The sequence below is a fragment of the Epinephelus lanceolatus genome, chromosome 9 (assembly GCF_041903045.1).
Source record: "Epinephelus lanceolatus isolate andai-2023 chromosome 9, ASM4190304v1, whole genome shotgun sequence".
NCBI lineage: Eukaryota > Metazoa > Chordata > Actinopteri > Perciformes > Serranidae > Epinephelus > Epinephelus lanceolatus.
In genome coordinates this window covers 10869643-11013821 of record NC_135742.1, presented here as the reverse complement: position 1 = coordinate 11013821, position 144179 = coordinate 10869643, and the positions used below count along the sequence as shown (strand labels likewise).

The window sequence follows — 144179 nt, the reverse complement described above, 5'->3', positions numbered from 1 at the left end:
CAATCAGATACTTTATTGGCTTGCCACTGGTGGTGGCTGGAAGGCAGGGCACTGCGTGTTAATCAATCCGAAATGAACTGCTCTCAGGCTTCGGCCAATCTCCCCTGGACGCACAGGAGCCCCTCTGCATGGTCATAGAGACTCTTATTAAACACAGAGAGAGGGATTGTGGGAGTTTGTTTGAGATGGAGGATGGAGGAGAGCAGAGTTATACGCCGAGGGTTTCAGGGGGAGGAAGGGAAGATATAGCGAAAAGAGAAATGAAAGCTACAGAAAAAGAAATGGAGGAAGGAGGACGATAATTATAATGAGACCGAGATGATGAAAGGAAGGAAAGCGAGGAATGACCACAGGGTGAAGTTTTGATAGAGCTGGAGAATATTGCAGCAGAGGCCACACGTAATCCACACTGATGCATATCAGATGGTGCTAAAGTGCAATTTAGTGGGTTAATCAGTTTGGTTATTATGTTGTAATGTGGCTGTAATATAGATAGATTTTGATCACATTTTACTGGGTCAATTAAAGAGACAGTAAGATTTTGCCTGGCCCATAGCAAGAGAAATGAATAATTTATCTGCAGGGGGGTGCAGTATTGCTGATCAGTACAGATGACTAAATTACTTTATGAAATTACAATTATATTTAACATTGATAGCTTTCACTTTGCAGCCTCTATTGTGATTTGAGAGGAAAGCTCCACCTTCCAAACTCGGCTCCACTGCCTTTCTCTCAAGCCAGAAAACACAGAAAAAAGCTGTGCAATTACCTCCTTTTGACATGTTTTTGTTGGATCTTTGTCCTAATTAGGCAGCTGACTCATCTCCAGTTAAAATGGGACTTTATTTCTTGGATGTTAAAGCACGACTTTTCTGTGCATGTCCATTACAGGATTTTGTAAAACACTTTTTTTTGTGTGGTCTGTGCTGTGTAGGTAAAAACTATGAAGCCACGGCAGAATAATTATAGACTTATTCAGTGTTTAATAACAGGCAATTAATGAATTGCTAAATTAAATAGCTAATTAGATCAAATTTTATTTGAATAAGGCAACAAAAACCCTAAGTTATGAAATATATAATTAATGATTCAACTAACTCAGTTTTTAAATGATTTTGTTGTGTAATTGTGGAATTATTTTTAAAATAATTTGTTAAACCTCCTTACTTTTCATAGAAAAATGTACAGTTTATGAGAACAGCCTGTTTTTTTTTTTTTCTTTTTTAGATTAGTTATTTCAAGTTACCCTGTGGAGTTTGACTATGTGTTTCTTATCCAAACAGAGTATGTGTATTCTGAAGTAAATGCATTCCCCTCTTCATAAAACATTTGTGAAGTCATTTTTGCTATAATTTGAGACCCACATTGTTTAAGTTTATGTTTACATCGGCTAGCCACGTACACATACAGTTCATGTGTGTCCTCATGCAGGCAATTCTCGTACACTGTTCATACCTACGAAAAGTAATGCACCACAATTCATATGCAACCTACATAATCATGAAGCAGTAATTCATGTACAACCCACGTAATCGGGAACGCTGTAATCATGAGACCAATGTGCCGACAAGACTAAAGAAGCAAGTAGTATAAAGAGCAAAAGTCTGCGTAAAGACGCAGGTTGGGGTGGTGGATATGTCAAACAAGCACAGGACTTTCTCCAGGAGAGTGGTGTCCATGTCCTGTGTGAAATCAAACTTTGCATTATTTAAGTTACATTTTCACAAGGTTTCTTTTCCTAAACGTATCCTACTCAACTTTACTTGCTGAAACCAAACCTACGTTACTTTAAGTTAACTTTACGGGAAAGGTCTAGTGCAGTGGTTCCCAGCTGGTCCAGCCACGGGGTCCAGATTGCTCCTTCGTCATTAATTCGAGGTCCACACAGTTATATATATTGAGCATCATACTTGTGTTTATCCATGTTATCAAGCTAGTTTGTTGTCTCTTTTAAGAAGCTGTCTTTTATTTAGTCACTCTACAACAGGAAACAGCACTTCAAAATAAAAGCTTGTGCCGGAAATTCACTGAACTTCAAAACTAAAGTGTTTTTTTTTTTTTTTTTGCAAACGTTACACATTCACCAGTCACTCACCGTCCATTCAGAGTGGACCCGTGACCCACTTTTGCACTGTGACCCACCAGTTGGGAACCACTGGTCTAGTGTGTTGGATTTAGTGGCATATTGTGGTAAGGTTGCAACACTGCAACCAACTGAAACTGTACTGTACCGTGTACCAGTATTGTGGAAGAACTACGATACATACATAAAAATGCCATTGGGCCTCTCTAGAGCCAGTGTTTAGTTTATCCATTCTGGGCTACTGTAGAAACAACATGGCAAGCTCCATGGAAGAGGACCCGCTCCTTATGTAGATAATAATGGCTCACTCTAAGGTAACAAAAACATAAATTCTTATTTTAAGGTGATTTTAAACTATTGAAAACATAGTTGTGAATATTATGTCCAAATCTCACTGTTCCTAAATCCTACATACTGGACCTAGAAGTACGTAACGTCATTCATAGGCCGCTAATTCATGAGATATCAAATGAAACTGCTGTGTCATGAACCCTGCTGGAGCTTCCTGCTCATCTTCACCCCATTAGCTCATTCTCCAGTCAGAACCTGCCAGCTTTTCCTGCCAGTACACCGTCCACACCCGCTGGCACTTCCCCTGTACTGACGTTCAGCCTATCAGTGACCTGCCTGCCCAGTCTGCCACACACCTGTTGCTCGTCTGCTAGTTTACCTTTCAGTACATAAACCAGTCAGTTTGCCTTTAGTGTTGCCAGATCGTAGTTTGTGATTCTGGCTACTTCGTGTCCCAACTTTTTGGATTTTGGCCCATGCCCGCTTACCTGGTTTCAACCTTGCTCAGGCAGAGGTACAGAGGCATCAGACAATCTTGATTTTTGGTTTTGACTCCTGTGACTCCTGGAGCGGTCTGTACCTTGCCCTGCCTGAAAACCTCAGTACAGCCTCAGTTTTTGTCCTACCCCTGCCTCTGACCTGTGATTCTGCACGTGGGTCCAAACTGGTTTATGAAATACTGAGGATATATTGCCTCATGCGTCCAACGCCAAGGCCCACCCATACAAATATTGCTTTAAATCCTGACTAGTGGCCAAAAACTCTGCAATTATTATTCAATTGATTTTTCATAAATAAAACACTGCCAAAGTTTATTCCAGTGGCACAATACTCCAGATTATTCTGAAAGTTCAGCTGGTCAATAAAGGTTAAATGTGACACATTACAAAATGCCACCTGATATAATGTAATGGAAGAAGCCCATCATTTTCAGCCAACCTGCTACACTTCGATCGTATCTCAAGCCAGGCGAGCCATGACTCACTCCTGTGCAAAGACAGGATTTCTTGACTACATCACTTCAGAATTTTAGAGCTGATTACAGGCGCATACCTGACAAACTGCAAATGCCACCAATGTGTCAAGAACAGGCCACAGTAGAATACTTTAAGAACGTGGAAGTAATGATGAAAATTGGCCCCAGGCTACCCTGTAGGCAGGAACATCACACGCTGGAGTTCTCCCCTCTCGATTATCTACTGAGATGGAAGAAGGGCAGGATGGTGTTGGGAGAAATGAGTCGGAGGCCTCTGTTGGATCAACAGTGATTGACTGACTCATATGTGGCCGATTGCTTGGATGGTTAATTCATGGGGAAATTGAATAATTGATCTGTGGAGTAATTGTTTCATACATTTATTAATGATGTGATTTTTTTCCACCAGCACCATGGAGTTAGGGATGTTCACTAAACACACTTGGGGAGAAGCGTTTGTTCCCTCAGACATGGAGAGATAATGTCCAGATAGCATATAAATCTTGCTTTCATATCATTACATAAAGTGCAATCACACATACAGTAGAGCTGTCAGCAGCATCACACCTCGACACTCAACACCTCTTTTAGAAATAGATGCAATCTGACAAACGTTTTTCTCATCCTACACCTAACCCCTCTCCTCCACTGTGTGATGAGCAATGCAAGATGATGATGCATCACTTTGACACCTCACAGAATCAAAAGCCTGTACTTTCACCAAGCTAAACTTTGCCACAATATGTGGTCTGGCCGTGAGCCAGTTGTGCTGTATATGTACAAATGTTCTCAGTTTAGCCTGAGGCTGGTAATGAGCTAGTAAGCAGTGGAATCCTCAATGGAGAGTGAGACGGAGATGAATCCCTGGACTTCCACACGGCTGCTGGATAAACCTGGCCTTGCTGAGACTGAGAACACCCACTCACATCTGCACCATCTGCTTTGTGGCTCAGTGGAAATCCCTACTACCCCCACCACCACCAGCCCACACACACATACACACACACGCACAAACACACCCCCCTTCCTCCACCCACCCTCCTCCTCCTCCTCCTCCTCCTCCTCCTCCTCCTCCTCTCGCCCACGCTCGCACACCCGCACACTCCTGACACTCACTCACACACCACTGATAGTGTCAAACGCTTAAATGCCAGACCACCTTCCACCTACCGGCAGCATCCCACATGCACAGAGGAAGTGAGCAGAATACAGATATGCCATCCCTAAACACACAAACATGCACACGTACTCAGACAGACACGTGCAGTATCCTGCTGTCCTGGAGGAGAGGGTTAATCCCTTCCTTTCTCTGCGTCAGACTGTTCCTTGACTCAACTGCTTCTACTCCACTAAAGACGAGGCAATAGATTACCGTATAATCCATGTAATTTTTTTGTCAGGTCACTCCTACATGCCTCAGCTTAGTTATCCATTTTAGAGCCATTGTTAACGTTTCAGCGATGCTGTGAGAGGCAGTTTTTTGTATTTCTCATGGGCTGTATAAAATGAATGGACGTAGCCACTGTGACGTCACCCAGTGGTTTGCGGACTCCTGTTTTTGAAGCCTTGAGTTCAGCATGTTGGCCGTCGCCATCTTGGTTATTTTGGAACAAGAAGTGACCATATTCAGATGAGAGGGTGGAGCTGTGGAGGAGCGACAGGAGGATCTGATTCAACTGTGGTGATGCCTCACAGACAGCTTGTCAGTCAATGTAGCCACGCCCTTAATTATGCATAACTTTAAGCCTTTCATTCATTCATCATCTGTAACCACTTATCCGGTTAGGGGTCGCAGGGGAGCTGAAGCCTATCCTGGCTGACATTGGGCGAGAGGCAGGGTACACCCTGGACAGGTCACCAGACTATCACAGGGCTCACATTCATGTCTATGACCACTTTGGAGTCACCAATTAACCTGCATGTCTTTGGACTGTGGGAGGAAGCCGGAGTACGCAGAGAAAACCCATGCTGACACGGGGAGAACATGCAGACTCCGTGCAGTAGGGCTCCCCCACCCTAGGATCGATCCAGGAACCCTTTTGCTGAGAGCCAACAATGCTAATGACTAAAGCACTTTGCCATCACTGTTTGACTTTAAAAATTACAATTGTTACCAACGTAATGTACACACATGACATTTGTTATATGATGTTACATGACATATGTCACAGCATGGCATGTTACAAATACAAGCACACTATGTTACACTTTGTTATTCAAATAACTCCATTTACTTTCACATGGGACACGAATAGCGGTCTCCTTGGTGAAAGTCCTTAGTTTGTTTGACCCCTCTCCACCACCCAACCAAGCATCAGTATTTGAAGAGTTGGGATTTTTTCCAGGTTGCATGAACAAGTAAAATAATTATACACACCAAACTGTTATTTTTACCGGGCTGTAAACATGTTTATTTCTGCTATAAATGTAGGCATGTTAACATGAGGGCCTGTGGGGATTTACTCACTGTTGGAGCCAGGCTCAAGTGGCCATTCGATGAACTGCAGTTTTTGGCACTTCGGCGTTGGCTTCCGTTTTTTAGCCACTTGCTATTTCTACAAAAAGTTGAGGGTCTCTGGTTTTTAGTTTGTGAGCTACATCATTCTTGGTAAAATACCCTTCTTCCACCCAAATTAATGCATAAATGCTGGTTTTTAAACAAAGGAAAATCCATTTAAGATAGGCGGCTCATTTTTGATTGTCATTATATGAGTATACATTCCTGTTTTGTTTATTTTGTTGCTGTTGTTTGTTTTTCTGGTTTGTCACGTTCAGTGTCACAAATGTGTTGGAAATTAATGCATAGACATACATTTTAAAGGAGAAAAAAAACTTGAGTGAAGGAGTAAATATAAAGGCAGAGTGTGATCTGTGATGAGATGAACTATGTGATGTGTTTGTTGTCTCTTAGGCTGTGACATGCACTGACACATTTTACTGCATTTATGGCACTGACACTATTTTCTTCTAGTACATGTTACATTTTCCTCTCTTTTAAACTCCGTGCCAACTAAACAGGAACAATGTTTGAGCACTGTTTGGATGGAAATGGACAGAATTTGTGGCTGAGATGACAAAGGCTCGCAAAAGTTACAGGTGGTCGCACTAGAAAAGGGGCAAAATTAGTGTGCGCAGGGTGTTGCGTTTCCATCACTGCTTGCAAACAATATCTGTGACTGAAGACACATTTGCATTGGGAATGAATGCCAAATGCAACCTTTTCCCCTGAAGACAAAAGCCAGATGTTAGTGGGTATAAGTGGGGTTTTTTGTCCAGTTGTAAGGAGGCTTTAGTTTCTGTTTTGGGTTGTTCAAAATCCCAGAAATTTCAGTTGCATCAACAGGTAAATTATGTGTTTTCCCATCTATTGTATCTATCCACAGTGGTCACTGCTTCTATTCATTATCTTGGCATGCATTTACGTTAATCATACTAACTGTACAGAACCCATTCAATATCCTGGTGCCTGAGAACATGGCACAGTGATAGTTGATTATTCCCAGACACTCAAATGCAAATAATTGCTCATTTATGTTTAACAAAGATGGTGAGTGTGCACCACTTAACAGAATGAGACACAGTATGGACTGTTGAGCAAGAGGAAAATAAAAGAAGTATACCAACAATATATCTAGTATGAAGTAGGAGCAACACATACTTTAAGAATCAGTATATTTTCCGCAATGTATTGTGTAAGACTGAGAACGATATGTGTGAATTTAAAGCATACTGTGTGTAGGATGTCCTAGAGGTGCTCCTTGTAAACATTAAGTTGCACCTATGTATTTGGCAAAGAAAACAAAACCTTCATTTATTTTTAAATTAAATCTCTATGTTCATAGGTTCCAGCAAGCAAATACTAATGTCTCTGTTACAACCTTTAAATATGACGACCTGTGAATTATGGAGGCAACATATTTTTTTTAGTTTGAATGTGCAAAGTTCCACTAATTTATCTATCTATTTCCAATTTATTTTTGCTTTTGGAACAAAACTGTGTCCAACGCTGGGACATCTTACTTTTTGCCCACACAGTTGACATCTGCCCATTCTACTCAGTCTTTTCATCTTTTGATTCTGGATACAGCAAAAGCATCATATAGAGTGCTTTCATTTTTCTAGTAAACACCCATAGATGTATTTAAAAAGTGATTTAGCATTGCATTTATATACCATTTGTAGGTTTTCAATCGATGAAGCCATAGCTTGATGCTCTAATCGTCTCCTTCGTCTTAATCCACACGTACAAAAAAATCCACTGGACCACTTGATTAAGTTTAACAGACTCGTCCATACCCATTGGTAGCTTTGTCACCTTCTACCTATGCCAATCCTCAATGCCTATGTGTAGTTTCACATAGACTGACCACGTCAGTGAGTAGAAAAACGTGGGACAGACAGAATGACTGACTGACAGAATGACACACTGACAGTTTCCCTGATTATATACAGCATACCATACCATGACTTACACCTTTTATGTGATGAGCCACGCCCTCCGCAATATTCATTGCCTTGTAGAAGCTCAGTTTTAGTAAGTTTTCCAACTTTTGCCAAGAGGGAGCTTTAGATATTGGTCCCTAGATTATGTTCACCCAGTTTCATGCAGATGGGTCAAACTTCCTAGGAAGAGATCGATTTGAAGTGTTTTTCAAAAAAATTCAAAATGGCGGAAAATCTACTTAACCAGAAGTTATGGGTTCTTGAGGCAAATTTGTTCCTCATGAGGAGAGGCATCTCTGTGCAAAGTTTCATGTCTCTACGACATACGGGGCATGAGATATGCCCATTCAAAGTTTGCAATTTCAATCGGTTGCTATAGCGCCCTCCTTTGGCCAATTGATGTAATATTGCTTCATTCACATCCTCCCATGACCCTCTACCACTGTGCCAAATTTCACATGGATTGACCAAGTTAGTGAGGAGAAAAACATGGAACAGACACACACACACACACACACACACACACACACACACACAGAGAGAGAGAGAGAGTTTTCGTCATTATATAGTAAAATAAGATTATTCCAAAACTGAAAAAAATGGCACATAGACAATTGTCCATTTTCAAATATGATCAAGAAAAAAGAAAGAGAGAAAGAAAAGGATGTGAGGGGAAAAACTGTTTGGCTCCACTCTCCATTGCAATTAACTTTCTCAAATCCAGATTAAAGGTACCATACAACAATAATGGGACCCTTATCTTAAAAGCTACAAATGTAAAACTGCATTCAGGCTCCTGCAACATTGTTTTTCTCACACTACTGTATTTTTATGGATAAAAATCAATGCAAAGTGTGAAAACCCTGTCAAAACCTGGACATTACCATCAGTGCTATTCAACCACTGACAGTTAAGCCAGAGATTCGGGTGTGTGATGCTCCAGCAGCTCATGTAGCCTTGAGTGGCTAGCCCCATGCAGAGATGAGGAGCAGGCTACAGAGGTCTGGTAAGCTCATTTCTTTCCAACTCCACACCATCAGATTTTCCTCTGGAGCCACAAAAGGCTTTAGAAAACTTTGTTTTTTCCACATGCAGTAGTACTGTACTCCCCAGGACCTGTAAACAGACTTTGATCTCTTAAATCGCTGCAGTTCCTCTCAAAGACAAATAGATACAGGGCAGAAAACCAGCCATACTTGTTTAATACTGTGGACGAACGTGGTACTGCAGCACAAAGTCCTCCACAGCCCAAAAAGCGCTCACCCCATAGACTGCAACTATAACAGAGCAAACAGGGAAAATTACTCTTTGTAAGCCATGAAGGTTTAAAAAGGGCTCTATGTGTCACAGTGGGCACTGTCAGCCTGCCACTCTCTGTTAACCCAGTTAATTTTTACTCACCCTGCCTCTCCACCACACCTACCTGCCAGCCTATCACCTGTCCACACATCTCCCACTCCTGTCAGTCCACCACACCCACCTCATCAAGCCAACTGCTGTCACCTGTGCCTCATTACCTCCTGCCTGTATAAATACTCCAGCTTCACAGACTCTCCTTTCCAGATTGTTCTGTGTCATTCACATGCAACACTTTCCAGCATTTATTCCCAGACTGCTTTCTTGTTGCCAACCTCACCTGTCTATGACTCTCCTGCTTCTGTGTTCATCCCAGTCTTCATGTTGTTTGTTGTTTCTTCCTGGTCTCCTGTGTTCCGTTTGGGTTTTCTTTCCCAAGTTCTTCCCTGGTCAGTTTTTAGTTTAGTTTTGGTTCTTCTTTCATTTGGACTTTTAGTAACCTGCCTGTGCTGCATGTTTTGAAACAGCTTTATTAAACCTCGCTTTCTGCTAAACCTAAAACCTGCCTGCTGCTCTGCATTTGGATCTTCCCTGAACTGATTTATGCCACTATGTGAAATTCAGAGTATAGAGTTGTCTGGACACGGTTCTCAATATGGAGGTGACTGAGCCAACAGCTAGCAGCTAATGGCGCTAAACAATGGCAACAGTGCTAACAGAGTTAACTAGGAGGAACTGGACGGTGAGCGCAATGCATCCACGTCAACACCGTCCTGATAGCAACAGTACTGCCATGTGATCGCAGTACAAAGCTGCAGCAGTGAACTAGCCAGTGGGATACACACATGCACTAGCATGCACAAAAATGCTAACCACAACAAACCACAAAGAGGCTAAGATTACAACACACACAGAGGTAGCGTGACTTTATTCTGTGCTCAGGATGCCATTACTCCACTATATATTTACATAGCAAACAGTGAATGTCACATACAGAACCTTTCATATTTTTAGAACTTTCCCCAAAGCCTATGCTGAGGCATAATCAAAATGCGGGACCGGCAAGTGGGATCAGAGACAGAGATGTTAATTTGCATTTGTTGTGGACCGCACAAAAGAGAAACACTTTTCTGTCATATGGGACTGGGGTTGGCAGCTTTCATTGAAATGAATGAGATGCATGTCGAAGTCCAGTGCCCAGTTCTCATGATACAGACTTGTCAGACGCCAGGGTCTGTTTCAAGAAGCAGGTTCATTGAAATATCTGAATACATTTTCTGGTTAAAGCTAAAATATCAGCCCACGTTTCAACGACTATATTGCTGATGAGTTTATCAGCCAGTATACAATCCTCTTTGAGTGTCTCGAGCCTGGATTTGGCACGTGCTGCTACAATCTCTGACAGGCGAAGTTCTGCTACATGCCTTGTGTTTGTTCATGTGACCATATGCAATTGCCACCTAGAGTGCTGGGGAGATGACGTTTTTTTGTAGGCTGACCCATATGTTAGCATTACTTTGGTTTCCTTGTCAAAAAGCCAATAGGATTATTCCATTGGATATTGGATTGTTGCAGAAAATTAACACCCATTTCATGATTTTTGGAATGAAAATACCATAAGTAAACAGCTAACGTTAGGTGTAGCAAGGTTAGTATTTTATGTTATTCCACTTGCCATTATTGCCATAATGGGAAAATCATGCACTTATGTAGTTAAGCAACTGATTCTCACTCCGACCTCGTCACATATGGACGTACTTGGTCATGGACTTTCCACATTCGCATTCGATAAAATACCCTGGGTGCGTTGGTTGTCGACACTCTGGGACACCATGTCAAGTTCTGCCTGTTTTATGCATTTCAAGATACGCTTCCATTTTCACTGGAAATTTAAAGTTTACATACAGTCTCTTTCAAAATAAACGCACTACGTCGGTACAACACTGTTAATTGATGTTTTTTCCTTCAACAACAAAGGGTTAGGTTTAGTTGTTGGGTTTAGGCAACAAAAGAACAGGTTTGGCTTTATAATCTTACGTGACACGAACAACACTCTTTCCCCGATGCCACCTGGTGCCGTTAGACCATAACAGCAACCGGTTGTGTATCATGCTGACATGAAAGGACACCTTTTTTTGTTGGTTTCTGAAGCCGTAAGTTGCTGCCCAAGCAATGGATTTTGACAACTTTGGAGTGAGACCAGGCTCAATTAAGTGGGTATACCTGTGTTATTGGCTCCTTCTCTTAGAGGTAGTAGGTAAATGCCACAGCAGGAGTTAAAAACATTGGCCAGTTCACGAGAGACGTGCCCGAGCATGATGTGTGAGCTGCCTGTAACAAGCCAACTGTATGACTGACCAGTACATATTCTGTTCCTGTTCAGAGAGTAAATGGTGGTGTAAAAAGAACGCAGACCCTCCTCATTACTGTCCACATGACGCAGATTCCATGGTTTGCTTACCAGCAGTTACAGCGAGGCCCAACTGAGTTCAGTTACATAGACGATAAACAAACTACACTACGGAGGCATGACGTCAACGTCGCCACCACAAAAAGACTGTAAAGCCATGATTGGCTGATGATGCTCTGGAGTCTCATTTAACCACTTGTTAGCAATCCTCTTTTGTGAGACAAAAGCCTTCAAAGTTTCGTATTTTATGGCATGCAACAATACATGAAAGTCTCTTCAGCTTGTGTTAACCGTGGAACTTAGTTCAGTGATCTAACCAAAAAGCCCATTGAATAAACTCATTGACTTCGAGACGAGGGAACCGGGAGTGCTAAAATGCTAACTCATTTCCAGGTTTTGGACTCATTCCTGCACCGCTCTACTGGGCAAAGTTAACTCAGCAGACCTGCTTCTTGAAACAGGACCCAGGTGTAGAGAGGGAAATATTAAAGCTTTCCTCAACTGGCCGTAGGTTGAATCAATACCATCCATATCAGCTGACAATGAGGAGAAGCAAAAGAAATGTTCATTTATAATCAAGAAACGAAATACGTGTAATAGATTCTTGTACATGTGGCAGCTGGTAATGGCAGGGAGGGACTCATTTCCGCTAGGTGTTACAATTGATGAGATTAGTCTAGCGTGTGTGTGTGTGTGAGTGTGTGTGACAGACGAGAGGGGGAGAGACGGCGAAAGAGGTGGACGGATTAGAGAAAACATTATATTTTTATGTGAGGCCGAGTTAAGAGGGGGGAAATTGAAAAACAAGTAGGTGAGACGAAGTGTGTACATGTGCTTGTGAATGAGAAAGAGAGAGGTACCCGTGTTGAGCCAGACTGCTTTCTATATCTCCCTCTAACACTACATCAAGGTCGCCTGAGGTCGTGACTGCTGAGACTGAAACCTGCGTAGACTACTGCCCAGCCAATATCTGCTCTCTCAGTATCTGTATTTTTTTTTTTTTCTATCAGCGCTGTGTCCCACAATCCTCTGCAGCGATTAAACAGCTGAAAGGGAGCGTGAATTGGGATGATGGGATAGAAAACGAGATGAATTTATGTGTAAGCGTGCGTGTCTGTGAATATTTTGGGGGCTGCGTGTGGGAACAAAAAAAAAAAACAGACACCGAGGCAGATCCGCAGACAAAGACAGATGCGAGTCAATGCTCGTGAATGCCTCTGTTTACATTTAGAAAATAGTCTGGCTCGACTCAGCCACACCTCATCGCTCCTTCCCGCTGGAGAGCCGCACCGGCGTCAGGTGAAATTTCCAGCGCGGGTTCTTTGTCAAAGGGAACTACAAAAGGGGGGGAAACAACCCGAAAAGCGCTTAAACACATTCAGTCTAGGATTGTCTCTATATGTCATTGTCAAATGAGCTGAGATAATAACCATTGTTGCTGTCTTCCTTCTGCCCTTTGGGTTCTTTGCTATTCTTATGAGCCGCACAACGCAGCAAAATAGCATTTAGAAAAGGCCTTTTCTTTCCTCTTTGTTTTTCTGAATTTAAAAACAGAGCAGGATCAGCTCCAAGAAAGTATCCCCTGAAGCATGTGTTTCTTTGCTGCTGTTATTGAATGAGTGATTGAAGTTCATCCATCTGATTTAGTACTTACAGCATAAGGAGGTCTAAAAGTTTCATTGGCCACGAACCAAGCTGTAAAAACAGTGTGTTTAACCGCTCAAGTTCTCGTTAAACTATGTTGAAAGCACATGAAAAACATTAGTAGTATTTCTCTGTCTTGCTTATGTGGGCTGGTGTGTCTTATTATTCTCCGGGCGTACGGTGAGATAATCACAACTTTGGCTGTTTGAGATGACATTATTCACAACCCACCACTTTTCCTCAGTCAACATTAAAATGTAGGTGAAATGCGATTTGATGTCACTCATGAATAATAATACGCTTGTACTTTTAAGGACTATATTTCAGCTTGCAATAAGATCTAGATGACAGCTTTCAGCGTTTCAAGATTACTTTTTGACAAATAGTGAAAAAAAGGGGGAAAAAGGTTCACTTTGTTGCTCTCACAAAAGCCTGGCTTTGCTACTGTGTGGCATATATTTCACAATTTCATAGTGTTTTTCCTCTCCTTCCATGCTTCTGATGTGTAACTTGCCAATCTGAAACTTAATAGTAGGGTGTATTTTTTTTTTTTTTTTTTTGGTAGGGAAAATACTGAGCCTTAGTGGTCCAAAATAAAAACAGGAAGCAGATCACGACAATCACATTAGTCACAGTCAGAATTGGATGATGACATGTGCACTGTAGCCTCATGAATCCATGCTTTAATGCATTTGTGCTGCTGCAAAGTAGAAGTCACACTAATATTCTCATTTGACATTTTGCCTTTAAACCTTTTGAATCACTGCTGGAACGTTTTCATCTTCACCTTGCCAGAAATGGGATTAAAGACAATATCGCTGAAGTCACATTACTATTATTAATATATATATACGTGCGAGCACATTAAGCATTTACATCACAAAGCCGTGGATGTACTGCGCAGCTTCTGTCGGGGAACAATGCATTCGATGCAGAAAGTGAGATCAGGGGTGAGCTGGCGGTAATGTCCACATGGGACACAGAAGACTGAAAACAATGGGCGTGAGGGAGGTCTGTGAAAGTGAAATTGTTTTCCAGAGACAGATTTGTAAACCGCTGCAGCAGCTTGTAAGCAGCTTTCACTCAGACGAAACAATACCAACAGCGGCAAAAAAAGCGCCTGCCTGCTTTCGAGACGCATGCTCTCTACGGATGAACAACTAATACTTTTGTTATCTTGCATTCTTTCTCCTGACTGAAGCAAAGCATCCCTGCTAGCACGCCTCATTTTATGTACAGTATGTGCCCTTTCCTGCTCGCTGCAGCCTACAGTGTGTCTCAGAGCAGTGTGGGTATTAGCAGTGAGTTACTGGAGGGAGGCAGGGGGGGAGCCACGTGGGGCAGGCAAGGCTATAATGATGATCTTCACCATGAGTGATAATGAGTGCTAAGGTAATCCTCGCCTGGGACCACGCGCGCAAACAAACACACACCATGCTCGCACGCACAAAATGCCACCAAGATGCTTCACAAACACACATCCAGCCCCCCGCACTCCGCCTGTGTCTTATCAGTCTGGCTACAGAGCACGCAGGGAAATCAGAGTCGCACAATCTCGCCCCCAGGAGCCAAACTTGTGGCCCCCCCAAAGGCTGTTATGAGGATACTCCTCCTCCTCTTCCTCTCCTAACAGCTTCATTCTTTTATCACACGGGCAATCAGACAGATAGCAGTGCTGTGAAACCCTTTCCTCCAGCTCAGCGATGGGGACTGTGGTCCGAGGACCCCGCTAATGCAACCCTGGAGCCCGAGCTTGTTAGCCGGAGATAGAAGAAGAGTAAGGGAGAGAGAAAGAGAGGATAGATGAGTGCTGGAGGGGGTGTGTTTGTGTGTGTGGAGCAGAGAGAGAGGACAGTAGCATGCGGGGGTGTTCTTATAACCCCGTGTGTGTGAGTGGAGAAGAGACACTGTAGTACTTCCGCAGATAAAAGGAAGGAAAAGCAAATCTCTCTCTCCCATGCGTCATAAGTCTGTCCCTTTGAATGAGAGTTAAATCCATCAAGTGAAAGTGGAAGAGCTCTCCCTCTACCCCCCCCCTCTTGCTTATTCTCTCTCTGACTTCCTCTTCCTCTTTGATCTGATTGTTTCTCCCTCTCTCGCTGGACCAAATCAATCTGCCACCCACAGGTCATGCCATCACGGAAAGAAGACAAGGGCACGTGTGTTTGAGCCGGCCTGCATGACACTTAATGGTTTGCCTGCAGTGTATGTGTGTGTGTGTGTGTGTGTGTGTGTGTGTGTGTGTGTGTGTGTGTGTGTGTGTGCATGCGAGCGTCCCTCCACAAGCACGACAGCAGTCTTCCCGCTACGCTTATGAATAAAGATGATATTAATCCTTAAAACATGGAGGAGGAGATTACTGTGTTTACTACGATGCATGTCTGTGGAAATGGAGTGCTCTCACCAAGCAATGGTGGCATGTTTGGACTTCAAGAAGCTTTGTGAAATGGCAGAAAAGAGAGGGGGAATAAGACAGACTGGTTGTGTGCGGGTGCGTTGCTGCCATATGTTCTTTAGGTAGTTCATGGAAAATCACTGACATGTTGGTATTAGGGCTCTATTTTTAGTACCCACACTCTCAAACTATTGCTGGTCCTTCGGTGTGTTTAAATCTGCCCCAGCAACTTGCCAATATTTCTTCTGTCTTCTCAAAATCCTCATCACGATAAGAGAGAATATAGGGGCGAGAGAAAAAAGGGAGGAATTCAGAGAAGCCAAGCAACCAATCTCCCAAAATAGGTCAGTTTGAAAGCACGATGAATTTTCATACAGCCTTTTAAAAGGGCTTTTTAGGACTGAGGATTGTGGAGGAGAAGATGCTGCTGAGGATCTCTTTCTCACACACATACACACAGCTGGGTCGAGGTTCGTGGAGGGGCCGAGCAGACTACTACTGCCCCCTGGTGTTAGCCACCAATATGGCATGTTTTTTTTCCTTTCTCCTCACTTGGGCTTGCATCCAAAGGCTCACCTCTACTGAGCATTTTGGCGAGGCAAAAACATGTGGGTTCAGCTTCCTCATATGGGCAGCACGACCGACGCTTCAATGAAGATGTGGGTGTCCAAAACACTGAACAAGAACGGATGAGATGTCCATTTGTTTCCCCTTCACACGCCCCCTTTTTTTCTGCAGCTCCCAGAATCGGAGCCTACACAAACACAAGGGAGAGGGAGAAATCAATGAGGATGTGCCAGACTTGGCTCTCTTATCCACAAAATCAGTGCTCTTATAGGCTGCCGCATCACGTTCAGCCTGGGGTTGTGTAAGAATAGGGAGGCGCTCTCTGACTCATCATCCTGAAATAAAACAAGCAATTATTCATACCCTGTTTGGAGGAGAATCAAATAAGTTAATACTGCTGACACGGGCTCTCTGCTCACCTCCAACTGCTCCTCTTTTCAACTCTATTCAGTGTATCTACTGTATAGTCTCTATAGTGTGTCTCTTCTTTCCACAATCTCATCACAATGGGGAACCAGACCTGTGATTAAAGTGTCACACCAGTTCCATTCATTCAAGACGCCCATTTAATTAATTCATTTATCCATCGTGTGCTGAAAAGAACAGCTCAATCCAATTAGATTTTTATTCAAGCTTTTCATTTTTTAAGCTTGTACTATGGAGAGAATCTGTCCAGTCAAGCATTCATATTTCACCAGAGAAGGGGGAAATGGTAGAAAATGAGCAGAAATAAATTTTAGCTCATCAGCTCTTGGTGTAATTGTATCATAGAGTAGATGACGTGTTGTGTTATTATGAAATGTGTTGCACAATGTAGGGATTACAAGCAAATTAAAGCTGCTGTAATCAATAGTTTTCTATTGGCAACAGATCACATGACTTTCTGAATATGAATATAGTCACTTTCTAATGAATCCAACGAGAATTAGTGCCTGACTGTGAACTTCACCGCTATGTAGAACTTTCGCATCATTGAGCTTATTGTTTTTACGCCCCACAGCTTGACTGTTTTGGTTCATTCACACCGCTCTCATACAGACTTTTTTGGCCACAAGAGGCAGCTGTGTTGAGCTAAAAAACTCCAAAATCTCACCCTACCTCCGACCTGCCCAGCACCTAAATACCCACACATCCCCAAGAAATACCCACTTGCACTTGGTTGTGCGTGTTCATGTTTAGGCTAGTGGTGTCCCAAAACAGAATTCAGGTAGTGGAAGTGGTTTCCAACACTTAAAACCCGCCCTAGATTCCAAGGGAGCCCCGACCCACACTTTCAACGAAGTGGAGGATGAAATTTCCCAGAACACCTTGTGAAGTCAGCAACTTCAGCAAGTTTTGGAAAACAATTTGCTACTGTATGATCGGAATGTAGGCTATACAAACAACAGATGGTAGGACTAGCGTAAACTCATCAGCAACTCGGTTGAACACAGTGTCGAAATATTTAAACAAATCGACTTACCCGAACAAAATCGATCAGAACTAGAAGACGTCGTAGGCGCCTCCTGTTTTCAGCATTTCTTCTCCGTTGATTCATCAGACGGAGAAGAATAAACATAGCACACGCCACAACACAAGCGCTGGAGCCGGCATTTTCAAACCTGAATGACTACCGATATCTTGCGTCGCTACTTCGCGTGACCTATGCCTGCATGTTGGTCACGCCAATTTGCATGAAGTGGTGTCCCATTTCTTCGGGAAAGATCTCTACCCTAATATTTCTCACCTCCCTCATCAAGGGTTATCTCGCAAACAAGGGCATGCAATACCAAGTGGAAGATTTAAGGGGCAGAAATGGGATTGGGCAAAAATTAGCAACTAGCTAGTGAACAAAGGGGAGCATCTAGCAGCTACAGAGGCAGATATACCACAGATATCCATCTCAGGAGTTGGTGGAGACCAAAAATGAGAGTGAAAACTGGACTTTCATACTCATCAGATGGAAAGATACAAATATGACTACAAACAGTTAAAACAAAATAAAATAGAATGTGGTGTAATAAAACTAATAATAACAGTCAATAAAAAGGTAATGGCCCAAATACATGGGGCACGGGGGCAGCGCAACATGTCTGCCACACCATGCCCGCAGCAAGTGTGTCCATTATAATCAAGCTGCACTTGCAGCTGAGCAACCATGTGGTACAGACTCCTCCTTGGTCATTTGGTCAAGGTCCACACAGTTTAATACACTCAGCATCATACTTGCATTTGGCCATGTCTTTGAGCTAGTTTGCTGTCTCTGTTATGCACCAGTTGGGAGCCACTGGCCTATGCTTCCAAATCCTGCATAACTAACTACAATTTCACTTGGCAAAACTTCATACACACAGTGGAGCTGGCAGCAACTACATGCTGCAAAGATGGAGTCTGTGTAGCAGGTAAAAACCCTGCTCCGCCCTGCCCACGTGACACGCAACATCCGTGCTCCATGTGTTTTGGCCACAACAGTAAAAGTGAAGGACGGTCAAAGACACACTAGATAATCATAGACGTAGACACTCACATTGACATATATATAGACACTGAAAATATATGACATTGATTTCAATTGTTAATTGTTGCATTAAATGGTTAGTTCACCCAAACTGAAATACATATTTTTTTTACTTTCCTGCAGATTTTCTCTCTGAAATTTCTGCTGACATATTTTGAAAAGCACAAATTTCAGCTTCATTTTATTTGGGTGGAGGAAAGAAATCACAAAAGATATGCCGAAACCTGCACAAATAAAACCCAAACTATGTGCCAGATATCTAAAGTCAAGTTAGTGGTATGCAGATTGAAGAGAGCAGGCTGGAGAAACTGTATATTTTTTGTGTTACGGATGAACCAACCCTTTGAAGACACTGAAAATAATAGGAGTCTAAAACAAATATGAAACTTAAATAAATGTCAGTGAGAGAGAAAAGGGGAAGAATAGGTACATTTTGGAAGTGGGTTAGATCCAGTAGGTTCAGTTAAACATGGTTTACTTCGGTTGAGCTCTGCTGCCTTCATAGAAGCACCTCAGTAAAATCTTCAGCAAATCCAAACACCAATCTGGTCGATTGCTGTTTGTCTGCTCACCGCAGAGCAGCAAGAAAACCAGCCCGGCTGCTTCACTCTCTCTGCTTTCATCTCAGCATCACTGGTCTGGTAAATGTTCCTCCTACTGTTCTGGCATGACAATTGGATCCCCAAACCAAGGAGCACCATGCGGCGTTTGCCTGGTAGCATGCTGCTTTCTATAGGCATACGCATATCCAATTACTCCCATGCAAAGACACGGACAGAGAGTCACACATGCTCACACGTAAGCAGAGCAGTGTGTGGGGGTTTCTGTGTGTATTAATAGTATTAGAAAATAACATTTGTCATTCTAATGGCATTTGTAAAAGGACAATAAGGATTTCACAGAATAAATTCAAGCCCTTATAACTCAGTGACTAAGTGAGTGTTCATATGAGTGTTCCTGACCTGCTATCTCTAGTTAAGGCTTGATTTCACAGCCATTAGCAACAGCATCACACCACCTCTGCCTTTCCCTCTGAGAGAGGTTGTCATCCATATGGCCGCATTATTTTTTTCTTTTTTATTTGAGCTGTCTGCACATGGCAGTTACAGATGTTGATAGTCATTCCAATAAGCTATTATTAAAGGGATAGTCAGGATTGTTCTGGTGTGAGTTGCCGATTGCTGGAGATATCGTCCATAGAGATGTCTGCCTTCTCTTGAATATAATGGAACTAGAAGGCACTCCGCTTGTAGTGCCCAAAGCGCCAAAAAAATACATTTGAAAAAATCAACATTCACCAATGTCTTCTTCCAGAAATCATGACATGATTACTCCACGGATCTTATGCCTCATTTACACCGCAAGCGATGCGTTCGTGTAGCGCTCACAAACAGTCGCTGTTTACTCGCATTTTCATTTTGGCAAGCATGTTAACAGGTTAGAGCATTCACACCGCATCCGTTGGTCGAATGGTCGCAGTATTCAACAAAAAACACAAGTTTGCGTGTGTTGTGACCTCTCTCTGCCACCGTAGACATCTCCCCCTTGACCAAGCGAGATCTGACAGGCACATGTTTCATGTATTTACCCATTTGTAGTGCTAAATATTAGTTCTCCAAGCGTTGGAATAATCACTGGTGCGCGAACCTGTCCACCCTGGGCTTTGGGTCCAAACTCACTTCTTCTTGGGGTACCGCCACCAACTGTTCAGGTGTGGTTTGCATTTTGACGGGACAGCAACAGCTGCTGTGCGACGCATCTGTTCGGTTTTGGTGTGAATACACGTGTACTGTAGCTACGCTTGTGGACCGCTTTGCGAGCGCTACGCAAACGCATCGATTGCGGTATAAATGAGGCCTTACTGTGAGCAGTTTCATGTAGGAACTATTTTCTTTCTACCAAACTACACCCCATAACAGTATCACCCCACAGACAGAAGCATGCATCTACTGCTAGCTTACCTAGCACCCCTGAGCTAGCTAACGTTACAGCTCAGCCGAGGAGGACGCCATTATTGTTACATTGGTGTAAGAGAAGGCAGATATCTCCAATAGTCAGCAACCCACACTAAAATAAGATAGATTGATTTATAACACTGCAGGTGAGATGAAAAATATGTTTCTTTGATCAGGGGGTTAACTGTCCTTTTAAGGTATGGTTAGGTTTGTTAAACAGAAATGAAATTTGCAGCTCTGTGATAAGATGCTTCTAATTCCTAGATTACCAGGATGTTATTTGGAGATACATGTTCTTACTCGTAGATTATTTCTATTCTGTTTTTAATGAACTGATTTCTTCTCATGAATATCTTCTCAGGTGCTTGCTTTCTGTCTGTAAATATGTTACCAAAGTCAACGTGACGTCACAAGATTGCTGCCATCTTTGAAAGGGAGGATGTATTCTCTGGTCTGTACAGTGCAAAGTCTTGGTTGAGTTTTATTTTTTCATCCACTCTGATTAAGTCACACAAATCACAATCTTTAGTCACATTTTGATTGAATAATATTGAGGCCACATGGCATTCGTCTATTCTGACACCCTTTCTGGTGATTCTACGGTAAGATATGACGAAAGACTTGATCGCTGGGCCAGGAGGGTCAGAAGCTAATGAGTAGCCCTACCTGATGGGAGTTTAAATGGAAAACTAGAATGAGATTATTTAAGACCCCTCTTATGTTGGCAATATACAGCAACACCTCTTTATTACTGTGACGACAATGTTGGAAAAATTGTCAACCTCACCCATGTTTTTAAGATCGTCCCAAATTGGAAAAATATTGGAAAGACATTAAGGTGGAGATTAAGCAAATCATGGGAGTAGATCTGCCTCTAGACCCAGCATTCCTTATACTGGGAGACACAGTAAATGTAAAGCCACCAGCTGTCCAACAGAGGAGGGAAAGATTGAGGAGTGTATATTTGATATGAAGTGTGATGGCCAAGCTCCAACTCAAGACTAATGTCTTTAACATAAAGTGGACACCAGTAATACTACGGAGACTGACTAAGGACAAACCTTGGCCATAACCCCAGTGGAGAGGAGGGGTTTGATCGATACTGTTCACATGCAGCTGAAGCCATAAATACAGATGCGTTTCTGAATGTGTAGAAATACATGTATAGTGGTGATACAGTGACAACTGACCTTCCTATGTCATCCCTCCAGAGTTCCCCAATTGGCATTAAATGAATTCAGCTATTTGGGTGCCTGTGTTCCAGCCAACATTTGTATGTGGGGCCCATATGGGTCTCAAATGGACGGAAAAATGGGCCCGGTGTGGGATTGTCCACAGGTTCCACATTGGCCCTATGCCAATTGCCCACATGGGTGGTTTTATCCAAGTGGGCCCCAGATACAATGCCTGTTTTGAGCCCATACTCACTTCGTACCCAGGTAGCCTTAGCATAACCTATGTGGGGACCACTTGATTAAATCCAACCATGTGGGCAACTGGCATGGGGCCATTATGGAAAAGTCAAGTGCAAAAAAAAAAAAAAAAAAAGACTTGATCGGCTAGTTTTACATGGCACCACTACCTTTACACTAGCTTAAAGAATGAGGAGAGTACAAGTAAGAAGTATCACTGTTATACCATTATTCTATAGCCCCTTTTACACCGCCAGATTTTTGTCAAATGTTGGGCCATTTTGCCGGCAAGCTGCGAGCATTTAGACACACAAAGCCGGATTGGCGAGTTGATCCAAGGTGCCCGATTTTCGGCCTCGTAGGGTAGTCATATTGGCGAACCTTTTTAGTTTAAACAGAACGAGGCGGCCTTCGACAACAGGAGGGGCTGTTGAAGACTTCTCTGTTAATGATGCTGCACGTGCAAGCCACTGGTGGTGGACTAACAGGAAACAGTTGATAGCAGGAATTAGCGAGCAGCTAGTAGCACGAGGAAAACACAAACCTGACAGACACTGTAAAGATGAGCAACTGGGGAGACAAGGAATTGCGTGCCTTCCTTGTCCTCGCAAATGAAGAGGCCATTAACCGTCAGATGACGGGGGCGGTAACTTACGAGAGAATTGCCGAAGGACTGACCAGCCACGGCTTCCCTCCCACGTCACTGTTTACATCACACGCTGAGCTACACGTTTTGTTACTTGCTCACGCCCCCCATTGCCCCGAAACAGGCGCATTCTGTATAAACAAAAGTAGGTAGACGGCATTTTGCTGCACTCCCCGATTTTGTTTTTATACTGCTAATGCTGAAAAAAGACTGATTGGGCTTTCCTGCAAATTTGCACAATTCCTATTTAAAAAGGGCTTATGACTTATTACCATGAGATTTGTTTGTTATTTTCACTGGTTATGACATGGGTAGAGCAGACATGACTGTGAGAAGACGTGGGGGACCAGGGTCTGTTTTGGTTGACACTCCCGTTGGTGTTTACATGAGCCCTCTTGATGGCCGCCAACGAATTTTCCTTTGCAATTCCTCAACTGGTATGATATGAAACTGGAGACTTGGATTCCTCTTGTTAGTTGTACAACCACTCAGAGCAGCTCTGCGGCACGTTGGCATGTTGATGTCACAAAGAAAGCAATCTTAGTTTGCTGCTTTTCTGAGCAGTTCTCCACTGCTACTACAAAGGGTACTGGAGGTCGTGTTGCAACAACAGACCAGACGCTGACTTTGAGAATTATCACAAGCTGTTCAGCTCACATGTGTAGCACATGTATTTAATAAAAGCACAAATTTATTGATTTTTCATGTTCCCAATTTTCAAATGTGACTTTTTTTTTTTTAATCATAAACCAACATACAATCAGCCGCACTGTTACTTTTGCTCCTGAGCCACAATTGTTTCTTAGCAGGAATGTTAAACTGGTACATGTCTGACTTACTCTCAGACTAAAAGGGTTACTAAATAATTAAATTGGAACATTGTGTTATAAACCCCATTCAATTATCAAACATTTCTCACCAAGGGGCAAAAATGTCTTCTCAGCTTGTAACTCTGTGAAAGGCAAACCTGGAGGAGAATATGTGGCAAAGAAAAAGAAGCGTGCACACTCTGCTACCTAACACACACACACACACACACACACACACACACACACACACACACACACACACACACACACATATCTCCTGTATGATGTTTGTCTCCAGGAAGATTTATGTGTTACCTTTATCCCGGATCTATATACCCACAGACATATATAGACAGAATTGAATTCAAATGTATACGCATGCAGGTGCAAATAAACACTCAACCAAGCGTGCACACACACCAACATGGTTTTCTTCCCCAGGCATCAGGTAGCCAATCCATCCTGTGATAGGTAATTGTTCTTTTTCTTATTAAAAGAACAGGTGGCCATGAGATAGCAGTCTCATTTTTCACCGCTGCTGCACTCCATGAGTCCAAACTAATGATCAAAACATTGAGCCGCTCCAAATCATCTCTCACCCCAGACTGATAGATATAGGAACTGATGAGAGGAAGAGTGTGTGTAGGTGCAGGTACATTTATGTGAGCCTACACTGCCGGTGCATCAGTGTGTGACTTCTTGTATGTGTGCCTCTACATCTATATGTTCTCTGCACTGTATATCTGCATGTGCACAGGTGGTTATGTATGGGTGCCATGTGTTTGTGAGTGTACAGGGGCAAATGTGGAAAATCTAGGCCTTGGGGGTCAAATTCAAGTGTTGGAACAAGGTTGTTTGGCCAGCGGCTGTGACGGATCGCTTGCTCTGCTCCTTTTCCACACTGGTGGCATTCTCTAAGAACTTTTATCTGAACACCCGCCCACATATACACACACCAACACACACAGAGAAACCTCTCATCTTCTTTTTTTTTATGCCTCTGTACAGAGGGCCGGCCACAGCCCCGGCAGGAGCTGTCACCAGCATACGTATGTATGTATCATTCTCTTGAACGTGATATATCAAACACCTTGAGAGAATTTCCTCAAATTTGGCACAGATGTCCACTCTGACTCAAGAATGAACTGATTAGATCTCAGTGGTCAAATGTCAAGGTCACTGTGACCTCAGGAAACAGTTTTTGTCTGTTACTTAAGAATTCATGCACTTACTATGACAAGATGATGAAGTGATGACATTTTATATCCAAAACGTCAAAGGTCAGCTTCAGACTTTGGCATCAAAATGTTCCGCAAAAACACTACTAATCGACACGCTCGCCAGACCTAACCGACCACTGCTCATCAGGTGAAAGCGAAGAGTCCACTTATTCTTCTTCTTCTTTGATGCATGATTTATTTATCACCGTAGTCTTCAATGAAAAACTTGCCAACGTTCACGAACCTGTGTCCCTAAATCATTCAAAGGTTCAAATTTTCACCATGACATCGAGCAGCAAACACCTGACTTGACGAGTCCTGGCGTTGCAGTCTAAAAACTATGTGTGCTCCCCCATCTAGCATTACCTGTCCCTCAATGAATGGCTCCTACCTATACTGACAGACACCCATGATAAACAACGACCCCTACACATACATTTCACACTGGAGACGGCTCCTACAGTCATAACTCAGGAACAGAAGGGGAGACATTTGGTCAGATACTGAATTGGTGACACTAATCTTGGGCACACACCTTGAAACTGTGCTGATTGTATAGATCTTCTGAGCTGCTGGGTTGAAAATGTGTCCAAAGTATCCATGTTTTAGAATTCATAGCTTCTTTGCAGACATCCATATCTGAAAAATTTTCAGTTGTCATGGCAACATATGAGTCTGGACAGATATGGGTGGAGACTGTAACTGCAACTTGACGGGTTGGCAGCGGCAATGACAAAGTGGTACTTCTAGTTGGCTATAAGTCAATAACTCATAAATTAATGTTAAATTAAAAAAATGCATTGTTAAAATTTCACACAAATGTCTAATAGAATGAAATGATGAGATGACGGCGATTTTTTATCCAAAAGGTCAAAGGTCAACTTCACAGTGACATCTTAATGTTCTGCAAAAACATTATTCAACTCTAGGACCCTCGATTAAGAATTTTCCTAGTCGACCAATAGTCGTCATTTAGGGCCACTTGTTAACGATATTACTTTAATTATTAAATGATATATTGTGGGCGGGGCAACACGATGGTTTGAGTTGAAGGTGCGAGAAAGAATAGTATCAGTAACATTGTTAACACTGTGCTACATTACAGAGAAATACAAAACCGTACTAATGAACCTTCATTAATATAGGCCTATATTTTATCTACAAGTGCACGTCACACACTAAGCGAGCCGCCTGTTAATGACGCTGTGGGCTAATGGGCATGTAGCTACTTCCATGTTTCAGATGATACGTCATGTTTGTAGTCGACCAATGAAGATGAGTTTACATATCACCTTGGGTTCGTCCTTCACCTTCTCAAAATGATCCCACACTTTGGATTTCCTGCCCGACATGTTATTAACTAGCCTGTGGAATAACCGCAGGTACCAGCCCTGGAAATTAATCTCCTGTCTGACTGCTGAGCGTGGCCCCTTCCTGTGTCTGTCCTTTCAAATTAAATTCCCACATGGACCAGTCATATAGGTTTTGATTTATTTTGCAGCTCCTTATAGAGTTTCAGGAATGTTTTTTTTTTTTCCTGCGACTAAGCAACTAATGAAATCTTGCCGACTGATGACCTTTTGGGTGACTACCGTTTGGTCGGCTGTTAGGGGGCAGCCCTAGATAAAGATAAACTTAAATAAACGTGACTAACAAGACAACAATGTGTTAGCTTCCCTTATCTCCTGCTGCAGGTCTTTCTACAAGGGGCCTGAACAGAAAAAGCCTGTTCACCTGCAGTTTAAGCTTTGGCTAAGGAAGGCCAGGGGTGTCCACCTTGAAACTGTCCGTGCTGATTGTATAGACCTTGAAGATGAGTGTGAAGCATCCATGTTTTAAAATTTGTAGCATCTTAGCAGCAACATTCATATTTAAAGCACTGTCTCCTGGCATGGCTACAACTTTATGTCCTGTTCCTCTGGTATTCCACCACTAACTCATTGGTTTTGCTGATACTGAGCTCCAGGCGACTGTCGTTGCACCATGAAATGAAGCTCTCTATCAGTCCTCTGTAAAAATACATTTAATACCGATTTAATAAATTCATTCACAGTCTTCACCGCAGTATTATATGAGTCTGGACACACAGGAGTGTAAACTGCTACTTGACTGGTCGGCACCTGGCGGAGGCAAACACCAGCGAGGCGGTAATTCTAGTTTTTCCAGTTGCGGCTCTTTAGAGCTGCAGCATGCTTATCGCTTTCAAAGGGAAACCAGTGTGCATCTCAAAGAGAAAAGATGAAAGCGCTTTAATGATCTATTATACATGGGGCCATTCATTGGCACAGAACAAAAGGTTTAGGTGTTGGAGGAGAAACGGCAGACTGTAAGAAGTTGAGACAAGATGCATTTTGTGTCATCTCCGTTACTCGTGACTTAAAGGGAAAGGATTGGGAGGCCGCTGTCATTGTTTTTAATTCCTCCTGGACGGCTTTACTCGCCTCCAAATGAGATTACGAAAAACACAAACCAGTCAGTGATGACAGACAGAGTGGAGGAAAAAAATAAATGAATTTCAGGGATGTGTGAGGCGTGTGATATGTTATTTGCATTTTTCCAGCCCCTCCCCGTCACAAAACCTGTGATAAGTGACAACGCTCTGCCACACACATCCACTCAGGAGATGTGGCAGATGATTTCAGTGATTTGTGTTTGATAGCGCACTGATGACACCGATGGAGGCGGCACGACGTGATGCTTTGGTGTGTGAAATAAAAGTGTTTTCCGTCATGCACACTTGACAGCACGCAGGACGGAAAACACAAACTTCCCATCTCTCCTGCTCTCCCTCGGCTTTTGATCATCCGTGCTTCGTTCTGCCACTCTATTTGGGCCGATGAGATTAGTCATCGCCTGTCCCATCTGTTGTGTTTACGACTCATTTGTTTACTCGCTGGTTCACATCAGAGCGTACTGCGGCCAGGGGGATTCCTTCAGTGCAGGACTGGGTCCAGGCTCCGAGGTCAACTTAGCCCAATGATTCATCACATTTCTCACTAAGTAGCTGTGATGAAGAACACACATTCCCTTCATTTCTGACCATAATAAAGGCAAACAAATGGAAAAATGCCATCTGAAAAGGAGAATTGCAAGATTTGACAGTGCTGTTTCGGTCAGGTTTCAGTAGTTATTGTTAACCAGGACTAAGAAGTGATAATTTACCAGCGGTTTCACAAGTCAACAGTTTTCTTGTGGTTGCTGTCTGCAAGGAAATAGCTGTGAACATAAACTTGACAGGACATGAAGCAAGCCTGCAATAGTTTCACATTATGCAGATTAGCAGTACAGGCGCAGCTGGAGTCATTCACAGTCAAATAAAACTCTGCCAAACCCAAAGTTGTCCACCATGATGTTTTAATGTATGCCAGATGGGAAATTGGCTCTCCGTCGAAGCTGTTTTCCACAGGCTCATGATTTGTCCATCCATCCCTGCATCCATTTTTTATTTCCCGCTTGCACCAATTCTGGATCACAGGAAGCTCGTGATATCCGTTCATTTTGTTATATGAGATCATCTTCACACATCAAATGCTTTTACAAGTTTTACAGGCTGACATATCATTAGAGAAGAGCTAATCCTCAGCCAGAGGTCAAAGTCGTCATGTGCACAACAGTCAAAGCCTCGACAGCTTCAGGCTACAGGAGCTTATTTTGACAACACTCCTTCTGCACACAAAAAGAGTGAAAGCAAACAAGTCTACATGAACAAATAATGTGACAGACCTATAAATGCATTAACAACCTTTTGATGAGGTGACTGAGTGTCCCTGTTTGCTCTGCACTGTAGCAAAAGTCATCTATTCCTGCAGCCTTACTTATTGTCTGTAGCTCACTGTTTTAATTCCATCATATCAATTTGCCAGCAGTTGGTTTAGCTAAGACTCCTAGCTTGCTAGTAACAGTTAGCTTGGCTCTGTTCATATGTAACAAAATCGGCAGAGCAGCATCACTAAAGAACACCTTTCAATAGGTTATATCTCAGTTAGTGATTTTTTTATTTTATTTGTTATTCACGGAGTGTCATGTGCTAAACTCTGTCTTGGCTTGGTGCTGTCACTTCCTGAAGTCTTGTTAAACTCGGAACAGCTGCTGGCTATAGCTTAATGTCTATTGTAGGCTACAGGCAGTGGTATCAGTTCTTTCATTTAAGGGTCCATACACACGCAGTGTCTTTAACCACCTGGTTTCTAAGCAATCTTAACAAGCACAGTAAAATCCTGAGTGCAGAGCTGATCTTCCTCCAGGCGTTGTTTATAAGTGTGTAGGCCTAATGTCTATGGGACAGATGTAAAGCTCTGGCAGCCCTGCACTAAAAGCATCAACTTCTTCTCCATATTTACCACAGACTGATACTTATGGAAGACGGGAAAGATATCTGTCAGATGTGATTGGTGGCATGTGCGTGCTGCTGCGTTCCAAAATTTGAGAGCAGTTGCTGTCGCACCCTGAAAAATAAACGCTCGGCAACATGTGTGCGCCATGGCAACGTTGATCTGGTGTTTGAGTGCGCCTGCTGCACGTCTACTTTAAAAACAGTGAATTTGAGGCCCCTATATTGGCATTGTGTGTTTCTGCATGGATATGCTACATTTGTGCATTTTATAGTCAATTCAATTCAATTCAACACTTTATTCCGGACAAGGAGGCGGTCCATAGTGCAGTACAATAAAAATACAAGACGCAATAAAAGGACAGACAGATACAAAAATATCAAATATTTGCATATAAACTAAAACGCCAATGGTTCCAAAGCCTTGAGGTGAACTTAACCGTACTCATGGCAGGATTTGCAAGCGCTGAAATTATGCTGTTTGGTGACTCAGATATCCTACACATACAACTGTACATGAGATTCCTGAGTACAGCAGGACATGTAGAATCTACACCAACAATGACAAACATTTGGCTTGCACTGCTCCTTCTTGGCACCCTAAGCAGCATCCTCATGCCATCAATATACGCCACCTTGAGTTTCTGCATACTGCTACTTTTGTAGCGCAGCCACAAGTGGGCAGTATACATTGGGGTGCAAAAAGTTTTAAAAAGAGTGGTCTTCACAGACAATGAGCACATACTAAATTTGCGTTTCAACATATTAGCCTGTGCATACATCATTCGGTATTGTCTTTGAATGTCCCTATCATCAGACAGGTCATCAGTTAGATAATGTCCTTATACATATCAAAGCAATGTTTCTATAGTATATGAGTTGACTTTGTTAATGGGATTTGGAGGGGATGGACAGCGTGACACCTGGCGAGACACCTACCAAGCTGCAGAGCACTGGTCAAGACCAGCAAACGACAAAACTGTTTTTAATGAATCGTTGCTGTGTATCCGGCGGCTTTTTAGCCATTAAATGCGTTTCCTTACCATACCTCTGCGTTTCCAGCCAGAATAGCAGCCACAAAAGTTTTTTGTTTTTTACTGAGACAACACTGTGTTAGCTGGTTCTGGTGGACTCCAAAACAAGTGTTAATCTGGGTATTGTTTAGGAGCCTAGACCACAGTCAAGTGCAATCATGTTCCAACTGGTTTGGTGCTAGTACTCCCAATACAATCTGAAAGGAAAAAAATACAACAAAGCATAAAAGGTCCTCTTAAAAGGAACACTTAACCACCTCCTCACTTATGTTTTCTACTAGGAAAATGGAGGTTGTCTCAAAAAACACCTCCAAATCTCAACACCAAGCATCTTTTTATATGGTAAAATCATAGATACATACACTATTAATATTTAACACAATGGCTTTGACAGGTCAGAAGTTCAGATATGTCACCAAAATACCACAACAGGGGGAGGAACCTGCGTTGTCATGCCGTTTGCTTGCTAATCTTACCGTCATACAGGTCAAATATTAGTGTATCCTAGCGTAGCGAAGGAATGACCCACCCTTCTCTCCCTGTGATTGGCTAGTAAGGCAAGGCAAGGCAAGGCCTGTTTGTTGGCTCTGTTGATTGGATTAGTTAGGTTTAAGCATGAGGTGTGGGATTGGTTGGGGTAAAAACGTCGCCAATCAGAGGCAGAGTATTCCTTCACTATCTGAGGATTCGCATCAGGTCATTAGTTCATGCAGTACAAGAGGAAATGCAGAGACTGTTGCACAACCTTGCAGTGACTTTCAGTTCATACATAGAAACAAAAGTCTTTTTAGTGCACTTCCAGTTGTTTTCCCACCAACATGCTCATTAAGTAATCTCAAGACAGTCCCCTGTTTCCTTGATGTTTAGTCTCTTCTTGAGGTCAGACGTGAGTAAGGAGTACATGAGACAGAATGCACCCTGGGCCTCTGGGGCTTCCTTACAGCCAGAGTAGTGCAACAGAAAGTGATTGTTTTTATTGTCCCAGCTGGGATTATGCCACCAAAGGCAAAACATGATCTTTTCCAAATCATAACAAAATGGTTTTTGTGCCAAAACTAACCACACGTTAACCACAGCGCTGGTGACGTGAACTTTCGATGTATCCGCTACATAATAATGTACAAACGTCCAGTGTCAAAATGCTGGCGATTGGGTTGTCTAGAAATGTTGAGTATCCCTAACTCTATGTAGCCCATAGAACAGTGTTTCCTATTATGGGATATTCGTTAATTGGCACTTGGTTTCTGGTTTGTTCCTCAGTTGTTACTCTGGGTTTTCTTTGCACCTTATTGTAAAGTGTTGGCAGTTATTTTGCTGGGGAAATGTCAGTGTCTTGCAGAAAGTTAACCACCCTTTCTCCTTGTTTCTCCTTGTTAGACATTTGAGCCAAGTTAGCCTCAGATGTTGTTATAAAATATTGACAACGTGTCTTGCAGCATTTTTACTGACGCCAATATTGTGAGTTATACTGTGCTTGTCACTCTGACTGGCCATGTAGAAATGATGCTGCGATTATGTTGCAATGTCGGGAAATACAGTCTGCTGTCTATAGTTGAAGGGCTTTTTGAATTTTCCCCCCATCTCCACTTGTATTTAAGTTACTTTTTTACAGAAGCATCAAACGATTTCAACATCTCAGTCGACCTGTTGTCATGCGGAACACTCCTTGTGACTCATTCAGAAAGCAGCCAAACTGGATTTGTCCTGTTGTGGTTGAAGTGAAACAGCAGCCAAAGGTCAGCCAGCGGGCAGTTAAGGGCCATCCACACCAAGAACGATAACTATAACCATAATGATGTGAGCATCCGCACTAATGAATGAACATCCTGTAAACAGTGGTGCCAAGCACAAGCTGCTGTGACACCCTGTAAATTGGGATGGTGTTTGATTGGCTGTCAGTGTTCCTGTCGTGCATCAAATGGCTCCCAATGATATTGCTCCCCACTGTCGTAGTTGTGGTGTGAACTCTGCCATCCACTTGAGTTAGAGCTATTTTAAAAACTATATGTTTATAGTTGTTATTATAATTATGGTTCTAAGTGTGGATGGCCATTTAAGTGAATGAGTATTAAGCCTACTGTCATTGCTACTGTTGTACGTGGGAGCACACTGATTACTCATCTGTGGTTCCAGCTAAAATGTTTGAGCATTGTGCTGACAGATGAAAACTCCCCTTCCACCTTTGCAAGATGTTTGTTTATGAATCAGCCTTCTACTGTATATTGCAGAACTGATTTCTTTATCATTCCTCAGCCCTCCTGGAGTGAAATAAAGTTTTAACATCATCTAATTACTGGAGGTATGGTTATGGCTGTAGAATTGAATGAGCATGGGCCCGGTTTTCTGTTTTGTGCACAACAAGCCTGTAATCTCTCAGTCTGAGTCAAACAATAAAAACACACAATACTCCTGGGCGGCTCAAAGCCGTGGTACTGCTTTCTGTCAGTTCATCTATTGGCACACAAATGCTGATTAGAAGCAAGCCAATCCATCCATTGTGCTACAGGGAAGTAAAATCTTTTCAGATTTCGAGACGTGGAAAACAATGCTCGGTATGTTTTCAAATCAGGGCCTGTCAGAGTATTTGTGGCGGTGCTTTAAGAAGTGCCAGACTGCTGTGTGATCCCATTTAAACCGCAAAACCAAGGACACAGCCAAACAAACAATCCAAGACAATCAGACCCATGAATGTATAAAGAAAGCTGGATACTGAAGGCTGGGCCCTATACATACCTTTACCTTACCTAAGTTTCTCAGTGGTGCATGAAGCCAAAGAAGCTTTATTTCCACGGTATGAAATTACCCAGATCTTCCACATTGTAGGTCCTAGAGAGCAAGGGCAAGAGAGACTTCTGCCAGCCGAGTGGCTAACGTCCGATTTAGCCCTCTGCTAACCTGAATGGGGGTAAAAATGATTTAATCGTGCACCTCTTCTAGCCCTTAGAAATGTTTACGGGCCGAAAGGATCAAATCCTTACAGTGAAACGAGTCATTTCGAGTTGTGAGGATGAAACATATATATCCATTGATTTACAAATGCGTCTATTGCAGTGTAAGTCTATGGGAAAATGGTATTTGGGGCCCAATGTCAACATATGACAAACCTGGAAGTTGTAATTCCATGTTTGGTCACTATGTAAAATTGGCCTCAAAGCTCGGAGCTGTTCCTGGAGTCTTAGATAAGACCATGTGCAACCATAGACTGTGGATGTTTCTCAAAGTCAAGGAAGGATCCTCAAATGGCTGAATATTAAGGATGTTACATAATCAGATGCCTGTTCCAGGCAGGACTGTTCCAGTGTCAAGGATCCTTCAAATCCCTGAGACCTTCATTTAGAGTTTTTCAAAGGATGCATGTGTGTATCCTCAGCAGGTATAAATTACTCACAATTCTTTGCAAACGATTTGCTAGAAGTGAATGCGGGGCCTCTTCAATGAAACCTGCGCCAGCAGAGCTCTGTGGGATTTAGATAAATTATCATTTATTTGGATTAATATCTCCAGGAATTTTTATCATACATGCATGAAAAAAAATATTGACAGAAACCTTTTAATTTACACTTTCCAATGAGTCCACTGCCAAATAATAAGATTTTTAAAATACCGTGATTAAGTCACAGCAGTAGACAGCAGCAACCTGCAAGGCAGTCCATCGCCTTCACCAAAGCTGGGGAGAAGCCGCAGCAGCGTCTGCGTCAGACAGGGGCGCTGCTGGCAACAGCTAGGGACTGGCAGCTGAAGGTCGACCTGGGGAGACAGCTTAAATTCCCAGAGAACATCGCAGAGACCACACTCAGGCCAGATATGGTGCTGGTGTCAGAAACATCAAGACAAGTGGTCCTGCTGGAGTTGACTGTTCCCTGGGAAGACCGGATGGAGGAGGCCTTTGAAAGGAAGAGGGCCAAATATGAAGGGCTACCAGACTAGTACTGAAGCAGAGGATGGCGGACTCAATGCAACCCTATCGAGTCTCATTAGGGCACTCAAGATGCTGGAGTGAAGGGACCGCACACAAGGGGAGCCATCAAAAACATCACTGATGCCGCAGAAAAGGCGTCAAGATGGCTGTGGGTCAAGCTGGGAGATCCATGGACAACTAAAGCCACTTAGACACAAGCTAGGGCTTGATCAACCCCTGCTGGGTCACCTGGGTGAGGGTGTATGATGTTGAAAGACCTGAAACATCCAATGACCCCGGGATACATCACTGATGATGTGTCTAATTTGCACCAAGAGGTATTTGCTAGAACAGATAGAACATAAAGCGCTTAGTGCCGCAAAACTTCAATTTAGCCCACCTGTTTGTTTTTAAGTATAATCCAGGAATGTGTTCTCCCTAAAGGTCACGTGACTCTGAAAATACTGCTGGCATTTGTTAAAATTGTACAACATTAGAGTGTCAAAATTAGAGACTTTGTGTGGTACCAGTGGCTGAGAGACCCAAAGAGATATGTAATGTACGCCATCCTTCAGACTTGCATAGAGCAACGCCAACACCCATTACATGAAGTAAATTGGCCCCTACTGAGTCCATTACATGCCTGTGTGCTTTTAAGTAGGGAGACATGTTGAGAGGTCCCAGAGATTATGCTGCATCCATGCTTGTTTTGATTCACTCTGAACTTGTGTCAAATTATTCACGCTATTATGTCTCCTCTAAATCATCTTTGCATCTGTAGCTAACCAGGAAAACTCCAGCGCCCCGTAGGAAGGGATTTGTGGGCAAAATGTGTACCCAAAGGCACATCTTACATCTTAAAAAAAGCTGACTTGACTCTTAATTAAACCGATAGAATACAGCAGCAGTGACAGCTCTGTGGCGCTTTGCCTCAGTAAAACTTAACAGCCACTATAGTTTCTTCTGAGTGATGATTAATGCATCCAATTTCTGTGATCTGTATTGAGCGTGGCATCATGGGTAATTAAATGATGGTCTACAGAGCACTGACTGCTCTCGTAAAATGACAAGGCCATAATTATCATGAAGCTTGGTTACCCTCTGACTCAAATACTAATTGTGTATCGATAACTAAGCGGAAGATGTCGCAGAATTAAAACCCAAAACAACCCGAGCTCCACAAATAGCTCTCGGCTACAGTCGTGCAGTCAATAACACCCAGTCCTTCTTTTCACAACAGTCTGACTTTTGCTGTTCTTACAGTGCATATTTATTCATTGAGCAATTTCACAGGTCCATAAAGTGAGACATGTAAAACCAACAAATAGAATTACCTGCTTCAAACATATTTACATTGTCAAAGATAAAAAACTGCAGTGTTAATCCATCAAAATGCAATAGAAGAGAAAGTCAACCCTCCAACATATTATTCCCTTGAAATGAAAAAATAAAACAACCTGCCAGACTTGCAGGCATCTGTATTAAAAGCAGATTCACTCCCTGAATACTGAACACTGTATGTTCTCTTGTAACACCAAGTGACCAAGAATATAGCTTCCTCCAGTAAATACAATAACAGAAGCATTGCACGCTTAGAGGAAGAGGGATGTGCTGTGAGGAGCCATTTTTACTTTCTGATTGATTCATAAACAGGCATCATTTTCAAACAAGCAATACGACCTCAAACACAAATACACAGAGCAGAGAAGCCTCCTCCAGGGACTGCGTGGCCATCCAAGAGTCAAAAAATCATAATATAGGAGGGGAATATTGATGTTTCCTTTACTACCATTTAAATCAAGCCTGTTATTTTTATTATTGTTGTCCCTCTCAAAGATGAATAGGGTGATAAAAAGAGACGCCCGCCCCGGTCTCGTTGACATTTTAGGGAGTCCTTTTGGAGCAGTAAAGATGCCCACTTGATGGATACCAGAGCTCTGCAGACAACGGGAAGACAAAATGAGGAATGCTTATGGATGCAGGGGCGGATAAGGCGAGGAAACAGAGAGAACATGGGCAGTACACAAAAGGCAGGATGGTGGGTAACATCACAGAGCGGAGGGAAAAACAACAGTGCAAAGACACAATAAGAGAGCGACATGCCGAAACAGTCTGTCAGCATGAAAACTCCAGGACAGGGTGGAACAGGAGATGAACATCCAGGGAGAGCCGTACAGAGGGAGAGACAGAACAGACAACCACAGCACCAGCCGTCAACTAGAGAAGATGAAAAATAAAATAAAAAATTCGACACGTTGACACACTCTTTGTCTCTTCTTCTGTGTTTTCAGTACACCGGCCTGTAGAGAAGCTCCCCAGAGGCAAGTCTGCGTTTCAGCTCCTTCCACAGCAGCTCCCTCTCCTTCTGGGCACCCTTCATGAAGCCTCGGTTCTCCTGGGCTCTCCGAGACAGGTAGGGCATCACCTCATTCACGGGTCCGTAGGGAACGTACTTATAGACGGGGAAGCCTGCCTGGCCTGGGGTTGAGATGGATGGGAAGGCAGGAAAGAACACAAGAAAAAGGGCTTTGTAGCATGATTTGGATGAGGATGATAAATACAGATGAATTACATTACTTCTCTATTCATGCACGGATATCATCAGAGAGGTTGTTAAAACCTGATGTTTAATTGACTAGTTACAGCTGTCACATCAGTTTCACATGTTCCTTTGGACAGACTCTAGAGAACACATCACAACTGGACGTCATCTGGATCAGCTTCCCTCATTGAGTGATCGCTGCAATCCTTCTAATCAGGCAGGTTTGCAGCATTTGCACAGGCACCCTCAGTTTGCTGCATTTGAATTAGAAAAGCTGCTGTTGTCTGCCAGTCAGGCTCACGTACTGTGACTGTTTTGCTGGGGCTTACTCGCTGAAATAAATGTCCTTTCAACTAATCCACAATAACTAGCAGAACATCAAAACATGCCGCGATGAAATAAAGTCATGAGTCATAAGAAGATCATGAACACTGAATATGGGACGAGGCGTGTGAGAAAACATCAATGACCTTAAGAAACCTTGCAATATTGTGTTTTGTGATACTGTGGACCATCATTTTTTAATATTTTACAGTTTTTTGTTTACTTAATAATCCAGCAAGCACTTTTATTTCAGCTTTATACCAAAAACATGGAAACAAAACAATAAATCCCATGTACTTAAACAGACTACTTTCTTAAAACCATTTAAAATAAATTTAATTTAAATGTTATTATTCATTCCTGATGATCGACCTCAAACACAAAGTTCTCATCTATAGCCCCATTTCCACCAAATACTTTCGGTATGGTACCAAAAGAAACCAAAAACCACAAGTAACCCTTCAGACATGGTACCTAGACACTAGTGTTTCCACCGCAAACAGTACTCTTTCATGTGGGCGGGGTTGTTGTCACTCACTGCTCCGTCCTGCACTCACTGTGTTTCCTCCTTTATCAGTCTGCATCTCGTTTATCGTCCACAGAACAAGGCTGCAGGCCGACATTTTCAGAACAAAATAAAACAGGCTGCAGTGAGAGTCTCTCTCCATGGGATATTTAAAAATAGCAGCTTTGTGCATTTAGTCCTTCTCAGGCAAGCTCAGGGGTTTAGTGTTGCCGGAGCCCACAGGAACAAAGCTCCGTAATATGTTTTTTTTTTTTTTTTTTTTTGCTCTCAGAGCGAGGATTAGGATGTTCCAGTCGAAATTAATATATATTTTTAAAAGCTTGAAGATCCACTCATTACTAAAAGTATATGTCATCCAAGAGAGACAATAAAAACTAAAGTGATGGTCAAAGTTGTCACAGTGAAATTTAAGGTGTGTCGATGGATTCACGTCGTCAACTCATACATTGAGTAACATTACAAGTAAATGTTCCACCTTAAAAGTTGCCGGCAGTCAACCCAGTGAATTAAGTTACTAATAAAACCCTCCACGGTTTGAACAGTGGTTACATGAGCCTCAAAACCAGCCACAACTCAGCCCTGAGCAGAGTGACCATCCTCTACTGACCAATCAGACTGCAGTGTTCACAGCTCCACTTTTTAGTACCAGATCTGTGTGCTAGGTACCCCAGCAAAGGGGGGGACCAAACATGGAGACAGTACGGAACGGTTTCATTAGTACCATCCACAACTTTTCACAGTGTTCAGCACTTGAAAAAAAACACAAGCATACAAAATAAGAAGCTCAGTGCAGAGGCAGAGAAGATACTCAACGCCTCATCATGCCGCTGGTGTGTAGCATAATGTAAATTTGCTGTTTTCCACATGCTGCTGTTCTCTGTGCTGGTAGGAGTTCTTTCTTTGTTGGCCCCATCTGGTCTGGAAGAATTGAATCACTGACCACCAGTACTAGAGAAATCGAGTACTGTCACAGCTTTAGAATTTTGGCATCGCCTTGATTACGAAGAATCGGTTCTCGTGACATCCCTAAAATAGGCAGATGTTATTTAATCCTTTGTTTGGACTGCACAAAAAGTAGCAAATGAAACTTTTTTTTAATGCATATGGTGCTGTGTTCTTTATAGTGTGACAGTTTTCCTCACCCTATTACAGTATCTCAATACATCTCAATATGTTCAATCGTGACCCCTGTATTGTGAAACGTATTGTATCACCAGACTCTTGCCAACACACAGCCCTGCATGGCACCTTCTAAAATGGATGTAGTAAGTGATAGGTAAAGATCTCAGCTCCAGTCTGCTTTATCTCATAAAGCAACCTTATTATTGTTTCAAGATTAAAAGACACAGACCTGGCTGCTCTATTCCTTTGAGAAAACAGCCAAGAATCACACGTGTGTGTGTTTACATCGATACCGGTCAAGGCTGTTTTCAGCTTGAACCTCACACTGACAGACAACTGCCTGCCGTCTCTGTCTCTGTCTTTGACTGACAAACAAAGTGGTGAGAGCCGGCAGCAGCGCTTGGTTAAGACAGCTTGTCAATACTGAGGTGTCTCAGTTCATATGTCACGTTTCAGGCTGCAGACAGACTTGTACATGTGCACGTCATGCAGTCCTATTGGTCTGTGGGGTATATATGTGTGGCTGGAAGGTCTGAGGAGATGCAGCTGAGAGTTATAGGGAGGGAAGCAGATACAGATCCTGCACAGGCTGAACTTAACCTGTCAAATCATCCTCGTGTAGGGCAGAAAAAATCGGTGCCTAGTCATTGTTGATTGTGTGAGAGAGTGTGTTTTTCTCACCCAGTGGGAAGCTGATCTGATCACACATGCCCAGTAGTTGACCGAAGTACACCTTGTTCTCTGTGGGCAAGAGGCCCAGCTCATTCATTCTGAATGAGAGAGACAGACAGAGAGAGACAGAGAGATGCAAAGCTGTGTAATAAAATCAATGGGAAGTGTATTTTTCAACAGTGTGTTGGGATATAATTAAAGCCGTACCTCCTCAAAGTGTGTTTCACTGTGTCCTCATTATGGGAAGCCACCATGACGTTGGCATTTCTGTTGAGTGCTATCTCGTCCAGCACATAGTCCAGACACCTTATACAGAAACACAGACACATTCAGAGCACTCAAGGACAGCAATTCAACTGTGCTATCTCTGAACTTCTATCTGTGAAGTGTGAATTACCAAACTATTTTCAACTCAACTATTCACTTTGAAATAATAAAATATATAACATGTATGAAAATTGTGGCTTACATTGTTTCATATTAGCATGAAAGATTTATTGTGTGCTGCAGGACTGTCTTTACACACTGAACAGTAAAATTGTCCCTAAACACTGAACATATTTACCAAAAATCTGGACCAATCCATTCAGGGAGGACCTTTGCTTTCTGCTTCCCTGCTAGTGGAGCTGAGTTAATATTCATGTGCTTTACCACCATCTGCATATTTTGAATCCCACCTCATGCTGAGCTGTAGCCCATCAGCTAAACTTTGTGTCTCATATGTTGATGTTTACCTCAAAATCCAATCAGATGCTTGAGGGTGGCCTTTGCTCTTTTTGTGCAAAGCATATTGATCTCCACAGGGTGATTTCTTTGCCTTAATCTAGAGGAATGTCAGAAAATTGTTACAACACGGCACCCCCGGAGCTGGATGGATTTCTGTAACTTGCACTAGGATGGCTCAACAGGGTGGAAGCTTGCAGACATAAGACGTTAAACCCAGAAACTCCAATAGAACTTCCCTTAAAATTAAATCCCTGTGCTGTCAATTGCAGCAGAATTGTGCCTAGAAGGTGTGTGGGAACATCGGGGTGTTTTTTCCTGGGGTGTCTTTGTGCAAGACACTTCAACTCAAAAGTGTCTGCTATCCAGTAGCGAAAGGCTGTGACAGCAGACAGCTTCAAGTGTGAATATGAAGAACTGAGAACTTGACTTAAAAAGATTGAACTTTGCAGATGCAGATTTGGCTCTTCTATTGATCTGGACAGTCGTCAATAGTTAAAGAGTGCCTACTGTGCTTGTCCTTATTTTCTGTCATACAACCATGGATGTAAACATGACCTAAGTTTCAAATCACAAGGTAAACATATGTAGAAGGAACCCCTGTGAGCCTCAGGCTGTTGACGGTTCTGTGTTCAGTGTTTCTACTTTGGCTACACACTGATGTCAGATTGTGACCGATTTTCTTATTTGGTCATCTGCTGTGGGAACACTTGTGCAAGTGTTTACATTACCTAGCCTATACTGCTATATGTAGCTACATATCATATACATATCATATACATATGTAGCTAATGTCAGTGAAACATGTAATCTTGTTTGCTGATGTTGCTAAATTTTTTCCTGATTCTGGATCATATTCCTGCTGCAACATCTCTAGTTGTGAATACTTTGGTATACACGCTTTCATTGATGATTTATCACTATACTCAGTTACAGTCAATCCCCAGCTACAAGTACACGGCTACATGTAGCTACATGCTAACATCAGAGAAACATGTAATCTTGGCTGCCTATGTTGTTAATTTCTCATCAATTTCCGACCACATTCCTGTTGGAACATGTCCAGTTGTGAAGATCTTGGTATACAAACTTCTACTGATGATTTTTCATGTTGGAAACTGCCGCTACACTCAGTTACCATCATTCCCTCGCTGCAGGTACACCGCTACATATAGCTACATGCTAACGCCAGGGAAACATGTAATCTTGGTTGCCTATGTTGTTAATTTATCCCCAGTTTTGGATCATATTCCTGTTGGAACATGCTGTGTTAATAAGTAATTACTGGTGATTTTTAACAGAAGAAAGTGCTGCAGTATATGCAGTCATTCCCTGGCTGCAAGTACAATGCTACATGTAGCTACATGCTACCATCAGGGAAACAGGTTATCTTGGTTGCAGATGTTTTTAATTTCTCCCCAGTTTTGTATCATATTCCTGTTGGAACATGTCCAGTTATGAAGATCTTGGTATACAAGTTTTTATTGATGATTTTTCACATCTGAAATTGCCACTTCACTCAGTTCCAGTCACTCCCTGGCTGCAAGTACACTGCTACATGTCGCTACATGCTAACGTCTGGGAAACATGTAATCTTGGTTGTCTACGTTGTTTATGGTGTTAATTTCTCACCAATTTTGGATCATATTCTGTTGGAACATGCTGTGTTAAGAAGTAATTATTTGTCATTTTTAACAGGAGAAAGTGCTGCTATAAACAGTCATTCCCTAGCTGCAAGTACACTGCTACATGTAGCTACATGCTAACATCAGGGGAACAGGTAATCTTGGTTACTGATGTTCTTAATTTCTCACCTTTTTTGGGATCACATTCCTGTTGGAACCTATCCATTTGTGAAGTACAGATCTTATACAGGATTTTATTGGTGATTTTTCACGTTAGAAATTGCCGCTATACTCAGTTACAGTCATTTGCCGGCTGCAAGTACACAGCTATATGTAGCTATATGCTAGCGTCAGGGAAACTTGTAATCTTGGTTGCTGATGATCTAAATTCTTCCTGATTTTGGATCGTAGTTCTGCTTGAACATGTCCACTTGTGAAGATTTTGATTACGAAGCTTTTACTGACGATTTTTCACATTAGAAAGTGTTGCTATATACAGTCATTCCCCAGCTGCAAGTACAGTGCTACATGTAGCTACATGCTATTTTCAGGAAAACAGGTGTCCTTGGTTGCTGCTGTTGTTAAATTCCCCCTGATTTCAGATCATATTCCTTCTGGAACATAGCTGGTTGTGTTTAAAAGCCTTATCAGTGATAAAGACCTGGAAATGCTGACCAATCAGAGCAGACTGGGCTTTTTGGCAGGGGGGCTTAAAGAGACGGGCGCTAAAACAAAGCCTTCTCAGACAGAGGGTGAAAACAGCACAGTATGAGGAAGATAAAATGTTTTATGACCATTAAAGCATACAAACAAGTTCTAGTAGAAAACTTAAATACAAGCATGGACCTGTAAATGACCCCAATAGATCCTCTTTAATACACAAACAAACAAGCCTTGGCTCTTACCTGTGGTACATTATATTGGTCGACTCATAATCTGGGTTAATGGGGTCCTCATAACCAATGTCTTTGGCCCTCTCTCGCTCCTGATACATGTAGGCCCCACGCACCAGCTTGGCAGCGAAACCCCAACCCTCACGTCGAGACAATTCCACATCCATGGTGACGTTGTCGTAGGCCTCCTGCAGAGCAAAAGAAGGGATGGTTCACTCTTTAGCAAATATTGATCAAAATTAAGTCCTTCAAGTTTAGATACAATACATGGGACGACCTATTACACCTGACCCAGCCTAAGCCACCTAGCATAACCAACCAGACACTATGACTGCCACAAGCAAGCAAGAATGAAGAAACTATAGGAGACAAAGGTATACCTAGCTAGAGGTAGTATGTGTTATCTTTATTTCACAACACTGTATGTTTAGGTGACAATATGGTGAGCCTGTGTACGTTCCACAGAATAATAATGAGATTGGAAAAAAGGGATGCTAATCACATGAATGAAACTGCTGTGACTTAAACGGTTTCTCATTTGCAATGGTGTATTTAAAGAAAATACAAAATAAAGCACCCAAACTCCCACCAACATTATCCTCTTCTTGTCACTGTTTCATCCTCAACCCAGCTGACTCACAGTAATCTCTTTACACGTTGACATTTGGAGTTACACGATTTGTCACAGCATGTTCTTCTATCACAAGAATTATAACTGTGTCTGCATGCTTTGTGTGCAGATACATCACTTACACATTTCAGTCTGTGGTATTTCTTTTTTTTTTTTTTTTTTATACCAATTCTGACCTTAAGATAACACTGGTAGGTGTTGAAGATGACAGGCTTTTCTTTGTTGTAGATCCTCTGCATCTCTAATGTGAGTCTGCTGATAGCTGGCTGGAAGTAGGTTTGCTCTGCATCCACCATCAAGCGGACACCGTTCTCGACGGCATGCTGGAATTAAAAAAAAAAATTGTATTTATTTAGAATAATATCACCTGACAGAAACGTTCTTTTATAAAATGAAGTGGTGCAGCACCCTTTCAAGACAAGCCTGTTCAGAACAGGCTTGGCATTTCTCAAGAACCACTCATTCAAACAACTTTAAATCCAACACTGTGCTTCTTTGGGTCCTGAGCAACACACATGGGCCCCAAACAGCTGTAGATTTATCACAATACTGAAAGCACGTTGCTTTTCTAACTCACTATACCCCAAACAAATGTACAAAAGGGCCAAAAGACTTAAAAAATATGGATCTCTGCTAGGGGTGTGTCATATCATCTTGTTCACGATAATACTGGCATATTTTTAATATCATATGAAAATTTCCTATTGTGATATTTCAGCTTCTTGACATATTGACGTCATACTGTTACCCATGGCAACAACAAGCATGGCTGAAAGCAAAATTATTACAGACTCCGCGGTGGTTCCAAAAAGAGGAGCAGCTTCAGTAGTGTGGAATAAACTGTGGCATCCTGAATGTTTTATGAACAGCCCCGGACTTCTCAGACTCTTTTAGTCACTTACCGCTGAGAGGGAACTCATTCAGCGGCTCCTCTGGCAGCAGCACAGCGTCTCTCCCTCTCCTCTCTCACCATGTGCACACAGGAGTCGGTGTCGTCAAGTGATTTTGTCATAAACCTTTGGTAATGTAAACCTACGTGACACTCGCGGCTCGACAAAAACCTCCATATATGTGAATGTGTCATAGTTGTGGTATCATAACAGCCTGTCACAGGTTACAGCGTGATGATTAGAGGAGAAATGGCAGAGCATAAAGGTCCAGGTGGGAAAAAAAAAATCAATCATTTAGGATTTTACTAAAAGAAGGAAATCACCTGTTGATTTATATATATAGATCCCAGGGGACTTTTTTTGTATTTGGGAGCTGTTTAAATGTGTCATTTGTGGTAGATTTTATTTAGTTGAACTATTAATATTGTAACAGAATCTGAGTTACTGTTGTTGTTTACAAACTAAAGAAAGGAGAGATCATTTTTGTTTAGTTTTTACTGAATATTTGAAGGAAAACTGTAAAACTATATCACTTATTTTGTTGCAATTCTATTTTCTTCAAGTAATAATAATTTTTTTTACCAATTTGTCATATTGTCAAGAATACTGTTATCGCACAAATACCCTGAAATATTGTGACATTATTTTAGGGCCATATCTCCCACCCCTTATCTCAACAGTATATCACTTACATACTGTGTACTTCTTCTTCAGAGGAAATCATTACTCTATTTACCTGACAGAGACATTTAGCTTGTTACGATGCTTTTACTCACAAAACATGACAATTAAAATATGATGCGTTATTGTTCATTAAACAATGCAGCATTACATTAGCAGAAGTTAAGTTACAAGTTAAGGTACATTGTGCCGATAATGCCTCTTTTACTCTTCACTTTAAGTAAACATTTGAATGCAAAACTTTACTGTGCGGTATTAATCTTACTATATAATGACGAAAACTCTGTCTGTGTGTGTCTGTTCCATGTTGTCACGTGGTCTTGGGAGGATGTGAATGAAGCAATATTACATCAATTGGCCAAAGGGGGGCGCTATAGCAACCGACTGAAATTGCAAACTTTGAATGGGCATATCTCATGCCCCGTATGTCGTAGAGACATGAAACTTTGCACAGAGATGCCTCTCCTCATGAGGAACACATTTGCTCCAAGAACCCATAACTTCCGGTGATACAGATTTTCTGCCATTTTGAATTTTTTAAAAAACACTTAAAATCGATCTCTTCCTCGGAAGTTTGACCGATCTGCATGAAACTGGGTGAACATAATCTAGGGACCAATATCTAAAGTTCCCTCTTGGCAAAAGTTGGAAAACTTACTAAAACTGAGCTTCTATAAGGCAATGAATATTGCAGAGGGCGTGGCTCATCACATAAAGGTGTATAACATCTCAAGGGTTTCACCCATCACCACGCAACTTTGTAGGCATATGACCACACATAATCTGAGGGGACCCCTCCATTATTGACCCCATCAAACAAAATGGGGGCGCTAGAGAGCTAATTTCTTATCTAGGCCTAACCGCCATATGGATTTTTACTAAACTTGGTAGATATGTAGAACAGGACGCCTCAAGGTGACTGGAGAAATTTAACTCTAATTGGCAACTGGGTGGCGCTATAACAACAGAAAAATGCTTAAAAATGGCTAAAATGCGACCGATCGATGTGGCTCCCCCTGTGGACCAAGGTTTGGGGTTTTTTTCTAATTTTTGGTATGACTAAGTCATGGTATGGTATGCTGTACATAATCACGGATACTGTCAGTGTGTCATTCTGTCTGTCCCACATTTTTCTACTCACTGACATGGTCAATCTATGTGAAAGTGCACATAGGCATTGAGGATTGGCATAGGTAGAAGGTGACAAAGCTACCAATGGGTATGGACTAGTAGTTTTAATTAAGAAAAAAGTTTTGAGTACTTCTTCTACCACTGCCTATAGCCTACCAACATTCCCAGTTAGAGAGAGGATGAAAAGTAAAGTAAGATGGTGTTTGCCTCAGGCCACCAAATCACTAAATCCATCACTGCAAATCCCACGCTGCTGCTACTCACAGTCAAAAACACAGGTGAAATACACTTAACGGATCTAATAATTTCCAAATAGGCATTCAGTCATTTCCTTTGACATTCCCCCATGGTTATATAACAGAGCAGGGATTTAATTAGTAGATGTATATTGCCGCTGGTGACGTGGTAACACACCAAAGAGGCGGCTACTCATGGTCAGAAACACCAGTGAGATACAGGTAGCGAGACGTCCTCTGCAGAACTCTGAAGCCCCTCCCTGCTGCTGCCGCTCAGAGTCACAGATTGCTGTTCGCTTGTTTATTCAAATCACACCTGATTCAACAATGCCCATCCTTGAGTCCTGAGCAATACACCTGCAAAGTGTGAAGTAGTTTGGATGAACAGTTGTCGTGATGTGAGAAGGACACACACACACACACACACATACCTAGAGAGATTCCTTACTTCACACTTAGATGTGGTTACTGCTCCTGGCTACACATACAGTGTTACTTTAAACACAAATAATAGTCTCGGTTTATTATTGTGCTTATGTTTACAATGCTTAGCAACACTGCAGTGGCCTTGGCCATGTTAAAAACAGCACAGTTGTACGACGTGGCTTTTAGTTATTGACACATTTGTACACGCTGGAAAAGATCTATTCGTGTCAGTTAGTGCACTACATAAGCATAAACAAGATAAGCTGTCAGATGCTTCAAAAAAATGTCACAACAACCAACAAAGCACAGTTTGTTTTAAATTATCACACTGCAGAGGCATGTTTAACCAATAAACATCCCACTGTGTTCATAATCATTCCACATTTGGTCAAACTATAAGCACTCACTCCTTACAGATCAACAAGATACACAACTGCTGCCAGGTGTGTGTTTATTTGCGTACAGTGATTAGTTTTTGTTGTTTATGCGAGTTTACCTTGGCTAAGACGTCCATGCGCTGTAACATCCTCTTCATTTGTTTCTCCTCCTCTTCAGTGAACTTCTCCAGCAGAGGCTCCAGCTCACCTAGCTGGGCAAACAACCCAGGAGAGTGTGCACCGTGAGATGCTAATGAACTGAACATCACACAGCACGGCACCTATTAGCGCGTCTCACTTTATTCACCCTTCAGCTGTCTTTGGCCCAAGGTCGGCAGATATGTTGATGTGTAACTTGCCCAGATTTTGTAGACATGCAATTAAACCAGGTGTTTTCTTAAAGGGTGAGTTTGGTATTTTCCAACTTGGACCCTTTTTTCCCGTGTTTTTGGAGGAAAACAGTCACATACTTGCCTGCCACTCCAGCCCTGCTCAGCCTGCCTGCCCTGTTTCCCCGCAAATGCCCTGGATCAACCCAAGATACCACTTCTTGCCTTATCCACTTTAAACTGAGCAGCCGTCTGAGTCACGCTTTTGGGTCCAGTTCTCTCTGTGCTATACTACATATATTAATGAAGGTTCATTAGTACTGTTTTGTATTTAAATGCGGGCGACTCGTAGACTAATGGCCCTAAATGATGATTCTTGGTTGACTAGGAAAATTCTCGGTTGGGGGCAGCCCTATAAATTACATTCACTTTTTATTTTAGTTCCTGCCAGATTTTACTTGTCATAGATGTGTCACAAGTTTGTTCACATAAGAGAGAACAAACACTGATACATTTCATACAACAAGCGTAAACTGTGGCTGCGCATGTCACTAAAATGCATTATATTGAAAATCCATTAAAATCTCCTGCCTGCTGTAAATTATATGTCAGATTTGGAAAAGCATATAGCAACTAAGTTATTGTGTCCACTGTGTATTTGGGGGATGAAATATGATAAATGATTGGACGTTGTTTTAACTGAAGTTATTTACATTCAGTTTCTCTCACAGTGTGTTTTGCTACTGACCTTTACATTTGGGACAACCAGCAGGTCCGATATCTTTGTCCTGTCATCTATTAGGCTGTTCCAGTCGAGCAAGTCAATGGTTCTGTCAAGGTACAGGATAAAAAGACACAAAGTTATGGCAACTATTAGTCAAAGGAACAAGTTACCAGCATCTTTGTAATCTTAACTTTGTTTGTATAACGCTGAAACTAAGCATGTCCTTAGAGACTTGCCTGATTAATCGCTGAATTTCAATAGTTAATCGCAATTAAGCGCATTGACACTGATGGCATCTGTAAGAAAGAAAACCAACGCCTGTTCTTTTCAAGGAAGCTGAGGAGTTTTGATGTCGACAGGACTATCATGGAAATGTTCTATTCTGCTTTTATCGAGTCCGTTCTTTCCCTCAACATTGTCTGGTTTGGTAATCTGAGCCTTACAAGCAAGAACAAGTTGGAGAAAGTTGTCAAGCTGTGCTGTAAGATCACTAATGTTACTTTTAATAAACTCCTTCCAACATCCCCTCCATGTTGAGTTTCAGATGCTTCCAGGGGGGAGATTTCGCCTCCCTAGATGCAGCACAAGCTTTACAGATCGTCCTTTGTCCCATCAGCTATCGCTTATCTTAACCAGCAGTGACCACTAATTGTCCATGATTTACCCCTGACAGTGTTTGATATATGTACTGTACTGTCTGTTTTGTTGTACTCATGAGTACTGTCTGTATCTCAAATTACTCCTCAGGGACATTAAAGTTTACCATGCCTTTTGAAAAATCCATTACTTTGCATTTCAAAACCATTTTGAAGTCCATATTAACGAGGTAAAGCAGTTCTCACTGAAGCATCTTGATTGGGGATCAAATGAACGCCCAAAAAATTCTTTATGATCATGAGGAGTCTTATTGCTGCTGTCATATCCCAGGCGCAGTCTGTGCCAATTGTCATCACCTTCCTTGCAATGTCCCATAGCTCTGCAACTTCAGAGAGGTGCTGGGCACATGTTTCTGCATTGTGTCGTTCTTTTGTATGTCAAACCGTTAAAGCAAAGGACTGCAATGTCCAATTAGTTACTCCAAGATAATTTTGATTACTCACTGACGCCCAATGAGTCCCGGTTAATGCCACAGCATTAAAACTTTTCAGGAGTTCCAGTTTAGTTGCCTTCTTATTCAAACAGGGCCTGTAGGTGTGAAACTATTGTTCCCCTGCGTACGGCATATGACTGGTCACAACATGCCAACCTTAGGACGTCCCTCAGACCCAAGTCTTTCACGTTGTTGACTGCAGTCAGTTGCCACCGATTTAGCAAGCGCTGTAGTTAAAGGGAAATTTCGGTTTATTTCAACCTGTCTCCTATCGTCCTAAATTTGTTTCAAGTGACTAGTGACATAAAAATAATAGTTAGCATGTTAGCCGTTAGCCTAGATACAGCCGGGGCGCATAGTAGGGTCAGACCTGTTAAAACGTAAGTGAAAGGGCAACCTTCAAGTGCAAAGTTAATCCACTAAACAAGCTTTTTTTCCACAAAGACCGCCTCATATCGTTAGGATAAATGTCAGAGAACATATAGAAAACGACATGTAAACGTGTTGTCTTACCTTACCGGTGTGCTGCCATGTTTGTTTACCATTTAGCTCTGCTTTCCAAAGCGCGGCCGAAATATCGCGAGAACAAGCAGCGATCTCATATCGTGCCTGAAGTCTCACGAGAACAAGCAGCAGCAGCTGGAAGGCAGAACCGGACACTAGCCTGAAAAGTTCATTCATTTATTTTATGAAAGATTTATAGAATAATGGCTGACTTTTTGCCAGACTTTGACTTTGTGGAGGAGGAATTTTGCAGAGTTTGATGGCCGCCCTTATTTATTTGAGCCAGAATACACTGACGAAGAGCTTTGTCAAACTGAAGAACGGAGGAGGAGAGAGAGAGAGGCGCAACAGGTAGAGGATGAGAGAGGAGGAATGACTGCTACAAGGCTGCGTAGCTCTGGAGATTGGTGGTGTACATGTGAATGCTGTGCCCCAGTGCCCACAGAAGAGGAATGCCTCTGTTGCAAGGAACGGGACCGGTTGCAGCCTTATTTTCAAGGTCTGGATGTGACCGAGGACAAGACACCTCCACCTGGAGTAGTATCCAGCTGGGCTTCATCTAGAGCTCGCGAGATTTCAGGCACGGTATGAGATCGCTGCTTGTTCTCGCGATATTTCAGGCACGGTATGAGATCGCTGCTTGTTCTCACGATATTTCGGCTGCGCTTTGGAAAGCAGAGCTAAATGGTAAACAAACATGGCAGCACACCGGTAAGGTAAGAAAACACATTTACATGTCGTTTTCTATATGTTCTCTGACATTTATCCTAACGATATGAGGCGGTCTTTGTGGAAAAAAAGCTTGTTTAGTGGACTAACTTTGCACTTGAAGGTTGCCCTTTCACTTACGTTTTAACAGGTCTGATGCTACTATGCGCCCCGGCTGTATCTAGGCTAACGGCTAACATACTAACTATTATTTTTATGTCACTAGTCACTTGAAACAAATTTAGGACGATAGGAGACAGGTTGAAATAAACCGAAATTTCCCTTTAATTTCTTCAATTCACACCTCAAGATGGTGCTTTCTGCTTTCGTATTGCTTTCATAGTACCTTCTTTGGCGATGTGGTTGCCTGTTGACATCTGTCTGATTAGCTGCACCTGTTTGCTGGTCTCGTAGGAGGTGGCTCAGACTCAAAGCACTATGGTGATAATTTGACTCCATGTGACACAAGGTGGATATTACTTTTGACTTGTCAACCAAGCTGTCTGGAGTGTTTAAAGTGAAATGAGCCATTCAAAAGCCCAGTGGTGTTGTCATTTTGACTGAATCCAAATGTCCTCCCTCTGGACTTTCAGACTGAGCCCTCGCACACCTTGTCGTACGTACTGTAACAAGTTTACTATCAGAGGTCGCAAGCCACTTAGCCATGGAAATGTTTAAGCGACGATTACAATCATTGTAACTGCTTTTATATTCTGTCTGCTCATCTGTCCCTGCAGATAATAAGATACAATTCTCATGTATAGGGTTGTTTTCTTGGTGAACAAAATACATTTCTGTATAACATACAGACTGCAGACATTCAAATACAAAGATACAAAGGGCCGAGCTATGACCTATTAGTTCTTTTGTTGTTTTTCTGTTGTTTCTGTTGCCATTCTGTTGATGCTGAATATCATTTCTGGCCCACACAATTCAAGTGTTGTTTTAATAGGCAACAGTAACTGTTTTACATATACATAAGCTTTGATTTTTTCGTCAGCTATTGAAAAAAAGCTACCACTTCACATCTGTATTGCAATGAAATGTGGGCAATTACATAAGTGAACTCTGCTGAAGTCTGCATCCCAAGTGGACTCCATGGAAGTCTGCAGAAAGTCCGCTTGAGGCCCCTTGTGGACTGGTTGAATTGTGGATTTGGACAGCTCTATGCACTCCCAGACTTCCCGGGCTTAACTAAGTGTGTTTTCACACTTGGTCCTTTTCAGGCCCTTATGTGGACTCAGAGCGGTGACTCAGCATTTTTTGTGCAAATGTGAACATTCCAAGAGAACTCAGACCCCTCTGAAGCGAACCAAACTCGTTCGGTTCGCTTTAAGTCCGCTTTGCCTTTTGCTACTGTATTGCAGCCCTCTGGGCTTGCCGTAGACAGATCATGTGCTATTTCAGCAAGACGCATAATAAACACAATGAAACCACGGCCACAGGTAAAGACAACACGACCAGTGGACGAGAAGTACTTTGGTCATGACTCCTCCAGATATGGAACGAGGAAACCATCAAACAGCAACTGTCCACAACACACAGAAACACTAAGGTTTCCCTCCAATTTCAAGTTCATACCCGCACCGCAGTGCCACATCAAAGTAAAAAATAAACTACATCAATATATATTACATATCAACTATAGTGTGAACAGAAAGAGGACTGAGGCCCCATCAGAGCTGAAGTGGACCAGAAAGAGAACTGAGTCCTCTTTGAAATGAACAGACAATATGAACGCAGGAAGAACCGAGTCCCCTTTCTGTCGGTCCAACTTTTGGTGCACTTTAAGAGGACTGAGTTCATTTCATTTAAAAAGGACTAAATGTGAAAACATCCTATGGTTGGTCAAAGGGACAAAACAGCAGCACACATAAATAACGTGTTATGTTCGGACCTTAATCACATCGCAATTAACACGTTAACGCTGACAGAACAAAAACGTTTCTAACTTTTTTCATAAGATGTTGTGACTTAAAACCTGAATTCCTTCTGATGTCATTATGTATTCACTTTTTACTTTTAAACAAATAATCTGTAAAACAAAAATTCCCAAACAAATATATTGTACATTGCTGTGCTTGTGCTGTTAAGTAAACTATGAGGACACTTAAATCAATAAAGAATATTATGCTAAAATATGTATTTTATTTGTTTTGCATGTGGGAAAATAGTGGTAATTGTTTTGTGATTTAATGACGAGCTTAAATTGTATTAAGAGTTAGTGAAGCATTACCACTGCAAAAAGGCATTGCAATCCATTAGGGTGCAATTTGTTCTTTTCATTATAATCATCATTTTTCATTGAATTAATTTTCCTCTAAATTGCCATGGCTGTAATGAAATATTTCCCTGTGTGCAATACTGACACTGTTTTACAGATATTACACAGACATTTCGTGTCTATTTCAGTTCTCTGCGCTCGTGCTTACCCTGAAGACTCCTCTTCCCTTCCAGTAAACCAGCCGTAGAAGTCACCTTTTGCACCGAGCTTGGTCAGGAATTCCTAGATGGATAGAAAAGATGAAGAAGTACTGCAAGGCACACTGTGCAGCATTATCCTTGTGTATGAAATAGGAGTGCAAAAATAATCTATAACACTGAATGTAACATCTGGTAGAGAGTACTATAGGAAGATCACTCCAACTATTACTAAAGTTCACCAGGAGGACAGAGGAGGAGAAACTCCACCTGCATCTGTTTGAGCTCCAGCCTCTGCTCTAAGGCCTCCACGTCGTCTTTCCCCTGCTGTGATGCCAGGAAGGTGAAAAATCGCCTCCATTTCACCAAGACTTCTGAGAACTGGAGCTTTAAATAAAAAGCATGATGTAAGCCCACCACAAAACTGCATCAGATAAATTAGTACAGTGACCTTTTAATCACCACCTACTGCCTACCAGAAACTGAGGCCGTCCAAGAGCAGTCATTTTGATGGCAGAGAAACCGTCCATTGCACTCCCACCTGGAGGTCAAACACACTGAGTGAAATAAATAAAACAATGCAAAGACAAAAATACTGACTTAATGGTAAATGCATGCTTAAAGATGAGCTGCATGTACTAAATGGAGTGGATTACAGAACCAGACCACATGGCCACTGTCTGAGGAATGACAATATTTGCAATATCTTGGAAAACATATGAAAGTATATGAGCCACAATCTTTACAGCTTTAAGACAATGTCCACAGTGTAAGGTTGCAAAGAGTGCAATCAGGCTTACACACAGTTTTAGCAGAGATAGCTGCTGGTGATATGATGAGGAGGAGATGGAATATAAATTGAGAGACAGATAAAAGTATTTTCAGGTTGTTTGCCAATTTCACTGATTGGTTATAATTTTTGGAGGCTGCACAGCATTCTGTGAAATGTCAATCAAAGGCACATTTATGAACTAATTTTAAATTATTTATGAGTGAATTTTATCACTTTTTACATCACCCAGTTAACCATGGGTGGATTGTGAGAAAATGGCCCCCTGGGCAAAGATATGCAAAGGGCCCCATCACCTTTCGTACATAGGACCAGGAGTCTCTCCCTGGACGATATGTGTAAAGTGGGATTTATACTTGTGCATCAGCTCTATGCAGAGTTTACGCAACAACATATACGCTGAATAAGAACATGAGCACGACCATGAACAGGCTTAGGGGCGAAAAAACACAACGTCTATTATATGGCAACGCTTTGGATACAGGTACGGCGACGTTGAACAGAAAGACGTGCTGTGTAAAAATTTAAAAGTTAAAGTCGCCACGTGTGTGTGTGTGTGTGTGTGTGTATACACATATATATATACATATATATAATGTAACAAATGAAAAATTGAGCAATTTTGCTCAGTTTCGGCCCACTTGACATGCTGCTGTGTTGTGCTATGGCGTGCTGGAATTTGTCATTTACGTGATAACGCCTGAACGCAACATATGCTCACTCCGCTGTGTGCCCAGTGCCGTGCTGTCTGTTAATGGTCATTTACACACTGTCCGTAACAGTAACTATGCCCCCCCCCCCAATATAATGTAGGGGAAACACTGAATCAAGCAAGAAGACTCATGATACCATTTTTCTTTATGATATTGTAATCACAATAGCAAATCGCGATATTGTCTGCCATCGCACATTTTTATCAAATCGTGCAGCACTAATTTATACTTGTGCAGCGGTGTGTCTGTTTTACTCTGCAGTTACACCTCCAAAGCACTAGTTGGCTACGGAGGTTTCTGTGAAGTCCTGTAAAGTTTTGATGATTTAAAACACACCCAAAACAGGGGCCTACCATATACAAGGCTGTTGCTGCAGCGGCCCAGGTTCGACTCCAGCCTGTGGCCCTTTGCTGCATGTCATTCCCTCTTTCTCTCTCCCCCTTTCACACTGAGCTTTCCTATCAGTTAAAGGCAAAAATGCCCTAAAAAATATCTTAAATAAAAAAACAAAACACATATTAAACACACATTAAACATGGCTTAATAGCGACAATTTCAAACCCAAGAACACAAATGGACACATTTTACCCACAAATACAACATGCTAATGTTATCAGCACAAGCCTATGGCGCTTTACATTGTATAAATTAGCCTAGCATCTAGCTTTTTCTCTTCTCATATGAAACCAGGGACAACAGCAGCATTTAACAAAGGTAACGTTATAAAATCCAGCTCCATTACAGCTCACAAGGTTCACTGACAAAACACACTTTCCAAACAAATATAACATGCTAACGTTATTAGCACAAGCCTTTGGCATTTTACATTGTATAAATTACCCTAGCAACAAGTGGAGATTTCCTCTGCTCATATGAAGCCAGGATAAATCACACAATTTATCAGTTGATTCCATGCATAAGTGTAAACCCTGCATAAATTTCACATTTGACATTTTGCAAGTGAAGGGTCAGACAGAGCCCACTGACACTTCAAGTCCCTGGTCCTGTGCCCAGTAGGCCTTGTTCAGTAATCCATCCATGCTGTTGAGGTTAGTTTAATTTTATCCTGAATTGTAAAGCACTTTGTATGAATGGCTTTAACATGAGCACTATTAATAAATCATTTATCATCTGTTTGATGTTTAATAATAATGATGACAGAAAATCTACTGTGATTAGGGTTTGCAATGTGATGAATTAGTGGTATGGATGCTACACATATCCAAAGGCTTCCGAAATGACAGCTGTTCTGGCACTGTTGTCAAAATCTGCGATGCGAAACTGCATTTCTTCCTTGCCAAATTTTTTTTCACTGACAGGTCTAATGAGGGGTGGAACAGCCACAAGTGTCAAAATGCAAATGTATGCTAAAGGACGTTTTTGTGGGAGTGGAAATGAGGCTCTTGCATGTATGCCCAGTTCTACAATGATTAAGATTTATAAAACAGAAACACACGTGCAGCTTTATAAATATGACTGAAAGAATGCACATTTTTGTCTTTGTGTAAATTCATGACTATAACCTTATGCATCTGGCCCCGGATGTATTTCAGTTTCTCTTTACTTACCAGATGCTTTAATACATTTGATGAAGGTCTCCATATGCTGGTCACATTTGGCCTCATCCGCGTAGAAATACGTGCGAGCTCCTGTCACACCTCCACGACGGTCCCCAAACTGTTTGTGTGCTTTATATTTATTCTCTCTGTGGTCCTCACCTTGGGGGGATGACAACAAATTTGCATGCCTATTACCTCTAATTACATCATATACTGTGTCCACAAATTAAAACAAAACAAGGCATCTTACCTTTGCTCTCCTTCTCAGCAGCGGATACGCATGAGCTAAATTAGAAGAAATACAAAAGGATAAAATGAATTAATGTGCTTTGTGTCTGGGCAACATTAGAGATGCAAGTTTCATCAGAAATACAGCAACAGTCTGGCATTTTTAGTTCAATTTGGGAGCTTGTGCTCTTCATGTGAACATTCTGGCCTTGTGGCAACGGCATGTCAGAGTCTGACATTGTGTTTAGTGACCCTATATACGCTGATGTGTCCTGCTGCGAGCCTGCTGACCCTTCAGAGAGGTTAGCTCTAATGTCACAACACACTTGACCTATTCCCCCGCCATCACGGGGAACCGAGGAGCTCATGTAACCAAATGGATGAATAAACACTAAGCATGCTGCACGTCAGGGATGTCAATCGCATTTAAAGCCAGAAAACTGAAGGGAATTATCTTCTTTCAACATCACATGCCATTTGGCAGGAACTTTTATTGTTGCAATCTGGATTTAACTGCAGTGGGATACACTTGACACTGACTGACATTTTATTGTTTTACACACATTTTATTCAGTCAGAGGTTCATGCTGTTTTTCTGTATTTTAAGATATCGTAAATGGAATATTTTGGGGTTTTGGGCCAACGGATTGGATAAATCAGTGTTGTAAAATATACTGATTTATCAATATTTATCAATTCTGAATATCTGAAATGGTTTTGAAAGTCCTCATGTTGTAGCCTTGTTAAATTAACCTTTTTAGTCATTCTGTTAATTTTAACTTGTATGCCCTCAATGTCAATTTTTCCCTGTGGTATTGAAAATGGTAACAAATATTGGTGTTTTTCAAACTGCCATACTCTAAAGGCCCAGACATGCCCAACCAACATTAAAGAACTATAGTGGCCACGAAAACCAACTGTTGCATCGCCTGTGTCTCGGGCAAAAAGTTGCACTGCACTTGAACACACCGCAAAGATAACAGCCAACAGCCAACTAGCACGTACACTCTGCACCTGTGTGAGAGGAAATAACTCCATACCAGCAGGTGGTGGTGGTTTGTATTGTCATTCAAAAAGGGAAACTGGAAGACGGACAGGATGGATTCAAGACAGTAGTTAGCCAGTTTGACTTTAGACATTTGTTTACCTTCCTCACTTCTCTTCTTGTGCATTGAGCTAACCTGTATCAGAGTGATTTCATTCACTGACGGGCTCTGCCATTGCCGATTAAAGACAAGGGCCGATGGTGAAGGACACACTGCAAAAACTAGGGCAACAGACATTCACCTATGGCCCTACGTTGACCGACATTAAAAAGTTAAAACTCCCAGTATTGTGATAACACAATACCATAAAACCCCAGACACGCTGAACCGACATAAAGAACTAGTGGCCACAAAGACCAACTGTTGCCTCACACTGCCTGTGTCTTGGGCAAAACGTTGCACATGAACACACCGCAAAGACTACAGCAAACAGCCAACTAGCATGCATGTTCTACACCTGCGTGAGAGGAATGAACTCTATACCAGCAGGTGGTGGTTGTCTGTTTTGTCATTCAAAAAGGGAAACTGGAAGACCAACGGGTTGAATTCAAGACACTAGTTAGCCAGTTTGACTTTAGACATTTGTTTACCTTCCTCACTTCTCTTCTTGTGCATTGAGCTAACCTGCCAATCAGAGTGATTTCATTCACTGATGAGCTCTGCTATTGCCGATTAAACATGCTGAATCATCTGAAAAAGAGATGACAAGGGCCAATGGTGCAGGACACACTGCAAAAACTAGGGCAACAGACATTCACCTATAGCCCTACGTAGACCAACAGCCAGCTGACGCCTTGGTGTGTTAGAGCCCTGAGGGTTTTTTTAAAATGCTTTTAAAGGTACCGTATGGGAAATAAAACTTCCAGTATCATAACAGCACCATAATATAAAGGCCCAGACGCACCAAACCAACATTAAAAAGCTAGTGGCCATGAAGACCGACTGTTGCATCACCTGTGTCTCGGCCAGAAAATTGCACTTGAACACACAGCAAAGACTACAGCCAACGACCAACTAGCACATACCACTAGGGCAACAAACATTCACCTATCAACCTACATTAACTTTCAGTATCATGACAGCACTATACTACAAAAGCCCCGACACACCTGGCCAACATTAAAGAACTAGTAGCAACCAAGACCTACTGATGTGTCGTTTACTGTCGCATGCATCTCAACCAAAAAAATTGCACTTGAACACACTGCAAAGACTACAGCCAACAGCCAACTAGCATGTGCGTTCTGCGCCTGCGTGAGAGGATATAACTCTATACCAGCAGGTGGTGGGGGTTTGTATTCGTCATTCAAAAAAGGGAAACTGGAAGACGGACAGGATGGATTCAAGATGTGCGTTAGCCAGTCTGCACGTTAAAAACAAAACCTGATGTCACACAACAAGCTTGTTTTCATCTCTAGACATTTGTTTGCCTTCCTCACTTCCTTTTCTCTTCTCGTGCACTGAGCTGCCAATCACAATGATTTTCCTGACTGACAGGTTCCACCAGGTCGACATACAATCAGCTGAAAAACAACCGATAAGGGCTGACCAGTGCTGACTTTGCAGAACACACTGCTACTGCCACTATGGCGCAATGTTGACTGACAGCCAACTGCTCTCTTGGTGTGTCATATTATAGACTAAATAATTATTCAGTTACTTGTAGAAATAATCAACAGATTAATCTCTAATGAAAACAACAGCTCAATGAAGCCCTTGAAGACAGAAACCAGTCTCAGAGTTTTGCACTGAGTAGCTGGGGTAAGTAACTCTGTTGTCAGGACTGGTTCCAGTCGAGGTTTTAATTGTGCGATGATTTAATTTCTGTTTCAAATGCTTTCTGTGTTACACTGCCAAAATTTCAAATTGTGCTAGAGGCACTGATTATTGGTAAGCTTTTGGCATGAAAAGGGACATTTTAATATAATTTCATTACTGGCACAATTTATTGTTTTTTTGGCAGCTTCATTACAAATATCTCAGTAAGGGCCTGCATTAATAATGAAATCCTCACTGTGAATCACCTATGTATTTTCAGTGTAAAACGGCCTGGCATTGGGAGTATCATGCTCTCAACATCAAGTCAGGACTTGCCTCGGTTCCTTATATCTTCCTTACATCTCCTTTCCGTTGCAAGGAACTGACTAATGTTGTTGTTGCTACCTTGACAGATCATTGGAGTGCCTGTCAAACCCTGCTGTCTGAGATCAAGCCGGCTTAAAGTACCTTGTCCTCCTGCTTTACGGTTTGAGGGTGTATGTTCGCCAAACAAAAGCTTTCTTGGCTGGGGTTTCAAACTTCTTTTGATGTTTCCAAGCAGACATCCCCAAGACAAAGTATATCAAAGCTGTGCAGCGATATCTTGTTACTAGTGTTATGGTATAAAAAAAGAAACATACAGAGTTGAAATACAAGAAGGGTGAAAAGAGTCAAAGCACAGGGCTGGCTGAGAGCTTTATCGCCGTACAGAATGTGATAAAGCAATATTTGCAAACGTCTCGCACACTGACATTGCAGTCAGCTGTCACTCTACGTCAACAGACTTAAACAGCGGCTACTTTAACACACTGCCGACCAGCCTTATTTATTCACCATGTCTGACCTTCTTTTAATCTCACACGACATCTGTAGGTTTATAAAGGTCAGTCTTATAAAAGGTCAGTCTTTTTGTGCTGAGTATTCTACTTATGCTGAGCAAATCTGACAAGTGCATTTGTCTTTTTCGCTTCAATGAAACAGGCATCAAATGATATCCTCTTTACTTATTTTATCCACTGAGTTGATGTTGAAACAACTCCTAAATGAGCCAAAAAGTCCATATTTTATTTTGGACGAGGAGATGTCCTAATTACTCATAATGCATGAATGCCCAGAGCTACAACTTAAGCAACATTGCTGCTGCCTCTGCCTAGAGAGACTGCTTGCATAAGGTCTGCACTGTCATCCAAGTTAACATCAGCTCACAGGTCAGATAGCCGCTGCCTTGTGCTGCCCATGTGACAGGATTCCTAACGAGTGAGAAATACTTTGCAGCCAGCCAATCCTGAAGGAGGGGCCATGACTAAGCCAGCAAATCATGCCGTGAATGAAGGGTGTTTACTTCCTGGTTGTGTAAGGCATGTTCAAATGAAACTATTTTAGACATCAAACAAGTGGAAAATACTCTGCAAGGCACTGTACTCTGTGCAGCTCTAAGTTTGCATGTGAGAATTAAAACAGGTCAAGATCAATGCAGCCCTGTGCCCAATGTTGCTCTCAACTGAGCTGATTGTTTGTTTGTACACCAATGATTCCTGTGAACTTTAATACGAACAAGGGCTGACATTTTTTGCCTGAGAAATGATTGAAGTGATCAATTGATTATCAAAATAGTTGGCAATAGGGCTGCCCCCCTGATAGTCGACCAAACATTAGTCGTCCAGAAAGGTCATTAGTCGGCAAGATTTCACTGGTCGCTCAGCACGCTCAGCAGCCAGACAGCAGCCTTACAAACCAATCAAAGCCAACAGATATCTTTCCCTTCTTCTGTAAATATTCAGTCTGATAAATACGGAAAAGTTGATCATGTTAGTGCAGGGCTACCCAGAGCTTTACATCTGTCCCACAGACGATAGGCCTACACACTTATAAACAGCGCCTGGAAGATAATCAGCTCTGCACTCAGGATTTCAGGTAAATAAGCTATACGATGCTTGTTAACGCTACTTAGTAACCTGCCGCTGCGCTTTTGAAAGCTGTTACAAAAAAGGCACAAAAGAAGCACCCAGTGCCCGACCTCGTGTTTCCAGTCGACATGTGTACGGCCCCTAATTTCCAGGGCTGGTACCTGCGGTTATTCCACAGGCTAGTTAATAACATGTTGGGCAGGAAATCCAAAGTGTGGGATCATTTTGAGAAGGTGAAGGACGAACCCAAGGTGATATGTAAACTCATCTTCATTGGTCGACTACAAACATGACGTATCATCTGAAACAAGGAAGTAGCTACATGCCCATTAGCCCACAGCGTCATTAACAGGCAGCTCGCTCAGTGTGTGACGTGCACTTGTAGATAAAATATAGGCCTATATTAATGAAGGTTCATTAGTACGGTTTTGTATTTCTCTGTAATGTAGCACAGTGTTAACAATGTTACTGATACTATTCTTTCTCACACCTTCAACTCAAACCATCGTGTTGCCCCGCCCACAATATATCATTTAATAATCAAATTAATATCGTAAACATGTGGGCGACTAGTCAACTAATGGCCCTAAATGATAACTATTGGTAGACTCGGAAAATTCTTAGTCGGAGCAGCCCTAGTTCACAACTACTTTTCTTTCAACTGACTAATCAGTCATTTTCACGATCGACTAATCGTTGGAGCTCTAATACCAACTGGTTATCATCTTAATATCTGCCCAACAAATGTTGAAAAACACAGACAAGTTTGTAATATCTATTGAAATGTATCGTAATACCGCTACTCTCATACTCCATCTCTTTCTGCTCGGCCTCCTCTTGGCTGATGTCTTCCTCCACGCTGTAGTCCAGGACAGAGCCGACACCGAAGGCCTGATTCTTCTGGATCAGCGGCTTGATGTCCTTGTGGTCCTCACCGGCGACAAACTGGCCATAAAATGTCATCTTCATGAACTGGTCGAAGGTTCTCCGGCCCAGGATCTTCTGACCTAGATCCATTATCTGAGCAGAAAGGAAGAGGACATTATAACCAGTTTAAGATTTTTTACATATTATATGGCTATAATTTATGATTACTAATCCAGATTTATTCTGTGTGTCATTTAGCTTATCTTATGTGAATCATACTAAGGACTATGTACGATATATCGATTATATTTTCAAGCAAGATATAGATTTAGACAACGCTGCTTATATCCATATAGGGTCAAGTTGCGCCACATAATGCCGCTCTTTTTGGAAACGCACAGCTCTGCCCCACTCACTCACTCACAAGTTCTCTATCAACACTCAGAGAGACACAGAGCTGCTCCTCTGTTTTAATCTGTCTGTTAATTAGTCTACAGTGTGACATCAGTCTATATGTTGCACGTGCTATGCTAAATCAGTCTGTGAGATGAATGAAATGACCACAGTAGCTCACATGCAGTACAGCGCTGCGCTGCATGTGCAGGAGACAGAGCTGCTTGATCATGTCAGGTGAGCATTTGCAGATGTGTTTGAAAAATGCAGCGACAACACAGACATTTCATATACAAGATGTATATAACGTGGTCAAATTGTCTCTCGCTCCCTCCCTCCCTCAGCCTCTCTGTTGATACTCTGTGCATTATTAAGATTAACAGCCTAAATATATACAAATATCTAAATGATTTTCCAGCACTAGATTCATTTGAAAGGCCATGGAGACAGACTTTCTAAGATTTTTAATTGTTCCAAACTACAATGGATTTAGATCTACTTGATACTTTTATACTCATGTTATAGTTTTGTGTCCTGTGCTGCAAACCTTTAAACCTCTGTAGCTCCAGTGCTGTGTGCAAAAAGTTAACATACAGCATATCATGTATGGCCATTTAGCTTGAAAATACAGAGATATGACTTTCTGTCCATATCGCCCAGCCCTATATCATACTATCTCAGACAAGACAGGCCGTGTCTATAGACAGGTTACGACAGGTTGCATGACAAACCACAAAAATCACCACGTTGTTCTTTCATAAGCAAAAGAATTCACATCGTGTTTCTGCCCCCAGGTTATAAACTGCTGAACACAAGGCTAAAACAGGGACAAAGTGTGGAACATCGCACTGAGAATCAAACGTAATGCCAGATTGTATGACTACTTCCTGTTTGGCGAAGCTACTGTTTTCACAACAACAGCCAAGTTTTTCATTGCTTACATGACGGCATGAGAAGTGTGGAAGGAATGAAGTGTCGCAAGTCTGTTTATGCAATGTAGCCTACCACCATGCATCAGTACACACTGTGGGAAGGTGTGTCGTATTGTATTGTGCATTAACATGACCAGATACATTAGCTTATACAATGATGTGACATCACGCCTAGAGTTAGGTAACATGGTCTGCAGACAGAGTCACTTGCTGGCTTGGGAAAAGCAGGTTGTAATTTGAGAGGTGGGTGTCACATTCGCCTGAGGCACAGACAGCTACTGTAGGTCTGTGGGTTCAGTTTGACAAATGGCTGACTGAGGCTATGTTTACCCTGAACTTAAAACATTTAAAGTTACATAAAGTTAAAGGTAATAACTGAATAACTGTTAATTTAGAGACACATTTTGCTGCTGTCTTGTGCCTTTTTCACTGGTGACCCCTTTTCCTACTTTTGCTGTCCCAAACTGTCACATAGGAGTAAACTATAATGCACACCTTTACTGTGAAGTCACATGAACATCTCATGTTAGACTTGATGGTTAATGGCGGGGTTACCTCTTTATTCTTATCAACCAGGAGGTCATAGGAGCAGAGTTTGAAAACCACCAAACTTCTGAGCAGCTCTAATGAGTCTTTGCTCTTATAAGCCTCCTGCGTCTGGTCAAAGTCTACGGAGATCTCATTAGCAGCAGCGGTGGAGGTGGTGTTGGTGGTGCTGTCTCTCCCTCCGCTCCCCGGCTGTCCTGGGAACTCCGAGTGCGCCGAGTCATGTCGAGCCCCGCCGCGGCTGCTGACATCCTCCCGCGGCTCTGTCTGGGTCGCCAGGGTCGATGTGACGGTGGAGCGGAGTCTTCGGCTGCAGAGTAGACGTTTAAAGGAGGTGTCCGCCCCGGCCCGTGTCAGGGCTGGCACGGCTCTGACATGAAACATCAGCCTGGAGGAGGAAGTGGATGTCAGCGGAGCAGGGACGTTACGCGGACCATCTGCTGCGCACGTTACACTGGTGTAAACACAGAGAAAGCCAACGAGTCACAGTTAAAAAGGTAGCACTCGGTTGGTGGATGGGTTGTGACGTAAGAGTTTTGTTAAGCACCCAAACTTGTTTTACATCACAGGCTCCACTGCGCAGGTGCACACCAAGTTTACTATAACTTTCTCCCCTGTCAGCTGTGGTTAATTATTCTGATATACTGGTTAATTATACTGGAAAGTATTATAGACAAACAGTTGTGTGGCCACATATTAAACATGTTTTACAGCCTGTTGCTCAGCTTCCTTACAGTGTCTACAACAGTGCGTGAAGCAGGGCCGTAGCAATGGAGCCAACACTGGAGGGGGCCAAATTAGCCAGGGGGCCTGGGATCCCGGAAACAGAGGACTAATTATATTATATTATATTATACTATATTATATTATACTATATTATATTATATTATATTATATTATATTATATTATACTATATTATATTATATTATTCATCATAAGCAAGTAGCTAACTGCTTATCCTGTTGGAGGTCACAGGGGGGCTGGAGCCTATCCCAGCTGACACTGGGCAAGAGGTGTCAGCCCTGTGACTATCACAGGGCTGACACATAGAGACAGACAGCCATTAGGGTTGGGTCAGTATGAGAAAAAAAAAAAAACGGTCCAGTTTTTGTGAAAAACTGCATCAAGTCGGTAATACCGGATTTTTGCCAATTGGCGGGCGCAATTGACTTATTTAAAGTAAAAAACGACCATAGGACAACAGAGTGACAGTAAGACGTTGTTTCTTTTATTCCTTACAAATAAATTTTGCAGCTTACTCAATTAGTGCAAAGAAGGGTTACCTCCTTCGTCTGGCTCAAAGCCAAGGTGTTGCCATAGTGGCGCATTTTTTGATTTCTTCGAGACTAAATTGTCTGCCATTATCGACTCTCCAGGCTACAGTAGAGGCCTCGGTGCATGCGCATTCGCACCCCCTAGCTCAGTCCCCGCCCTACCCCCACCCACCTCTCTCACCCGCTCGCTGTGCGCTTGGCGAAGAGGCACAGACTTGGGCGTACTCAGCGAGGAATGTCCACAGTCATTCGGGCTTCCATAGTCGAGCACACTTCCGCGTTGTAGTTTCCTGTAAAAATGTCTGTGAAAAATCCCCGCGATGTGAAAAATACATGCCAAGCAGTCGTGCGCAGAGCGGAGTCCACGCGGTCGTGCTTTGTGCGCACAGGGCTTGCAGACGTCCGCTTTTACCACTCCGCGTATGTTTCCCCCGAGTATGCGGTCCGGTCGGTCTCAAAAAAAAAAACCCGGTCCAAGACGGAGTACCGAACCAAATTGGTTTTACCGAGAACCGACCCAACCCTAACAGCCATTCATGCTCACATTCACACCTAAAGTAGCTATATATGCAGTAAATAAAAGCCACTACCGTCTACATAAATGACATATGCAGCACAACATTAATGACTGACACTTGTACACTCATACTAGGGCTGCCCCCACAATAGTTGACCAAACGTTAGTCGACAGCAAGATTTTATTGGTCCCTTAGTTGCAGGGAAAAAAAACTACCATAATTTAGCATCCCTGTTATATGGTGGATGATTTCATAAAGGGTAAAGGGCTCATTATTTTCCCAATTTGCAGACATTTATAGCCGCTGTTCTTCCTCTTTGAGTTAGCCGCTAACTGGTAAAAGTTACTCTTTAAATCTCCCACAGTGGGTCACACACATACAGTAACATGTCATCAAAACATCACACCTGTGCTGCCCATGACCCCATTTTACAGGCTGTCCTATTTATACATACACCGTTTTGATGCTGTCACCACCTCCCATGGTGGTTTAAAGGCAAGACCACACTGTCCCCCCTCTCCACACTCACTCCTTATAAGTTGAACACTGAGGCAGCATAATGGTGTGATATTCCCACCCTGAACAGGCAGTGTAAAACGGGCTTAAGAGGCCAAGAACACTCGGCAGACAGCCTGTCACTCAAAGCAGCCCACCCTTAGTTTTGCCTAACTTTAAGCCTTAAGAAAAATGTTAACAGCTAAGTTATTTAAAAATTCACCCCCATACAGTTGCCATGAATGTGGAAATTAGCTATAGAGACAAAAAACGTTTCTTGTACCAGGCTGTAAACATGTTTATTTCTGCTGTAAAGATGAACATTTTAACATGGGTGTCTAAGGGGACTGACTGGCTTCTGGAGCCAGCCTCTAGTGGTCATTTAAAGAACTGCAGTTTCTGACACTTTCGTACTGGCTTCATTTTTCAGTGCTTGTACCTACCCATGGCAGTCTAGCAACAGTTTATGCAGGGGTAGGGCAACACGGTTGGACACACCATACCATAATAGCCAGCACTAATAATAATGACACTTACTGTTCATTTAGTTTTGTATATGATCACAGTTTCCAGTGATTATTTTGGATGCTGGTGCAGGGTTGCCTGTGGAAGAATAGCAATTTTTTTTAACTAATATTCATTGGTGTATTTAGGTGGACATTATGAGCATATTTGAATATTAGGTGGATCAATGGTATATTATAATGGTATATTAGCTCTGCTTCAATCAGCTTCAACCGAGAGATGGATGGATGGATGGATGGATGGATGGGAAATTGCAGTGTTACAGCAATGAAGACACATTAATGAGATAAAGCATAACTGAATAATAAATGAACTAGAATAATAAACCTATGAGAATGACTGCCACTGTATAGACTAATGTAGGCCTACCCAGCAATACCACACTGTACATTAGTGCAGATGTATGTTCTGGCTAATCTAATAATATTCTATAACATAATTCACCCTGAAAGTATGATGAGTATTCTTGTAAAGTACATTAGGTTGATTATACTTATGTCACCCACTGTCACTTGATTGATTTGTTCTTTAACTCATAATAGAGTGTTTAACCACTGTAGCATTGCCACTTTTACTTAAAGGCCCTAAACACGACACTGACTGTTGGGAAAATACATCACCACTTATATCTATGTAAATCAGCCACATGATTTGCCCTTACATGGTGACCACATCAGCAGCAAATGACTCTGGGTACTTAACCTTTCAGCCTAATTTGCAAGACAAATAATCTCATGCTATCTAAGTAGTTGTTGGCTGTGGCTCACAGTTGCCCTCGGGAACAGTTTTGTCATGTATAACAGAGCACATGACCTGCATAACTAAGACCTAATGTTTTTGAGTATATGGATTACAGTCAAGACATCAGAAAGCATCATTCATTATCACTTATTAGCTGTCTACTGTTACACCAGTTATTAAAGACCTGCCAGAGCTTCTGGCCAAACAAAATCTCCAACCTTCAATTGTACAAGAAAACAGGTAGCCGGAGCATCACCAAAGAAATCACCCACAGATGTTTGAGATGGCCATGTGGTAAGAATAGAACAAGGTCGCCTCAAGATGGACACCACCAGGCAAAAGAAAACCCAGAGGGCCCAAAACCACCCAGCGCAGAACGCCAAGGATCGAATGCAATGGAAAGAGCTCAGTGAAGCCTTATGTCCCATAGGGGATGAAGAGGAGTATGTAAACACCTGTCACACAGTTTGGGGTTATCGGCGTTTTCTGTTTTAAATTTTGGCAGTGAGATTTTGTTGACATAAGTATATGGGATTGTGCCTGTAGAATTTAATTTTAAAAAAAGCATCATTACATTTTGTGGAGAGGTAATGAACAACTTTTTTTTCGGTCCTGAACTCCTTCAAAGACCTGTCGATCCTCAATGGGATGTGCTCTTGTGAGAAACACTCTAGGGTCAGGTGTGTCAAACTCATTTCAGTTCATGGGCCAGGTACAGCCTAACTTGATCTGAAGTGGGCCCCACCAATAAAACCATCTTTTTTGTGCAAAGAAGTACGAGTACATTCGAAAAACGTTCAAGCGTTTATAACAAAAAGAACCACCTGAGATGTGTTGAGAAAAATAAGTGCAGTGGAAAATGAATGGATAAAAAACACTCTGAAGGTTTGGACAGCTGTTAAAAAAATGCTTGGGGGACCAGTGTCAATTTCAAGGCCTTTCCAATGGTAGGCAATACAGAATTCTTCCCTTCTACGTGGGATGGTGGTTTTAGAAAATGGGCTGATAAAGCTCTCAATACAGTCAACCAGTTATTTAATGGAACAGAATTCAAATCATTTTCCCAACTTCAAAAGCAGTTTGCACTCCCACCAGATGATCTGTACAGGTACCTCCAAATACAACACTGTATCAGGAAATGATACCAATGAAAAACGCAAAACCACCAACTAAAACCCAGTGGATGCAGAGACTCAGAATGGTTAACACGATGGAGGGAATGACGGCTAGACAGCAACTGAATATGGACACTTTAACACAAAGGTGGACTCAAGTTACGCAATGTTTGGGGATCTAATCGAATAGTTGGGTTGTTGTAAAACATCATATTATAATGGAGCATCATTAAAAATGCCACTCTCGTATTCCTCTGTAACTAAATAAAAAAGTTCAAAAAACAATGCTCAATATCTAGAAGTATTTAGTGTGGTTTTTTTCAGAGAACTATATTCTGGAGGGGGTGGAAAAGCCCCTGAAGCAGCTACTCACTGTTTAACTTGCTCCTGAAAGCTTACACCTCTCAGCCTAGTCATCCAGTGGGCCGGAGTGGCTCCCACCCCTCCCACAGTCTGTTTGTCCCCCTGCCATAAGGTAGAAGCATTTGCAGCATCAAGACAAGGTCTGCAAAGTTCTGCAACAGCTTCTCTCCCCCTCTCTAGATTACACTGATATTTATATTAATGTTTATTTGACTGGTCATTCATTTCATGATGCACTTTAAATTCCAAATGATATAATAACTGGTGACTCTAAATTGTCCGTAGGTGTGAATGTGAGTGTGAATGGTTGTCTGTCTCTATGTGTCAGCCCTGTGATAGTCTGGCGACCTGTCCAGGGTGTACCCCGCCTCTTGCCCAATGTCAGCTGGGATAGGCTCCAGCCCCCCCCCGCAACCCTCAAGAGGATAAGCAGTCAGAAAATGGATGGATGGATGGATGGATGGATGGATGGATATGTATATATGTGTGTGTGTATATATGTTTTAACTTTTTATCTTTAGATTTTCATACTTGTATGTGATATATATATATATATATATATATATATATAATTTTTGTCTTTTTATCTTTATATTTTTATACTTGTATGTCTGACATGTACGGTATATATTTTTTTTAATCTTTTTATCTTTATATTTTTATATTTGTATGTGTGATATGTACAGTATGTTTTTTCAATCTTTTTGTCTTTATATTTTTATACTTATATGTGATGTGTATATATTTTTTAATGTTTTTATATTCATATTTTTATACTTATGTGTGATTTTTATGTTTTTTATCGTTTTGTCTTTATATTTTTATATTTGTACGTGTATGATGGCATCTTGGGGTTGGGAGAAAGCACAGTTTCGTCCCCATGTATTCTGTATGTGGAAGTGACAATAAAGTTGAACTTGAACTTGGACTGGACCCTTTGGTGGGCTGGCTCTGACCCACAGGCCACATGTTTGACCCCCACATAAATTGTGCAGCCATCAGTGTGGAAAGAATTGGCCTGGATGTTAAAATGCATCTGAAGTGATGCATAAAAAACGTGATATTCCTCTTGCTTTGCTTCCAGTGGTTATTTACTGCAGGAGGTGCTCTGTGCCAAGAATCACTTCATTGGTGTTAACAGATGGGGGAGCTATTGTCTAACATAGTTAATACACTGCTGCCCCCTTCACCCCCCACATATAAAGGCACACACTCTCCCATCCATCAATTAAAAACTACCTTTAATTAGTAGTTTTTTTAAGTATGTTATTGAAAACACAAGTCATATCTACAAATATGTGTATTTAAATTTGACGACTGGCAGATGCTTAAAGTGCGCAACTAGGCTATTAATGATAATAACACCAAAAGTGCTCGTTTTTATTATATAATAAAAACACTGTGATTCATTTTAATCGCCCACATTCACTTTGTGTTGGTCATAATCACACATTATGCAACAGGACGCTGTTCCAACCGAGACCACTGAGCAGACCCTGTTGCACACAGGCCTATGTAAATTTGGTGGCGCATGCTGGGCGCACAAAGCCAAAGATAGAGTAACAAATCAGGAATTTCCCTCCTGCCACTCCTGAGAGCGCAAGAGAGGACAAAAGTTACGCATTTAGCGCTTCTCCTCAGAGGGGGGAAAAGCGAAAGGCAGCTAACATTGTGTCAAGACTTTCATCATATCTACACTTTCCCACGCGCGTACAGGACATTATTTTATAAAAAGTAGAGTTTGTTTTTGTGTCATTATGAGTCTGGACCCAGGAGCTTTGCACGATGGCCTCTTTTAGACACTTTGATGGAATAAACGTCGCACTGCAGGACACCAAGCATCACCAACAATACTGTGATTTGCAAGTTTTATGACTTGTTTTCCAGCTGCTCGGTTTGGATTGCTGTCGCTGGGCACTTTTTTTATGCTGCTGAGTTTCTCGATGGCGTAGGTGGTGTGCAAGAGGTTTTCAATCACCTTTTTGGACATTTTGGATTTGATATATACCAAGCGGACACATCTGGATTATTAAAAGACATCGGAGTTGTTTGAGAAGCAGTGAAAAGCCATCGTCATCACTTTTGGAGAAAAGGAAATGCGGAGTGCGAACGACGTGTAGAAGGATGCTGCTGCTTGTACAATGGAAGTGAAGAACTCTTTTGCTGTTGTTGCGGTGGTTTGTCTTTTCTTTTGCTCCACTTTCAGCCAGGAACTCAACCCCAAAGGCAGGAATGTATGCAAAGCACCTGGGTAAGCATCAGTGCGAAAACAAGCAGGATTTATTCCGCTGGTTGTTCATGCAAAGCAGCTTGTTTGTGACTTCTCCTTGTGACATTGTTTGCGTCTTTCTCCTTCGCTTCAGGACGCGACTTTCTTTAAAACGGTCAAGTCATCATCTCATTCCTCAAGTGGTTCTTATTTGCTTGTAGAGTTATGGGCTTTAAAACACAGCACAGGGCATTTATAACTAAGTGTTGGCCTTATGAGCGAATAGCGGATTTCAGCAAACTAGAAAAAGTTGGTGTTTGCATGTGAAATCAAACACTGACCTCACTCTCTAAACTTTATTTTCAATGTTATATCATTAATATGTTTTAACACTTTAGTACTCGACACATTATTTCACGTTGACCTCTTTCTTCTCTCCATATAACGTGTTCCGTGTCCGCTGTATATCAGGAGGAGGAGCCCATTGAAAAAAGCAGCTATAGTACAGATGTGTACATCTGGAGCAGGAGTGGTGTCATTGCTCTGTAGGGGGCGCACTGGTTGACCTTCACAGTATTCGTGGCACCGTGTGATTGTGGTTGATAATGCACTTTTAGAAATGACGTTTCCTGCAGAGTTTGGTAACTTTGTAAAACATTTAAAAGACAACTAATATTTCAGAAAACATTTTCAATGATGGGAGAAGTTATAAAATTAGGCAGATATTCCTAGTCCGCATATCCTGGGCTGGACAGGCACAAAAAGAAAATGGTTCACAGGTTGAGATCAATGTCAAAAAATGTCAATTTATTAAGAACAGTTATTAAGAACTATCATCAGTGCTGCTGACATGAGTGCTTCACGGAGCAGATATAGACACACACAGATTAGGCTACCACCAGGTGTGATGAATCAGTCAGCTGGTACCACTGATTAGATGAGATCAACTCTGAGGAGCAGAGGCCTGACTCCCAAATCACAATGACCTGTCCTATGAGTGTTACAGCCTCACATAACAATGTGTGATAGCAGAACATATACAAATGTACAAAAACACAACTTTACACAGACAGAGAGACAACAAATAAATAAAATTTCATATATAGGCTAAATATACAATTTTCACATTTATTTCTATTTTATTTTACATGTCAATTTATATTATTCTCAAATTTTAGTTTATTTCTTTTTTCTTTGTCTCTGTGTATAGTTGTGTTTTTTTCTGTACATATATAAAACATGTACAAAAATCACAACCATACACAGAAAGAAAGAGAAAAAATTAAATTTGATTTGATTTTTATTTATTTATTTATTATTTTTATTTAATATAATTATTTATTATTATATTGTTGTGTTTTTTGTACATTTCTATATGTGTACAAAAATCACAACCATACACAGAAAGAGAAAAAAAAATATGTATAATTTTTTATTTTTTTAAATCTTATTTTATATATTATTTTAAAATTTTTGTTTATTTTTTGAAAATAAAAATTATATATATGTGTGTGTGTGTGTCTGTGTGTGTGTGTGTGTGTGTGTGTACATATTATATTTTTCTCTTTCTTTCTGTGTATAGTTGTGTTTTTTATACACATATAGAAAACATGTACAAAAATCACAACCATACACACAAAAAATGTGATATATACATATAAATATTTTTTATTTTATTTCTTTATTTTTATTTATTTATTATTTTTATTGATTATAATTATTTATTATTATATTGTGTTTTTTGTACATTCATATATGTGTACAAAAATCACAATCATACACAGAAAGAAAGAGAATATATATATATATATATATACATATATATATATATATATATATTATTTTTATTTTCATTTTTAGTTTTTATCTTATTTTATATATTATTTTTAGATTTTAGTTTTAGTTTTTTTACTTTCTGCATACAGTTGTGTTTTGTACACATATACGAATGTCTAAAAAACACAAATGTTCACAGAAATAAAGATTTATTGATTAGTTTTTATTTATTCTTCTTATTTATTATTATATAGTTGTGTTTTTTGTACATTTGTATATTATGTTCTGCTTTCATGCATTGTTATTTAAGGATGTTGTGATTTGTATAACACTCATAGGACAGATCATTGTGATTTGGGAGTCAGGCCTCTGCTCCTCGGAGTTGATCTCATCTAATAAGTGGTACCAGCTGACTGATTCATCACACCTGTCTGTGTCTATATCTGCTCTGTGAAGCACTCATGTCAGTAGCACTGATGATAGTCAACGACTGAAATGTTGGATGTTCTGAATGACATTTTTTGGCATTGATCTCTCCCTGTGAACCTTTTTTTGTGGCTGTCCAGCCCAGTTGCATTAGTGTGCAGGTATCTCTTCTAACCTATTACGGTATCCAAAAATCATCAAAAAAAAAAAAAAAAAAAAGATTTCTAGGATTACAGCTGAGTCTGTGGATGTCGAGTGAAAAAGAAAAACATCCAAGTCCACAATTGCTGACTGCAGCATCCAAGCTTGTTGGACTGGTGTCTATGAATTGTGGTAGGCAAGAAACAGCGAAAGCACTCCAGGGCTCATTCTTCTAAATACACAGACACAGGCATAGAACAAGGCCGTAGCCATGCAGTCAACAGGAGGGGAGGGGACTAGATCTGCCCCCTGACCCCACCCCAGAATATATTGTGAAATATATGATATGTGAAAACTCATTTCCCATTATATCATATAATCGATCATAGTACAGCTACTGGAAACTACTACTGTCCATATAAACTATACATGCAGGGCAACACAAACGACTGACACTTTACTCAGACTTCACGTGGGCTATGTGACAAATATAACGTAATAAAGACTTTAACATAAGTTGAATCAAATCAAGTTCAGAATAACAAACAACCAAAGGCCATTGAAAACATGTATGCTTTAAGATTTGTCAATGGAGGGGGAGCATTTGATTGAGAGCAGAGAGAGCCCCCTGTTCTGTATCATAATGACCGCCTCGCCATGACAGATGTGTGATAAGAAATCATGTGCTTTGTATCTACTGCACCCTGTAACATGAGCAGTCTAAGTTTTGGGAGCAAAGCTGAAAATAGCTCATCTGAAAAGCCCGACACTGAATCTTTTCATGCAGTCAGAGTAAAACGTAAAGTAATTAAGAGCTTCTCTTCAGAAGTTGTGCTGTCATCTCATAGACGCTTCACTGGCCAACAAATAGCCATTTACTAGAGAACTACTTCCCATTTTAGTGCTTGGTGAAGTTTTCAGTTTGATATATATAGTACTGGCCTTCATTTCTCGACAAGTTTGACATTTTGCCCCCCTCCCAGTATTCAGTATTCACTGCAGTGAAGTCCCCACTCACCACTCACTTGTTTTTCCCATTATGCCCATTATGTTCTTAGTTTTTGCGACTTGAATGCGATGCTTTCAGCGCCGATGCAGAAAAATGGCTTTCTGAATCAGTTAGAGAGCAGCTATTGAATTTCTTGGCAAAGGTAGCTGATACTTTCTTTATGTAATAATGAAAGGCAAACAGGAACACAGCGTCACTTCTTAACATCTAATTAATTCTGCACAACAGTGAATGCAATCTCTCTTCCTGGTGCTGACATGGATTGGTTGGGTGTTAAAGGTCAACAAGGGTCAACTGCATACATGTTGACCGGAGTTTGTCAAAGCTGACGCACCACAGTTGAATCCAGTGCAGCGTTATGTACCTAAAATGGTTAAAGGCTCATTTTAAAATCATCTTCCTCCCATAACAAGTGAAAGCATTCAGAGCTCAGACCTGTGATCTCTACCACGCGCCTGTTTTGGCAGCATAAAAAAACACTGTTGCTCCCTGCTCATTGACTGAAAGCAAACTGCCATCTTCAAACACTTAAGGGGAAGCTGACGTGTTGCAGGGGCCCCACAGAGGTCACAGGCGTAGGAGGAAGAGGAGACGCATCCGTCCTTTTCCTGACAGGCCTGGCCTAAAACTTGGCTGCAAAATATTGTCTCTGAATATTCACATTTCCCCAACAGCTGAGGAAACTTAGAGAAAGATAAACTACATAGATTCAGCGGTAAAGGGATTTATTTTGTTCCATATACAGCTGGGAATGACCCACATTCAGATAATTATACAAACATGTTTGAAGCACATGCGTCATGTACAATGCCTCGCATACATTTGCAGAATTTGGCATCAGCCACATCATTAAAAACCTGTGAGATCAAAGAGGCATGAGTTGGGTTTGTACGCTGCCACTTTGATATGTGTTTGTTTCATTGTATTACAGCCAGGTTCTTCATCATTCCCCTCTCACTCTCAGTCTCGTAACTTCTTTTCCAGATCATCAGGATTCGTGTGCTGCAGCGGATGGGGGCAGCTAGGGGATGAATGCCTGACACGTATGTACCATACAGAGGTCATTTATCAGCACGTGTCGTATAGCTCATTGTGCAAGCCGCATGAATAATACGGCCTGTTCTTGTTCACCCCCAAGCTCTCTGCGAAGGCAACTTCACCTGCAAGGAAAATGAGGTGTGTGTCAGGCCGAATGAATGTCGCTGTCGCCATGGATACTTTGGAGCTAGCTGTGACACTAGTAAGGGATTTCTTACCTTGTATCTGCATTTCTACCTTTTTGTCTTTTGTCTCTGGTCTTTCAAAGGTCAAATCATTAGAACATATTTCAACATTTGAACACAGTTTTTAGCTCTCATTAAAAATCTGAAACTGTTGCATGAGGGGAAATTACTGCACATGGTGTTTTTAGCCATGCTAGCAGCTCTGGGGATGTCGATGCTGATCTGTCAGCTGGTCTAGACTGAAATATCTCAACAACCATTGGATTGCAATGACATATTACAGCCATATCCATGAAGCCCAGAGTCTTGAATACTTTGGTGTCCCTGTGACTTTTCCTCCAGCCCTTCTGGCAGGTTGACATTTGTGGTTTTGACTGAAATGTGACAGCTATTGAATGGATTGCCATAATATGTGGAATACACGTTTATATTCCCCTCAAGATAAACTGTAGAAACTTTAGTGATCCTTTTTCGTCTTGTGCAAGTATCAGGCCAAAAACTTAACTTGCCAAATACCTGTGTTTATGAGCAAATACCCAGTCACACTCCCATCAGCCTTAGCCCTCTGATACATTAGCTAACACTCTAAACAAAGATGGTGACCATAGGAAACAAAGAAGGCGACCTTCAAAAATACAGCATGTTAGCACTGACGAGTGCAATGCCATTGTTCTGACGGTCCATAATTGCGAAGCCTCTGTAGTTCAGAAAACGTTCCTATCAATCAAGATCAAGATCGAGATTAACTTTATCGTTCCACAGAGTGGGAAATTTGTCTTGGGCCCTACACCCATGCTGCAGCCATAGAAATACAACATACAACATAGTACACAGACAAATCAACATTAAACCCAACATACCATCAGCAAATCATCATAATCCAGTGCCACATCTGGCTTTATCTGTACTCACTGGACAGAAAGCCCATTTGTACGACAGCTTATTATTCCGAAAACAAACGCCCATTGCTCAGCTTTCTCAGAAAATAGGCCACACACTCTCAAACAGAAGCACATGGCCAGTTAGTCATCGCACCTTTGTACAGTGGCGGAGATATGACCCGCCTTACTCTGTCTCTGATCGGCTTACTCTGATATTCTTACCCTAACCTAACCAGTCCCTCATGCCTAGACCTAACCAACCCAACCAATGAAGGCAACAAGTACTAGTGAATCAGAAGTCAAGTATGGTGGGTCATGCCATCACCTTAGTGGATAAGTTCCGGTAACATCATTTTGCACAATTATCAGCCATGTGCTTATGTTTTGGAAAGTGCCAGTGGAGAAACAGGATAACTGGCTGTCATACAAATGAGCTTTCGGTCCAATGGGACACTTCTCAGACTACTGGGGCTTCAGATTGATGGGCTGTCTGAACAATGGGCAGCCCCCTATTGAGTGTCGTTATCATGATGGCATTTAGCTCAAAGCACTGCTGTGCTTAAGATCAGCCTCACAGAGCGACTGGCATGGCTGTAGACTCTTACTCTTGTTTGACAATTCAGAAGAAATCTTCCCATGTCCTGATCACTGCACTGTCTTTTCACAGAGTGCCCTGCCCAGTTCTGGGGCCCTGACTGCAAGGGGAAATGTAACTGTTACCCCAACGGCCAGTGCGACGACTTGACCGGCCAGTGTACCTGCAACCACAACCGTTGGGGACCTAACTGCGAGAACGCTTGCTTATGCCAAAAGGGCAAGTGTGACCAAGACACTGGCAAATGCACATGCCACCCTGGCGTCTGGGGTCCCCAGTGCAACAACAACTGCTACTGCAGCATCAACTCTGTCTGCGATGCGATGACAGGACGGTGCATGTGCAATCCAGGTTGGACGGGGAGGAACTGTGCAATCCAGTGTAACTGTAACAATTCACCATGCGACCAGTTCACGGGGCGCTGCCAGTGCCGGGAGAGGCTGTGGGGCCCACGGTGTGAACGGTACTGCCAGTGCATCCACGGCAAGTGCAACCAGGCCGACGGCTCGTGTACTTGCACCCCAGGGTACCGTGGGAAGTTCTGCAGGGAACCATGTCCTGCCGGGTTCTACGGTCAAAACTGCAGGAACAGGTGGGGAAAAAATCTTGGCAGAGAGCAGATGAACCATATAAAAACAAAGGAAACATGCAGTTTAACAGATGCCTAATGTTCAGTTCCCTTGTCTGATCTATATTATGGTGCGGTTTTGTGGTTTTAATAGGAAATAAGCTTTGACATATGCTGCAGCTGATAACCCTTAAAATATCTGACCGTGTTGCCTAATGGAGCAATAATAAAGTGAGATTTGGGAGTTGGTCTTCGCATTATTCCGTAATCATCAGCCAACATGTAAAAGCAATTCAGGTTAAGTGGTTTACCTTCCATGGACTGTGACAGTCTCACAACACAGTTGCTATAAACTAAAAAGAACACAGAGTTCAGTGTTTATCTCCTTAAATGACCATGGAAGCAACAACTTAAAGCAGACAAATCCAGATCCTTAAACAGTTTTGTTAGATTTAGATGAGATCAGGCTTCTTCCAGGTTAAGGAAAGTTAGATTTAAGACTTTTTAATGCCACTTGTAATGAAATTTAACACCAAAATTGCAGACAAAAAACATGAACCAGCATTGATTACTAAAGTTTAGTATTTATAAGTGTTTATAGTAACATAAAACATGACTTTTTGTGTTGTGGCAAAGAGTAATTAGAACAGAGCTGTGAAATACCTGACGTTTCACTGTGAGATTTCTTGGAGATTTTGCTATTCTTATTCTGCATGTGGGATTCAACTGCTTTGATTCCCATCGTGCAGAGTGTGAAAAGCTTTTTGCATGAAGTACACCAGTCATCATATGCATTGCCTTGTACTGGTTTCAGATGTGCCACACAATCTTGATGAAATAGCAAGGTTTTGTTAAATTTGCACTTCTCTGTACTGTCCAGATTACAGTGACAGCTAGCTAGCAGACAGTGGATCCTCTGCTCTGAGCATTCTGGCAAGAAACAAGATATGCATGTTTTTGGTTTCACCATCCTGATCTGGGAACGTTATTAATGTGAGATGCAATTAGTAAAAAGAAAATTTAAAGATTATATGTTACCAGTTATTTGGAGATTTTACAATGCAACATCTGAAAAAAAAATACTAAAATATTTTTTAAAAAAATGATTGTTACCAAATATCTGAAGATTTTTCAGCGCAACATCAAAAAAAAAAACTAAAATATTTTTTATAAAATATATGTTACCAATTATTTGGAGATTTAACAATGCAACATCAGAAAAAAAAAATATTTTAAAAAAATTATTAAAAAAAAGTTTTTTAAAAATAAGATGTTACCAATTATTTGATGATTTTACAACCCAACATCAGAAATAAAAATATATTTTTTTAAAAATTGATGTAACCAATTATTTTAAATTTTTACAACGCAACAGCAGAAAAAAAAACTAAAATATTTTTTATAAAATATATGTTACCAATTATTTGGAGATTTAACAATGCAACATCAGAAAAAAAAATATTTAAAAAAAAATTATTGTTACCAATTATTTAAAGATGTTACAATGCAACATCAGACATCTTAAAAATTCTTAAAAAACAGATGTTACCAAATATTTAGAGATTTTACAGCGCAACATCAGAAACAAAACACTGAAATATTTTTTAAAAATTAGATGTTACCAATTATTTGAAGATAAATTCAGAAAAAAAAATCACACAAAATCACAAAATCCTATTTACCCTGGCTTGGCATTTTTATGACTTCAGAAAGATTGATATGAGACATTTTGATACCATTTGAGGTCTTATTTTTGGAATAATTATTCAGTGTATTTTAAGACTTTTTAAGGGTCTGCAGGAACCTTGGATGACGTGGAAGAATTTGTATACAAACAAGATAAATAACGAGCTTTTTTCTGTTTTCCTTGGCTGACAGGTGTGGGCACTGCAAGGGCCAGCAGCCCTGTAAGGTGACAGAGGGACGCTGCATCACCTGTGACAGAGGCTGGAACGGGACACGCTGTGACCAGCTCTGCTCGAAAGGCTTCTTTGGCGAAAACTGCCAGGAAGTGTGTCCCACCTGTAAAGACGGTCACCACTGCGACCCCATTCATGGCAAGTGCTCCCACTGTAACCCTGGCTGGATTGGGGACAGGTAAGAAAACACACGTGTTCAGTGCCAAACCTAACACATTCGGCGCTCGGTAGGAGTGCTCACTTTCCAGCACAATCTGGGGACTAAAACATTCCCACTGCACACTGACTGGCACAGTAAAAACTTTTATTTTTACTGTGCCTCGGATGGCCCTGGTCCTTTGCCTTTTCATTTCCTCTTATTCTATTACTCTCCTCCCTTTGGGTTTCCCCCTTAGGTGGCCGCCTATGTCGCCTATGGGAAGATCCGCCACTGCACGCAGTACAGTTATAAAAGTGTCAAAGAGAAACAACATAAAATTTGTTTTGCAGTCAGACCTTTTTATCTGTCGAGCTTGTATCATTTTCAAAGTTAAAAACATAATGGCAGTGCCTTTAACTAGTAGCTATTGTAGTCCCAGTGTCCATGCTGTGATAATGTCTGTGACCTGTACGCTTGACAATGACTGTAATCAGAACATTCCTTTTGTGTGTAATAGGTGCGAGGTGCGCTGCCCCAACGGCACATATGGCGAGAACTGTGAGAACAACTGCAGTCACTGTTTTAACGGCATCTGTCATGTTGTCACCGGAGAGTGCCTGTGTGACCCGGGATTTTATGGCACCTAGTAAGTCACAAGACACCTCACACCCCAAGAATCTCCTGTTTATGTTTTACAACACCCAGTGCGAAGGGCTGATGGCTTTCATATTACTTTTGTCAAACACTTGTATATCTTGGGAATTGAATAAGCGAGTGTTTTGAGGCAGTTCTTTTTTAATAGAAAATGATAAAGAACACTCTTAAAATAAAATAAAAAAGTTAAATTCCTACAAACTTCCATCACAGGAAAGATTTCGCCTGGAACTAAAAAACTGATCCCATTTATGGCTCCTCTCTTTTTCTGTGTCCTATTTTCTGCATCTGTCACTTGGAATGAACATTAAACAGATGTTGTTTTTGTCTGCACTCAAGCTGCAATATGACCTGTCAACCTGGCCAGTACGGAGTGAACTGCAACCAAACCTGCTCCTGCAACGACAAGAACTGCGATCCTGTGTCTGGCGCTTGCTATCTCCGTAAGAACATCTCTCTTTTTAACCACATGCTTTTGTGGTTGTGATGTTTTTAAAGGCTTCTCTGTGAACAGCAGTAGTCAGGAGTGTTTTTCTCGATAATGTACCTTTTTCAGAGGCGTAAAACAGCTATTTCTTACTTGTACTACACATAACGAAAGAATTATAACCCTGTGAAGTGTTTGTCCAAAGAGCCAGATGCCACTAGTGCTGCCTGTGTATTAAATGTCTAACAGTTGGCTGTATGCTCTGAGTACCAACAAACACATTTATTCAGGTCAGTGTGTGTAGTGGGAGAGTTAACGTAGCAAGGCCTTGATAGCGTTTCCAGACCCAGACCGGTGTCCTTTTTATGGCTGTGTTTTTTGGCTCTCTTCCTGTCCAGCCAGAGAGGGAGAGAGAGGAAGAGGAAGGAAGAAGAAATACAGAGGGGGATGGGGAAAATATGAGAGAAAAAGAGAACTTGGAAGGGAGACAGAGAGCGGAGGGAAACTGTTTGGAAAGAAGAGATCATTAGAGGCCGGCGAGGAGAATATTGTAGTTAGGGACACAAAGGTGGCATTTTGGCATTGGTGATGATATCACAAGACCTTTTAACTTACCCCCCACCCAAACTGTTTTCCATTCTTTATCCAGCTGCGAGTGCAGAGCAATGACAACACGCCACGCCCAGACTGCCCAACAATCCATCTCAGCCTTATGTGACAGTGTAAAGACCCGAGGGCCGCCGCTACTTAGCCCTTAACTGATGGTTTGCCTCTCTTCTAGTGTCATCCGTCCTTGCGAGCGCCAAATGCCGTCCGTGCTTATGCAACACAGCACTTACTATCTTTGGGGTGTGTCCAACTTGAAGAGGGAGGAGTGCTAATAAATCATCGATGAGTTACGGCGAAGGGCGTGCAGTAAAGAGGGGGTGAGGGCTTGCAGGAAATAGGCAATGAAAGTGGTCTTGAGGGAGATAAGATTAATAGTGAATTTCAGCCTGTTGCGATATTCCTCAGAGATGCTTCATGTCATGCAGCTATTGAAAATCAATCGCCAACGCAACGCGATGCTATATCTTTGTTATCAAAGCCAACTATCACGTTGATAAAGATTATACACAGTTAGCTAAACCCTCTGCTCGAGTCGCTTGTGTTCACTTGTGCAGTAAATCATAATAATTTGCTATATGCCAAGGTCTTTAGCGTTAGTGATGACAGAGCGAGAGATTTGTTGAAACTGGCATTCAGAGTTCTGCTGCACCAATGTGGCACACCCAGAATTCCCTGCATCTCGTCTTTCAGAGCCCAACCAGCGGATGGGTGTGATCGCGGCTGGAACCCTGGTCTCCTTTTTACTGATCGTCCTGCTCTCGCTGCTGTGCTGCTGCTGCCTGTGTCGACACAAAGACGACCACAAGTGAGTGACAGATAGGTGTCTTCACCCCCGTGGTTCATGACTTGTGGGAAGGGGGCTCGGGTTCCTAGTAGGAGGGTTGCCCTGGTTATGAAAATAGAGGGGAATATTTTCCTTCTACGCTCTCTCACAGGTACCAGGTTGTTAAATGAATAAATGTATATAAATTGTATTTTAAGTACTTTTATATATTGACATTAGAGTGTGAGCAGCAATGTGAGCGGCCTCCGAGCCCTCAAAAGAGGCACAGGGCCAGCTTTAATATGCCTCTTTTGAATGATTCATTTGGATTTCCATGGCGTCATCCCTTTTCAACCCTAACCAAGACAACTCTACCAACAGCAAAAAAGCCAAGCGGATCCTGTGTGGACGATTCAGCCGAATCAGCACTAAACTTCCCCGTATTCCACTGAGGCGACAGAAACTGCCCAAAGTAGTCGGTAAGCCCCAAAACTCTTTCTCATATCCCACCGCAGTGCTGCCAGAGGCTGCTGTGTTTTATGTAATCATCCTCTCTGCTGCTGCTTGTACAACACAGTCTGCTGAAGTCGCATCACCCGGAGCTTCATTACGAGCAAATGCACAAGACATAAATGTAATGATGTTTAGATTTTGACATGGAGGTGTCAGATGATATGAAAATTGATATGAAAAATGTCTTTGGTGTAACACTGCAGGGACAATAGGTGCATTTCCATCCACTTTTTTCGTGCACATTCTCAGTCTGCATATTTAAAAGAGTGGAAACACCAAAAATTTAAAAGTTTCTACATTTTGCAAATAAAGTTTTTATGCAGTGGGGAGTCAAAAAAGTTGGTGTATCGATATATGTAACTAAGTGCAATGGAAACAGATTCAGCAAAAAATTGATAACATACACTCATGACATATCGTCATCTCCTCATAGTTTCCGGATGACTTAAAAGACACTTATGTCTTCACACAGAGCTGTGACCAGAACTCTTCTAAGAGCATCTGGCTGTAATTGTTAAAAACTTTATCTCCATTGTCCAGTGTGCTCTCCATTATTATTATGGATGTATACAGAGAACTGGATACAGCGTTGGAGGCAGGCCCCATTCATCCCTATGAAAGTTGCACAGATGTGCATGAAACCAGTTTGACTTTGGTGTGTTAAATATGTGCTCTATGTCCGCATTGTAAGGCCCAAAAAGCAGGCATGCTCGAGACTTCCGCAGACTGAGCACCTAATCTCCGGTTCGGCCCTCTGCTAACTTGAATGGAGACAAAATGATTTCATCGTGCAGCTCTTGTAGACTTTCGAACTGTCATCGGACTGAAGTGATCCAATTCCGATAGTGAAACAAATCATTTCACCTGGGTTGTGTTGTTAAATAAATTGTATCCACTGATTTACAGACGTTTCTTTCACACTATAAGTATAATGAAAAAAAGTATTTTTGATTTTCGATCCGGTGACTGGCCCAGAAGTTGTAATAAATAAAATATAAAAACTAAATTAATGGTCAAAGTTGTCACAGTGAAATTTAAGGTGTGCTGATGGATTCATGTCGTCAACTCATGCATTGAGTAACATTACACATTGACGCTCCACCTTAAATGTTGCCGGCAGTCGGCCCAGTGAATTTCGTTGTTTGTTTTTTTTTCGACTCCAGCTGCTGCAAGAGGCAGCAAAACATCCTTTCATTTTATATTTACAGTTTACTAATAAAACTCTCCACAGTATAAACAGCACTTACATGAGCCTCAAAACCAGACACAACTCAGCCCTGAGCAGAGTGACCGTCCTCTATTGACCAATCAGACTGCAGTGTTCACAGCTCCACCTTTTAGTACCAGATCTGTGTGCTAGGTACCCCAACAGAGGGGGAACCAAAAATGGGGACGGTACAGAACGGTATCATTGGTACCATCCACAACTTTCCACAGTGGAAACGGAGAGAAAGCGTACCAAACTGAACTGAGGGGGCTAAATCTATGTGACCTCTTCTTCTGCAGGATTCTGAGGAATAGCATTTCAGTCAACTGCTCCCGAATATTCTCATAACAGCAGTGGATGAAAAAAAAAAAACACATACATTTGCATTTTATTTGGCTGAGTTTTTCAAAATTTGGTTAAAATTTGCACTACATTCAGATGGAAACTCTACTGGTGACAGCAGTGACTTGCAGTCAGAGTGAGCTCGTTCCCTCAGTGCTACCTTAGTCTTCCTCTTAGATGATGAATAGGGTTGAAAAGTGTATGGTGGCTGCCAGGCGAGTATGGGGTTTCATTTGAAAGGAATGCACTGGTTTTAGAGCCCCTTATTATTCTTGGCACCCTCAAATGCCATGTGTTCATATTATTACAACCCTAAACTGGGGCTTTTTTTTTCTTCCCATTTTTCTTTACTCGTTTCCATCGTCTTCTTCCCCAAGAAAATTTTTCTTGGGCTGAGGAGGAGGCTGTGTTATTAAAAGAAGGCCAGTGGTTGTCGGGGGGCCCCGGGTGGTGGTGAGTGACGTGCTATCAAAGGCCGCACTGTTTGGGTGGACGCTGTGGCTCTGCTGCTCCATGCGGAGGTCTCGTGGTCTGTGACAGATCTGTCTGTGACCCCAGTCTTTCTTTTTACAGCAGACGGAGGCGATATGATGGTCTTTTAAACCCAGCCACACACAGTTTAAAAAGGCTGGTTTTGTTCAGGGTCCAAAAATACACACTTAAGTTATCTGCATTTCCTTTGAGATTCAAGTGTTTCTATAAGCAGATAGTCATCTTGCCCCCATTAGTCATACTGTATCACTATACAAATGATTATTCATTATTATGACATAGAGCTGGCCAACTAATTTTATTTTCAAATAATTGGCTTTTGAGGTTGTTTTTTTAATTTATTTTTTTAGATGATAACAATACAAAACAAGGGTGACGGAAGATACACATCTCTTCATATACATCCTCTTTTCCAACCTATTCCCTAACTAACACAGAACACATTGTCCGCACTATGAGAAAAAATTATACATATACATATTGCATATGTCAAAGAATCAAACAATATGACCAAACCAAACCAAACAAAGAAAAAATAGAAATAAATAAATGAGTAAAGGTTCACAGCATCACAGGTCAGAATCAGGTGTGTTAAATTCTCTGGTTTCTACAAAACCAAGAACAGCCATGCCTCTGGATATTTATTTAACGCAGTTATCTCAAGTTCACGAGTTAATTATTTTGTTATCTCAAGAAAACAAGCTTTGTTATCCTGTGATAACTCAGTAATTAATCTAGGCTTATATCACTAAAAAAAGACTTGCTTTATTTTTTTATTTTGAGAAAATTAGCTTTGTTATCTAATGAGATAGTTACAATAATTACAAAAAGGTTGTCTCCTCTTATTAGGCTACTTCTAATGTTTACGAGAGATCGGGAAAAATGTCAAATAAAGGAGTGCCTAATATTGATGTTATTAATTGCATCAGATGGTAAAGGTAATGAAGTTAGTGACATGGTGTCCTCACAGAGGTTCTGTGCACACAACAGTGGCCAGGCTCCAATGACACACCTGTTCACGCTTGGCACGGGGTAGGATCATAAAGAATGAGTTATTACAGACCCTTTTAGGCCCGATGTCACAATGACTTAATTTAAGTAGCTGGAGACAAAACACGACTTGCCCCCACAGGGCTGTGGGCTACACAGGAGTCTTAGAATGTCATTTTTTGTGTGATTGGGAGCCAAGATAGAAGGAGTCATGGCTCAAAACTTAAATTTCATTGCATACCAGCCGCCACTGCCTGTCAACAAAAACAAAGACAGCTACTGTTAAATGCGATAAGATGAAAAGACTCACGAAAAATGCTCACGTGCAGCGCACACTTCATGTCAGGTGACAGAAAAAGTATTTCCTGTTGTAGGGATGAATAACGTTATGTGTATTAAGGGTTATCATGTCCACCTCATCAGAAACTGAGGAGGTATTAAGAGGAATATTGGATTTCTCTATATCGTTAACTTTTTAGCACATTAGCTAACATGAGCTTTGATAGCAAAACAAACTGGAGGAAACTGTTCAAGTGTTGTCCTCCTTTGTAAGACTGGCATTGTAATCAACCACAAAGCTTCCTGTGACATCATCCATCCACTGAATGAGAGCATACGGGTCGGCCAGTCTGGACCCATTGGTCAGTTTTTACTTGTTCAAGTGACACTTGCGGTCCGGAGAGTGAGTGATCTGACATGGTACATTCGTAAATTCAGTCTACAATTCACTCTACACTAAAATGAGAGCCCTGTTGGTCAAAGAAACTGAGCGTTATATTTCTATATGAATTAACGTACAGTTAAGTTAATGACACATTCACTCTGCTCAGCACTCTACTGCTCCGTCTCCCCAGACAGTGTGCCTAGAGTGCGTTCTGCCACTCAGAATGAGTATTTATGAACGCACCACTCGCATCATCTTCCTCCATTGTTGAAAACTAGCCAACAGAACTTAAGAGCTAATATTAGTTAATGTCTTTGGAGAATAGTTTTACCTCCAGCTAAGCCCCGCTCACCAAAAAATGTCATACTGTTTACTAACAGTAAAACGGTCTATACAGTAGGTGGCTGCATTAGAGGCTGTGACAATCATAACTTTTAACATTCACTACTTTCACCCCCTTTATTCAGCTTTGCTCTCACAAAATAAAGCTTGTTTTCTCAAGATAACGAAAAAATTAACTCATGATCCTGAAGTAATGGCATTGAAAAATATTTGGAAGCGTGGTCATTCCTTGGCTTCCATAGATTTTAGCATCATAAATGCGAATATTTTGGTTTCTGTACTCCTTTATGATAGTAAATTGGAAATCTTTGGGTTGTGGACAAATAACATTTGAGGACATCATCTCAGGCTTTGGGAAACACTGACATTTCAACTAATCAATTAATTAAGGAAATATTCAATAGAAAATAATCCCTATTTGCAGCCTCAATGTGACTCTGTGCGGATACAGGCTAAATGTATTGTCATGTACTGCATACCAGAATAACAACATTTTTCTGCACTTTATAAGCGTTCATATGGAATTTCTAATATTTGCAAGACATAGACATATTCTTCTCACTGTCTACATAGGAGCATATTTGTATTAATTATGCAAAGGTTTTTATGTACTATTTTGAAGTAGATTAATAATGTTTAGCCAACAGCTTTGACAGAATATCAGGATGACATTTGCAGTAGAGCTAAAGCAATTAGTCAATTAGTCCACTGACAGAAAGTTAATGTACAACAATTGTCAGCATCAATTTATCGTTAAAAGTAATTTATCGAGAAATAAAAGCCAACTGTTCCCGGGCTCCGACTTGTCATATCTGCTGCTGTCGCCCATTTGTCATTGTGAATCTTTTGACCGTTGGTCTGACAAAACAAGCCATGGGAGGAGTGGGCTGCAGGCACTTGTGAGGGGAATCTTTCTCATTTTTTTGACATTTATAGATCAGATGAATGATTGATTGAAAAATATATATACGGTACTCAAAGTGTTGCACAGCAGTTTCTCGACTTTGCCTCAGCTTAAGCATCGTTACAAAACACTGTAATTTGATTCTTTAAAAGGGCTCTAATGGAGTCAGTGTGCTTTGGAAGGAGCTGATGACCTGATTTCTTTTCCGTGTCTGAGCAGCATGTGCCTTCTCAGTTATCCAGCTGATTCTCTAATCAGCTCGGATCTGTCTTTATTATGCCTCGGTCAAAATACAGCGCGAGGACAGAGTTGGCTTTGTCATCACAGTGTGGGACATTAATATGCTTGTTTGTGAAGAGCTTGAACATGTGAGGCAATGTGACAGAGCCATGAAAAGGCAACATCGTCGTAGCCAAATGCCTTTTTTTTAACACAAATTTGATTTCAGATCTTCATTTAAAGGCAGTAAAATGTGTCTACATTGTAAGCAAAGAGACAAAAATACATTTTTAGTCTTCTACAGTCAGGATTTCCACATTTCCAGACAACAAATGAGACCAAATTTACATACCCAGTTAAATCTATCACAACTAATATGCATCTCTCGTCCTTCCTGGTTTGTCCTATCCAAATGTTTGCTACTCTGCTTTCTGTTGGGCTACCCACAGAAACGTGGTCTGCCAACATTTAGAAATTCAAACTCTGACTGGGGCTACACAGTTCTGCACACACGCATTCCTGAGGGGGCCCAATGGGGCTGGAAACAGGAAGTGGTCAAATTTACCCCAGCCCGTGTCAGAACTGTGATTTATCCACACCAGGGTCAGTGGCAACAGATGTGGCAAGACAGAATGAAAAAGAAACAGGGGATAAGGGGGGAGTGGGTAAGGAAGACAACATTTATTAGCATAGTTAGCCTCAGAGAAGCAGCTACATGAACACTGGGTCACCTATTCACCTCTAAGCTGTTTGCTTGTAGTTTGGCATTCCATTCTGAGCATATTTACTCCACGCCCAACAGATTCACGTCTGTCCGGCATTCCTCGCATCCTCTGTGTCCAAACGCTTCCCCACGGGTGAGGGCTGAGAGCAGCGCCACCTGCTTTTTTTTCATCTTTATTTATCCTGGGAAAGTTGGCTTGGATTGCAAATGTGTTTGCAGCAACACTCACATTCATGCAGTTGTGAGCTGCCTCAAGAAAAGTTTCTCACACCCTCAAGTCACTCTTGATTGCATTAATCAAGATGAAACAAACAGGAAAAGGGCAGGGTTTCAGGAATATCTGTAAATAAATGTGATCAGTGATGGTTAACCCATTAAATCCCACCATTGGCAATAGTGACCGCAAAAAAAGTTTTCAGTTAGAAGACTCTAAAAATGTTACTGAATCATGTATCAATGAATTTACAGAAAATAATGAAATAATAAAGGGTCTCAATGAAGACAAAACAACATCTTTAAGGTGTCTAGTATTCATATGTGCATTTGCAATTACTCAACTTTGTTCAGTGGGGTCACAGAATTAGTGAACATGTTGACAGCAACATTAGTGACCAGTGGGATAACACAGTGCAACCAAATGTAGATGTACTTCTACACATACATAGTTCTTTTTCTATAAAACCTTCTATCCTTTTTTAAGGTTCACTTTGAGTGAAGTTTTGGATGCATACAACCTGACAGTTGTCCCTCAGAATCAAAAAGATGCTGTCTTCAAGCCCGATCTCACTCTAAAGTAGTTGTAATGTGGCACCTGGGCAGTGACTTGCAACGTAACCAATGAAAAAAGGCGTCTTTTAACACTGGCATGATACGTGGCTGGTTGCCGTTATAGTTTAACGGCGCCCGGCCAAATATCAGGCGGAAATGATCAAACCAAGACCAACTTTCATCCGAGAGAGAGGTGCTAGCATCTTGTAAGATTCTAAACCCAAACCCTGTTCTTTTTTCCTAAACCTAACCATATGTTTTTGTTGCCTCAAACTCAACCATGTGTGTTTGTTGTTGTAGGAAAAGAAAACTCAATTCACGGTGCTGTACTGATGTGGTGTGACGCTAAATTTCCTGTGAAAGCAGAAATGTATTTTGAAAGAGGACAATGCATGTAACAGGCAGAACTTTACATGGCGTCCCAGAACATCAACAACCCACGCACCCTTGGTACCTTTTACGTTGTATGGAAGGTCCATGACCAAAACGTCAATATGTGACGAGGTCAGAGTGAGAATGTGTTGTGTCTTCAGTGAATGTGAAAGCCATGGGTCAGATGTAGACTATGAGGGGGAGACATGCCATTTGCCAGCCAGGCTGTTGAATTCATATGCTGAACTTGTGCAAACACATCATGACAGGAACAATTTTATCAGTGATTATGACTTCGTCAATGATTTGATCACCACCTTTCCCAGAAGTATGTAACACGGCTGGATGTAACCTTTGGCGTTGTTATGACATACCTCTGGTTGGCCAGATGGCACCTATCAGGGCTGTATGATAAGCTGCTGGATGCGGTCAGGTTGAAACGCTGCTGCTAACAACGTAATATGAGGAGCAGGAAAGTCTTTAAAGGGTGGGTAGGAGGGGTGGTGGATGGGTCCAACAAATCCTGGACTTTCACCTAGGAGCCGAGTGTTCCCTTCCCCAAATGCCAAACCAATATGTTATTTTCTAAACCCAACCATGTGCTTTTGTTGATGTCATGGTATTGGTAGTGTGTCCTGGAACGTCAACAGCAGACACATAAGGATACCTTGCACATCAAATATGAACATAAAAGGCCATTGTCAAAGCATCGATATATGTGTAAGGGTGTTTGATATGTGAAGTAGTCACTCTAGAGTGTGATAGACCGTTCTAGTGGTAGTGCAACACAGATGCACACATTATCCCATAAAACACATTTTTCACCCACTTTTCCATGAAAATATCAGTGACGGATGATTTTGATAGCGTTATGTCTGGGAAAAATTTGGGATTGAATGGATTAACAGGCTTAGCGTCGACTGTGTTAGATGTCACTCAGTGTACTGTATTTGTTTTAGACTCTACAGGCCATCCTGTAACCCAGACACATGCTATTTCAGGCTGAAACATATTGTTTCTTCTTATTATTGGCAAGTAATATCACTGTCCAATGCCCAGATTTCCACAGCTGGACCAGGCACTTGAACTAGCAACCTTCTTTCCCTACAGCTCCCTAGCCTTCAGACTACCTCTGCCTCAGGTCTGTTAACGCATCCCCCCACTGAGCAACTGGGGTGGTGGAGCTCTGCAGCTGGGATGTGTCAATAATGCCCTGTTGTGCGTTGGCCTCCATGTAGGGAGGGATCACAGTGGCGTCCAGTCTGCAGAACAATCGGCCCCACTAGACCCGCAGTCTGGAGGGAGCAGCTTTCAAGGGCAGCAGTTGTTCATCACTGCGTACAAGTTATGTCGCAAAATGCCCATGTGTTAGCTTGTTGACTAACTTAACTGAAGTCCTTGCATAGGTTAGCTGCTCTGCATTCCTCAGTAGCTCAGAGTCTCTACTTATCTGCCTGCCGCTGCACAGTAAAGACCCTGCACACAAGCAAAGTGAAGACAGAGCACATACCCCGTCTTATTTATTATTTATTCCTCTCATTGAAATTGGGCAAAATATTATTCGTCATCCACGCCTCTGGATAAATATTTTGCTGGGTTCTGTACACAGTATATTATTATCAATCAACCACATCCAACCAGAATGCCATGGAAGACCTCAGAGTCATTTTTGCAGCCCTAACAATAACTCCACATATAAAGGGAGCAGGGTGGCATTATTCTCATAAACAGGATATCCTTAAATAATCACATAAATGAATGTCCTTGAATGGAAGTCCCCTCTGCATTCATATGGAAACATTTGCTATATTTGGTCTTTTATCCCCATGTATACACACATCCATACTTGCATACTTGCTTACTGTAGACATGTTGCACCTGTGTTGACATTATCCACCCTGAGACTCCCAGACTTGTGGGTCAGAGGTTTAGATGTCTTGTTTTAGATAAGTGAAAACTAATTATAAAGACCAATGGTTTTAGATCATTGTAGCAATAAACCTTAACCTACTGTGTCTTATTTCTTAGCATGTCAACAAATCTTTAAAACAAATCTTCTGTTTGAGGTAGTGATTTTTCGATACTTTGGAAAATGATAAAACTCAGCAGCCTGAAGGTAAAAAAAACCCATCAGGATCCTTGAAAACTGCTTTATACAAACAGGTCCTTACACTCTCTGTGGTGCACACCAACATATCCCTATACAGTTTGTATGATATTTTACAAAAGTGCACAAACATCACCTCACATGATATCTAATGAATTAGCACCCCTACCGGTTAGGTTAGGTATAGGAAAAGAATCTTGGGTACTGTTCCATTACATACTTAACATTAAGTTATTTACTCTTTTAGGTTTGGTTTAGGAAAAGAATTACGATTTGGCATTGTTGCATTACATTTTTAATTTAAGGTTACATAGTTAATGTTAAGTTACATAAGTTAGGTTTAGGAAAGTAAAGTTAAGTAGGTTGGGTAACGTATTCAAACAAATTACATATGTTAGGTTTTGGAAAGTAAAGTAGGTTAAATTTAGTAAAAAGAAAGACAGGAGGGCATCGCCATGTTACGTAAGTAACGTAAAGTTATGTTAGGTTTAGGAATGTAAAGTTATGTTGGTAAGGTTCAGGAAAAGAATTACGGTCGGGCATTGTCACTTTGTGTATATAACACAAAGTTACATGCGTAACATATAGTTACGTATGTTAGGTCTACGAAAGTAAAGTTACATAGGTTGGATTTAGTAAAAAGAAACATGGATGTTGTCACAATACATACTCAACATAAAGTTACGTAGGTTAGGTTAGGAAGTAAAGTTCCCCAAGTTGGATTTAGGAAAAGAAACATGGTTAGGTTGTGTCAAGTTACATACTAAAAGTATGTATTTAACATAAAGTTACATATTTAACATAAAATTATGTACGAAAGGTTTTGGAAAGTAAAGTTATGAAGGTTAGATGAAGTATAAAGAAAGACAGTAGGGCGTCATCACGTTACATACTAAACGTAAAGTTACATATGTTAAGAATTTAAAGTTACGTAGGGAAGGTCTAGGAAGGTAAAGTTATGTAGGCTGGATTTAGTAAAAAGAAACATGGTTGGGCATTGTCACCTTACATTCTTAATAGGGCCCGACCGATATGGATTTTTTGGGGCCGATGCCGATTCCGATATTATGGAATTTTCAGATAACCGATATATTGGCCGATTCAATTTTTACGTTTTTCAATTTAAAAAACCCCGAAATACCTGCTTTTGATGGCTTAAATATAGTTCAAACACTCGTTACGAAGATAAAAATTGAAGGAAGAACATTTTACTATTTTCCAATACTTTTATTATCAGAAATTGTGTAGAACAAGCAGCTTATGAACAATTTGAACACAAAATAAATCAAAAATATGATGTGCAAAAAGGCAGTAAACCTCTGGGAAATTAAATAATCATGCAAAGTCTATATGAATTAAGACATTCACATGTATATTCACAGTACCAGAGTTCTTCTTATTATTGCCAATTTAACAGAGGTAGGTTATAGTGCAAAACATAACACAAGGACATCATTTCTAAGTAAAACACCATATTCCCTGCATTTTATTAGTGATGAAAATATATAAGTGTTAACATCGGCATTGGCCGATTGCAGATTATTCTCTAATGGCTATAATCGGCCAATTAAATCGGCCGGCCGATATATCGGTCAGGCCTTAATACTTAACATAAAGTTATGTAGGTAGGGCTTAGAAAGTAAAGTTCTGTGAGCTGGGTTTAGGATAAGAAACATGGTTGGGCGTTGTCATATTACGCACCAAACCTAACGTCACGTACCTCACGTAAAATTACATAGGTTAGGTTTAGGAAAGTCAAGTTACATAGTGTGGGTTTAGGAAAAGAAACATGGTTGCGCGTCATACTACTACATACTTAACATAAAGTCACATACTTAATGTAAAGTTACATAGACTAGGTCCAGGAAAGTAATGTTATGTAAGCTAGGTTTAGGTAAGAAAAAGAACATCGTTTGGCATCTTCACGTTACGTACTAAATGTAAAGTTATGTACTTAATGTAACATAAGAACACAACAGCGTACCTTAAAAGAACTAAAGTTCACTCCGTTTCACGTGGGACACAAACACTGGTCTCTGGAGGAAAGTCCATCCGCTACCCCAACCTGTGTCCTTATATGGACTTTTGCTCTTCACACTACTTCCTCCCATGAGCACATTCGTCACATGATTGTAGCCTTGACAATTACGTGAGTTATAAATGAGTTCTGGTGCCTCACTTTTTGTAGGTATGTATACAAAGAGTGCATGAGAACAGCCTGTGTACACATTGATTTAATCATGACTAAATCTAATTGTTGTTCGACAAAATGTTGAAAGCAGTTGAAAGAAGAAAGGCACAACAGAAAGTCACATGGTGTGAGGCAGACGGATGGACACAGGAAGCAAGAGGATAAACACAAGACTGGCTTATGATGAAAAATAAACCAGACATGTTTAGAGATTACTCTCACCGCAGCTTGTAAACTAAACAGATCATCTGCCAGAGATAAATGTATTTTAATGTTGTTAAATGTCTGATATTGTGTAGCATTTTAAAAGAAAATGAGCACATCTAACCCTAACAAGGGGAGCTGCAGTGAAAGCTGTGTGGAAAAGGTTTCTCATACCCTGATATTACAAATTAAATACAAAGTAAGTGCTGTTTTTTTTATCTGATAGTTCTTCTACAAGTCACCAAGTCTGCAAAAAACGGCCGTAGATCACTAAATGTAGCCCATCTTTTTAGTTACAGTCAAACAACAGCTAAGGAGCTAGGATTTATTCCTGGCCAGGGTCCTGGTACAGTAAGGGGATTTCTTCCACTCAAGGGTTTATCTAAGGTCTAAACAATTGGATGGACCCATGTGTCATCGGGCATGTAAACAGGAGCAACTGATGTGGTCGGTCATGTCAAGTTAACGCCCAGTACAGTTTAAGCCAGAAGTCAAGCCAGATGGGATGATCGGCCGCAAGTATCCCTCACAAACCACAGCTGTCCTGAGATTGAAAGGTCAGCAGAATGCTGCAGTGTCTGAAGCAGAGGAAGGAAGAGAAGGAGGGAGGGAAACATGACTTGACCTACATATCGTTAAGGGAGAGGATTCTGTGGAAGATGACGAAAGAACCCACTTGTGGCTCATTTTGCTCAACACCTAAATACTCAAGAAGACATTGCAACATTTTAACAAGACTTTGTTAGTATATCAGATTGGCTTTTTTCCCTATGTATTGCTGTTGTATTGACAGATTCTCAGTTATTACAAATTTTTGTTCACAAACTGTCTGGTTCTCCTTGTTTCTAGTCTTTATTCTAAGTAAGCATGTCCTTTTACAGTGGTGCAGGGATGATGTTTGCCCTCTTTTGTTTGCCACCCTGGAAGTTAGTATCGCCCTGGTTCCCTCAACAAGAGGCCAATGGGATTTTTCCATTGTAGTTTCAGGGCTCGACAGTGCGAGCATTTCACTCACATTTGCGACTAAAAATAGGTGTGTGCGAACTGTAAAAAATATTTAGGGGCACATGTGCGCATAAAAAAATCAGCCGAAGCAGCCTATATTTTTGTCAATAAAAAAATAGCCGCCTTCCCTCTTCCCCGTGTGACACGGTTATGGGCGGTTTTCCAAGCCACTGTCGGCACAATGAATATCGTGCGTGAAGCCAAGGGTAGCGGTGCCGCTTTGTCAGGCGTTTTTGCCTTCTCCATAGACAAACAATGGGACAGCCAGTGCAAAGCAGTTTTACAGCTGATCATGTGTAGAGGCCTTTAAGGACCGTTCGCCATGGTACCGCTGCTGGGCAGGGTGGAAATAAAGCCCTTTTCACATAGAGCACGCTAAGCGCAGACCTCCGCCGACGAACCCATTCATTGTGTATGTGCTACCGTGGCGCAAGAGCACACCTCTCAGCCGTCGAGCTGAGTGGCGCGCGCCGCCAGCCTGCGCTCGAATTGAATTTTTTTTCATTTCACCGCAACGCGCTATGACGACACCTCGGCGCCACACATCCAATAGCAGAGAAGAGCCTGAAGTAGACCCGAAAGCGGTCACCATGGAGCTGTAGCTCCTGAAGGAGCCTGTACTCCCCCAAATCCTGTCCTCTGCGCCCTACCCCGCGGTGGGCGCTGTGAAAGCTCTGTGTGAAAGAGGCTTAAGTCCTGCAGAGTTTCAGAGGACCTGGAGAATGTTTTAGGATAGTAATAACATTATATAAGATAATCATATTGCAAAGATAATATCTATAAGATAATAACATTAAAGACAAAATTAAATTGCAATACTTTTTCAAAACTTGATGATTTTACCTTTCTGTACATTTTGTATACAAATTCATTAAATAATTTTGCTTGTAAATGTCTATTTGCATCACGTTTATTACGGAAAACGCATTATTTGATCAATTTACATTGTGCCCCTAAAGTTCTTTGTGCGCTCCTTACTTTTTCAACTTAGGAGCACATGTGCTCCTTGGGAAAAAAGTTAGCGTCAAGCCCTGTAGTTTACATTATTGAAGAATATATGCTCTGTAGCAAGCAGAGGTTACTTAGATATTATGTTCAGCAAGATAATCTTCACAAATGAGCACCACTTTTATGATTTTGAAGCATGAATGCAATTGCCAAAAGTGAAAATCTAATGTAGGGCTATGAACAAACTACACCACAGTTGTATGACTTCAGCCCTGTTTTCACTTAACACTTTCGATATGATACCTTTGGAACCAACAGTAACCCTTCAGACATGGTACCTAGACCCTAGCGTTTCCACCACAGACAGTACCCTTAAATGTGGGCAGGGTTGTGGTCACTGACTGCTCCGTGCGACACTCACTGTATTTCCTCCTTTATCAGTCTGTGCCTCGTTCATCGTCCTGCAGGACGAGGATTGGGATATAATCCGGTCGAAACGAATACAGATTTTTTTAAACGCTTGAAGATCCACTCATTACTAAAAGTGTATGTCATCCAAGAGAAACAATAAAAACTAAAGTAATGATCAGAGTTGTCACAGTGAAATTTAAGGTGGGATGATGGATTCATGTCGTCAACTCATACATTGGGTAACATTACAAGTTAACATTCCACCTTAAAAGTCGCCGGCAGTCGGCCCAGTGAATTATTTTTTCTGTGACTCCAGCTGCTGCAACAGGCAGCAAAACATCCTTTCATTTTATAGTTGTATTCTTCTTAGCGTTAAAACCAGCCACAACTCAGCCCTGAGCAGACTGACCGTCCTCTATTGACCAATCAGACTGCAGTGTTCACAGCTCCACCTTTTAGTACCAGATCTGTGTGCTAGGCACCCCAACAGAGGGGGGACCAAAAATGGGGACAGTATAGAACAGTTCCATTGGTACCATCCACAACTTTTCACAGTGGAAACAGGAAAAAAGCGTACTGAACTGAACTGTACGGTATTGCTCGGTGGAAATGGGGCTTTAACATTCCTGCCACAACAAGGCTACAAAGGCGTGTTCGGTGTGATGACGCTCTGTAGTCTCATTTAGCCACTTGTTAGCAAGCACCTTTTTCAAGATGCGTAAAAGCTTCAAACTCATGAGTTGGGTATCTACTGACGTATCTTATGTTGTAGAACAAAATTTAAAATCTCTTCAGCTTGTGTTAGCCACATACCTTGCTTCAGGCAAAAACTCCTTTCAAAAAAACGATTGACTTAAAATGAGAACACTGTAAGTGCTATAATGCTTTTCCATTTCTAGGTTTTAGCACTCATTACTATCAGTGGCAGATCCTAGGTGACACAGACGGCTGCCTGGGGTGACATTAAGAGGGGAGCATTTAAATCCACCCCCTCACACACACACACACACACACACACACACACACACACACATACAAACAACCCTGATCCATGTGTCTCCTCTACATTAAACAAGATCAGACAAAAGGGAAATGGTGGAGTGGAGTGTATGTGGGGAGGATTAGAGTAAGAGAAAATGAAAAGGTAAAAGCCAACTGAGGCACATTACATTAACAAGGATAAGACAAAAATACTGTATTGTCTTACTGTGGGAGGAAGCTGGCCTGGGGCATTGAATATGCTAGGTCCGGCATTGATTCCTGTACCATTCTATTAGCTTTGTATTAAATGAGATGAGATATTGATCTTCTAATCTCCCTCTCAGAGAGAAACATGAATTTCCCAAAATGCTCATCCATGCCTTTAAAAGAAGATGCAACTTTATTTTTACTTAAAATGAGAATTTGAACTTTAGCATCCTGTAGAGATTCATAAATGAATGAATTATTTAGTTGTTTGAGTCAACAAGGAGCTGCAGATGCACCAAAAACAATGCTGGTAGCCTTGGGTTGATTGAGTATTTCTCTCTCGTATGATGGTCAGAGCGGTGCTTCTTGTTTATTGTTTAACCTTCCATGGCTAAAGCTCTGGGGAAAAGTTGCTTTGGACATCAAAATTTAAAAACAGCTTATACATAAAAATATCTTCATTTGTTTCGCAACAACCAATAAAAACTCATTTTTTTCCGCAGACTCACTTAAACCAACACTTTCTACATTCTCTGCAGTGGTTGTGAGAGTGAGTGAGAACAGACTGTTGTTCTTGTAATACGGTACAATACCCTCTGGCTGACCTTTTGGCTTCTGCGTTTGTTTTCTGTTCTCAGTAGCCCACCACGACCCAGAGAACACCTTCAACTGCAGCTTCATCGAGCCCCCCTCAGTGGCCGAGCAGCCCTCCCCCTCCTCCTGGTCGTCCCAGGAGTCCTTCTCTTCCTTCGAGAGCGGAGACGAGGGGCCAGTTTACTGTGTGCCCCATGAAGGTGAGTCATCGTCAGAACAAATAAACAGTTTAGTTATCTGGAATGACGCACATAAATCCTTAATTTGTCATTGACACGTAGGAACCTTTACACATACACACAGACAGACAGAGGTTCCTGAAGGAGTCAAGATCTCCAGTGTGACCGTTTAGTGACTCACCCACTTCTGTAAATCTCATTAGAGAGATAGTTTCTTTATCATATGCCATCTAGGCCCAGGTTTTGCTCCAAGAAGTAGGAGAGTATAAACAGGAAATGGAACGGTCAAGTCAGCACATGGCACAAATCCAAACAATGACTAACTCCTTGATGTTTGATGGAAACCACCCGTTTCATCAGTTTCTATTCTGGAAGTCTGACACTGCAAGTCAGGTTTTGTTTTGGTGCATTTTTGCGTGTGTCGAGTGATTGATGGTTTTTTTAGTGCTCACTTAGTACTTTGGTTTGGTTCTCATTCTTCTCATGAACGGTTCAAGGGCTTTGAGACAATTGATTTTTGATTAAAAAGCCTTGGGCACAAAATAATTGCTGTAAACATCCCAAAAGGGTTTTGAATTAGAGGAGCAGTGATAGGATCTGTTGCACTGGAGCCACTCTAGTCTCAAGTATGTTTGTACAAATTAGCAAATGAAGTGGCACAGATATCAGTCTTTAAATATGTCTTAGTGCTTTGTCGGTGGGAAGAAAACAAAATGTCTCCGTACAGATGAATACAATGAAATGCTGCTATTTGTGAAGGTCACAGATAAATTGCATTGTTTACAAGATGGCAAGATGTGTAGTCCGTTCTCTACAGACAGTGCAACATTTTGATTGCTTGTCTTGTACAACCAATTTTATTTACATTGCTCAAAATGACAAATATGCCTCAAAGGGCTTTACAATCCACATAACATACAGCCCCCTCTATTCTTAGGTCTTTGATTCAAATGAAAAACATCACAAAAGTAAACATCAAACATTTTATTAATATACAGCAGTCTCATACGGTGTGCTGATCACAGGATGATGGTAAATTATAAAACTACAGTAATAGACCAAGTAGAGAATCTGTTATGTCAGTGACATAAGCAATATCTACTACATTCAAAGTTGGCTAACATTAGCTGCCATAAGTTAGAGGACCAACTCAATAGCCAAAAAACATCTGTACATTTCTGCAAACCAAAATTAGTCGTCTTGCTTTGGTCCGAATCAGTGACTAATTTTGTTACAAAGTTCCATAATTGCCTAGAGTTGGTTTGTGTTCTCACGGCAGCATTTACAAGCGGACCAGATCAAGTGCCTTGTGTGAGAAAGCTGCTCTTGATTGGTCAGAATTTCCATGTGTGAAAAATCCAGGAAGTAAACAAAACGTTGAAGAAGAGTACACTTGCAAGACAAATGTGACACTTTCTAATGTCACAATGGAGGGACAACTACGCAGGTTGATTTTAGTGCTGCTCATCGTGGACTATATTGCTGTCATTGTTCATTTTAGTCAAACCATACAGTTTGAAAAGGAGGCGCGGCTCCAACTAGAAAACAATGTTTTGATGCATTGGATGTGCTGAATGTGCATATTAAGGCAGTACAGGAGGAGGTGCACATTAATAATCCTCCAGGACTGTAACATGCTCATGTTTAACCCAAACAATGTGTCATGTGACTGCAGTTGGTTCAGATCCAGGTCGAAACACGTTCTCACCACAAATGAACCGCACCAGAGTTTGTTTGTAACTGGACCAGGACCACCTCTTCAAGAAGGTCCCAGTTCGGTTGTTTTGGTGCACACCCGAGTGTGATTGCTGTGTTCACACCTGCCCAAACGAACCGCACTGAGGGGACAAACAGGGCAGGTTTGAAAGCACCCTAAAAACACCCACATAACAACAGATTTTGTTGTTCTGTTGGTCTTGAGCAGTGGCCTGCAACTTGTCCGGGGTCTAGCTAATAAATCATCCACCATCCTCCCCAGCTCCCAGTGACAAATTCAGCTAATATACATCATTTTAGTAACATTCATGTGACACATGAAACACAAATGTAATGTTTTTGTGGTTTGCAGAAATATACAATGCCAATATTTTCTTCTGGCAACTGAACTGAGTAGTCGTATCAAAAATTCTCTGTTAGCAGATGTCTAAGTATATTCATTTAAGCAATAGTTTCATTTTATTGCTTATGAATTCCACTTGGCATTTAAAAGAAGACTGTGTTACTTCTCTCATAAGTAACCTAATCTCTCTTTAATTGATAATGTGTATGGGATTTTATATAATCTGCTCTGTTTAATTAGCTATTTGTATAAAAAGTGAAATTAAAAGACACTTTAATTTTGAATATTAATCGCTAATCTTTGACTAATACCTCTTGATCTTTCAATGATCCACAGAATCTGTGAATGAAAGCAAAGAGAAGCGCAGCCCCAGCCCAGCAACAGAGAAGCCAGAAGCTGTCCCTAATGAGGATGATGCAGGGGAGTACACCTCCCTGAAAGACACCAGTGTCACCAAAGCAGAAGGCAGTGAGCAGCCCCTCCTCAAGTCCTCTGACAGTGAAGGCTCCACCAGTGGCTCTGAGTCCACTACTGCGGCCCTCTACGCCCGCATCGCCCGCCTCTCCAAGCAGTCCAAGGAGGACGATGGCAGTGGCAAAGATGGGGATGGCACTCCTACACCAGAGGCGAAACGCAATGGAAAGCCACCACCTTCACCCGGCAAGCCCAAACCCCGCCCACCAGACCCGTCCACTAAGCCAAAAGTATCCTGGATACATGGAAATACTACAGGGTCTCCCCAGCCAGAGCAGCAGGGGCATGGGGGAATGAAGGCACTTGCAGTGCCAAAAGAGAAAAAGAGGAGCTCCAGTGATGGCTCAGCCAGGAGCGAAGAGAGGAAAATGAAGGAGAGGAGCCGCGAGCAACAGAAGAAACAAGAGGGGAAGGAGGCAGACGTCAATGGCTCCCCCAGCAAACACAAACCTCTGCGAGGTAAGAAGTCTGGGGATGAGCACAGCAGTCCCAGTCACATGGAGCACATCAATGGCGTGGTTCAGAATGCCCTCAAGAAGATAAGTAACTTCCACAGCTCCTCATCCGAGAAGAAGAGCACTGACAGCCCAAAGGAGACACCCAAGGAGCCACCCAAAAGCCCCAAGGTCATCCACCCTCATATGAACTCTGAGGCTGCCACGCTCCTGGCTGCTCAGCTCAAGGAGAAAACCCAAAGCATCAACAGGAACGAGGGGACAGGTCTGACGAAGACCAATGGTCTCTCCACACCCAAGGGACACAGGGAGAAGCCAACACCCCCACAGAAAGCCAAGAGGACCCCCTCCAGCAGTTTGGGCCAGCAGGGCTCCACCAAGCCCCTTCTGCCCACCTCCAGCAGCCTCCAGAAGATGGTGGCACCCGTCGCCACCGACTTCGGGACCCCTGAAGCCAAGAGCCCGGAGAAGCAGGACTTGAACGGCTCGAGGGCAGGGGACCCAATGTTGGATCCCACACCAAAGAAGACTCCCATAAAAAAACCACCCAGGAAGAAAGGCAAAGAGGGTACTTTGGAGACATCGGAAAGTAAAACACCGCAGCAAAAGACAGCCATTATGCCACCACAGGTAGTGAAATAAGCGTTTTTAAAGACAAGTGGCCAAAGTTTGCGATGGATTTCCAAAAGACTAAAATGGATTTGTTGGACGGTGAACCACGTAGTTTTTCAATCAAGGAATTTTGACATTTGTGTGAGCGTGCTGTGACTCCAGGACCAGTCAAGAGTGAGAAATGCTTTTTAAATCGAGGGCTGTTGAGTCGTATTGGTGAGTTGTATTATAATGACCTCTATACACCATAGTATTTCATTTCAAGAATCCTTTTTTTTGTGTAACGACTATGTATCGATCTCACACCACGACCTGTGGCTACGCCGGACACAACTGTGAGAACGGTGGTGCACAGACATAATCCATAGTTCATTCATCTCTATTCCTCTGCAGTATGTCCACCACTATATTTATATATGGATTTCTTTTGAGGTTGCATAACTGTAATTTGCAATGCAGGTGTCAGAAAAATAGCTATTTTTTATGTACGCTCTCCGAAGGTACTAAGGGTACTAAAAGTAACAAGGAAATTAGATCCTTTGAGGATTGCAAGCTATTTTGTTTTTGTTTGTTTTGTTTGTGGACCAGCATGCATTAATACAGTTCTATACCTTAAGCCACCCTCCTCGTTCTTTATGTCTCGGCTATTTTTTTGCAGATGAGGGTCTGCTTGATTCTTGTTAATTAAGAGCAACACTTAAATAGGTTCAGTGTCATTTGTTGGAGAAGCAAAGAAAGCACCTTTTTATTTTCCTCCTATATTTTGCTACCAGAGCAATATTCAGGTTATTGTACCACATTATTAGGGATGCTACTCTTTAATCAACTTAATTTGGCTATGTTCGCATTACAGTCTTAATGCTTAATTCTGATTGTTTCCCCTGATGTGATCTTTCTGCCAAGACTGTTTACACTCATGTTTAAGGTGACCCATATTTGACAGCAGTGTGAACAGATTTCTGCTGAGAGTTTGATCAGAAAACATCACATTTGCGCAACAGGCATTTGGGGAAAAAATGAATAACATAGCGATGCAAGCTTCATCTCCCAAATGACTGCCATAGAATGAAGGTCTGATGACATCATTCTGCATAATAAGTATGAGCAATGGCCATTCGGAGAAATATGGGCAGATGTTGTCAGGATAACGGACTGCTTTCGGTCTTCTACCTCTATTAGCAGCTTATCAGTCCCTCCAGGATTTCGCAAACTGTTTTTGTGATTGATGCGGCCTGAAACGTTTTTACGGCAGCTTTTCCAAAGAATTGCAACGTGTGCTGCAATGTTTTTAGACATTGTTTTGCAGTGTTGTAGCGGTAGTAAGTGAGGATTGCAAAACTAGTTGCGATGCTGTCATGGATTTTATTGGAGTCATGGAGTCTATTATTATGAGCATTCAGTATTTCCCCCCGAATTAAAATGTATTTGTAATGGTAGAGGGGTGGAGGACTGATGGCGGACGATCAGCTGTTGATGTGTTCGACAGAGCTCTGAAGGACCGAATTAAATCAATTAAATCAATTAATACAAACACTGTTTTCATTGGATTCTTCCCATAGAGCTGACATGAACACTATTTCGGTTCAGTAAATGTCTGCTGTCAGTCAATCTGGTGAAGGCAGTTTTAGCGGCCACTGTCCTCTTAGTTTCACAGGAACCGCTGCTGACAGGCAGCCACTACCAATAACCATCGGGTAACATTAGTAGTGTGATGCCAACAGTTATCTCTGTCACTGCATATGTGACTCTGGCTCAGGTGCAGCAGTAGTGTCATGATAAATGAGAGCTAGTGGGGCAGCTCTACAATGCAATGAGATTTTAGCCGTTTTAAGTAGCCATTAGTAGTCAAGTAGTCAATTGTTGCAATTACAACATTGTAAAATCCTGGAGGGACTGGCTATTGCTGGTAGTGCTGTGAGACAGAGGTGTGGGTGTGGCCAGGAGAGGAGTCAGGAGTGGTGAGGCCGTGATGTGGAGGGTTTCATGGAGAAACAGTTTCTCCAAAACCTTAGGATGACCAGGTCTACATTCCAACATCTCTGCTGGCACCTCATGACAACGCTGTCACGGCAGGACTCAAAATGTAGGCAAGCTGTCGCTGTCAGAAAGCATCGGGCAGTCAGGCTTTATCGGCTGATGAGTGTGGCAGCGTACTGCAGCAGCAGTACGTCTGCGTTAGCCTTCTGTAGATCCAACAGCTCACTGTGACACTGTGTGGTGTGCTTGTGCAGTAAAGTGTGGTGTTAAAAAACCATCGATATATGGGAAAACACACATGAATTCGGTCACGTGGCCAGTGATCAGACATGTATCAGGTTTAGGACCACCTATGACAGCCGCCCAAATCTAATTGGAAAAAATAGAAAGTCTGTGTCATAACTACTCTGGAGAAGTCTGATCTGTGGCATGTGAAAGTACAAAGATCGGAACTGGGCCACATTTGCTTGTAATGTGAGCGTAGCCTTTGACACCCCAAAGTCATTGTCCTCTGTGCTTGTGAATCACCTTTAATTCCTCACTGAGCTTTAGTGTTGCTCTCAAGGCTCTTCCCTACAGAACTGTTACATTTTTGGATTTAAAGTCTTAGCTCTCTTTTGTCCAACTCTGTCAGACATGGTTTGTTGAAACCCAAACTAGCTCTTTGATCTTCCTGCAAAAAAAGGGGCCATTTTAAACCTCTTTCATACTTCGGCTAACACCAAATCACCAGAATGTGCTCTTACTGTACGTTTCATTCAGTCAGCGAAACCACTAAACCAAAAATGAAATCCCGAGCTATCCTATGTCCTCACTTTATGTCATGCTTATAAATCACTTTAAACTCACTACTTTCAATGCGATACAGCAACATCTGCAGTTTCCCACTGCAGTATTTAAGAAAACATACTGCCGGACAATCCCCGCGCAGTAAATCAGATGCAATTGATAGTTTAGTTTAAGTAGTGGCTGTTAGTGTCTTCTGCAGATCTGACTACAGAAAGAGACTGCCATGTGTCTTTATCTGCTCTTTCAGTTTAGTCGAGAAACTAGGTCAATATCGCCACTCTTATTTCACATGAATTGGTTTATGCCATCGGGGTATTGTGAGGGAAAAAATCTTGTCAAAGAGGTTTTGTCCCTTAAGGATGATATTATCTTAAGCTAGTAGACTCATGCTGAAGTAACAGGGTGCTTTAATTTCATTGTAAGACTTTAAGGCTAAATGGTACCATGCCTCAAGTGTTCAAATGTGCCTCAACTGTGGATCAGTTTAAGCAAAAGAAGCCATGTTTGCCTGAGCGTTATCGCCAACTTTTGTGTCAAGTGTTGGTCCGACAATAAGTAAACCAAAAACAGGGTTGGGGTGGGATACTTAAACTGGACAAATTCAGTTTGTTAAGAGGCTTTTTATTTCAGTTATTGGTGGATTGCTATTTTGAAAGTAGCCTTCCAAACATGAGCTATAAACAACGGATGATAGGTATGTATGGTAACGTGCCAAAGGTATGTTTCAGGCTGAGGAATATTTTACATTCACAGCTAATTTGAAAATTTGTCTCAGTTTTACGTGTTTTTATCAAGGTACAACACATTTCTTTGGTTATTTTTTCAACATTTTCTACTTGTATACATTGTGTACTTTTTATTATCTTTGTAAGCTGTGCTTATATGACCTTTTTAGTCTGTTTTCCTTGGTGTCAATGAACTGGCTTTCATGTTGTATTTGCTTTTTTTCCTTTTTATGGTATGTTGCTTATTTTGAGCTCTGAAGCAAACCTGCAGTATGAGTACTTTCCATCTTGTAAAGTTTACATTGGCTTTGTAATTGTTCTCTGTTGATGTTATTGTTTGTGTAACACTTAACTGCATGACGCAGAGTGTAATTATATGGCATTAATAGCTGCACCGGAAATCTGTAATCTTCTTGTTCCATCCAGTTGTTATTATTGCCTCCCATACGGAAAGGATTGTACAATACTACTATGATACCACTGTTGAAACAATTGCATATTCTTAAAACCATAACATTGTGTAATTATGAAGTGGCAATTTTTTTTATCTGACTGGCCCGTGCCTGTTTTTGTAGGCGTACAGTGCATTTTTGTAAAAAAGGGCCTGAAAAGCTGCAAAAACGTTACCAACTATAAGGTATATTTTGTCTTTTATGGTTTTGTTTTTAGCAACTTTGATTTCCATTTGTGTATGGTGATTAAATTGGTGTTTCCTCATTTACTTCTTGGAATAAAAAGCAATACATGTAGCTCTAGTCGAACCAGAACTTTAAACTCCGTCCTCATTTAACTACTTTACAATGAGTCATCATTCACTTCGTTCTCATGGGGTCACGACCTCCTCTTGGCATCTTCTCCAAATATCTTATTCCAGTGTTCAATCAACTACAACAATATGGTAAAAGGGATGTATTGGGTAATACAGCACATAAATCTCTTATTGTATTCTTCAAATAGACTCATTGCAATGCTGATTGATATTTGACCCTTTGCTGTGACTCCGGACTACCGGGCTGCCGAGTCCCATGGACGAGGCAGGAGTCCTCAGAGTCATTCGGTCACAGCGGCTCTTCAAAGAGCCTGAGGGAACCAGGGAACTGTTCATTTGGCTCCTTCAGGACGGGGGGACAAGAGCTCCTTTCATGAGGGGAAAAACAGTGGAAACTCTGTGCTAAGGAGTTAATCACGCGCTGCATATGTGTCCTCTTTTGGCGGGGAGAAGAGGGATGTAGCAGGACTGGGCCACAAGGCAATGAAGGAGCATGAATGGATGGATATAAGGATGGATGGATGGGTCATGTGATGGGTAATTGGAACCAGAAGGCAAAGCTGCTTTGTTTTAGATTCTACTCTATTGACATAGTGTTCTACTTACTGTGTACATGTGTGTAAGTCGTACAGAAACGTTGAGTTGTATTCAGACTTTTCAGGACTACAGAACTTGATTCTGATTTACGATCCACTTCTGGACTCGTCGGGGACTTGCCTATATTGATTTAGCCTTGTCTTGATGCTGACAACAAATGGATGTTGATCTGACCTTTACAGACGAATTTAAAAAGATAAAAAGTGTTTAAAATTTTGCTCAATGTGGATTCCGTTTCCTTGGTTTCTCTATAGAAAATCAAACATTTTAATCAGCACTTTCCAATCCATTGCCAGAGGAAAATGGTGGCACGGTATGTTTCTGCAAACCACGGATATGTGACGGTGTAGTTCAGATTACATGTATATGAGCTGAGTTTCTCATCAGGTGGGTCTCGCCTAGGTGTGAACCCAGGCATGCAGTTCGGGACACGGCCACCATAGCGTCCAAACCAAGTATTTTAAGCCAAAACATGGTATTTTCTGCACCCTAACCAATTACTTTTTGTGCCTTAACCTAGCCACACATAAAGTATTGTCACAACATGACACTAAAAATTGAACCCTACAGAAACATAAAGTTTTGACATACCCACTACATATGAAATGTACAAATGTAACATATCCACAGTTTGCAGAAATGTACAATGCCAACATTTGTTTTGGTGATTGGGTCACAATGTCCACATTTTAAAAACATATACTACTGTTTGTTGCCTTTTAGACAGGGTAATGCCACAGCTCAAGGGTGGGCAAGTATTGGATGGAAAGCCAGGAAATGTCATACAGACATTCATGCTCCCCAGAGAATGAACCCCTTGATTCTTCCTGTTGCTTTACCTTGAACTTGACTTTTTAGTTTTTTTTTCTAATGTCTGAACAACTATTGGATGGATTGGCACAAACCTATGTACAGACATTCATGGTCCCCACAGGATGTGTCCTTTTGACTTTTGGGCCATCATGAAGTTGATATTTGTGGTTTTGAGTCAAATGTCTCACCACGGACCGCCATGAAATCTAGTTTAGACATTCATGGCCCCCACAGTTTGAATTCCAGTGCTGGATTTAAGAACAAATACCTGTAAAGATAATGACGTTACCATCAGCCCCAGCTGTTTTTCATGTTTATGCTGTGGTAATTAGTGAATATTAGCATGCTAACAGGCTAAACTAGAAAAGCACTCAGAGAGTGCAGACCTCTGCCAAGTATGTGATATTCCCTCCCCCTCACGCACCCCCTCCTAACATTAGCTAATCGCTAACGTTTAGCTAACTTTCACTAACCGCTAACGTTTGTCAATCGCTAATGTTATGCTACCTTTTGTAACGGCAGGAATAAACACACCTGTAGGAAAGAAATAGGCAACGTTGCCGTTTATGGCTGTTTAAAAATGTGTTGGCTCTAGTACCAGCTGAAGATGTCTTCAATGTAATCGCTAACATTGGCTAACATTAGGTAATAGCTAACGTTTAGCTAACTTTCACCAACCGCTAATGATTGTCAATCGCTAACATTATGTGCATGACCAAAACATCAAGTTGGGCGGCAGTTTTAATCAACAGCAGCGTCTTGTACATACCGTGTCACTGAGCCAGGGAAAACCCCCATTCAGTCAGACGATAGACTTTATGTATTCCTGAGGAGCCCAAGTAGGCCTACTCGCCACTGCCAACCGGTGGCGCACATTTGGTCATGGAATGAGTCTATTCTAAAACTCGGTGAATACATAGTGCTATTTAGCACTATTTTATTATTTTATCCACTTTGCTTCAAATGATCACCACTGAAATTTTATCATCTGTTCCTTGTCCCATTATCCACCTTTTCATCTTTCATCAAAATCCGTTTGTAACTTTATGAGTTATTTTGCAGACAAACAAACAGACAAACAGACCAACACTGGCGAAAGCATAACCTCCTTGGCGGAGGTAATTATAGCTGTTTTGTCATATGCACTCCAGTACGAACTCCCTTTCACACGCACAACAAGAGATTATCTGTAAGAAGCGTTCTCACCTACTGGAGATACTCCATTTGGTTTAGGCGAGGGGTGGTGCCTGGGTAGAGCGCCATAAACAACCGACTTTCTTGCTGAATTGTGAATTTGCCAGACGATTTCGGCCCATACCAACAAAAGGTCCTGAATCTCTTCAGCTCCCCAGTTAGACATTTTTGTTGCCAGCTTTGTGTAAACGACCCTTTGTCTTCATCCTTGGATGTTTTTTTTTCTTCCGATTTTGTGCGAGCCTTATTAAAGAAATGTTACCAGTACACCTACTTGCTCAATGTGAATTAGCCGGACAATTACCTGTTCTATTCACACATGGGCTCAATTTGGTATTACACAGACTTTGTATTAGGGAGATGGCAGGGTAAAGTCTGTTTATTTCCAATCCAACTGATCCCAAGTTCCCAAGGTCTAGATAATTTCAGGTTTGCAGTGCATGTGTGAACAGAGCTTATCATGACAAATTATTCATGCCGAACATCAGTATGTTAACATCGTCATGTGCTAATATTAGCATGTAGCTCAGACAACCATGACATAGTCCTACAGCATCACAGAGAGGTCTTCAATAGGTCACAGTTTGATCTGGTTTTTGTCCTTCCTGTTTTGGACCTGGTCTTAAGTCTGACTCAACTACCACAACCTTGATGTCTCCAGATCGGTCTTCCTTTTAACTTCCTTTACAGACTGTTGGAATCTAGACTCCTTCCCTCCCAAAATCATCTCCTTTTTCATGTGACAATGGATTAAAATGTGATTCATTGCCAGGATGGAGAGGAATGTTGACACAACCGCCTCCATCTGCCCATCCTCAACTCGCAGATGGAGAAGATTCTCAGCTGAGCATACCAACACATGGTCTCTGGCTTTTTATCCTTGACATGTTTTGGGAAAGTCACAGCTTGGAAATGTGCATTGTGTGTCACCACTGCACAGCATTTCAGGATAAACTGTGTTGATTGAGCATGTGTAGGACTTGTGATGGATTTCTGCGCCTGCTGCTTTTGAATGGACTGAAATGGGAAAGGCCTGTGTGTGATTATGAAACTTGGCCTTTTCATATTCCTGCTGCAGTTAGCTAACAGTCATATTTTGCTCATTTTATTGATTTGTTATTGAAGGCTGACGTGTGAAACATAAATTCACTTTGGCGCTGTAACACAGAGGGACACAAAGGAGAGACTATGCAGGATAACGCAAAGCTTGGTCAGAAAGTCAGGGTGAGGAGTGTGGGAAGGGGGTTCAATGACATGTCGGCTGCCAGTCTAAACATGACTTGGAGCGGGGGCGCCCTCAGTGTGCCAAGTCTATAGAAACAGCGAGGCTTTAAAACTCAGGCCGTATGAGTCAGCCAAAAGCCCTGGACTCAGAAAACCTATTCCAGTCCCTGTGTTTCCATGGTAACGGGAACAGATTGGAACCACATCTGGTAGCCATTTCAGTCCCTGCAAGGAGAGGAAGAAAGAAATTTATGAGTGAGGGGGAAAAAGACAAATATTTTCTGCAATGCAAAGCAGAAAGAAAGTGGAGTCGAGTTACACTTGAAAGAGGTTGAAAATATTAATTCGACTGTGGACTCGGTCAAGAGCAGATTTTCAGTGCCCATGTAAGTTCAGGATAATGGATTAAGCCTTACTCCATTCCAGTTGTAACTTCTATTAGCATGCATGAAACAAAGGCAAGATTTAATTTGGTCATAGGAAGCCATTTTACTGTGCACGACTCCGTATTTCTTTTGAAATCCCATTGTTGAATGCGTGTAGTGTTCATGACCTTGAACAACGCAACAGAGACTCTGTGTTTTTGACGTTTGCAATCGAAAATTAGCTTTGTGTTCTGGTGTTCAAACCACCAGCCTGACATGGACGGGTGTCTGTTGCAGCCCGATTTCCTAAAATGCAGTCCCATCCCTGGCTGATTCGTTGCATCAGACACGGCCAGAGGAGATTTGAAAATGCTGTTTTCGTCTCTTATCCCTGTCGACGCGCTGTCTGCGAGAAACACTGTCTAATTGCAGTCCTCCTCACACGTTAAATGTTGTTTCTCAGCCCTGTGGAAATGCAGTAACTATGAAATGACATTTACTGGAAATGGAGCTGGTGCTTTTCTTGAGCCAAAACCACTGAGAACTGAGGTCAGCGCGCAACCAGAATTGGGGAGGAGAAAGAGCACCAGCATCCACTGTGTGTTTATAGATTTCCAGTGACATCTACTCACTCGGCGATTTAAGACCGTCATTATAATAGACCTGAAACTCCCTTGCAGTGCCACTGAACGAAAAGAGGCCGCTCTTAATGCACAAATTAAGAGCAACCACACAACAAGCCGACCTCCCAAATAGATGCTCGGATGAGCCGGTGAAGTTCTGAAACTAGGTCAAAGGAGCTGAAGCTGAAGGAGTCTCAGTTTTGGGATGGACAAACTTGTCAGTGCTGTGCTTAGAGTCAATGCATGAGACTGAAAACTGATATTTACTGTAGCTCAACCCACTTCGCCTCATCCATGGCATCTCATACAACTCTGAGCTGGACCCATGCACCATTATTCCAGCAGTGTTAGGAGGAGAGCTTCTGGAGGACACATACACGCATTTTTCATCTTGACAAGTTGTGTAAATGTGGAAATACAAATGAATATGAATGGCCAGAAATGTAATTAAGCCACAGTCGCTCTTTCTATCCAGATGGAGATTTCTTTTTTTTCCCCTTTCACATGGAGGGGCGTGCAAAAAGTTGTCTGGGGCTTCAAATTGCCCTGGATTTTTCCCCCTTTGTCAGCATAATTCTATGGAATGAGTGTATTAGCGGAGAAGATTTGGATGGCTAATAGAAAACAGATCAGTCAGATGCTCTCTTTCTTTCTTTCTCTCCTCTCCTTTCTTTCTGTTAAACCCTCTCTCGTGTTTTTCTCTGTAGCCTGTTTTCCTTCTTCCCTCATTCACTCCTTCCTCCCCCTGCCCCCGTCCTTTATTCCCTTCACACACCCATCCATCCGCTATCTGTGCAGTAAAGTGGGACTTCAGACTTCATAATGTGGCTTGAGGTTTCAGCTTTCACATAATTCCACAGGCTGACCCAAAGTTTTTTTTTTCCTCTCTGCTTCTCACTCCAACCTGGAACAGCAGCAGCGAGAGAGAAAGAGGGAGCTGCTGCCTTATTCCAGATATTGGGACGGAAAATGATCACAAGACTGAATGTGTCTGCCCAAACCCAAGGAAAATAAGCAGATGGCTTATGTTTTTATGCGCTGAACCCCAACTGTCCCGACAATCAGTTCTGTCTGCAACCGACGAACTGTAGCTTACAACAGCTTTGTTGTTCGAGACGCAAACTTTCACTCCAAATTTTTCACCATAACTGGTCACAGAAACACATGTCGATGGAGAATTACTCGCCTCCAGCCTGCAGGAACATTCCCCTGTTTTTCAAACCGCATCAGATTCGCTTTATCACGTCTTTGTGACTAAGAGGCCAGGTCAGGATTATTCACACCCTTCTCATCCACGGTCTATTCGGTTAGACACACTTTGATAGCAGCCTAAAAAAGACAGAGCGGTCGCCTTTAACTTGTGTTTGGACGCCAGGATGTATTTTACTGTGTGTGGTTACAGTGCACTGGCATGTGAAGGGAAGTGTTAGCTGTATATTTACCGTCACCGCCGCTGTGTGCTGATGTGTACCCGACCCTCACAGCCCTGTTCTACTTCACAGGACAACACTGGAGCCATTATGGGGAGCCATGTGTTTCTGATTACCCAGACACAGATTAGAGGGAGGGGAGCAGCGGTTGCTGTCTGCTTGCCCCCTGGCTCTTCTGATGTGGCCAGCAACTGGACATCCATCAGTGCAAATCCCTCCGCCGCCCTCGCACCCTTCCCACCTCCACGTCAAACCTTCACATCCGCCATGATGTCACTACCAGGCCTATCTATCCTCTTATCCTGCTGTCCATTTAAATATGCAAACACTGGATTCTTTGTCAGTAAAAGTATTCCTACTTGACCTACATATCATGCCAAAAGCACCAAACTGTCATTGTTGTATTCTTGAAAATGAGCTCTCGTTGCTAAATCGTAAACACTGTTGTGGCTCTGGCGTGTGACCACAGCAGAAAAGTATTGTGTTTGTTGTTGCCTCAGCAATGTAATACTTATTCGACCTCCACAGAGAAATTCTCTTTTGATTTGCCCCCCTCTAGGAACGTCAGAGGTCAGGGTCAGCCACAGAACAGCATCACAGAGAGCATGAGGATTCAGTGATTCTTAGGACATGTCAGCAGGATGAACATATGTTTGCAAAGAGCCCGAACCCAGATTGAACCCAGATTGTAAAGCCTCAGTTATGGTTTTCACACGGACAGTCGTGCAGACACGAGCTGGCACAGAATTGCGACAAGGAGATGTTTGGATCTTTTATACTCAGTGTGGGTTTCTCCTTGAAGCTAACTGATGTTCTCACAAACTGCAGGGGGCAGTGTATTGAAAAGGCACATCTGCAGCATGGATTCTCCTTTTTGCTCCACCTATCTGCATCCATGGTAGTTAGCAAATGATGGATGTGCACAGATAGCAAAAACCCAAGCCCTTCATAGAGTGTGCTGGGCTTTGAAGCCAATTATATAGTGGTCAAACTGTGTAACAACAACCCCTAGGTCTGTCACATGAGGCAGTTTGTCCCAAAAAGACATTTGTCCATTGACTTCCATTGAAAAAGAGACATTTTTTGAGTGTCTCAGCCCATGCAAAATAACTTATTTCACAAAGGGGATTTGATCCATTTGGTATGATGACTTCCCAAAGGTCTAGAAGAGCTGTACTATTAAATCAAATAAACTTGAATGACAAAAGTCTCCAGTGTGCTTGCCCTTAGGGCCCAATGGTGCATAAGATCTAGGTATTTTACACCCAGTAAGTCAAACATTTTTGGCTTTATGCTGCACTAAGCAAATGTCATAGGACTGAGCAGGGCTCAGCTCCAACAGCTCCAGTGCTGTATCCAGTTATCCGTGGTAATGGCATGACCCGGCCTACTCTGCCTCTGATTGCCTTACCCTGACATTCTCAAGTGGGATTTATACTTCTCCACTGAACCATCGCCATACCTACAGCACAGGCTCTGCATCGACATAGAGCCTATATGACACAGACCTGTCTATGTTTGTAAGTTGAAACCATTTACCTCAGTGGAAACAAAGCTTTTATTTACTTTTATTTGAGATGTGAAAAAATAAATTGTGAAGGCAATAAAGCCTCCACAAAAATAGCATTTTAAGTCTTGAGTGTGATTTATCCTGGCTTCATATGAGCAGAGAAAATCTCTGCTAGCTGCTAGGCTAATTTATACAATGTAAAATGCCATAGGCCTGTGCTGATAACGTTAGCATGTTATACTTGTTTGGAAAACGTGTTTAGTATAAGACAGTTGTTTTGTCGGTGAACCTTGTGAGCTGTAATGGAGCCAAATTTTGGAACGTTATCTTTGTTAAATGTTGCTGTTGTCCCTGGCTTCATATGAGTAGAGGAAAAGTCTGCTAGCCGCTAGGCTAATTTATACAATGTAAAATGCCATAGGCTTGTGCTAATAACATTAGCATGTTGTATTTGTGGGGAAAATGTGTCCAGATAAAGACGTGTTTGTCTGTGAATGTTGCGAGTTATAGTGAAGCTGATTTGTGTACTTGTGTTGGAAAGTGTCTCTATTAAGCCATGTTTAATGTGTGTTTAATGTGTTTTTTGAATCAACTAAACTTAACAACACTTCACAGAAACCTCTGCCACTGACTGTGTTTTGGAGGTGTAACTGCAGAGTGACACAGACACACAATTGCACAAGTATAAATCCTCACAACGGCGTAGGCTACAGCGTAGACATCCCATAGAGTTGACCCACAAGTATAAATCCCGCTTTATCCTAACCTGACCAATCTCACTCCTCTTGCCTAAAATTAACTAAACAGTCATGCCTTCACTATCCGAGTATAAAAGAATTTGCACATTGGACCTCAGCAAAAGGCCGTGTCTGATGGTGAAACATCACTTTGGCCATTCAGACCCTTGCAACCCTTGCTGCTGCATCAAACATAAATCAAGCATTAGACTGAAGGGATCTTAACCAGCGGTCAACAGGCCACACAAGAAAGCACAAGCAGTTCCTTCACATCAATCACCAGTGTCCTAGAACTGTCAAAATGTACTAACCCTTACAGATATACTCTTAAATATTACATCCCAGAAATCCTAAGTGATAATACATGAAAACCTACATTTGTTAGATAATGAGTCAATCAGGCACTAATAATTTCAGATCACTGCATCTGCATTTTCTGTCAATGGATTTTGAGAAAACAGTTATTTTGTGTGTTCTTTTCAGAAGTGGTCATTGTCACTGTCAACGCAGCCAGTTTTTCATCACCCTTTCTAATGAGCCAGATGGTGTTTAAAACAACAACGTAAAAGCTTTATCGCTTCGCCCAATGGATGCCAATTGCATCAAAATGTTTTCTTCATTAATAGAAAACTAAAAGTTGAGCCACCATAGTGTTTCAATCAACAGTAGAGAGCAGATAATCACTCAGACAAAAATATCACAATCACTGCTTTAGGTGCCAGCTGTTGGAACAAGGCGTGAAATTTAATACTGTATGGAGTGGTAGAAGAAGTACGTCAACATTTTGAGAAATATGCTTGTTGGCTTTCTTACTGATAGTCAAAAACTTATCAAGAGAAGTGTGAAGATTATCATAACTTTTTTGTGTGTAAAATCCTCAAAGTTATTTTGTCACAGCCTGCATTCTGCTCCCCTGTTCTCCCTGTGTTTTATCCACTCTACCTGCCAGCCACTCCCACCTGATCACCCCACTCCAGTAACCTGCCTCCACAGCTGCAGCTCATCAGCCTGGTATATAAGCCTCTCCAGCACACACATACACTCTTTACTAGGTTGTTCTTTACCTACATGCAAGACTTTCCAGCACTCCTTACCTGCCTGATCTCCTGTTACCGATCCTGCCTGCCTCTTACCTGTCTACATCGTCTCTTTTGCGGTAAACTCACCAGCCTTCTGTCCCCGACCACGAGCTCTGCCTCAGTGTCTCTGGTGTCCATCTGCTGCCTGAGTTGCCTGCTGCAGCTCATCTGTGAGACGCCACACGCTACCTTGTGTGTGTGTGTCCTCCTTTCACCTACCTGTCAGCTCCTCAATCCATCGCCTGGCCTCTACTTCCCTGCTGCTCATCCCTCGTTGGCTCTTCTGCTTTGCTGGACTGCTCTTCTGGTTCCGGACCCCTCTCCTCCTCAACCACATCAGTTAGCCCCTCTTTGTTACCTTTGCCTGCTGACAGACTGAACTGTACAGGCCCGAAGACTCACATCCTCATTCTCGGTCCTCGTTCGGCCCAGCCCATTCCATTCCCTGGCCCCTGAACCCAGAGACTGTGTGTGGGCTCTGAGCCCGAAGAATGAACGGTCACCAGAATATCTTCATTAGCTCATGTTCCTGTTACTTTGTGTATAAATAAAGGTCATTACCAACTGTCACTGAGTGTAAAAAAGACTTTTTTTGGTATTTAATATAGTGTGGTAGAATCATTAAAGATCCATGTGTAGGATTTAGGGGCATCTATGACAGAAATGGTGTATAATATTCATAACTATGTTTCCATTAGTGTATAATACCTTGAACCAAGAATCGTAATGTTTTTCGTTACCTTAACCCGAGTTCAGAACAAAGAGTGACAATGAGACAAGTTGAAACAAGCAAAGACTTGCACTGTGTCGTTCTGCAACGTTGTAAAAACCTGCCGGTTCACACCAATGCAACTAGATGAGATGGTGTATCATCACTATGCAACAACTCTCTGTACTTCTGTTCTGATTTCCAGCTTTTCAGGGTTATTTTGTGGCTTTCTTCAGTGGGGACAGAGCACCTGCTGACAGCGAGTTAACACGCCGTCTGCGGCCATTTTGGCTTGACTAGTAGACTCCACTACAAGCTGATTCGGCTGTAGAAACAGGTGACATGCTTTACTTTCTAATCAATAATGCCAGTCATCTGTGATTTGACCAGCTGAGTTGCAGGTGACACCATCAGCCGGCTTGAGTCAAACTCAGACCGGCCAGTTCACACCGCTGCAACTTTTCTCTGCAACGTTCTAAAACTGTTTCGTCTTGTCACAAAATCTTAGGTCTGAATTGGGCTTTAGAATGAGCTCTCTATACCTGCATATAAAGCGAGTCCTCTTCAACGAAGTCCACCATGGTGTTTCGACAGTAGCCCAGAATGGACAAACCAAACATTGGCTTATAAAATGGCCATCTGCGTTTTCATGTCAGCCTCCGTAGTTCTCCTACATGCTTGACAAACAGGAGAAGTTTCAGCTCTGCAACCTCACCGCCAGATGCCACTAAATCTTCCACACTAGACCTTTAAGTCTCATGAAACTGAAATACTCAAAATCATACTTTAATGGTGTACTTGAACAAATGCAACCCGTTACTTCCCACCACAAAGAAGAGATGTCAAAAACTGTATCACATACTGTCCTACAAATTTGACTAAACAGGTCGTAAACTCAGTGAAAAGCAGCAGTCTCTCCTCACCTTCATCGCCAGCATAACAAAGACCCTGCAAACAAGGTCGATGGCAGCAAACAATCCTCGTCATCCCTGCCTGTACAACACAGATCCTCTGCCAAGGCCAGCAGCGTCTCGCAGCCTTCTGCGGCCTCCCCGTGTGGGGAAAATTGGAGCCACTTATTTTAGGTCGTAGGTTCAAGCCGACCGCGAGCTAAATCAAACTCGGTGACGTTTTCGTTTACTCCACCAGCTGTAAATTGGTTTACGGTTCAGTGTCACGCATAGACGTTTCACTCCATTGCTCTGTATGTTTTTATTGCTCAATTTACTGTAATTATTTGTAATTTAACATTTAAGAAGAGAGTCACAGCCAGGAAAGCTGCATCATGACAATCAAATGCTGCAGAATAACAGTTAAAAGAATGAAAAGTTAAACCTATCTTTCTATGTTTAAGAGCTTCATGAGAGAATTCCCTTTTTTTGTTATGTTTCTGAGGCAGATGTGATGTGTTTTTATGTATCCAAAATTTTCCAAGTCAAGAAAATAATGTTTTGCATCTTGATCCTGAACCTCCGTGAGGTTATGTCCACTAACTGAACAGTATCGAGCGCCGCACATTCATTAGCATTGTATTCTTATTGAATGAAACCCTGCACATGGCCCTCACTTCTTTCAACACTGCCTGTCTTCTTCCAAAGCAGACTGGAGCGCAGCAGGCAGACAGGCAGCAGGCTTCCCCCCGTTTGCCCCGAGGCTCCAGACAGATAAGCACACACAGATAACTTACTGTTTATACTCAAAGTTTTATTTTTATTCATCTCCCTTGGTCATCCCTAAACATATAAATAAATGTCCCCGTTAAAGCGCAGAGAAACAGACACCAAAGCCGAATGTTTCTCACAAATGACCGTACACATCATAAGAGAGCAGACACACAAACTAATGTCCTGCTGGCTGGTAGGCAGCATCCGGTGCTTTGGAGAAACAGGAAGTGTGTGTGTGTCTTTATAACAAGCTCTCCGAGGGAGGCAGGATTACAGTGAGGTGTTTTAGCGTTTGATCTTTTGCCAGCTGCAAGTGTTGCAATTTGCAAAAACTCCTACTGGAAAAAGTTGCTCAGCACGGATTTTGTAAATGTCTCCATCCTATATGTTCCGTAACCCTTTGGTTTATAAATGACTGTGTTTTCCTCTTTGTCAGCAAATTAATAATAACAACATCCCCTTTTTGGCGTGCACCACATGATGTAAGCTGAAACATGCTGAATGTGAGCACATATGGTATGCATCCACTCATATAGACTGAGGAGTCAGCCAGAGCGAGTTACCCCACCCCCATGCTTACTGAGCTTTCTCCCTTCTCTCATCAACTTTCTTTCTCTGGATCAACTCTTTAAATTCTCTCAGAGCCAAACACACATTGTGAGAAACTTTAAAAGACAAAGATGCAAACTGCAGCAACAGAAGTGCGCAGGCCCGCCGATTTACGACAGCTGCCAAGGGGAGGAAACCCTGTTAAAAAAGGGGGACTGTTTTACTGCCATTTGACACATAATCTCAAACAGTACATGCCGAGCTCCGAGCTGCAGAGCTGCACAGCTCCGTGTCTGGAGAGGACAGAGACACAGAGATGGTTTTGCTTCAGCATTCCAGGCAGGAATGGTTTATTTTTGTTGGAAACATAATTGTCTGTGGCTAGGATTTGGAAGCACTTTTTACCCGCCAAACTGCTAGGAAGTGTACACGTGGGTGTTGCCGCCCTCTTGTGGTGACCTGATGCACTTGCTTTTTCACAACACAGAAAAGAGTCAAGTAAACTTGGAAGGGGAGGGATGTTTTCCTCTTCCAGGGTGTTAACACAGTGCGAATGTGGTGTGCTGTCATGAGGTCTGATTTCATACACGAGTACACAATGGAATTAAACAGTACTTCTCATGCAGCTGCAAACAGCAGTGAGAAAGAAACGCACTGGAGGTTCGCCATGTTGTCTGATTGTATCTGGTGCTGATGTGTTGGTGTGAAAACCTGCTTTAGGCTGTACAGAAAACAACAGTGAAACCAAACAGACGTGTCTTGAGTTAAAGTTTTTGGACAAAAACCAAGAACAATACAGAACAAGGGGGGGTGTCAATGTCTGCATACACAAGAGTTACAGGTGTAGTTTGATATTCAGGGAAGTATGCTTTTGTGCTTTCTTGCTGCATTTCTGTGCTGCGACTCCGTAAAAGATGCTGTGCCTCTCTGTCTGGCAACATGTAACTCCCCATAAAAACTGTTTGTCTTTTCTTCATAGCTGTTTGTGTATGAATTGAAAAAAAAAAGCCCACTCACGAGAAGAAAGTGTTTGCGTCGTACATCTCTGCAAACCACAGATACATTACAGTTGCACATTTTGTATGTATCATATCAATGTTTCTAAAGTGACAAAGCTTTGTCATTGGGAGGTTGAGTGGATGGTGGAAGGCCACAGACCACTTTTCGAGACTAACAAACAACAAATCAGGTTGTGATTTGGCGAGTTATTGCTGTGTCTGGCAGCTTTTTAGCCACCAAACGTAGTGATCCCTCGCTGTTACTTTACTGAGACATCACTGCATTTCCTGTTGAAATAGTGCCACAGAAAGCAGTTGTATTTACTGAGACATCGCTGCATTTCTAGCAGAGATTATACCCCGAAAAGCAGTTGTGTTTTTTTGCCAATACATTGCTGCTTTTCCAGCAAAGCATGTGCCATAAAAACCAACACATTCTCACTCCAGCCTCCACATACTGATGTTTGGTCATGGACTTTCCACATCCAGATATGATGTGTACTCTGGGTGTGTTGGTTGTTGATGTTCTGGGACACCGTGTCAAGTTCTGCCTGTTACATGCATTGTCTTCTTTCAAAATACACTTCCGTTTTCACAGGAAATTTAACGTTACATGCAGTCTCATTCAAAATAAACACAATATGTCAGTTTTTTCCTTCAACGATAAAAGCACATGGTGAGGTTTCGGGTAAAAGAACAGGGTTTGGTTTTATAATTGAACCTTGCTCTCCTGGGTGAAAGTCTGTTTGTTGGACCCATCCACCACCCCAGCAGCCCACCTCACTTGGACGTTCAGCGCCTTACCTTTTAGCTCTTGTCCCGCTGTGTTTCCCCCTTACACCACCAGGGGCTGTTAAAATATAAACGCAACCATGCGGATGTTAAAGGACAGCTTTTCGTTGGTGTCCAATGCTCCAATTCACTGCCCAAACACCAGATTTTGATGACTTTGAGTGAGACCAGGTTGCAAAAAGCAATTGTTTTTACAAAGACATTGCTGCTTTTCCAGCAGGGATTGTGGCACCAAAACTGGGCCAAAACATGATCTTAATCAAGTGGTTTTCGTGTCTTAACATAACCAGACATTACCCACATTGTTGTCGAAATGTTAAATGTCATCTTATCTGCCACATGATGCTGTGTAAATGTAACATAGTTTTCAGAAACATTTTTTGTTTTGGCATTAAAGAGGTGTTGGTTAGTTTCACTGTTTCCAGTGTTGATAGGGAAAGAAATGCTATACACAGAAAAACTAAACAACAGCTATTTGATAGAAGAATTATATCGCTTAGAGCAGATGCTAATTTGCAACAATATAAATCTAACAGCCTTAAAGGGCAACTTCAGCATTATTCAACCTGGACCCTGTTTTCCCATGTTTTTCTATCTAAGTGACTCATGGGAACATTTTTTTTTTTTTTAAACTGGTCCATTGTATTAAAAGAGAGGGCTGCAGCCAGCAGCTGCACAGTGTGAGCAGATGGGGCAATTGTGCGCTGTGGCTGCACGTCCATTAAAAGAGTTTATTTTTGCTGTATACAGGCTCAGATTGTTATTACAAGTGACGTGCCTCTTTACCTTTCACTTGATTGGTCTGTTTATTATTGTGTCCAAGCTGCGTGAAGTCTAGCATGACATGTTATTGGCACAATTTGGGAATGCACAAACACAAACCGTTTACTGATCTTTTAGATGACACTAAACTACATTTTCTGTATTGCAAGTTGCAACACAACAAACTCTCCCTGGCACTACTCTCTTAAACTCTCACTTGCATATCTTCCTTCAACAAGTCCTGTCTCGTGAGATTGCAGAACAAGTTTTTCTCCTTGAGCGAGACTTAGACACAATAACAAACTTAGTGGATCAAGCGATAAAGTAAAGAGACACTTCGGACACTTATATATAACAATCTGAGCCAGGCTGTGGCAAAAACAATGAACTGTTAATGGTTGTACAGTGATGTTGCACAATTGCCCCATTCAGTTACATTGCAGGCGTTGCTCAGCTGTAGCCCTCTCTCTCAGTGCTGGACCAGTTTCAAAAATTGTTGTTCCCATTAGTCATTTAGACAGAAAAACATGGGAAAAATAGGTTCCAGGTTAAAAAATACTGAGGTTACCCTTTAATGTCAGTCTTCTCATTCACTTTCAGTTTTTTCATTGAAGATAGCTCACAAGTCAAACAACTGTCTCGTTAATTAATTACAGGAAGGGGACAAATGAGGAGAGATGTTTTCCTTTCTTTCAGGACACCTGTACAAAACCAGTTTGGCTAAAATGAGCTTTTCAGCAGCTCTGAGAGTGTCGCCGGCTCTGAGTGGCCATCAACCACCTGCACGTTGACTGTATGGGAAAAAGTGATAAGAGCACAGATGTTCTGTGGTTTCCGTGGAACCCCAATGTCATCTGATGTGGAAGAAACTATAAACCAAAAGCCAGGGGCCTCTGCGTGACCTTTGGGAAATCAAAAACAACCTTATAACTATAAGACTACAGCAGAATAACAGCATGGCTCACCGGTGACCTACTTCTTATATTCTAAAGAATCTGTGAAAGAAAAACAACAAGAAACAGTGAGAAAGCTCCGACACAGGAGGGCACTGCTCCCCTGCAGGAATGTGTCATGGTCTTATCCACCCTGTGAAGCTGTCCAGGTGGATTAAAGGGTTGGTTATTGTAGGTAATAACTTGGGCAAAAGCACTCAAGGATACTAATTCGTCATTAACAAAAACATGTGGGCCCTCTTGGTGCTCACTCTGACCCTCACTGTCTGGGCATCAGACACTAACAACGACACAGCAGTTAAAGAAGAGCTAAATATAGCCAGAGGGAAGCTGCTGGTGAGTACTGATTTCATCTGGATATCATGACATGTCCTTAAAATGTTCGGGAATTTATGATACCAGTGCAGGGACAAGGCAGTCTGACATGACATACGCACATGGCAAGGGGACACGGTAAATGGGAACATGAGTAAGATGAGGGATCAGCCATGTTCTGTCATGTCAGTATCCGTTCTGCTGAGGTACCTATTTCTGGCACCCTTGATCACACAAAGAACCAAGCGTGCACGATGCTATTTGTCATGCTGTTTTAACAACCGTCTGTTGCTGTCCCTGCAGGCTCCCAGTGTGGTCGGATGAGGCATAAAGAAAATGCCCGAGCTCCATCATTTTCTTCTGGAGCGCTGGGCTTTATAGTATCCTTGTCGTCCTCTGTTCCGCAGGCTGTTTGTTAGGACCTGACCTTTCCGAAGTACACAGATTTTCTCATGACCTCTTTCATAAACAAAACAATGTTCCTAGCAAGTTGCCAAGTCCGGTGCCAGCTCTGAGTTTTCCAAAACTCTGCTCTTCCAAGTTGAGATCACGAGCCTAAAAATAGCAACCCAGATGGATGTGCTTTATTCTTCACCTGTTGTTTCCCTTGATCCGTTCTTTTCCCGTGTAGCCACAACTTGGAATACGATTCATCAGAGGAGAAGAAGCCTCGTTTGATATTCTATAACGAAAAGGACGAGGTTGTAAAGGTGAGATGTAAGTTCCTGGGATCTTTGTGATGGGGTTTATCTGGGGAGCTCCGGGATGTCAAGACAGATTCATGTAGGGAAGTTTGCATCTGATATCAGATCCTCCGTCAGATAGCGAGTCACACAGACCGAGTGTGTTTGAAAGAACGAGACAGAGTCACAAAAAAACAGATGGCAAGAGAGAGGAAGAGTAAGAAAATATATAAATTAGGCTTTCTGACAGCTGAGCTATATTTTTTTGCTGTGAAACAGGAATGTTGACATGAATTTGAGCAGTTTTATGCCCTGAAATTACAGCAGTTCAGCATTTCCCACCAAATTTAACTTTCTGTCAGTGTGGGAAAATTCTGTGAATGTGCATTTAGGCCAGCGTGAGACAATAAAACTCTCCACTGAAACCAATACTAATGAATTTATTTAGCTTCTTCTACATGCACAAAGAGCCACTGCTGTGATTTAAACTAAACTACTCCCATACTTTACGGCTTTCTGGAGGTTTTTACCTTTTATTCTCCCTCATAAAGCTTCCGTAGGAGTTTTTCTTTTGTCACATTCAGGGTCTAATGTTTCTTGTTTCCATTTATTGTTTCATAATGTGGGCGCCCTTTGAGACTGTAATTTGACTTTATATGAAGATTTATTTCAGAAACAGAATTACTGAACAAATAAATGAAAACAAATGTGCAGGAGGGACCTCTATATCAGCAGCCGCTGAACAAGTTTTAATAAAAATCCAATTCTGGTAATTATCAGAATAAACTAATGTGAATAAGAACATACTGTGTGTCTGCAACATCTATTTTATACTGCAATGCTTTAATCATGCGTCTATGTGTGTGTGTGTGTGTTTCCTCTCTCGACACGTCAGACTGTTCCCGTGAAGAAAATGAAGGCGGACGAGATCAGCAGCCTGTTGGACTCGCTCGGTTTCTACAAGAGGTCCCAGAAAGGGGAAGAGGTGCCAGAGGAGTTTCAGCATTTCCCCCTGCGCGCCCCCAGGGACGAGCTGTGACGACACCTTGTGGCCGAACTCTGCCGCTGCACCCCTGTCACATTAATGACGAGTGGGGCCCCAAGGCCAAAACGATAAGCCAGGCACCATTCCGAGGACTCGCTGGCCGGGTGCTGCGTGCAGTGTGTTAGTCATTGCTGTGTCACTCTGTTTATTTGCTTTGAATAAAAAAAGCTGTAAAACTCCTCAATAAAAACACAGAGGGGATCAGTGTCAATAATCTGCCTGATGTCTCCATTTATTGGAGGCTACCGGAGTCAGTGATGGAATGTAACTAAGTACATTTACTCAAGTACAAATCTGAGGTACTTGCTCTTTACTTGGGTCTGTTCTTTTCCTGCCAATTTATCCTTCTACTCCACTATATTACAGAGGGAAATACTGCACTGTTTACTTTACTACATTTATCTGAAAGCTTTAGTCACTAGTTACTTAACAAATTAAGGTTTTTGATAAAAAAGCATAAGAAAGGTTAATAAAACCTGACGTTTTGTTATAAACTACCCAACAGTTAATAAAAGAACAGCTGAAACAATCAGTCAATTAATCCATTAGATGACTGACAGAAAATTGATTGCCGATTGGATTGAATCTTTTTGATGAACATTTAAGTCACTTTCTAATTTATTTTGAATAATTTAATTTTTTTTGTTGTTTATTTTATTTAATTATTTACTTATTTAATATTATTTTAATATTATTTTTTTTTTAAATTTATTTTGAATAATTTTGATATTTTTGGTTGTTTATTTATTTTTTTATTTTTTAAATTTAATTCTATTTTTTAAATTTTATTTGTTTTTCATTTGGTTTTTATTTTTTGTTTAACATTAATCTTAACATTTATGTCACTTTCTAATTTATTCTGAACGATTTTTATTTTTATTTGGTTGTTTATTATATTTTATTTGTTTTTATTGATTTTTTTCACTATTTATTCATTTATTTATCTATTTATTTTAGAAGAGCTAGTTTCTGGATTGGGTACTTTTACCTTTTTAATACTTTAAGTACATACTCATGACTATACTTACTTTTACTTAAGTAATATTTCCAAAATTTTCTACAGTGTGAAAAGTTTATACAATATGATGTTTTGTTATAAACTAAATAATAATAATAATAATAATGTATTTATTTATTTTTAGATGTTTCTGGATTGAGTAGTTTTACTTAATAATTATAAAAGTACATGTTCCTGACTATACTTACTTTTACTTAATATTTCCAATGCAGGACTATTACTTGTAAAAGACTAGTTTTACAGTGTGGTATTAGCACTTTTATCCCTTTAAAACATAGGAATATTTCCTCCACCACTACCTGCAGTAGTATATATTAAAACATACAGAATATGTGTGCAGTCTGAAAAAAGAAACTGGAGTTTTTTTGTGTATGGGAGAACAATAATATTCATGTGTAAAATAAGGGAATAGTTCCCTTTTCTTTAATGCATTGTTGTGGTTTTCATTCTGCTCCCTCCAGCTTCTATAAATGTTAAATTCTGTAATTAGATAAACAAATTTACTGAGCATCATAACCGGCCACTTACTTACTTAACAAACTGCCATGCTGCTGTCTCAGCCTAATCCTCAGGCCGCCTCCCTCGCTATAATCTGATTAGCAGTGGCGTCTGCCAACACGCGTCTGTGTGTGTGTCCATTCCTATCTGTCCCTTCATGCATTCGTGTACTTGTGTTACTTAAGACAACGAGGATTGGCAGCAGTCGCTGGAACACAAACACAGTTTTGGACCGTTACGCTTCCTGATTTCTTGGCTTCGGTCATGGTCACCAGCTCTGCCCACGATGCCTGTGTTTTACTCACCTGTTCAAGAGAACCTGCAGATGGGTCTGGCCTATATGGGAGGCTCTGTGTTCACCAACAACAGGACGGCAGACAGCGACTTCACACGGGAGCAGGAGGACGTTTCTGGTTGGTCACTGCCCCCAGAGACTGTTTTCAGTTCTAGTATAGTTTAATTTACAGCTGTACAACTTAAGGTGACATCTTAGAATACAGTATAATATAGTATCGTGATAACATACCAAATTCTGATATATAAGTAACTGTGAGTGGTTGAAAAAATAATGTGGGCAGATTATGAGACAATGGGCCACTTGGCAAAAATATGCAAAGGGCCACACCATCGCTTCTACATGGGGGGACGACACATAGACTCTGTAGTTGTTTGCATCTCTTTGTAGTTGTTAGGGTCTCTTTGAAGTAACTTTGTGTCCTCATGAGGTGACGTGCCTTTCTTGGTCATTTTGTACCTCCTAGTTGTTTTGTGTCCTTTTGTAGTCATTTGGGTTCCTTTGAAGTGATTTTGTGTCGTAATGAGGGCATTTTGTGTCTCTTTGTGGCTGTTTTGCCCACTTTTGCAGTCATTTTGTATCTCCTTGCCATCCATTTGCATCTTTTTTATGGTCATTTTGTGTCTCCTTTTTGGTTGTTTTTAGTCTTTTTGTAGTCGTTTGAGTCTCTTTGTCGTCTCTCTGCATCTCTTTGTGGTCATTCTGAGTCTCTTCCTGGTCAGTACGTGTTCATTTTAGTGATACTTTGCAGTTAAAGGTCACCTGACGCTTTGGTTCCCTGGACATGTGCTCAGTAGCCTATTCAATAATGCATGAACACAGCACAAAAATTGCTTTAACTCTGAAATAATCATCATTGTAAACAGTTATCATCTGACAAAATCCTGATTTTGCAAAATTGTCCAATACTGATATTTTCGTCTGGACTGTGGGTTGTTATAAACCTGTGTTTGTCATATTTTTCATCATTTTTAATTCTGTTTTTCTTGGCACATTACTTATATCTTTTATGGCATTATGTTTCTGTAACTATGCATGTATGTTTTGGACGTTTTGTTACTTGTCTCATTCTGCTTTCAAGTTCTGATTACTGCAGCCTTTGCAGGGCTGCCAATTAAGTTACATTAGAGTCCCTTTTCATGAGCTGTGCACATTATTTTGTCGACTTCTGTTCACCTATTTTTGTGGTGTCCACACAGCAGACAAAGCATCCCATACAACTGTCTACTATGATGTTCATAAAAGCAAATCGTTGATGTAATGACATGATGAATATGAGTGTTTACATGATGTTTTTTTCTGTCTTGCAGTGGTGAACGAGCTGGTCTCTCACCTTCCCCTGCAGATGCTGCTGTACTTCAACATGTTCTATTTTCCCTGTTGGTGGTTTTCTGCTGTTTTCATGTTAGAAGTAAAGGTAAGTTGGGTGGAAGGGAAGTCATTCCTCTCACCTGTAGTGCTGTTTTTCAGTCTAGATTGTTTTGGTACTGTATATACTGCAGAGTGTTGGCAATATCATCTGTAGAGATGTCTGCCCTCTCTCCAGTATAATGGAACTAGATGGCACTCGGCTTGTGGTGCTCAAAGTGCCATAAAAATACATATAAAAAACTCTGAGCACTTTCATGTAGGAACTACTTTCTTTCTATAGAACTATACCTGCCAAGCCTATCACGGCGCAGAAGAAAAGTGTGCATCCACTCATGAACGAGAGGCTCGTGCTTGTGCAAGATATGACCGTTAATGGTGTCCTCCTCAGCCGAGCTGTAACGTTAGCTAGCTCAGTGATGCTACGTGGCTAGCAGTACATGCACACTTTGTACATGACACTTCTCACAACAAGGTTTGTGGATTATCTTGAGTAACCGTGTCATGGTTTCTGGAAAGAGACATTGCTGTGGAGTTTTTGAAATGTATGTTTTTCAAGTGCCATCTAGTTCCACTGTATTGGAGAGAAGGCAGACATCTCGACAGCTGATATCTCAATGGATAAATAGCACAACAGAAAGGAGGAGATATATGTAGTTTTGATTCTGGGGTGAATCGTCCCTTGTAAAGTGAAGTCTTTTTTCGTTCTACTGTGTTCTGGTTTCTCGCTGACTTATTATACAAGAGTCAGAGATCATGAGGATTCATAGGGAGCTCATTTGTTGGAAAGTTTTGATGATCTGTTGCATCAGTAGTGTCATATAGACAATTAGTCAAATCAAGCCTGTGGAAACCCCCTCAGATCAATCCAGGAAATGAATGGAGCGAAAGCAACACATTCAGAAGACTGCTCTGCTTTTCATCTCTCTGTAAAGCCAAAGTTATGCTCTCAGAATCCTTTGAAAAATGCCACAATAGCATCATACCTTTATAAGTGTTTTTAGGTTTTGTTAGGCCACTAAATAGTAGCCTTGAAGTCATGTGAGTAGCAAGTAAAAAGATGTTTTCATGCCTTTCTGACACTCCAGCTCTGCTTTATTTCCAGTTCTATTATCTTCCCGGGTACTACCAGGCTCTGCTCATAACCGGGATGATCCTCCTCACAGTCATTGAAGTGGTCCGACTTTATCTGGGCTACATTGGCAACCTTAAAGAAAAGGTGATTCAAAAACCAACATCCTCTTTGAACCACAAAGCAGAGCTCTTTCATGGACTCGTCTCCAGAATAACACGGCGGAGGAAGTGGCTGCTTAAGTATTCTGCCCGCGTGTGTAAACAATCAGCTCTTGGCTACAACTGTCTATTGAGTTTGTGTGTGTGCAGGTACAAGAGTGTGTCTGTGCTTTCATGTGGATACAACTAAAGCACTTGATGCCTGACTGCTCTATCTTTGAATCGCCTCCATCCACCAACCCAAACTCTCCCTCCCTCCCCTCCCTGTCATCAGGTGCCAGAGCTGGCAGCCTTCTGGCTCCTGTCTTTCATGTTCCAGCTGCCGGTGCTGCTGTTCTTCCTGACCGATGAAGGAATTATCATCCTGCCTCTAGAGAGAGCCGTCCACTCCCTCTACCTCCTCTTCCTGCTCGCCCAGATCCTGGCCTCGTTCCTGGCGCTCAAGACCATGACCCGAAAGCTCACCTTGCTCTTCTATCTGCGCCAGCTTGGGAAGGTGGAGAGCTACCATCACGCAGGGATGAGCCCTGTCTATGGGCTGCCCTACAACCGCAGTGTGCTGCCTGTGTCACCCGCCAGTGATATGTACCACTAAAGGGGAACACCACCCAAAATAAGAATTCCAATATGTTATTGAAAAGGCCAAGAAATGTTCAATCAGTTTTATGAACATGAGCTACTCTCTCTCAAAGCCACAAGCCAGATTAAGTCTTGAACTTGTGATGTCATCAGTTATAAAGTTTGCTGCTCCATAGGCAGTGAACGGGAGCCTGGTTTGGTGACCAACAGAATGTTTGTTTTCTCTTTTTAAACCCCAGATGGGCTTTATTCAGTTCTGAAAATGTTCCCATATATTCAGAACGTTAGCATGTGTATTGGTAGTTCAAACACAAATGGACATCTGAGACACATCGTCATTCACGTGTCTATAATGCATCTCCAGCTGACCACTTGTGTTCGGATTTTGTTACTACCTGTATGTCGAGAAGGTCAAAGGGCCCAGCACTCAGTTATTACGTCACACAGCTGGAGATATTGCTATCAGCAGAATTCAACATGTCTCCTCCAAAATGATGGATGGTAAAATAGGGGGCCGTACACATGCCGCGTTTTTTGTGCCCTCAAATTCGCCAGGTGCGCACACGTTACTAAGTGCCCGTTTTTCAGGGTGCAACAGCTGCATAAATATCAGTCTGTGGTAAATATAGAAAAGTTGATCATGTTAGTGCAGGGCTACCCAGAGCTTTACATCTGTCTCACGGACGATAGGCCTACACACTTATAAACGGCACCTGGAAGAAGATCAGCTCTGCACTCAGGATTTCAGGTAAATAGGCTATGATACAGTGCTTGTTAAGGTTGGTTAGCAACCTCAGATGCAACCTGCTGCCGCTCTCTTGAAAACTGGCACCAAAAAAGGCACGAAAGTAGCGCCCAGTGCCTGACCTTGCGTTTTCCAAGCAGTTAAAGACGCGGCATGTGTACGGCCCCTGACATTTTATCCATCTTGTTGAAAATGGGCAAGTTTTAGAGCGTAAGCGAGCTGTCTGCACAATTTGAATTTGAATTTGCTCAGCGAGTCACTCTGGCAATCAGTAATGATGCTCATTACCCATGCCGTTGGAGCCAAGCTGCACCAATCACATCGGTGTATCTGATATAGGCGGGCCAGAAGCGAGCTAAACAGATGACGACAGCGCTGCGACTATGAAGTCCGGAGTCAGTCAGTAAACATTGCAAGATGGCTACGGATGAACACCAGTTGTTTGAAATGGCTTTGGCCGCTACAGTGAACGAGTTAGACTTTTTTCTCTAAAAGAGGAACAGAAGACGGCACTCGAATTTTTCCTTTGCAAGAAGGACGTTTTTGCTGTTTTGCTGACCGGATACGGCAAGAGTCTAATCTACCAGTTAGCTCCACTGGTAGCTAAGCTCTGGATACGTCACCCCGTGTATTGTTCTGATTGGTTGTAGTGTTATCCAATTGTGTGCAGTGATATTTACAAATGCATGCTTGGTGCCGCCCCTCGAGTTGGGCCATTTTCATTACTCATAGCCAGACCCTAAATCTTTCTAGATTTGGGTCTGGATTTCCAGGCTACCCTGGACCATCCCGGCAAGTGGTTTGAGTGATAGGATCATAATGCATCTTGGTGGTCATCTACACTTGTGTTTAGAGCTGTGCGCTTAATACTTGATGACATCACAAATTACAGTTTTAGCACTCTAAGTTTCGGATTTTGGAGAGAGTTGTTCATGTTAACAAATATTTTTGGGCTGTTTGAGATCAGTGGTTCCCAACTGGTCCAGGCACAGGGTCAAGATTTCACCTTAGTCATCAGTTCAAGGTTCACACAGTTTAAAATATTCAGCATCATGCCTGAGTTTGGCCATGTCATTGAGCTAGTTTGCTGTCTCTGTTGAGACAGAAGGAAACAGCACTTCAAACTAAAAGCTCTGTGCTGGAATTTCAATGTACTTCAAAATAAAGTGTTTTTTACAAACTCGACAGACCCACTTTTGGACCACGACCCACCAGTTGGGAACCACTGTTTTAGACCACAGGAATAAAAATGGGTGTAGTTCCTCTTTAAGGTAAAAAGTCAGGTTTTAATTAGCCCGACACTTTTAGAAATTGTCAATTTCTAATGTGGCGTTTTAATTTCCAGTATTGTTTGTTTATTCACTGTTCCTAAAACTGCATCATGTGCTTTAAGTTTCCCACAATGCCTCTCTGCAGAAAATGAATGTGAGTTTTTTACTTGACATGTAAATACATCTATCCAACTACTTTGCAAAAACTGTCATTGAGTTGCGTCATTCTGTTCTGTGTCTCCATTGCATTCTGGTCTTTTGAGGCCACGGTGCAGAAATGTTTGAGTGCCGCATCATCACTGTATGACTTCTGATCCCTGGTGTAAAATGACAGCTTCAGAACAAACCCGTTCAATTTGATTTAAAAAGAAAAAAAAATCCTGACATTTGGTGTTCATGTTTTAAAAAAGATGAATAACATCATTCCAGACCCACGCTAAATGTCAAAACCTGACGCCATGTCAGCCAAAGTGTCACAGAGTGACGCGGGAACACAGCAAAACACACCATCAAACAACAACATGGTCTCAGAAACACAAGGCGATGCATTGCTGCTGTTAAAGGGTTTCTTTTTTTTTCTTCTCGTCTTTAATGATGATGATGGATGACAGTGTTGGTAGAACACAATTGTTTTTACCGAGGTAGATTCAATTCTTTTTTCGCCCATGAGACGAGATTAGTGTTTCCCAGGTATAGAGCAATCTGTTCTTTTGTTTCTTGAAGAAATAATGTGAGACTTACTTTAGATCTCTCCAGTTTATCTTGGAGTCATTCCTACAGTATAAAATATTACTAATACTGTTTGATGAGTGGGCTGAAGGAATCAAATTTCCCCAGGCTTATGAAGTAAAAGAGTTTAAACCTGACTGCAGCAGAGCTGTGTTAAATATTTATGACCACACAGTGGCAGTCAGCGACCAGAAGAGAGATGGGGAGCGTTTGACAGTTGCTGCAAAGTCCAGTGAGAGCAGATTATCATGCTGCACATGTGCTGATCAGGAAACCCTCTGGCAGCAGAATAAAGGTTATGCCTGTCAACACTTGAATATGATGATGTATCATTTGATAATCTATAGCTCCAGCTCCTTCCAACATGGTTATCGATTTTACATTTTGTTGTCTGCACCTCTTTTGTCTCCTGTGTTTGGATAGAGACTGTAGCCACTACAGATGTCACACTTGTTTTCACAGCAAGCTTACAGCTCGTATTTGGGGCTCTATTATTTCTTTGCCGGCGAGAAATTATTTAGAGTGTGATGCGCTAAGTTGTCAGCAAGCTGGTTATGTGAGAGTCACAGTTTGTGTGATTCAACATGCTTATTCCGCTCTACTTTACATTCAGGAAACAACGAGCTGCAGTGGCTGCTGCATTGTTCATTTCATGGGGAAGAGAAAATGGGAGAAAAGACTCAGTGTGGAGGATGTAATGTATGCTCACCACTTTATTTGGAAGTGGGTGCTCAAAAGATAACCTAAACACGAGGTCACATATTGCTGCAAAGACGAAAACCTATTTACTTTCCTTATATCTATCTATTGATTGTCCTCAGAGCTAAAACCTGGACACTGAAAGAATTGAAACAAGTGTGCTTTCACTGAATATTTTAAGTGGCACCACACACATGAAAGGTCTCACATGATCCCATTACCCTTTAACCTCAATTCAAACAGGCTCCACATTTTACCAGTGTGACCTTGTGGAGTGGAGGAAGCTGCCACCAGGACTCATGATGAGGCAGCTCAGTTTGGTGCTTCAAGCAAAGAGATAAAATGAAGCTGATGCTCACAAAAGGAGAAAAAGAGCAGTTTTCTGATTTATTTAAAGGGACAGTTCACCCCAAAATCAAACACATTTATTTTACCTCTCACCTGTAGAGCTATTTATTAGTCTTGATTGCTTTGGTGTGATTCGGTGAATGTTGGAGAGATGTCTGCCTTCTCTCCTGTATAGGGTAGGGATCCGAATCTGGTGCTTTTTTAGAACCGGGTCCAAAGTTCCAGTTCCGGAACAGGTTCCATCACATTTGGAGTAACGGTTCCTGCAAACGGTTCCTAGATTGTAAAAAAAAAAAAAACGTCACGTGCATTTCCATTAAAGTGCGGCACGGGCCGCATATTTCTTTCCAAACCGGACCGAGCCCGACATTATTTAATTACTAAAGCACTGAGTTTGTGTCACACAGTTGTTATGGTTACAGGCTATTTAACAGGCCGGGCGTGCGCCTTAGGTGCTCCGCAGAGAGGGAGACCTCCGTGTTTGAGACGGGAGCGGGAGGTGGGAGATCCGAGGCTTCCAGCGAGAGGAGAGGGAGAAATATAACAAAATAAGATAAAACCTGTCTCCCTCTTTTATTTTATTTTCAGCGTTTAATCAAGGCGGAGGCGGGCGGTGGGAGGTCCGAGGCTTCCAGCGAGGGGAGAGATAGAAACAAACAGCCAATGTGTGTCTGTGTGTGCTCTGTTCAGGTGTTGTCACGTAAATAACAGTGCCCAAGCATGAATGCATTTAAGTATTTTTTATTACATCGCTGTGGTTAATTTGAGGTAATAGTGTTACTGTAGAAATCAGAGAATCACTTTTTGTTGTTATATAGGCTATTCTCAGGGAGATAATACAAGCTCTAAATCTGAAATACACACCACACACAAATGTGTATTTTCATCTAATTGTACTGTGCAACAGAATAAAGTTTTTGTATTTGTATGATTGCATTTGTGTTTATTTATTTATTTGTTTATTTATCAGGGACAATGCATATTAATGAACAGTGAACTGTAAATATACTGGAATTAGCCAAAAGGCTAGTTTTCATCCGCAGCCCCTGGCCAGATCTGAGTTGGCAGTCTAAGTAATAAAAAAGTTAGTAGTTTAAAACAATATCATTGCATGCAGTTTAAGATATAAGATAAAAATATAGTAACAGGTAAACATAGCAACTCAAACATAAAAGCAGAGCAAGCCAAGACTCTACAAATAACAATTACAAAGCAGCCTAATTCATAACAAACATAGACTGCGACAAACAACAGCAAGACAGACATAAGCAAAAGAATATGGCAGGCAGGCAGTTGTTAAAGAGTGGACAGAGGCAGCAGTTGAGTACTAATGTGTACAGGATGATTGTTGATGAGCCATGATTTCAACTGTTTTGTGAACAAATGGTATGAACTGAGTTCTCTGATGTGTACTGGTACTGTATTCCAGTCCTGCGACGCCTTAACTGAAAATGCTGAGTGGCTAAAGGCACTTTTCCTAATGGGTATGACACAGTCTCCTCGGGTTGCACCTCTCGTTGCCTGGTTATTGCTTGACCTCTGTGTGATGAAAGTTTGAAGTGGAGGGGGAGCAGTGTTATGTATGATGTTAAAAACAAGACAAAGGTTTGTGTACTTGATTAAATTGTCCCAGCTCAAAAGTTTGTACTTTGTTAAGATAAGGCAGTGGTGGTAGTTATTTGATCTGCGATCCAAAACTTTCAGCGTTTGTTTGTACAGTGCTTCGAGAGGTTTTAGTGTTGTTTTATTGGCATGTGCGTAACTTGTCAAACAGTATGTGAGATGTGATAGTATCATTGTGTTCATGTGTTTATTATATACTTGTTTAAGTATAGCAAGTATAATGTAGGAATCGGTAAGAGGAATCGGTAAGGAATCAGACCGTTAAGAAGGAATCGGAATTGTTAAAATCCTAACGAGTCCGAACCCTACTCCTGTATAATGGAACTAGATGACACTCGGCTTTTGGCACTAAAAGCACCAAAAAAGAGATTTCAAAAACTCAAGAGCAATGTCTCTTTCCGGTGGTGCAGTGGTTAGCATTGTCACCTCACAGCAAGAGGGTTCCTGGTTTGAACCCTTGGGTGGGGGAGCCCTTCTGTATGAAGTCTGCATGTTCTCCCCATGTCAGCGTGGGTACTCCAGCTTCCTCCCACAGTCCAAAGACATGCAGGTTAATCGGTGACTCTAAATTGTCCGTAGGTGTGAATGTGAGTGTGAATGGTTGTCTGTCTCTATGTGTCAGCCCTGTGATAGTCTAGTGACCTGTCCAGCGTGTACCCTGCCTCTCGCCCAGTGTCAGCTGGGATATGCCCCAGCCCCCACATGACCCCCAACAGGATAAGCAGTTACAGAAAATGAATGAATGAATGAATGATTTTTTTCTTTCTACCCAATTAGACCCACCAACCGTATCATTCACAGGAGGGAGCGTGCACCTATGGCTAGCTCACCTAGCACCACTGAGCTTGCTAACATTACAGCTCGGTCAAGGAAGACACCATTAATGTAAACCACATTCTCACTTTAAACTTGTCAAATGCCAACGTTTGGTCAGTGACCCAACATGTAAAACTATGACGCTCTACGTAACCTTGCAGTGCTAGTTTAGAGGCACCTGTTCAGTGTCAGTTTTAGACGCTCAGGGACGGCATCTCAATTTACACTCGTTACATGCATTCTGTCTTAAACAAACAAACAAAAAAATCTGTTTTCACCCTGAATATTTAGTTTCTGCTTTTTAAATGCAAACAGTCTCTTTCCAAAATAAACATTGTTATTAGGTTTACTTCCTTAGGTACAGACAACAATAGCAGGTGGTTAGGTTTCACATAAAAACATCACGGTTTGGCTTAAAAATAACTACATTTGTTACAAACATAAAATCACATGGGTTGTGTCAATCTATCACCCTATGACTAGACTTTCTCCCTCTTCATACTGTAGCAGTTGCTCAGAGTATCAAAAAAAAATGTTTTACACCACTGCCCGGAGCATCGGTATCTGACTAAGTGTCAGTATTTGATAAGATGGGACTGAAAACAGGTTGTTAATATTCAGATCTTACGCTGTTACGAGCCTCTTGTCCATGATTTGATGCATGTGTCTTTGTGTGCAGTGATACATTTGGTGGAAAGAAAATAGCTCCTACATGAAACTGCTCACAAGTTCTGTGAATTATCTTGAGTAACCGGGTCATGATTTCTGGAAAGAGACATTGCTGTTTAATATTTCAAATGTATTTTTTGTGCTCTGAGCACCACAAGCTGAGTGCCATCTAGTTCCATTATATTGGAGAGAAGGCAGACGTCTCTATGGCTGATATCTCCAACATTCGGCAGCTCACACCATAACAATCTAGACTGATAAATAGCACTACAGGTGAGAGGAAAAATATGTGTTTTTGAAAATGGGGTGAGCTGTCCTTTTAAAGTTAGGCAGTGGATCTGGCAAGAACAGAAGCAAAATATCACACTACATTCAAACAAAGTTCAGTTTGATAGTCTTTGGAAATTTCTTTGCAGAGCCTGCACATGCTCAAATCTTGCACGGAAAAACACGCAGATACACACCATACATCCTTACGCATACTTATGCATAAACTGAGAACTTTATTTAGTCAAGATTAAGTCTATCTGTGATCAAACATAATGTGAAGAGTGGTTTGAGAGGGTGGTAGGTGTAATTTGTGAGTGTTATGCATGCAGGTATCATAAAAGTACTTATAAATTCCACTCAGGTTTTACCAAGATTTTTTTGCTGTGTAATTTTGGCAGGAAAAACACATACGTTTTATGTTTAATTCAGATAAACCTGCTCATTTTTCCTCCTCTTTGAGGTTTCTTCTTGAGTTAATTACCTGATTGTGTTCACCTGCCTGCCCAGCTGCACCTTGTCCCTCATTAGCTCCTGACAGTTTATATATAGAGGGTGATTTTGGGTGCTGTTTGTTTGTTGTGTGTCTGTACCTGAGTTGCCCGATCATTACTGCTCTCTGTGGCTATCAGTTCTTGTGTTGCCAGCTCGGACCACTTACCGTGTGTAGACTCCCTAACGCTAATAATCACCATCATAAAATGATGGCGCAAGCGTTTACCGGGTGGTTTGCTTGGGTGATCACAGTGCAGATCCTGCTAAAGTTGAGAAAATGCTGCTTTTTGAATCAGACCAAATTTTAAAGATTACTTTACACTCCATAAAATGTGATTTACTGCACACAACAGAGAAAGCGCAAAGTGGCTGTTTGTCTTATTGACTCATCTGCAACTGCAAACAGAGCTAAAGCTCTCCCATAATGGCAGATGTTGGGAAAAGTGAAGTGCTCATGAGAAAAGCCACTTTCAACATTTATCCTCTTCAGTAAAGCTGAAGAGAAAACAAACACATGCAGACAAAACAGAGGCAAGTGTGAGAAACACTCTGCTGAAGCTGCAGGCTTCAGGTAGACGGAGCTGTGATCCTCTCAACCTTGTTCTCATTAGTTGGCTGTAATTATGCCAAGGAAGCCTAATTAATCTCATTGTCATGTATTGATTTGCTTTAAATGCTACTCAGAGCATTGTTCAATATTTCATCTCTTCTCTCTAATTAATATTCTACATGGTCACAGAAAAAAAAAGTGAGCGTGTATCAAAAGAGAAATGACTGTCCTGGTTGTCGGGCTTATATCTCAAAGTGACACCGGTCTGACGTGTGCTCTGTACTCGAGCATTGCTTTTGCACTCCCCACTCTCCAGAGAGTGCCGTACGTTCAACAGGAAGCTGTGACCCATTCAGCTTCCCCTGTATCCAGTTTTCTGAACTCCATTAGGTGTCGGAGAGGAGGAAGATTAACCAGGTGTTGGTGAAAAAACAGAATAGAAATTCCCTCCGGAGGCACAGTGGTCACATCTGAAGCAGCTCCTCACACCTTTCGCCTCATCAAATTGCCTTTCTTTGGTGGAGTGTGGTGAATTATAGTCTGGGGACACAATGTTCTCTATCTCACTCAACATATTGTTTCCCTCATGCTGTCTTAGCATGCCTTTTGAAAATGTGCTCCAGCAAGTTTTCTTCTTCATGTCTTTTCCACAATACAGCGGCGCGGTGCGGCGTGTCGTCGGCTCGTGGGCTGAGGCGAGTCTGTCATCACCTTAATTATGATTGGGTGCAGCTCAGAGGTAATCACAGAATGTGAGTGACGAGGCTGTGCTAAGCACCGGCGGGAAGAAATATCGAAGACATCAGAGCGACATCCTCATCCCTTAAGTCAGTAATCCCTCATGGTGGAGAACTCGCAGGCTTTGCCAAGAGCCTGGAAATGTTCCCATCCTCTTAATCTCAGGGTCACACAATGAGCTTTAACCTTTACAACCTATTGTAGCTCAGCCTTATTCATAGACGGTGATGACAAGTTGATAATACACACCATGAATATTGTTTAAAAGCGTTAGACCACTAAAATTCTTCGTCATTCCTGGTAAAGTTGTTCAGTGGCACTTCAAGCCAAAAAAAGTTTGACTTGGGTACAAAATTACCTGGATCTCTCGTATCACTGGGCCCATAAAGCAAGCCAACATATCCTCCATACAGTGGTTCATATTATATCTATTGAATTAGTGCCCCACAAATGATGTTATGTAGTTAACATAAAGTTATATAGGCTTGGTTTAGGAAAATAAATATAGTGATGATGTACCTTCTTAAAATAACTCAAAGTTCACTTTATTTCACATGGACCTGAACAACGGTCTCCTGGAGGAAAGTCCTGTGTTTGTTTAACCAACCCTGTCCCACTCCAAAAACGTTGAAATCCAGCGCTTTGGTAGTGACTTGCAGCGTCAGACACTGACAAAAAATGGCGGCATTTAATGTCAGCATTACACACGGCTGGTCACGTTACAGTAACGGCAATTGGCGCAACAGGGGGAAACACAGCGGGACAAGAACGAAAGTTAAGGCAGCAACAGTCCGAGAGGTGCGTTGGAGGGTTGGTGTGAGGAGAGTGGTGTTCATGTCCCGTAAGATTATAAAGACAAACCCTGTTGTCCAACCACATGCATTTGTTGTTGGCGGAAAATAAAGTGACTTTGCATTGTGGTACTAACGTAGTGCATTTATTTTGAAAGAGACTGTGTGTAAATGGTAAATGTCCTGTATAAACAGAAGTGTATTTTGAAAGAACACAATGCATGTAACAGGCAGAACTTGACACGGTGTCCCAGAACGTCAACAACCAACGCACCCAGGGTACCTTCCTCATCATATCTGGACATGGAAGGTCCACAACCAAACGTTGCTATTGACGAAGACAGAGTGAGAACTTGTTGAAGGGAAAGATGGCTACAGGGGGAGCGGATCTGACTGAGAAGTACGGCTGCGATGAGACAAACAGTTTTCTGTATCACGTTGTAAATATGTTTATTTCTGCTGTAAAGTTGGGTATTTTAACATGGGTGTCTACGGTGATTGCCTTGCTTTTTGAGCCAGCCTAAAGTGGACGTTGGAAGATCTGCAGTTGTTGGCACTTCCTGCTGGCTTCATTTTTTAGCCATTTGATGGAAACGTGAATGCTCATTGCAGGTCTGTCTAAATGTTGGCAGTGGACATAAATCCTGAGGTGTAGACAGAATATGGATGTAGTTCGAAGAGATACTGGGCTACTCCTAGAAACATTTTTAATTTTATTGTTGTGTGTCTTTTATCATGCTGTTTTAATTGTGCAAACTAACTAGAGGTGAACAAAAGGAACCAGTCCTTTACCTGAATTTACTATACTAGTAGAGAAACTCATGAAACCAGTCCCACATCCACAACTGACCCACCTCTGCAGCCCCCTGCTGCTCCTCCATAACCTGTTTCCATTAGCAACTGAAGGAAAATACTTCCAAGAACATCCTGTGAGCCTCAGTTCTGCAGGCCTGCAGGGAGTGTCAAGCTGTGAGCCTACCGCTAAGTCCTTAGGGACATTGTTCAATCTCTTTTTATTCATTTCCCCAGATATGGCTGATAGAAAAGGACCCGGCATCTGCAAGGAAATGGCAATATGTTATTTGATGGGAACATATGTATGGCTCCATTATCAGATGCCGTTCTTACGACCCAACTGCTTCCGCTCTTGAATCAGCATGTACAGAAGTGCCTTTTAGAGCTACAGAATACATATTGCCCAATTACTGACTCTAAATGATATTGGGCAATGAAATTCAAATCTCATTCATAAGCCACTTACATTGTCTCCACCTTTACAGCCAGCAGACTCCGCAGAAAATGTGACATCACACTGGCAGGCAGGGAATATTGAAACTCAGACTGAAATTGGTGGCTGGATATTTTCAATTTGGGTCTGATTACCTGGGTGAGAGGGAATGGCAGGGCAATTCACTTCTCCCGGTGGTTTAAATGGCCACTCACCATACAGTACAGATGAATATTTTATCAAAGAGCGACAGTATTAAATCTGCAGAGCCTGATGACACAGGAGAATATACCGCCCTCAGAGCAAATCACATAAAGGCTGTTATATTCAGCTGATGGGTGTTTTTTATTTTTTATTTTGCTATAATTTGAGAGGTTTCTGAATAGAGCCATTTGCATGTTCCACTCTGAGAGCTGGATTTCTGATCCTTTTAAAAGCTCAGGCTGGGTTTGCTATCACAGTGTACATGCAGGAAAGGAAAGTACACTCCATCTCTAATGCATCCTTATTTTCTCTCTTAAAGCTGCTACAAGGAACTTTTAACTGGATATGCAAAAGTCTCTCGTTTCTGCTGATTTCTGTGCGTGACCTACAACAGCAAATGAGACCATCAGTGTGAAGATAAGCTATTTCTATATAGTGTATATCCATACCTTTAGGAAACTGTCTCCGGGTCCGCCCCAGGTCGCTTCCAGGACGAAACGATTTACGGCACTCAGACGCCACACGTCATCTTACCTAGCTGCTTACATTTATAGTGACTCTTATAAATAGTCACTATTCCTCCTCCTCGACCCGACATCCACGGGGAGTCAAAATAGCAGCAATCATTGGGTAAAAATTCTGTGAAAGCACTGGACTCACCAACAGTCAGCCACGTCTCAGTCACACAGAGAAAATCCAATCCTCAGGAAGTCAGCAAATCCTTCAGGATAAACGTTTTGTTCACTAGCGATCTAGCATTTACCAGCCCAATCCTGGCAGGAGCCGGCGGGTCCACGGCGTTAGCTGTCCGGGGAGCCACACACAGAGGCCACAGGTTGCGCAGATTCACCCTGATGAGGAGAGCAGGGGCCGCGGGGCTGGAACACCTCATCTGGGCTGACGACAGGTACCAGCCAGGCGTCGACAGGGTCCAGTGAGTGCCGAGAAATAAAGAGGTGAGGCACCGCTCCATACTCAGTCCAAGAAGCCGTGGAAGTGCTCGCCAAACAAGCCTTCAGCCTTACCAGCCGACTGCTGCGTTTACCCCGGCGGCGGTGGCGCTTACGCCAGAGAGGTGGAGCTGGGGCGCGGCAGAGGTGAGCTGGGATCCCTGATAGGAGCAGGGGCAAAGTTTTACCGTCTTGTTGTTTCATTCATCCCCAAAACAAACACATGCGTGAGCCAGGTAAGTGTCTTTACGACAATACGCGCTAGAGCTCATGGGAAATGTAGGCTTCATTCCGGCAAAACACTACCACTTTTGTCCACAGGGTCGCCAAAATCAACTCAAAATGAAAGTTCCTTGTAGGGGCTTTAAGCAAAGGACAAGATTTTAATGATGATTACTACATTTTTAAAAACAGAATTTGCATGTATCTGTATCTGCGAAGGGTGTCTTTTGACACCGACGTCCACTGACGCAGCAGTATTTGAAACCTTTGGTTGTTGAGTCCTGCCTCCAAAACTGATGTGCCTGGCGTGTATAATACCGCTGTGAAAAGTGTCTCTCAAAGCCTCATTATTTGATGAGTTGGGAGTGAGTATGGGCTGGTGTACCCCAGTGAAAAAATAGATACCACCCTAGCCCAGGGTCGTCAACCTTTTGATTTGATTTTTGATTTATTTATTTCAAACATTTATAAATAACATTAATAAAAATACAATATATTGTAGGAAAAGAAAACCTACAAAACAGAGACAAATGAGAAATCATGAACAGACTTACAATGAGAAATAAGAATTAACATTTCATATCCGTAAAGGAGTAGGAAGAAGCAATATGCTTGTCTAGTTACATGGTTCAAAATGGTGCTTTGTTTTACTCAACAAGACAGTTGTTAAGATGATAAATGGTTGGATTCGGTGACCTACACAGACAGCTCAGTAATCGGAAAAAAAAGTATGACGAAGAAATGAACTAATGTCGGCTGAACACTCTTTGTTACTGAACTCAGCTGAAACGGGTCCAATCTCTGTTAAATTTTGTGGGTCACTGTTTGGCTGTACTGCGGTCAAGTGGCCAGAAGAACAACAAGAACGACCCTGTGTTACCACTAAAAAAAATCCATGTTACAATTTACCCCACAAAGGTCTTTTCAGTTTACATTTTAAAACCTATTTATTAGTTTGGTCGAGTTGCAGCAGTTATTCTTTGGTACTTGCTGTCATTTCCCTTTCCCCAATTCATTTTAGCTGAAGGTCACAGTTCCCCTGAGTTGATTAGAGCGTTACTCCGATCACCTGTTGCACCAGGTGCTGGGAATGACTCCTGAGGTAAGAATTGAGAGCAGCTTGGTGCACTTTCCCTCTGGTCCAATTCTGAGGGCTTAAGAGAGGTGGAAAAAGTCACACTCAAGGCATGCTGATCCTTCCTCAACCAAAGACAAACCTCATGTTAGCAGATATTTTCAGCCACAACCTCTAGTCTGCAGGCTCTTTTGAGAATTTTTTGCAGCCCTGTTTAAGGATGATTTTTGGGTATCCTGATACCTGCTGTAGGTGTAGGGATTATAAAAGAACACCTCTCTACTGGGTCGCCTGAATAAGGGTATTTTTTCTGTTTTTAGTGCAGAGTTTTGCTTGCCTAACAATCACCTAACGCCTGCAGGCTTTTAATATGTTTATTTTCATTTAAATCCAACATAACCCCCACCCTAATATAAACAATTTGTTTATCATTGCAGAGGCATTTGTTAATTATTAAAAAAAACATTCATAATTTTCTATGATGAAGAGGGCTTTTTTTTCATTGTGAAGGCTCTTGAGATTGTTTTTCCAAGAGAATATTTTTTATATTTTGTGGTTAGGAACTGTTCTCTGGCTTCTTCTTGACCAGTTAAATTCTGGGGAGTCCGTACCACCACAGTCATTTTATTCATAAGGCTGAGAAATAACAAATTGGCCTCAGAGGGCTTCACAATCTGTATAGCATGCAACATCCTCGATCCACTGGCCCTCAGTTTGAATAAGAAAAAACAAACTCTTTAATTAGGAGGGAAAACAAAGACATGCAATAAATAATGTGTATTCAGCCATAACAAAAAGAAACTTTACAATATAAGAGACAGAATGTTGCAAGCATACATGAAGAATATGGATCAGGGAAGATGTCAAGCTTCCAAGTGCCGCCAAAAACAACCACATGACTCCTCTGTGTCGTTGAGGCAAGAGTTACGACAACTGTCAATACAGTTACCTTGTATTTCTTCAGTGGTGACAGCTCTTATATGGTCTTTCAAAGTCTGTCCTGTCATGAGACGTGCAGCTCTGCTGATCGATCGTTAGCTTGGGTCGAACACTGTTTTGTCACTCTGCAGCAGCAGGGAGCCAGGCTGTTGTTCTCCTGGAAGACAAATTGTTTGTCATGTACTCTGGAATCACTAGAAATAAGTATTGATGTTACATGGATTATCCATGAAATACAGCAAATTGAATTAAAAGTGTTCTACACATCTGATTAAGTGGGGAAACCACCAAAGTACATGAGAAATTTTCTGCTCCCAAATGTCTTTGCTGTACATCTATAAAACATACATGTTTGTGTGAATGACTGAAGAAATAAAATGCAGAGGGTTTCCACACCCTTCCCAGAGTTCCCATGAAACAGAAACACATCTTACTCCAGTCTGGCCACAGTGCAGCTATCTTCTAATATTCTGAGCTGCCAGCAAACAGTCCCATCCATTCACGCCTCCGTCCAGCACTAGAAGTTGTAAATCCCCCTCTATTATCGATAAAATTTAACTACACCATAAAAGCCATCCATCTGCCTGTCAAATTCCTTGTCCTTGGTTAAGAACTACAAGTAGGAGTTATTACTGTAACACCTAATGTGTGGGAAATGCAGCCAAATCAGAGAGAAGAGGTCAAGGACACTGAGCACAAAGGAAAATCTGATGCTTTCGCGGTGGTGAGAATGAAGCCTGTGACCATACAATTAAAGGGTAAGTACAACAGAAGCCAGGTTTCCAAAGTTCACAGGACTTATAGTACCAGGAACAGCTTTTCAAGAAGCTAAATGCATTTCCATTGTAGTACCTGCAAAGATTATTCTAATTACTCTGCTGACGTGTAGAAAACTGATGGTTTTAAACATAATTTTTGTGCATGTGAACACAACTTTAACGACTCCATATAAAGCAATGAAGAGGCATCATT

At 41.7% G+C, this 144179-nt stretch overlaps 4 protein-coding genes across 4 annotated transcripts; 3 read left to right on the top strand and 1 right to left on the bottom strand.

Moving 5' to 3' along the window:
• Positions 1-35508: 35508 nt before the first annotated feature.
• Positions 35509-63685, bottom strand: prodhb (proline dehydrogenase (oxidase) 1b). The gene is made up of 14 exons (XM_078170549.1): positions 63230-63685; positions 61294-61502; positions 55794-55828; positions 55553-55702; positions 52958-53022; positions 52752-52868; positions 52493-52566; positions 47783-47864; positions 46825-46917; positions 43141-43287; positions 42346-42521; positions 39300-39398; positions 39102-39190; positions 35509-36384 (listed from the first exon to the last, which is right to left on the bottom strand). Exons 1-14 carry the CDS (start codon positions 63602-63604, stop codon positions 36194-36196), a joined length of 1902 nt encoding a protein of 633 aa, XP_078026675.1. The 5' UTR covers positions 63605-63685; the 3' UTR covers positions 35509-36193.
• Positions 63686-69831: 6146 nt separating this feature from the next.
• On the top strand, positions 69832-101722 carry scarf2 (scavenger receptor class F, member 2). Its single transcript, XM_078170548.1, has 11 exons — positions 69832-70503; positions 74798-74856; positions 74952-75053; positions 76585-77104; positions 78959-79177; positions 79656-79784; positions 80132-80235; positions 81519-81633; positions 81973-82070; positions 97821-97976; positions 100351-101722. Exons 1-11 carry the CDS (start codon positions 70394-70396, stop codon positions 101583-101585), a joined length of 2847 nt encoding a protein of 948 aa, XP_078026674.1. The 5' UTR covers positions 69832-70393; the 3' UTR covers positions 101586-101722.
• A 20252-nt stretch (positions 101723-121974) lies between these two features.
• On the top strand, positions 121975-124071 carry selenoe (selenoprotein e). Its single transcript, XM_033620284.2, has 4 exons — positions 121975-122150; positions 122433-122509; positions 122761-122839; positions 123708-124071. The coding sequence occupies exons 1-4, from the start codon at positions 122043-122045 to the stop codon at positions 123849-123851; spliced, it is 408 nt and encodes a 135-aa protein (XP_033476175.1). The 5' UTR covers positions 121975-122042; the 3' UTR covers positions 123852-124071.
• Positions 124072-125184: 1113 nt separating this feature from the next.
• LOC117253083 (transmembrane protein 17A) lies at positions 125185-131065 on the top strand. Its single transcript, XM_033620430.2, has 4 exons — positions 125185-125786; positions 126979-127085; positions 128142-128255; positions 128544-131065. Exons 1-4 carry the CDS (start codon positions 125660-125662, stop codon positions 128862-128864), a joined length of 669 nt encoding a protein of 222 aa, XP_033476321.1. The 5' UTR covers positions 125185-125659; the 3' UTR covers positions 128865-131065.
• The last annotated feature ends 13114 nt before the right edge of the window (positions 131066-144179 follow it).

Coding starts and splice junctions, on each gene's coding strand:
- prodhb (XM_078170549.1), bottom strand. CDS start 63,604: ATGTTTCATGTCAGAGCCGTGCCAGCCCTGACACGGGCCGGGGCGGAC. Junction 53,023..55,552: donor CAAATGTATTAAAGCATCTG/GTAAGTAAAGAG, acceptor TTTGACCTCCAG/GTGGGAGTGCAATGGACGGT. Junction 43,288..46,824: donor GCATGGACGTCTTAGCCAAG/GTAAACTCGCAT, acceptor TTTTAATTCCAG/CATGCCGTCGAGAACGGTGT.
- scarf2 (XM_078170548.1), top strand. CDS start 70,394: ATGGAAGTGAAGAACTCTTTTGCTGTTGTTGCGGTGGTTTGTCTTTTC. Junction 80,236..81,518: donor GTCTGGCGCTTGCTATCTCC/GTAAGAACATCT, acceptor CTCGTCTTTCAG/AGCCCAACCAGCGGATGGGT. Junction 82,071..97,820: donor GAAACTGCCCAAAGTAGTCG/GTAAGCCCCAAA, acceptor TTCTGTTCTCAG/TAGCCCACCACGACCCAGAG.
- LOC117253083 (XM_033620430.2), top strand. CDS start 125,660: ATGCCTGTGTTTTACTCACCTGTTCAAGAGAACCTGCAGATGGGTCTG. Junction 127,086..128,141: donor TTTTCATGTTAGAAGTAAAG/GTAAGTTGGGTG, acceptor CTTTATTTCCAG/TTCTATTATCTTCCCGGGTA. Junction 128,256..128,543: donor TTGGCAACCTTAAAGAAAAG/GTGATTCAAAAA, acceptor CCCTGTCATCAG/GTGCCAGAGCTGGCAGCCTT.